The 144,179-nt window shown below is 39.1% G+C and overlaps 5 protein-coding genes, 2 long non-coding RNA genes and 1 pseudogene across 7 annotated transcripts; 3 read left to right on the top strand and 5 right to left on the bottom strand.

The window, feature by feature from the left end:
• Positions 1–8,995: 8,995 nt before the first annotated feature.
• LOC113323386 lies at positions 8,996–10,036 on the bottom strand. The gene is made up of 2 exons (XR_003347563.1): positions 9,961–10,036; positions 8,996–9,853 (listed from the first exon to the last, which is right to left on the bottom strand). It is a non-coding gene; the product is annotated as an uncharacterized LOC113323386 (long non-coding RNA).
• Positions 10,037–28,162: 18,126 nt separating this feature from the next.
• On the top strand, positions 28,163–28,262 carry LOC113325525 (annotated as a pseudogene).
• An 11,187-nt stretch (positions 28,263–39,449) lies between these two features.
• On the bottom strand, positions 39,450–43,838 carry LOC113324488. Its single transcript, XM_026572809.1, has 3 exons — positions 43,684–43,838; positions 39,907–40,919; positions 39,450–39,853 (listed from the first exon to the last, which is right to left on the bottom strand). Exons 1-3 carry the CDS (start codon positions 43,836–43,838, stop codon positions 39,450–39,452), a joined length of 1,572 nt encoding a protein of 523 aa, XP_026428594.1.
• Positions 43,839–48,254: 4,416 nt separating this feature from the next.
• LOC113324489 (uncharacterized mitochondrial protein AtMg00860-like) lies at positions 48,255–48,725 on the bottom strand. Its single transcript, XM_026572810.1, has one exon. The coding sequence runs from the start codon at positions 48,723–48,725 to the stop codon at positions 48,255–48,257; it is 471 nt and encodes a 156-aa protein (XP_026428595.1).
• Positions 48,726–54,009: 5,284 nt separating this feature from the next.
• LOC113323124 (ABC transporter A family member 1) lies at positions 54,010–72,289 on the top strand. The gene is made up of 40 exons (XM_026571392.1): positions 54,010–54,281; positions 54,431–54,510; positions 54,612–54,783; positions 54,903–54,985; positions 55,682–55,898; positions 56,672–56,859; positions 56,972–57,032; positions 57,339–57,425; positions 57,638–57,870; positions 57,974–58,088; positions 58,182–58,271; positions 59,137–59,360; positions 59,435–59,547; positions 61,777–61,883; positions 62,518–62,580; positions 62,796–62,882; positions 62,999–63,097; positions 63,181–63,365; positions 63,556–63,610; positions 63,728–63,799; positions 64,205–64,906; positions 65,060–65,238; positions 65,460–65,670; positions 65,889–65,972; positions 66,892–66,933; positions 67,019–67,115; positions 67,342–67,469; positions 67,546–67,650; positions 67,733–67,879; positions 68,533–68,796; positions 68,899–69,034; positions 69,137–69,216; positions 69,311–69,418; positions 69,538–69,688; positions 70,040–70,176; positions 70,260–70,334; positions 70,449–70,752; positions 71,113–71,246; positions 71,699–71,757; positions 71,852–72,289. The coding sequence occupies exons 1-40, from the start codon at positions 54,192–54,194 to the stop codon at positions 71,931–71,933; spliced, it is 5,646 nt and encodes a 1,881-aa protein (XP_026427177.1). The 5' UTR covers positions 54,010–54,191; the 3' UTR covers positions 71,934–72,289.
• A 3,318-nt stretch (positions 72,290–75,607) lies between these two features.
• On the top strand, positions 75,608–77,836 carry LOC113323375. The gene is made up of 2 exons (XR_003347554.1): positions 75,608–76,949; positions 77,538–77,836. It is a non-coding gene; the product is annotated as an uncharacterized LOC113323375 (long non-coding RNA).
• Positions 77,837–123,468: 45,632 nt separating this feature from the next.
• Positions 123,469–126,833, bottom strand: LOC113321100 (AP2-like ethylene-responsive transcription factor At2g41710). Its single transcript, XM_026568978.1, has 10 exons — positions 126,704–126,833; positions 126,283–126,569; positions 125,799–125,881; positions 125,639–125,647; positions 125,407–125,495; positions 125,085–125,158; positions 124,960–125,010; positions 124,617–124,696; positions 123,869–124,506; positions 123,469–123,763 (listed from the first exon to the last, which is right to left on the bottom strand). The coding sequence occupies exons 2-10, from the start codon at positions 126,522–126,524 to the stop codon at positions 123,707–123,709; spliced, it is 1,323 nt and encodes a 440-aa protein (XP_026424763.1). The 5' UTR covers positions 126,525–126,569; positions 126,704–126,833; the 3' UTR covers positions 123,469–123,706.
• Positions 126,834–126,993: 160 nt separating this feature from the next.
• LOC113321098 (pentatricopeptide repeat-containing protein At2g41720-like) lies at positions 126,994–132,934 on the bottom strand. The gene is made up of 11 exons (XM_026568977.1): positions 132,390–132,934; positions 131,496–131,668; positions 131,264–131,369; positions 129,920–131,029; positions 129,726–129,831; positions 129,427–129,631; positions 128,706–128,838; positions 128,349–128,453; positions 127,989–128,106; positions 127,586–127,895; positions 126,994–127,449 (listed from the first exon to the last, which is right to left on the bottom strand). The coding sequence occupies exons 1-10, from the start codon at positions 132,846–132,848 to the stop codon at positions 127,816–127,818; spliced, it is 2,595 nt and encodes an 864-aa protein (XP_026424762.1). The 5' UTR covers positions 132,849–132,934; the 3' UTR covers positions 126,994–127,449; positions 127,586–127,815.
• Positions 132,935–144,179: the final 11,245 nt, after the last annotated feature.

Consider the following 144,179-nt stretch of genomic DNA (forward strand, 5'->3'; position numbering starts at 1 on the left):
GGAGTCCTCTCAACTGAGTTACTGAATGCTTTCTTCCAAAGACAGTTTACAACAGTTACTTGCATCCCCTATCAATGTCGGCTTGCCTTTTCGAGGACACTGAAGGCATGTCTCGATAGAGTGTTAATGAAACCATCTAATCTGACAGGTTGGTTGCGGCTTATACTCCTTCCAATCTGCACTTTGACATTGTTCAAACCAAGGAACTCAGCTGAAGCGAAATCATACAATATACGACGTCTACAGGCAGCAGCAATCAATCAGGCTATCTCAGTTTGGAGAGAGCCAAATGGCTGTTTCGTCTTGGCTAATAAATTTCTACAACATCCGGTTCACTTGTGGTATACGAATGCGGATTTGAAGAAACAGGGAACGACCAATATGGTAGACTGTCGGATGAAGATGAGCTTAGGACATTTTGCAGCTGCAATTCGCGTTCTATCTTCATCTTGGGTTGCCCCACATAATGAGAAAACATACTCAAAACTGCTCGATAAACATCCACATGCATCTCTGCCATAGATTCCCGTGGAGGAGGTTTTAGTTGAGCCAATTACTGTGGACTCCAGGGCTTTTTTGGGAGCTATTAAAAGCTTCCAAAATGGACTTCTTGTGGTCGTGACGGCTTAAGGGCGCAGTATTTAGTGGACGTGTTGAGTGGAGCAGCGGCTTCCGTGGCAGGCGATTTACTTTTTTCGATTTCAGGGGTTGTCAACCTTTGGTTGGCTAGAAATTGCCCTGTGTATTTAGGCGAGTTCATTGCTAGTGCACCTTTGACACCGTTTCTTAAACCCGGGGTGGTCTTAGGCCCATTGCAGTTGGCACGGTTTAGCGTCGATTGGTTTCTAAAGTGGCGGATTTCTCTATTGGGAAGGACATGACTTCTTATTTAGGTGATTTCCAATTCGGTATTGGTATGCCTACTGGTGAAGAAAGCATTTTACATGTTGTAAATCGCTTATTGGAGATGAAAGATCACTCGGAAAAAATGCCAATGCTGCTCATTGACTTTTCTAATGCGTTCAACATGGTGAGCAGATCTTAGCTCATCAAAGAAGTTCTTCTTCATTGTCCAGGTATTTCTCGATGGGTAGAATTTTATTGCTCACGTCTGGCTAAACTTTATTATGACCAATATATTTTATCTTCTGCACTCGGTGTCCAACAAGGTAACCCTCTCGGTCCATTGCTGTTTGCGCCGACACTTCATCCCTTGGTGAAGTCTATTGCTTCTCGCTAAGGCTGCACAAGGTCCGGTACGGTCCGGTTCTCCTATAGAATTGGTCCATGTACTTGGTGTTGACCGGTACCTCATTTTTAGGACCGGTACCTGTTGTTGTACCTGTACTTCCGGTACCGGGTTTTTACCCTAAGTCAACATAAATCAAATCAGAACTAGGAATCCATTAACAGAAAACCAAAGAAACAATTTTTCAGCTTGAATCCCTGTTAACTCACGGGTTTGAGCAAAACTTAATATACTACTAACATAGTGAATAATAATTTCAATTTAGTATAACAATCTTGATCATTCAAGATGCTCTTTAAATCCAACAACAAATACACTTTACTAATCAAGTACTAAATATCAACAATTTCCCATATTTATGTTCTTCTCGACCTAATTGAACACCACCAGCAGAAACCCAGGCTTGATTTCCTTCTCAATTTACCAAATCTCATCAAGAACAGCAGATCCAATCTCCTCTAATCCCTAGTTTCTCCACCATTTCTTCCATTTGATGCGATTCATCATTAACCCATCATTGAAGATCTACTGTTGGACCGATCCTAACCTATGTTGGGAATCAAGGTAGAACCGATCCTAACTTATGCTGGGAGTCCAGGTAGAACCGATCATAACCTATATAAGGAATCAAGGTAGAACTGATCCTAACTTATGTTGGGAGTCACGGTGGAACCGGTTTCAATATGCAAAACCGATTTCTTTAGTCAAGTACACTTTAAGGTTTGTGTGATTTTGGAAATTGAGTTTACTTAATAGGAAAGTTCAAGATGTCGACATAATGAGTAATTTGAACATAAGCACAAATCTTATATTTATTCAAAGATATTCCTTGTTACTCAAGGTGAGATCCCAAACCAAAATGTTTGAGAATCTTTTTGAGGTTCTCGAATATATACGTTTTGTTTTACAAGCAAACAAAACATATCTCTAGAAATATATATTAGTTAAGTGCTAGATAATATTGAGTTTTCCAAGAGTGGTTTTGGTTGTACGGTTGGATATTTATTGGAATTAGACAAAACCGATTCTAGATGCTTATTGTATATCTTGAGAATATTTTCGGTTATGGAAATTCCTTGGTGTCCAAACTACCTTAGTCTATAAATATTGAAAGTTTTTCTTCTTACAAACTTATCCTGGACAGACACTTCATTTTGTAGTCATTGTTTTAGCAAACTAATAGTATTATTTGTAATACTATTTCGGAGTGGAGAGTAATCTAATTAGGCGAAATCTCTTACGTACGCTAGTGTAAAGACTTCTTTGGGATCAAGAAGCGTCTATTAGTACCGTTGGTGGGAAACTATAATTGCATTGTTATAATAGTTTTCGATTATTGATTTGATTGACTAACGGTTGTTAAATCTTTATTGCACCTATTTTGATTATTCTTGAGAGCCTTCTCTCCTGACATAAGGTCACACTTAAAGTAGATCCAAAGATTAGTGGTAGTTCAGATATGATTTTAGATCTGACATTGACCAGTGATCATCCATTGTTAACAGACTTTCTTCTGTGTGTGATCGATCATATATTGAAGACTATCGAAGATTAAAAGACAAGAAGATTTTCTTATTGATTCTGTATCTTTTTGATTTGCTTCGTGCACAAACTTGATCGGCTGGGATCCGACTAGATACGATTTATCTTTTCATGGACTTGTTATTGCTAGTCGTATTTAGATCGACAAGCTACCATTCGGTGGTACTCTTCAGTATCCAAATCTGGTAGTTCTGTTTGACTTGATCTGGTTAACTTGTTAATACAGATCTTGGAAGATCTAACCCGACAAAGGACTTTATTGATTTAAACAAAAAATCCTTTATCAAAGCTCAACTATTATATCTCTGATTAACTTCTTGAGATAAGAAGAGTGGTTACCAAACAAATTAGTTTTACTATTTGGAAAACGATCGAAAGGGTTGCGTGCTTAAAGTCTTCATAGAAGCTGAAGCAACTTCAGATAGTAGACTCTATCTTGGGATTCACGTGTCTTGGTCATATTGGTTGTAGGCGCATGAATACTGCGAAAACTAGGTAACTAGGAGTAGTTTACTTGGTCTCAACTACACGAAGTTGGTAGTGGTATTTTTATATCGGCTTAATTATGAGAGTATTCAAGACTGGACTAGGTCCGAGGATTTTTCTGCATTTGTGGTTTCCTCGTTGACAAAATCTCGTTGTGTGCTTTTACTTTAATTTACGCATTATAATTTGTTTAAGTTATAATTAAAGTAATTGCACTTGTACGTTAATCCCAAACACTTGGGTTAGTTTAAGGTTCGGTTTCAGACTTATACTACATACCAAGTGTATACCTTGTGGTTTGCTATCTTCTTGACAGTCTTTGTTTATATTAAATCACGCAAGATATCAGATTTATAGGTTGATATCGAAAAGATTTTGGTGTACTTGGTACCCTCGCCATTTCAGTTACTTGCATATTCATTCTCAATGTTATCCATACTGTGTACTTCACTTATCTAATTGAAATTATCCACACGCATGATCCCTTACATAATACCCAGTAATTAGGTACATGACTCGAGACTCTCAACTTTATCTTTGCATTTAAGTGTTATTATATATAAAAAAATGTTATTCAATAGAGGTTCTATCATGTAATGTTTGGTATCTCCAGGGGAATAGCATCCATATAAGTGTACAAAATGTTCGCTGAACAAAAATTTAGATTTAACATCTTTAAACTACTAAAAACCTTTGCACTTGTTGTGTTTGCATGTGAGAAATTTCTTACCATATGAATCGTAATTATTAAAAAGGAAAAATCCATAAATTACATTCAAAGGAGGTCCTGAAAATTTTTCTTCAAGGTTGTTCTTCAAAGATCTTCAACTCAAATAAAATAATAAATGGGCTATTTAATGTTTGGTACCCAGCAATTGTCCTACACCTAGCTTTGATACCCAACATTTAAAATATCAATGGTTGATACCTAGACCTGTGAGAGACTGTCAAGTCAAACCATTGGCTTAATCTTTTGTTACTCAAATATATAAAAGAAAAGAAGAAATTTTTTATCTCTTTCCTCATGCCTCTCCGGCGATTGAAAACAATTTTCAATCACAGATTCAGCATGTTTTCTACCCATTTCTGTTTTGATTTTGTCCTCAATCGTTTTTTACTACCTCAGTCATTTTGTTTTGATTTCATTTTCATATTTTTTGTTTGTTGCGTTTTGCTTTTTAGGGTTCAGTTTTTCTTTCTTTCCACGGATTTTTTTTCTTCCTTTGGGGTTCTTCCACTGTCTTCATGCCTAGGTCTACCAGGGCTTCTTCCCGCACCCTTTCTCAAGCACCGTCGATCTCTTCTCCACCTACATCCTATACAGATGATATGGCTTTAAAGGATGGATTTTGCCATTGTCCTTTCAAGAATATTAATGGCTGCCAGGATGGAGTTCACGGTAGAGGGTATGCAAAGGGTTCATTTCTGAAACACCTTCATGACAGGCACCTGTTTTCGGAAGTTAGCAAAACCACTTGCAGGGATTTGATTGATAAGGACTTAAATGTGTACCTTGCTTGGGAGAAGGTACTCTGCAGTTTATGGATATGACTTTGTTGCAGGTGCATGCATTTGCATGCCTGGAAGAATCCATGTAAATGTCGCGATGGTGTGGTGCATGGAGATGTCATTGCAGGGCCTGGTATGGGGGCAGATTTTCTCATTCATGGTGTAGAGAATCCAGACGTGGTTAATGATGTTTGTTTGGGTACAAATGAGGTATGCGCTACTCATGTGGATGAATGTGTTGATGTTGTTGGAGTCCTCTCAACTGAGTTACTGAATGTTGTCTTCCAAAGACAGTTTACAACAGTTACTTGCACCCCCCCATCAATGCCGGCTTGCCTTTTCGAGGACACTGAAGGCATGTCTCAATAGAGTGTTAATGAACCCATCTAATCTGACAGGTTGGTTGCAGCTTATACTCCTCCCAATCTGCACTTTGACATTGTTCAAACCAAGGAACTCAGCTGAAGCGAAATCATGCAATATACGACGTCTACATGCAGCAACAATCAATCAGGCTATCTCAGTTTGGATAAAGCCAAATGGATGTTTCTTCGTGGCTAATAAATTGTTACAACAGCCGGTTCACTTGAGGCTTACGTAGGCGGATTTGAAGAAACAGGGAACGACCAATATGGTAGACTGTCGGAGGAAGATGAGCTCAGGACATTTTGCAGCTGCAATTCGCGTTCTATCTTCATCTTGGGTTGCCCCACATAATGAGAAAACATACTCGGAACTGCTCGATAAACATCCACGTGCATCTCTCCCAGAGATTCCCGTGGAGGAGGTTTTAGTTGAGCCCATTACTGTGGACTCCAAGGCTGTTTTGGGAGCTATTAAAAGCTTCCAAAAGGGACTTCTTGTGGTCGTGACGGCTTAAGAGCACAACATTTAGTGGACGTGTTGAGTGGAGCAGCGGCTACTGTGGCAGACGATTTACTTTTTTCGATTTCAGGGATTGTCAACCTTTGGTTGGATGGAAAATGCCCTGTGTATTTAGGCAAGTTCATTGCTAGTGCACCTTTGACACCGTTTCTTAAACCCGGGGGTGGTCTTAGGCCCATTGCAGCTGGCACGGTTTGGCGTCGATTGGTTTCTAAAGTGGCGGGTTTCTCTGTTGGGAAGGACATGACTTCTTATTTAGGTGATTTCCAATTCGGTATTGTTATGCCTGCTGGTGAAGAAAGCATTTTACATGCTGTAAATCTCTAATTGGAGATGAAAGATCACTCGGACAAAATGTCAATGTTGCTCATTGACTTTTCTAATGCGTTCAACATGGTGATCAGATCTCAGCCTATCAAAGAAGTTCTTCTTCATTGTCAAGGTATTTCTCGATGGGTAGAATTTTGCTGCTCACGTCTGGCTAAACTTTATTATGGCCAATATATTTTATCTTCTGCACTCGGTGTCCAACAAGATGACCCTCTCGGTCCTTTGCTGTTTCCGATGACACTTCATCCCTTGGTGAGGTCTATTGCTTCTCGCTAAGGCTGCACAAGGTTCGGTACGGTCCGGTTCTCCTATAGAATCGATCCCTGTACTTGGTGTTGACCGGTACCTCATTTTAAGGACCGGTACCTGGTGTTGTACCTGTATTTCCGGTACCGTGTTTTTACCCTAAGTCAAGATAAATCAAATCAGAACTAGGAAGCCATTAACAGGAAACCAAAGAAACAATTTTTCAGCTTGAATCCTTGTTAACTCACGGGTTTGAGCAAAACTTAATATACCACTAACATAGTGAATAATAATTTCAATTTAGTATTACAATCTTGATCATTCAAGATGCTCTTTAAATCCAACAACAAATACACTTTACTAATCAAGTACTAAATATCAACAGTTTCCCATATTTATGTTCTTCTCGACCTAATTGAACACCACCAGCAGAAAACCCAGGCTTGATTTCCTTCTCAATTTATCAAATTTCATCAAGAACAGCATATCCAATCTCCTCTAATCCCTAATTTCTCCACCATTTCTTCCATTTGATGCGATTCATCATTAACCCATCTTCTCTGTGTTGTTCAATTTAACACTAGCAACATCATCGGTACACTTCAACATCATTAACCCCTTAATTAATTGGCGAATCTGAAAACCCCTCTTATGAATTTCACTAAAAAAACACCAGATCTACTTCCTTGAATGTATCTTCAGTAAAACCATCTTTACTTCTTTTGATTTGCAGCTTCAGAACTTACAACTCGTGACCAGTAACCGCCATGGATACCAAGAAGATCAGTTCATGGGCCATCAAAACTTGGCATTACAACCTTGCCTTCGAAAATCTCTCTTTAACAAATCTCAATTTATGAAATCCCATCGAGAACAACAGCGGCCATGGATAAGAAGAAGAAGAATGATGAGTGATATCAGTTCCTCATAGATAATACGAGTCTTAATACCTAAGGTGGACGGCTTAGATTAAAAATAGCTCATGATCTGAACGATTAGTGTTAACCGGTACTTATAGTCCGGTACAAGCCGGTCCCAAGCCAAGAACCGCTCCCTGTACCAGGTTCTATCCCGGTCTCTGTACCGGCTACACCGGTACCGGTACGGTTCCGGTCCGGTACAGGTCTTCTTGACCGGTTCTTGTGCAACTTTACTTCTCGCTGTAAGATCGATTTGCATGCCTGGTACCTTGATGATGGTATAATTATTGGTGATACACTAGAGGTAGCTAAATCCTTGAGCATAATAGAAACCGAAGGACCAAGCAGGGGTTTACATATTAATATAAAGAAAATGGAAGTCTTTTGGCCTTCTTTTGATCCCAGAAGTACAATAGATGGTGTTTTCCCCCCCGACATTAGTAGACCTTCTAATGGTGTTAAACTTTTGGGTGGACCTGTGAGTTTGGATTTGGACTTTATTAGTAATATGGTGGTGAGCAGGGTGCACAATACTGTTCACCTAACGAATGCAATCAAAAAACTCAAGGATCCCCAAAGTGAGATGTTGTTACTTTGCAATTGCACTGATGTGTCTAGATTATATTTTGCAATGTGTACTACCAATCCTGCGGCCCTGCAGGCAGCCACTGATCTTTTTGATGACTAATTGCTTCAGTATCTGAGATTCCTCATTGCCGGTGATAGTGCGGGCTTTGGTCCTTTACAGTAGAGATTAGCTTCCTTGACTATCAAGGATTGTGGACTTGGTATTTATACCATGACGGATACCCGTAACTACTGTTATCTCGTCTCTCAGACCCAGACTGCTTCGACCCAAAAGGTTATCCTTGGTGATCTATTCTCAACGGACAAAGGCTCTGCTTATTAGTTGGCTCTTCAGACTTATATATTCAGGTATGTGGATTACCTTCTACTTACCGTGTCGATGATACTTCCCCCCCTTCCATGCACTCCCTGGCAGTCATTTATTTCGATGCAATTAAGAGACAAATCCCAGACCAATTTCCTATGTCTGCAAGATTCCATCTTATGGCAGTGCAACCGGGTCAAGCATGCGCAAGATTATTTATTAGCAGTACCTATTAGTGGGCTTAATCAGCGCCTCGGGCCAAGATAATTCAGAGTTGTTCTTTGTTATCGTTTTGGAATTCCTCTGTTTGTTGAGAATAGTCTATGCCTAAGTTGTAGCAAATCTATGGATATCTTTGGTGATCATGCGCTTCACTGTGCTAAAAATATTGGCTATAAGTTTCGACATGATCTTGTTCGAGATGTTATTGCTGACATTTGTTACAAAGCTAGTGTGCCTGCGCGCGCAAGGAAGTTTCTCTTGATTTTCTGACTGATGATGACAGGGATATAAAACCTGCCAATATCCTTGTTCTCAACTGGGATAATGGACAGGATGTCTTTATGGATGTTACAGGTGTCTCGCCATTCACTGGTGAAGGTGTTCGCTCATTTGTCCCTGGTAAAGCTATTGCTAATGCGGTTTCACGAAAACGCACTAAATATTTGGACAAATGTGTTTCGAATGATTATAATCTGGGTGTCCTAGCTTTCTCCACTTTAGGGGAACTCGGCGATGACACTTTGAGTTTCTTCAAGCATCCGAAGAATTGTCTTGTCAGCAATGACGCTAGTAGCGGTTTGGGTAGTTTTATTGTTTATAGATTAGGCATTGCTATTCAGAGGGGAGTTGGAGCCCAGCTTGTTGCTAGGTTACCAACCAAAAGCTTTGTACGATCTATTTGAAGAAGAAATATTTTTAATTTTATGATTAAAGAAGAAAAAAAAATTTAATAAATATTATTTTTTCAACAACTTTAACTCTCCGTTACATAAAAAGAAAATCAAATATATGAATTCATTACACCTCTGTTACACCTTTCCTACCACGATTTTCTTCTCATCTCTCCAGCTAAAGAAAGGAATTCATCAACAAAGAAAATTTTGGACCCATCGTTGACCTGCAAATCTTCTCCAGCTCGTACCTAAAGCACCAGTATAAGCACCACCAACACCATGTTTGTGTATTTATAGCGTCAAAACTGAAGTTCCGGAAAGCATTACACATTAACAAAGTTGACTTTCAATCAAATTGAATCATCAAAAAACCCATAAAGACCAAAACTTGATTGAGCATAACAACACCAACAAGAAATCTTCAATCTTCACGAAAAAAACTTCCACTCATCTCCACCACCACCACAACCGGAAACAATCACCACCACCACCATCACCATAATCAAACAAAAAAAGTCCAGTTAAAATCCATCCCCAATTTCACAAAATCATACTTAATTTCAATCCCTAATTAACGAATTGACAGTAAAGTCATCAAAAAGCTACAACCTTTTAGCAATATCTACACTCAAACAATCAAACAAAAATCAAAATAAAAAATAAAAAATTCAAACTCCTCAAAACCTAATTTCCTCCTTGATTAAACCTTAAGAAGATTCACCAGTTCTCAAAAAATATAATCAAACCCCTACAAAAATCACTACCAGGAATTAATAAAAATCAATATACATTGAGATTCGAACAAAAGTAATTTATTTGTTTTGAAGTAATAATTTCGAAACTAACCCCTTTTTATTCCTTTAGTTCTTCTTCATGTATGAAATTAGAGATCTAAGTTCTATATGCGAAAATGAAAGGTTAGAGTTACAAGGGAAATAGGAACATTAAAATAACGTCAGAACTTTAAGGAGCATAGAAAAAAGAAGATGATAAATGAAGTCGAACCTTTGATTTTCCTCGAAGTGATTAGAAAATTTTCTGTATCTGGAGTAGCAAAGAGAGACAAAGAAGATAATTGAAAATGTAAAATTGGTTTTGGTGTTAGAGACGATTTAATCGTGTCCATTTATTCAGGTGCCACGTTCAGATTCGGACAGCTGTAACCGCTATAACCGGACGTTACGTATTATTATAATTCCTAACGCTAATATGGTAATAAAGAACATTCTGTTATTGAAATATAAAGTCAACGCGTTGCCTTGACAGTCAATGACGGTTCCGATTACCAACCCTTAATATTTCGAATGTTGGGTACCAAAGCTAGGTACTGGACATTTGCTGGGTACCAAACATTAAATAGCCCATAAGATATAGCAGTACAAATCATAATTCAATTCAAGTAAAATCCTAATCTTTGCAAACGAAAGAAAACTCTAATTTCATGATGGGATGAAAGAAGTAATTACACTGGAATAAATCTCTAATTTTCTATGGATTTTGATAGAAGAAGATGAAGAAGTGGTGGTGATTGTCATCCGTAGTTGTGGTGTTGTTGTGATGATGGAAGAGAAGAATAGCAAGCGAACCGTCGAACCCTAAAACTTATCTCTCTTTGACCGATAATCTACTTTTTCGGAAATCTTAAAAGACATGGGCTCTCCTTATCTATGGGTTTTTAATGAAATATAAGAAGAGGTGGTGAATGGTGATTACCATCCATGACTGCGGTGCTACCCTTGTGATAGAAGATAAGAAGAGGAAAAAACTAGAGGAGAAAATAAATAGGTTGAATGAGATTAAGGTATAAAACAATGGGATTTCAACGCTCTAGATTAAATTTAAGGAAATATCAACGATCAAGATAATCGGTTTATCCATTAATTATCGGTTCGGTTTTAGATTAAACAAAAACCGAAACCACTCCCTTCGATTTTTTGCACATTTTTAAAGGAAATTTTTTTTGGTGAGGTTGCACTTGGATGCATAATCCATATTTTCATAGGAAACACATTTTGGCCATGTTGCATCTGGGTGCATAATGTACCTTGGTCTGGTTCCAAATTTTTTCTTCCGAATTTCATATTAACAACAGATCTTGTTTGGTAGATGTTCTAGAGCCCTTTTCAAAAATATAAATTATTAAAATCCGACTTATATTTGGAAAGTTAAGACCTATTTCATGATTAATTTTAATGGGAAAGTGAAAATAAATAGGAGAGAGAAAATGATAAGATAAAAAATAACGTTTGAAAGTAAAGGCGTATTTGATTAATTTTTCCTGGCGTCATTAAGGGCGACCCTGAATGAATTAGGGGCGATACAAAAAGACAAAAAAGGTCACCCAGCATATATTTAAGCCATCCCTTATCGGTGATTTTCCGAAATGGCAGTTATACCCTCCATAATCGGTAGATAAAACTAAAATCGGTAGTATACCTCCATAATCGGTAGATGTTAGGATAATCGGAGGTTATTGTGCACATCTGTAGTGCGAAAGTTTTGTTATTTTGAAAAACCTACAATCAGAAGGTATGAAGTTCACCTAATCAACCGATTATGGAGTTTCCCCAAAATTGAAATTTGAAAAAATCTCAAGTTTTTCGAATTTCGGAACTACCCTACAATCAGACGGTATTTAGTTACCATGTCTCCCGATTATGGAGTTGCCCCAAAATAGAAATTTGAAAAAATCTCAAATTTTTCGAATTTTGAAACTACCATAATCGGTAGCTTATGAAGTTCACCTAAACTACCGATTTGGGAACTACCATAATCGGTAGCAAAGGATAAAATATTGTGCCCGATTATAAGGGTTTTTTGGTTTAGATGATTAGTAAAAATGAAACCATGACAATCAGTAAAAATGGTTAATTTTTGTATTTCCGATTGTGGACCTGTTTGACAATTTTTATTAAAAGTCACCAGAATCGGTAGCTAATGTTGATAACATTACTACCGATTCTAAACATATCTGTCAAATTTTTGAAAATTTGCCAGAATCGGTAGGTAAGGTTTATAACTATCCTCCGATTATGGTGAAAAAAATTAGCAGTTTCAGAAAATCAAGTAATAAACATTCATAACCCATAACCTTAAGAACATATAATCCAAAACAAGTATTTAAAACACTATAATCCGAAAGAAACTGTTAAAACAATATAACCATAGCATCGAACAACACATTATCACCTATTCCTTGTTTTCTTCTTAGTATTGTCATTTAAAGTTTTAGAACGCTTAGGACGACCTGGACGACCCGCATTATCACCAGCATCACCTTCATCTCCCTCAATATTTCCTTCAGCACGAGAGCTTGAAGAAGCCTGAGATTTTTTGTTCGCCTTTGATGCTTTTTTTGTTGGACGGGTTCTTCGTTACTTTATTTTCCCCAAACTCAGCTGCATACTTTGATGCTTTTTTATCTTCTCAATTGGCACAGGTTGTCCAGCCGTTATGCAATCAACGCACCATTTGGAAAAAACCTTGAACCTATTCAGCTTTTTTTTTAATTGACAAATCATCAAATGGAGTTTACCTAAGAAATTGAATCGTATTATTATAGGTAAAAGTCATAACCATACGCACCAGTTTATCATAACCTGGGGTTTTTTCTTTGATGATACATCTGTAAATTGAAGCCACCGAGGTCGTTTTTGCTTTAAGCTCACGGATTACACGGAGATGTGAATTCTCCCGGTACCACTGATGTGATTTGTAGATAGTGGTAAAAGTGGTTCGATTCTCAGACTTGTGATGGATATTAATTAGACTTAAATTCTAATATTAAAGTAGAAAATTCACTAAAAATTATAGCAAACTCAATCAAAGATGATATCAATACTAAAAGAAACACTGAGGCTAAGATTCCACTATTTTCTAAGTTCAAAGTGATTAAACCAATACTTATATTTATGCAATTTTCTTGTTTAATTTGATTCTAAAATATTGCAACAAGTAGATTTTCAAAAGTAATAATTGTAAATACCAAGTATGAAGCATCAAAAGTCTTAAACTAAGCATACTCCATCAAAATAGATCACAATCACTCAAATAAAAATCATATTCATAATAGTTCAAGGCAAATAATCATATAATTATTGTAAATAAAAAGATAAAATAGAATATACCACTTTTTGTTGGAAAAATAGTTTCCTCTATCGCCTCAGCAATGGGGTTTAGCTCCTCATATTAATCATGATCTCAAAATATATGTTTGTTGCTCAAAAGATGATTAAAAGAGTGAAAAGTAATAACACAGACTGTTTGCAACAGTGTATTGGTGTTGCAAAACAGTTGTTACAATGGAACTATTACAGAAAAACTGTTGCTTTGTAAATGATTTTAAGACCCTAAAATACGACTGCCCTGCACGGCTTAATGTTCTTCAGCTGTTAAACAACGACACTGTTCTGCGACTGTTTACCGTGCGTCAATGTTCTCCGCGTTCATCTTCTTCAGCAGCAGCAGCAGAAGAAACAGAGTTTGGTAAAGCTCTGATTTCTTCTTCTCTGGCTCTCCTTAGGTTCCCAAACTCTCTACACATCTTCTATATGACCCAAGACATCTATTTATATCAAATATACCGATTAAATCTCTCCCAAATCTTCCAAAATCTCTTTCCTTCTCTTCACGGCCAAGTTGCGGCAATTTCTTGTTTTAGGATTTCTACGCGTTTCTGAGCTTTCCTTTTTATTCTAAACTCTTCCTTAGATAGATACAAATCTTTGGGAAGGTTTACAACGCTTTAATCTCTCTAAAATTCCCTAAAACAGGTCACACACGTGACTTTCCATATTTTCTGTTGTGAGAAAAATCCGTCGATTGAGCCCAGTCTAATCGATTTAAACACCCATATCAGATTCCTAGACCCATAAGGAATCTATCCTATGAAAATCAGAGGTTTAATCGACCTCAAACTCCTCCGAATCACGATTTCCAAAACTGTTTTTCACTGCACTATTTTCCCGCCAAAATCCTGGTTTTTGAAATGTTGAAGATGGTTGCCCCTTATCCAGAGTAGGGGTGCGATTAGGAACTGCCTGGAAATGGGATGCCCCTTAGTAATTAGGTTACCCCTTATCCAAAGTGAGAGTCTGAATAACAAATGTCCTCCGGGTGCTTTCCGACAACTTTTCGAGCCAATTTTTTCCAAAAATGTTTATTAGCCAAAAATACCTACAAATAAATAAAACACCATAATAAGTACAAAAATGAGCCCTAACAATATATAGAATCGAGACAAATCGGACACAAAAATGTGTCTATCAAATACCCCCAAACCTATTATTTGCTAGTCCTCGAGCAAAAATAAAATAGAAATAAAATACTAACTCACTGTCGAAGGCATCGTCGATTGCATTTAGCGTATGCAATAAGCCTTTAAACCCCTAGGTGTCCCTAGTGGCGAGTGTTGTCTCCGGAGGGCTTACCAGAGGTATACCCACAAAACCTTTATACTCCAGACCCTAGCTATCTACACAGAACCTTGGAAGGTACTAAAGAATCTCCTTGGTTGGCATACTTATTGACCACAAGAGGAAGTACCCTGATGCGAAATTCCAATTGTTGTACACGAGTTTTCACTCAAGCATACTAAAATTCATATGAAGTGACAGAGCTCTACTCAGATAGTCGCACTATGAACATCAATATCCGGAGTCAAAACTAATCACATGGATAGATCAAGAAGATGGATATAGTAAAACATAAATGGTTTTGATGTTTACTAGGTGAACGGTGTTTCTCATATCTGTCTGAAGGCCTCCGCCAAAATGAACCTATCCTAATGGACTGAGATACTAGTCTGACTAATATCAACACTTTTTTTTACTCGGTCAACAAAAATAGAATAAAAAAGCGAAACTGTACAGGGACTAGGCTATATTGGCGCTAAGACAAAAGGCTGCACGCCAATAAAACCTATTTAAAACGAAAATAAACCTCTCCAGGCCATTCAACAGAATGAATAAAACCTGGCCTACCCTCATAAAACTCATAATTTTCCTCAGCCAACAAACAAGCTTGTTTGGCTGAGGCATCAGCTGAAAAATTAGCCTCTCTTTAGCTATGAACATAACTAATATTGTTGTAAAAACTCTTCGCCATTATCCACTTCTGCATTAGCTGCCACGACAACTCTCCTTTTTGGAGAGCAAAAATGCAACTCATCGAATCCGATCTGACGCATAGATTTTTGACATTCCATCTTTGAGCAACAACTGCACCATAGATAACCGCACAAACTTCAGCATAGAAGTTGGTCTTCTAGCCCACTGGCATATACAAGGGTACCAGTGGTCGATAATCCTAACTCTAGGTCAACACAACTGGCATATACAAGGGTTCCAGTGGTCGACTTTATTGAATTTATTCCAGTTGGTCTGATGGTCTGGTCTTTTTTTTTGTTGTATCTCAATCACTCTAATTCACCCTAGCATTGGTAACAACTTGAATCGTGAGCCCCACCTAATCACTTAGAGAAGCATAGTTTAAAAACAAAACAAAATAAAAACAGAAGTGAAAAGGACTCAACGAGATATGGTGAAACTACCATGTTATTTCTAACACCTGAGCTCTGTGCTTGTATGAATAGACTCTTTAGATGTTGCCATCTAGTCAGATTGGTTCCTCAACTCCTACAACCAAAATGCTTCCATCCACTTAGATTGGTTAGTGCCATCCTTAATAGGGATAAATTTCTAGGCTCTGGAGTTTATTTATTGCAAAGAAAAGGTAACAAAAAGTCCTACCCCACCCCCAAACTTAAATCTAACATTGTCCTCAATGTTTCTAATCAAAGAACAGTACCAAAAATATAAGTAACATGAGGAAATAGTAAAGAGAGGAGTCGGAAAGATAGTACCTGGGTGAAGTGTAACCAAAAACCTACAAAAATATTATACAACATACAAAATCGCCTCGATGGTCAATCAAGGTAAACAGGGTCCTCCAGAGGGATCTCCTCAACATCACCTGTAGGAAAAGGCTCTAAAAAAGTCTTCAATCTTTGACCGTTAACCTTAGAATAACTACTACCATCTGGTGTCTCAATCTCAATAGCGCCATGAGGAAAAACAGTACGGACCACAAAAGGACCGGTCCACCAAGAGCGCAACTTCCCGGGGAATAGATGCAAACGAGTGTCATACAGAAGAACTTTTTGACCTGGATAAAATGACTTTCGTAAAATATTACTATCATGCACAAGTTTCATTTTGTTCTTATACTCCTTAGCACTATCGTATGCATCTCTACGAATCTCGTCCAACTCATTGAGCTAGAGCTTTCTTTGAGCTCCTGCCTTGTCAAGTGAAAAGTTTAAGTTCTTAATAGCCCAGTAGGCTCGATGCTCTAACTCAACAGGAAGGTGACATGCCTTGCCAAACACTAAACGATAAGGTGACGTTCCAATGGGTGTCTTAAACGCAGTACGGTAAGCCCATAAGGCATCAGTAAGCCTCGACGACCAGTCTTTCCTATTTGGATTAACTGTTTTCTCTATAATACGTTTAATTTCCCTATTGGAAACCTCTACCTGACCACTAGTCTGAGGGTGATATGGGGTTGCTACTTTACAGGTAATACCGTATTGTTTCATAAAAAGAGAAAACGGTCAATTACAAAAGTGTGAACCTCCATCACTAATTATAGCTCGCAGCGTACCAAAACGTGTAAGTATATTCTCTTTCAAAAACTGGACTACGACCCTGTGGTCATTCGTTCTACACGGAACCGCCTCAACCCACTTAGACACATAGTCTACAGCGACAAGTATGTAAAGATAACCAAACAAAATAGGAAATGGACCCATAAAATCAATGCCCCACACATCAAAGACCTCAATCACTAAAATAGGGTTCAAAGGCATCATATTTCTACGGGAAATGGTTCCTAACTTCTGGCAACGCTCACAAGAAACACAATGACTATGGGAATCTTTAAACAACGAAGGCCAGTAAAATCCACACTGCAAAATCTTAGCAGCAGTCTTCTTAGCACTAAAATGACCCCCACATGCATGTTCATGACAAAAGGAGATAATACTAGACTGGTCACTCTCAGATACACATCTCCTAATAATATGGTCCGGACAATATTTAAACAGATAAGGATCGTCCCAAAAGAAATGCTTAACCTCGGCTAAAAACCTAGAACGATCTTGCTTACCCCAATGTTGAGGGGTTCGACCACTAACAAGATAATTCACTATATTTGCATACCAAGGTGATTGGGAAACAGAGAACAATTGTTCATCAGGAAAGTTATCCCTTATAGGAAGGGAATCACTAGGGGAACTAACAACTAGCCTAGACAAGTGATTTGCTACTACATTTTCTGCACCCTTTTTGTCTCTAATGTCTGGGGAAAATTCCTGTAACAATAGGATCCATCTAATCAATCTAGGTTTAGTATCCTTCTTCGATAAAAGGTATTTCAAAGCAGCATGATTGATAGGAACATTTTTGTGTCTTATATAATCTCAATTGTATATATTATTAATGCTCGATTTTATATTTATTATGGCTTTTTATATCCCTGTAGGTATTCTTGGAGAAATAAGCTTTTGCGGCTAAATTGGCTAAAAAAATGGTTTTTGCGTCCGTGGGAGAAAACTACTATACGGACTCTCACTTTGGATAAGGGGTAACCTAATTACTAAGGGGTGACCCATTTCCAGGCATCTGCTTAAGGGAGACCGGAACTGGATAAGGGGAGGTCATCTTCATAATTCAAATACAAGTTTTGGCGGGAAAATGCATGCAGCGAGGAGCAGATTTGGAGATCGAATTTCTACGTGATTTTAGGAGATTCAATGGCTGTATTTGGTACGTATGGAATCTACAAGACTCAACAGGTCTGTTACAATCGATTGGACCCAACCAATTGGGCTGGAATGGCTGGGAGAAGTGATCAAAGTCCAAACAGGACACGTACTCTTCTGTTGAGTTTGAAGATTTTGTGAGGAATATTTGGGAGAGTTTCACACTAGTGATTGTTGTACTTGGTCCTGTTCAAGTCTTGATAAGAGTTTGGTGGCAATTTTATAGCTAACAAACGCGTACAGGGAGATCACAAGAGAGATATTCTCTCAATAAGGCATAAAAGAAGAAAAAAAAAGAAAATTCGCGGATTCAGTAGAGATTTTTCGGGATTAGAGGACTATATAAGAGTTTTCAAGTCATAAAGAGGGTCAGAAAGTTTTAGAAACCCTTAGGAGAGAGTTGGGAGTTCACGAGAGGCGAGAAGAAGAAGTTACATGAGGTATTGTTACTGCTGCTGCTCGAGGAGGAAGAAGAAGACGAAGAACAGACTCGCAGAGTCCGTCGTTCTTCGACAGTCTTAAAAGCAGAACAAGTATCGTTCTTATACAGCAGTAAAGGCTTATCGTTGACAGCAGTCTCAAAAACACTTACCCCTTTGTAACAGTGACGCTGTAAAACTTCTACAGCGTTGCTAATTCCTGTTTCATCTTATATACATCAATAAAAACACCTATTTTAGCCATGAATACATCTTGTGAGTGTGTTTTTGGGATGAGGAGCTAAACCCAATCCCAGGGGTGATGGAGGAAGCCATTCTTCCAAAAGTTATGTGGTAAAATTCATTTAAATTTATTTATGCAATCCTTTTATGATTAATTGCACCAAATGAAAATTGAATAAATGATTTTTATTAATTAATTGTGTTTTCTCTTGATGAAATATGCTTGGTTTATTGCTTTTGATATTTCATGCTTGCGATTAACAATGGATGTTTTGAAAATCTGATTTAGGCAATGATTAGAATCACAATTGTTTTTGATTTGAATTATAACGTCTAAAATTGCATGATAATAATTATTATTGAATCACATGAATTTTGGTGAATGGTGAAATCCTAACCCCTGGTCTTTCCATAATATTTACATCACCTTTGAATTTAATTTGTTTTATCTTTAATTTTTTATTAAGTCTAAAAATTATTTCCTTCACAAGTCTGAAAAGAACCCAGTTTTTACCAAACTACAACATCATTTGAAAAATCATCAAATTTTTGGCGCCGCCGACGCGGATTTGTGTTTAGGTAGCATTTTTTTTCAGATTTTTTTTTTATTATTTTTATTTGTTCCTCTTTACGTTTCTTTGGGTGTGTCTTTGATTTGCAGGTTTGAAGTTGGATACTAAGGACTTGGAACAAAGCTTAAAGCTAAAAGAGAAGAAAAAGAAGACGATTTTTGTTTTAGGATTTAGTTTTATTATTTATTTATTTTTATTTTTTTTAGAATTGTATTAGGAAATATTTTGTAATTTACTTTTTCTTTTGCACTTTATTTTTGTGGACTGTGGTCTTTAAACTTTGGACATTTTTATTTTTATTTTTATACCCTATGGAAGGGATCCTTAAATACAAACTGTTTGCAGGGAAGGACGACGATTACAATATCGTCTCGGCCCCTCGGGTTCGTACATGACATAGGAGTCGTGGCCCGTGTCGACTACAACGGTTCATCCCCCGTCTGGTACGGGAGGTAAGTCCAATCGAAACACTCGTGAATCTCCTGTAAGCGAGTTACTGTATTCCTTAAGGTGATAATTGTTTGAGGACGAACCAGACTGTTTTTAAATTCCTAGTAAAGGGAAAGGCCTGGCCAATACAAGATAAGGGTTCGGATTTCATCACAGCTCCCTTCTTGCCCGCCTTAGGAAAACGAAACCTAACGCGAACCCAAGTTTTAAAATCTGATTAGAAAGAGACCTATAGGGAATCGAGCTTGTTAGGAAAAAATTTCGAAGGATATTGGTTACCTTTTAAGAAATCTCGAAGTTCATAATGGTTTATGTGAGTTGAATGCGTGACTGCGCCGCCTTGTGATAGCGGTGAGGCCTTGGGTATCAAAGCTCCACTGAGCTTCCCTCGCCTCAATTCAACTTACTTTGATTCGGATTGATTCCAGAGGGGTTTGCTTAAACTGTAACGAATTCCCCTTCGAGAGATAGAAGCTAGTCTAGAAACAATCTAAGTGGAGCCATCATGCTTTTTGTTTGCTAGATTCTATAGGTTTGATTTGGTCGAGTCAGCCTTGTTTGTGATTGTGTAGAATTCCCTTGCAATTAAGAATGTCGAACTGGTATGATAGAATCCAATACAATGAATATCGACCTGAATTTGAATATGGACATCATCAGTATTATGACCATAGTGAGAATAGTGGCTGGGGACGCCAACCTTTTCAAGGTTATGGTTCATACCATGGTGACCCCAATTACTATCCACACGTGCATCAGTCATACGAGCAAGAAGATTATAGTACTAGTTCTTCGTCTCTAGAGGATACAATCAAACTATTGAAAAGTAGTCCTTATTATGATCCTTCAGTTCCTATTCCTTCTCTAGAAGAGACTCTCAGGAATTTAGCTGAGTCATCACGTCAGTTAGCTGAATCGACGTATAAATTAGATGAGGTGAATAATGTAGTTATGGACGAAAGAACTGCAACAACAACTGAATCTGTAGAAGATATCCTCAATAGATTAACTCAAAACTTAGATCCTACACTAAGGGAACTTTTTTTGGAAGAGACCCTTGAGAGGATAGCTGAGTCGACACGTAGACTTGAGTTAGAGACGAACGAAAGTATTGCTCGAAATAACTTGAATTGCCAATATAGTGTATCCAATAATACCCTTGAGAATGAAGATAGTTTTTCACATAATCAAGATAACGAGGTTATAATTGGTAAAACTACTTATTTAGATAAGGTTCATTCATCTTCGTACTATTATGATGATGAGGATAGTAGTGATGAAGAATCTGAAATATGTAGGCATAGTGATCAGGAATCTAGTAATCCAATTGAGCTTTATAGTGATTATATTATTTCTAATTCAAATCCAAATAATTTTTATGATTATTCACATACTCAAGAGGACGAGGATTTGATTAGGAATACCACCGTTTTAGACGATGTAGTATTTCCTTTTGATTACGAAGCCGATAGTGGTTTAGAGGAACGGGTTTATTCTGAAAATGTTTTTTTAGAGTCTAGCGACTTATAAACAATAGTCTTGGAAGAAGAAGATAGACCCGTAGAGATGAGTAAAGATGCACTACCTGATAATAACTTAGAAGAATCTCTTGAATATTTTAAGGACTCTGAAGATACGGAAATTCAAGAAATAATTAGAGGTCTATCTAGAGACACTGAAAACTCTAAGTTTGGGGGTGATTATCACTTTCCTTGTGCTTTACCTTTAACTCTCAGAAAGTCCCCTCACATAGGACTTCATATCCATGCCTCAACCATCTTACAAGATTATCTTCATACTAGGTTTCCCGAACCTAATGATGTCCTGAAAAAAGTTCAGTCGTTAGAAACCCATCCTCTGGTTGATGTGGTTTTCCCAGGATATGATACCTAGACTGACTTTGTTTTCCCACCAAATAGTTTTCTTCCAATTGTGGGAACGTATAGATTTCCAATGTGTCACTTATTACGTTCTAAGACTAAGCCTAAGTACTTTAGGAAATTAGAATCGACACATTTGCTTCAGAATGACCACTATCTGACTGTGGTCAACTATGTAAGTCATACCTAATTGACTTAGAGGATCCTAAATTATTTAGGTTATTTTGTGATTCCATTCTTATCTGAGTTTTTCCAGACTCTAGGACCTAATAATTTGGATCATACCTATGAGGAAATGCATCCGAGGAAAATAGTCTATTTAGACCCCTTCATAGAACCTGAACCTGAACCGCAATTAGCGATAGTTATACAGAAACTAGGTAAGGGCATGCTAGTCTTGTACATTTACTTGGTTCACTGCAGTTTCCTTTTGTCAGCTCTTTTTGGTTTTAAAGACCCACAGTTATTCCAGCTACCGTTATACGGTTCGAGTTGACTAATCCTTGTTTAGTCTGGCTGAAGACTTTAAACTTAGCACTTCTTGGGAGGTAACCCAATATTCATGCGACACGGTAATATCTTTCCTTATCTCTTTCGCTTCAAATGGTAACAGTTTCTCCTTGTTCATGCTTTTTTTCATCTTTAGAACATTGAGGACAATGTTAGATTTAAGTTTGGGGGTATGGGAGAAACTTTTTAGTTGCACTTTTGAAACTTCTAGCGTCACATGGTATCCGGTTAGCTAAGTTTACATATTTTTTCTCACCGAAAAGATAGAAATTGGAATGCTACAGATAACAACTTATTGAGACATTAGAGAAAAAGACATTGAGATCCTTGAAATTCAGGAGAGAACTTGTTCTTTTTAGAGGGTAACCGTGATGGACCTAACCATACATGATGGAAAGGCAAGTAGGTCAGGAAATGCCAGAAAGACAAAGCAACCTCACAATGTAGTCTTTACTGGATTGCGACTCTCTCTCAGTAGAAACTTATCATCATCAACAAGCGGAGCGACATCAAAATCTATGAAGAAAGTGAAGACGTTTTAGGTTTAGAAGCAACAATAGAAGAGAATAATTCAAAAATCAAAGTTGAAGTTATAAGAGCAAATGATATAAGTTGTTAGAATCCATGATACCAAGACATCACAAGTTGCGAAGATCCAAGTTTTGAAAGTCCTTCTCTCATGGCCATGTAAATTTTTGTCTTGTAATATTTTAGCCATGAAAAAAAAGAAAGATGAAATGAAAAAAAAAAATAATAAAAAAAAAAAAAATGAAACATCATTACGTTCTTTTTGTTCAATAAGGCCATAGGGAAGAAATTTATAAGTCAAGCAAGAAATCGGAGAGAAGAGTTAATTGTCAAGGTTCTATGAGGTTCGAGAGTTTATCATCAACAGTTGAATACCGAAGAAGGCGTTGTTTCTACTGGGCACTGTGAGAGAGTCGAAGAAAGATGCATTTTGGTTGCTTTGTTAGTCTGCTTTCAATCTGACACAAGATCTTTCTAGCATTGGTTTAACTCATCACACGTAATTAGTCCAGCTGTATAGCAGATGTCCCTCTCATTTTTATCTCTCTCCTAATCTTATCCAGCTGTAAAGCAGCGGACGCATCTTACAATGTTTATCTAGCTGTATAGCGGATATCTCTTTATCTAGCAGTCGTGTGGATGTGTCTCCCCTTTTCTTCAGTTAGCTTTAGAGCTGACACCTTTAATTTCTCTGGCATTCTAGTTACTTGGAGATAGGTTGAGAATATGTATGTCCTCATAGCTCTTTGGATACTTGTGACCAATTAGGAGTAAAGGTTTTGTGGGTATATCTCTGGTAAGCCCTCCCGAGACTTTAACTCGGCCACTAGGGCCACCTAGGGGTTTAAAGGCTTATTGCATAGCTAAGAGCTAGGATTTTATTTTCTATTTGGTTTGCTCGAGGACTAGCAAATAATAAGTTTGGGGGTATTTGATAGGCACATTTTTGTGTCTTATATAATCTCAATTGTATATATTATTAGTGCTCGATTTTATATTTATTATGGCTTTTTATGTCCCTGTAGGTATTCTTGGAGAAATAAGCTTTTGCGGCGAAATTGGCTAAAAAAATGGTTTTTGCGTCCGTGGGAGAAAACTACTATACGGACTCTCACTTTGGATAAGGGGTAACCTAATTACTAAGGGGTGACCCATTTCCAGGCATTTGCTAAAGGGAGACCGGAACTGGATAAGGGGAGGTCATCTTCATAATTCAAATACAAGTTTTGGCGGGAAAATGCATGCAGCGAGGAGCAGATTTGGAGATCGAATTTCTACGTGATTTTAGGAGATTCAATGGCTGTATTTGGTATGTATGGACTCTACAAGACTCAACAGGTCTGTTACAATCGATTGGACCCAACCAATTGGGCTGGAATGGCTGGGAGAAGTGATCAAAGTCCAAACAGGACACATACGCTTCTGTTGAGTTTGAATATTTTGTGAGGAATATTTGGGAGAGTTTCACGCTAGTGATTGTTGTACTTGGTCCCGTTCAAGTCTTGATAAGAGTTTGGTGGCAATTTTATAGCTAACAAACGCGTACAGGGAGATCACAAGAGAGATATTCTCTCAACAACGTAGAGAAGAAAAAGAAAAAGAAAAGTCGCGGATTCAGTAGAGATTTTTCGGGATTAGAGGACTATATAAGAGTTGGTTCAAGTCATAAAGAGGGTCAGAAAGTTTTAGAAACCCTTAGGAGAGAGTTGGGAGTTCACGAGAGACGAGAAGAAGAAGTTACAGGAGGTATTGTTGTTGCTGCTGCTGCTCGAAGAGGAAGAAGAAGACGAAGAACAGGCTCGCAGAGTCCGTCGTTCTTCGACAGTCTTAAAGCAGAACAAGTATCGTTCTTATACAGCAGTAAAGGCTTATCATTTACAGCAGTCTCAAAAACACTTACCCCTTTGTAACAGTGACGCTGTAACACTTCTACAGCGTTGCTAATTCCTGTTTCATCTTATATACATCAATAAAAACACCTATTTTAGCCATGAATACATCTTGTGAGTGTGTTTTTGGGATGAGGAGCTAAACCCAATCCCAGGGGTGATGGAGGAAGCCATTCTTCCAAAAGTTATGTGGTAAAATTCATTTAAATTTATTTATGCAATCCTTTTATGATTAATTGCACCGAATGAAAATTGAATAAATGATTTTTATTAATTAATTGTGTTTTCTCTTGATTAAATATGCTTGGTTTATTGCTTTTGATATTTCATGCTTGCGATTAACAATGGATGTTTTGAAAATCTGATTTAGGCAATGATTAGAATCACAATTGTTTTTGATTTGAATTATAACGTCTAGAATTGCATGATAATAATTATTATTGAATCACATGAATTTTGGTGAACGGTGAAATCCTAACCCCTGGTCTTTCCATAATATTTACATCACCTTTGAATTTAATTTGTTTTATCTTTAATTTTTTTATTAAGTCTAAAAATTATTTCCTTCACAAGTCTGAAAAGAACCCAGTTTTTACCACAACTACAACATCATTTGAAAAATCATCAATGATCTGTATAGATTATGATCTTAGAACCTAATAGGTAGGACCTAAACTTATCCAAGGCAAACACGATGGCTAAAAGTTCCTTCTCGGTAGTTGTGTAGTTCATTTGGGCATCATTCAGAGTTTTGCTAGCATAATAAATCAAATGAAGTAATTTGTTTTCTCGTTGTCCTAAAACGACGCCTATAGCATAATCTGAAGAATCACACATAATCTCAAAGGGTAGGTTCCAGTTAGGTGCCTGGACTATCGGGGCAGTAGTGAGTAAAGATTTAAGCTTCTCAAAATCCTCTAAACAAGCATCATCAAAGACAAACTTAACATCTTTTGCAAGCAAATTGCAAAGAGGTCTAGAAATCAAGCTAAAATCCTTAATGAATCGACGGTAAAAACCTGCATGCCAATAGGAATGACCTAATATCTTTTACGGTTTTTGGGACCTGTAAAGTCTTAATAAGGTCAACTTTGGCTTTGTCTACCTCTATACCCTTTGAAGAGACGATGTGCCCTAATACAATTCCTGATTTAACCATGAAATGGCATTTTTCCCAATTAAGCACTAAATTTTTTTCCTTGCACCTAGTCAACACTAATGTCAAATGATGCAAGCACTCATCGAAAGATGAACCAAACACTGAAAAATCATCCATAAAGACCTCTAAGAACCGTTCTACCATATCAGAAAATATGCTCATCATACAACGCTGAAAAGTTGCAGGACATTACATAGCCCAAAAAGCATGCGTCTATATGCAAAGGTACCAAAGGGACATGTAAAAGTGGTTTTCTCTTGGTCTTCTGGGGCAATAACGATCTGATTATAACCGGAGTAGCCATCTAAGAAGCAATAGTGACTATGTCCAGCTAATCGCTCTAGCATTTGGTCGATAAAAGGAAGGGGAAAGTGATCCTTCCTTGTGACTTTGTTCAATTCCTATAGTCAATACATACACGCATCCCGTGGTCACTCGGGTTGGGATTAATTCATTATTATCATTCTGGACTACAGTGATACCTGATTTCTTGGGGACAACCTGAACAGGGCTGACCCACTTACTGTCTGAAATTGGGTAAATAATACCTGCATCTAACAACTTAAGCACCTCTTTTCGAACTACCTCTTTCATGTTAGGGTTCAGTCGATATTGCATCTCCCTAGAAGGTTTGGAGTCTGCATACACACAGTAGGACTTATACCCTTAATGTCTGCTATAGTCCACCCTAAAGCTTCCTTATTGTCTTGAAATACATTTACTAGCCTACTTTCCTGATCACTATCCAAATTGGAAGCTACAATCACAGGTAAATTCTCAGATGGGCCTAAAAACACATACTTTAGAGTATCGGGTAGTGGTTTAAGGTCCAACTTTGGGGGCTCTTCTAAAGAAGGAATTAGGGTAGTCTCAGAAACTGGTAACGGTTCGAACCTAGCTTTCCATATATCAGTGTCTAACACAGGGGTAAAATCTAATAGAGCATTCACCTGTTCAATAGTGTTATCGTCGTCAAAATCTAAACCAAAATGGGATAGACAACTTTCTAATGGGTCTTCAGACAAGATGTTTGGTAATGACTCCTGAACTAAGGCTTCTATCATGTTCACCTCCTCAACACATGTGTCATCTAGCTCATGAGGTTGCTTACTGACATTAAAAATGTTCATCTCCATAGTCATATTACCAAAAGATAAACTCATCACACCATTTCGACAGTTAATGATCGCATTATACGTAGCTAAAAATGGGCGACCTAAAATCACAGGTATCTGGTTCTCTGGGTCAGGGACAGGTTGGGTATCTAGGACCACGAAATCCACTGGATAAATAAACTTGTCGACCTCAATAAGAACATCCTCGATAACACCTCGAGGGATTTTAACAGACCTATCAGCTAACTGCAGTGTCATCTGAGTAGGTTTCATTTCACCAAGTCCTAGTTGTAAGTATACATGGAATGGCAGTAAGTTCACACTGGCTCCTAAGTCAAGTAAAGCTTTTTCTACCCGGAAGTTACCTATTGTGCAAGCAATGGTAGGAGAACCTGGGTCTTTGTACTTTGGAGTTGTGGTGTTCTGAATGATTGAACTTACGTGACTAGCTAAAAAGGCTTTCTTATGGACGCTAAGTTTTCGCTTTCGCGTACACATATCCTTAAGGAACTTGGCATAAGCAGGGATTTGCCTAATTGCATCTAATAAGGGAAGGTTTATGGTAACTTGCTTAAAAACCTCCACTGTGTCATTAAAGTTCGATTCCTTCTTTGTTGGTACTAATAGCTGAGGAAATGGGGCTCTAGGCCTAAAATCAGACCTTTTAGGAACCGAATTCACATCATCAGGAACTTTATCAGTCTCTTCAGCTACTGGTCCTGAGAGGTGAGATCCTGAGGGGTGAACTACAGTATGTTCACTATCGGGCATGGTTACCTTATTGTCTACAACTCTACCACTTCTAAGGGTTCTAAAAACATTCAATTGATTCGATGGTTTTGCACCTAATTCATAAACTCCTCTAGGTTTGGGTTGTGTTTGAATAGGAAACTTACCTTTTTCTCTCAAAGAATCACTTATCAGACCAACCTGGGTTTTTAACTCGGAAATAGCCTGACTATTTTCTTGTCCTATCCTGTTACTAGCTTGTAGACTCTGTTCTAAGGATAACTGGAATTTTGCAGTTTGCTGAGTTAACAAGGCGAGAGATTCCTCTAAACTTAGGATTTTCTTATCTGACTGATTCTGAAACTGAGCTAGTCCTGAAGGATTCTTAGTATAGCCAAAACCTGGGGGAGCATTAGAATTACTAAACTGACCTTGACTTTGGCCCTTAGACCATGAAAGGTTCGGATGGTTTCTCCAACCAGGATTATAGGTTTCTGAATATGGGTCAATCTTTTGACGGTTATCAAATCTAGTGTTATTATAAAGAGCATTGGCCTGCCCTTCAATATTCAGGCCTTCCCAAAAAGGCTCCACTCTACCACTAGTCTGGCCCACTTCTAAGGCTTCTAACCTTTTTGCTATAGCAGCAATTTTGGCATCTGATTCATAGCCTCCTTCTATCCTATTAACGTTTCCTCTACTTAAAAGAATTGTTTTCTGGGGTGCCCTACTATTTTCCCATTGCTGGGTTTTCTCGGCGATTTCATTAAAAAATTCCATCGCCGCATCAACAATTTGGTTTTCAAATCCACCAGTGCATAGAGACTCAACCATGGTCGTTGTGGAATAATCTAAACCCTCATAAAGGATCTGAACTAGCTTAACCTTTTTTAAACCATGATGAGGACACTGGGATAATAAATCATTGAACCTTTCCAAATACCTATATAAAGATTCTCCCTCTTGTTGTGAAAATGTGCATATTTGCGTCCTAATAGACGATGTTTTGTGCCTAGGAAAAAACTTATTGAAAAAGGCAGATGTAAGTTGTTCATATGTCTCAATTGACTCGGAGTCCAAACTATACAGCCACGACTTGGCCTTATCTTTCAGGGAAAATGGGAATAACCTAAGTTTCAAAGCATTATCATTTAAGCCTCTAATTCTTAGAGTACTACAAATTTCCTCAAAATCCCTAACATGGTAATAAGGGTTTTCATTTTCTTTCCCTAAAAAGATTGGGAGCATCTGTAAGGTCCCAGGTTTCAGTTCATAGGGTGTCTCCGTTTCAGCTAACTTAATACACGAAGGACGGGTAGTCCTAGTTGGATTCAACAAAGCTTTCAAAGTTGCCATTTCTTGCGCTATCGGTGCAATAGGGATTCTCTCCTCAGTCAAAGAACGTTCAAAAACAGACTCTTCAAAAGCCGGACTTTCTAGATTAAGGTAATCGAGACGCTTCGAACTACTAGGTTTCTCTTTAACAAATCTACCTAGTGCGTCTCTTTTACGTTCAGGCATACAATAGAATTTTCTAAATTGGAAGGGTAAGCAAACACAGATCAAGGCCGACTCAACCAAATCAAACCTATTGATTTCTAGCAAACAAAAAGCATGATGGATCCACTTAGATTGTTTCTAGACCAGCTTCTAATCCTTCGAACGGGAATTCGTTACAATTTAAGCAAACCCCTCTGGAATCAATCCGAGTTAACGTAAGTTGAATAGAGGCGAGGGAAGCTCGGTGGAGCATTGATACCCAAGGCCTCACCGGTATTACAAGGAGGCGCAGTCACGCAATCAACTTACAGAAACCTTCAAGAACTTCGAAGTATGCTTAAAAGAGTAACCAATATTTTTCGAATGACTTTCCTGTTAAGCTCGTTACCCTATCGGTCTCGTTCTAGTCAAAATTTTAGGCTTAGGTTCGCGTAGGTTACGTGTTCCTAAAGCGGGCAAGAAGAGAACGGTGATGAATTCCGAACCCTTATCTTGTATGGCCAGGCCTTGCCCTTTACTAGAAAAATAAATGTCTGTATTCAATCCTCAACATATATGCATACTAAGGAGTCCAGTAACTCACTGACAGGGGATTCGCGAGTGTTTAGAATCTTACCTCCCGTTCCAGACGGGGGATGAATCGGTTGTAGTCGATTCGGGCCACTGACTCCGATGTCTAATGTACGAACCCAAGGTGCAGAGACAATATCGTAATTGTCCTCCTTCTCTGCAAACAGTTTATATTTAAAGTACCCTTCCGTAGGGTAATAAAAAAATAATGTCCCAAAGTCCAAAAGTCCAAAAAAATAAAGAAAAATTACAAAAATAATAAACCCTAATACAGTTTTATTTTTTTAAAATAAAATAAACAAACCCTAAACTAAAATTGTCTAAAATAAAATTGTCTTCTTTTTTGTTCTTTTTGCTTTAATCTTTAGCTCCAAGTCTTTATGAAATCACCAAACTCCTTGGCTCAATTTTCTTTATGATCCAGAACCTGTAGACACAAGATAAATACCCCAAAAACATAAAAAAGGACAAAAATAAAAAAATAAAAAAAATAAAAATAAAAAATAAAATAAATCTAAAACCCTAAAAACAAGTCCGCGTCGGCGGCGCCAAAAACTGATGTGATTTGTAGATAGTGGTAAAAGTGGTTCGATTCTCATACTTGTGAAGGATATTAATTAGACTTAAATTCTAATATTAAAATAGAAAATTCACTAAAAATTATAGCAAACTCAATCAAAGATGATATCAATACTAAAAGAAATATTGAGCCTAAGATTCCACTATTTTCCAAGTTCAAAGTGATTAAAGCAATACTTATATTTATGCAATTTTCTTGTTTAATTTGATTCTAAAATATTGCAACGAGTAGATTTTCAAAAGTAATAATTGTAAATACCAAGTATGAAGCATCAAAAGTCTTAAAACTAAGCATACTCCATCAAAATAGGTCACAATCACTCAAATAAAAATCATATTCAGTAATAGTTAAAGGCAAATAATCATATAATTATTACAAATAAAAAGATAAAATAGAATATACCGCTTTTTGTTGGAAAAATAGATCCTCTATCGCCTCAGCAATGGGGTTTAGCTCCTCATATTAATCATGATCTCAAAATATGTGTTTTTTGCTCAAAAGATGATTAAAAGAGTGAAAACTAATAACACAGACTGTTTGCAACAGTGTATTGGTGTTGCAAAACAGCTGTTACAATGGAACTATTACAGAAAAACTGTTGCTTTGTAAATGATTTTAAGACCCTAAAATACGACTGCCCTGCACAGCTTAATGTTCTTCAGCTGTTAAACAACGACATTGTTCTGCGACTGTTTACCGTGCGTCAATGTTCTTCGCGTTCTTCTTCTTCTTCAGCAGCAGCAGCAGAAACAGAGTTTGGTAAAGCTCTGATTTCTTCTTCTCTGGCTCTCCTTAGGTTCCCAAACTCTCGACACCTCTTCTATATGACCCAAGACATCTATTTATATCAAAAATACCGATTAAATCTCTCCCAAATCTTCCAAAATCTCTTTCCTTCTCTTCACGGCCAAGTTGCGGAAATTTCTTGTTTTAGGATTTCTACGCGTTTCTGAGCTTTCCTTTTTATTCTAAACTCTTCCTTAGATAGATACAAATCTTTGGGAAGGTTTACATCGCTTTAATCTCTCTAAAATTCCCTAAAACAGGTCACACACGTGACTTTCCATATTTTCTGTTGTGAGAAAAATCCGTCGATTGAGCCCAGTCTAATCGATTTAAACACCCATATCAGATTCCTAGACCCATAAGGAATCTATCCTATGAAAATCAGAGGTTTAATCGACCTCAAACTCCTCCAAATCACGATTTCCAAAACTGTTTTTCACTGCACTATTTTCCCGCCAAAATCCTGGTTTTTGAAATGTTGAAGATGGTTGCCCCTTATCCAGAGTAGGTGTGCGATTAGCAACTGCCTGGAAATGGGATGCCCCTTAGTAATTAGGTTACCCCTTATCCAAAGTGAGAGTCTGAATAGAAATTGTCCTCCGGGTGCTTTCCGACAACTTTTCGAGCCAATTTTTTCCAAAAATGTTTATTAGCCAAAAATACCTACAAATAAATAAAACACCATAATAAGTACAAAAATGAGCCCTAACAATATATAGAATCGAGATAAATCGGACACAAAAATGTGTCTATCTACCAATCCATATAGCCTGGAGCATTTTCATCACCTCGATTGACAACTCTGCCAGTGTTCACCAAGTGGTACATCCTCTTATCCCAGTGATCAACAACAGATGGTGTACTAGAGTAAACTACCTTGATGTTGTCCTGGTTAGACTCTCTATGATCCACGTCCAACTTGAACTTGCCATCAATGTGATGCCATAGTACTGTTTGTCAAGCACCATGTTGTCGCATTACCATGGAGCCATTGTACATCACATAACCTGTGGGGTGCCACAACGGTCTAAAATAATGGGACAACTCGGAACGACCCGCTATATGTCCACTAGCTCGGTCTTCCTTGTATGGATCAAAGCATACCTCTGAGGCCTTAAGTGAGTCTAATTTCTCCCTCAATCTAACTAATTGTTGCTCCTTTATCCTTGAACGGTTGTCATGGAACTTGTACTTTGTTCCTCTCGGTGTACCTCTCTCCCACGCTGGGTGCACATTTGCCAGTTTCAGACTGGGGTAGTGGTCATAGAACCATGTCTACATAGATATCAAACCAAGTATTAGAAATTGATTCTTAAATTAGAAAATGAAAAAACATAACGATCAATGGATTAATAGAGTTGAGAAAAATACCTGGAATAGTTTGACGTTCCCGACAATTTGGCTAGTTCTAACCCTCGACGCTTTTCTCAACTCTGCCATCAAGAATGCAATAATTGTCGTGCCCTAGGAGTAGTCTGCGACCTTATTGAGAGGATGCAATAGTTGTAGAAGGTTGGCATCTACTCGGTTGCCACTGGTATTGGGGAATATGATACATCCCAATACAACCAAGAGATAGGTTGTCGCCACGAACTCCACTTCGACATCACTTAACGGTCCTTGTTGTTCTTTCTTGGCAATGCCTTTGAACATCTTGATCAACTGACTCGTGTTAAACTTTCTAGTTTTGTAAGAGAATCACCTGTTGAACTCAATGTCTGCTGTCTCTTTATCCCAACCAAGACACTTGTTACACAAATCATAAAGTTGTTCCCAACTTAACTGCTTTGTGTACTCATACTTGACAACTACACCATGGTCATTGAGATTAAGAATCTGCCTTGCATCATCTGGAGTAATGTTCATCTCCCCAAACGGCATATGAAAGGTGTCAGTCTAGGGATACATTCTCTCCACAAAATCCGATATCGCGACCCGATCATGTTCCAACATTGAGTTCTCGGCAGCAGTAGATAATCTCGAGTTGGCTATAATTGTCTCGAACCTTTCACATTCACCGTCTAAAGGCCAATCTTTCAATACTTTTGATGGTGAGGCAGTGGGTTTGAGCAGACAAATCGCATCGGAATGATACTATTAAACACACAACACATTACAAAATTAATAGAGTATTATTACGACTAAAACGACAATACGTTGGTAAAAAAGAATACGATTATTACCTCGGTTTCGTAGATTTCTCTGGCCCAGGCGTCTTTGTAGACAAATAACAATGCTCCTCCATCTCTAGGCAGCCACGGGATTTCTTCTTTAAAATCCGTCTTCTTCAACTCAATGGGGACAAGATGTGATGCTTTCTTCGTGATTGCCTTCCTTGTAACTCCTCCTTCTCCTTGAGTACCACTTCGTTGTCCTTCATCTTGAGTGATTTGTGGAGCGCTTGCTTATACTTATTCTTAAGTTCCTTGTTGAGCGCTTGGTTCCACTCTTTTTTGGATCCTTTTCATTTCTCTATGCGCACTAGCGCTTAGTTTCTTACCCCCTTTTTGACGAGGCCTTGCAACGATTGTATCTTGGACTTTCTTACCTCGCCTGTCCCTAAGCGATAAAATTGGTTCGTAAGAATGACATTACAAACTTCACAATCAGAAGTTACTGTTTAGATGGTAAAAATATTTCTACCTCAACACGAATCTGATGTGATTAATTAATGATCGAATCACTGCTTTTTTCTCCAATTGAACAGTGTATGGGGGGTACCTGCAAAAAACCCTTCGATGCTTAAGTTAGATAGAGTTTTTCACAAGAGTATTAATGGGAAGATTTCTTACCTTCTTGGGTTGCGAACCCATCTATTTATATGTTGTAAATCAGGATCTTACCCTCATTTTGAGTTAGGCATGAATTGCATTAACTGGCCCCTGCATGCCTCCTGGCATAAATTGCATTGACTGGCGCTTGCATGCCTCCTGACATAAATTGCAGTGACTGGCCCTTGCATGCCTCCTAGAATGTCCCAGAATATTCCCTGTCTAAATATTTCCATATGGTTCCTCTAGGGTTATGGAATTGGGTAGCCAAAACTGAGTGAATGGTCAAGCCCAAGAAAATAGGTGTAATTGGCTTAGCCCACGCAGTGGGGGGGAAATATCCACATGCCAAAATTATTGGGGTTGTAACATCAGTGATCCACGACTCAACTCGGCCAGAGTCAGCGAACCGACTCAATCCAACCCGGAGGGTGTAAATATCCACCAGTTCACACGAGTAGGGTGCAAACATCCAGGGCTATCTAGCTAAGTTACACCTGCCAGACGGAATTTAGTCCAGCCGTAGGACACCGCCGCCGGACACCACCGCCAGTCGCCGCCACCGCCGGGAATGGCCGCCGGAAACCTGCTACTGCACCGGTGTCCGAGAAGTAGACGCTGCCTGAGAAGATAAACTGACGTCATCGTGATGTCATCTGCTGACATTATTGACGGCAGACCTAACGGCGTTTCAATGAACAATTAGGATTCACTCCCTACTGACGGCGTCACTAACATTAACGGAGTATTCTTTCAGTCCACGAAATATGCTGCCGACGTCACCCCTGCTGACGTCATTATGATGTCACTGATTACTAAGTTGTTGACTGTGTTACTGCTGCTGACGTGTCTGCTTCCGATTGGCTCGTACTACTGACTGTGTCAATATCAATGTGGCACCCCCTTGCCTTGACTTGGATATTTGTATATGGGCTTCTTAGATATTTTCACATGGACTTCTATGTATAATGCTTGTGAAGCCTAGTTAGACATGTTTGGCTAGTAAGAGGAGCATATTTAAGCCCATGTAAGTCCATTTTTGGTGTAGAATACATAAGGGTACAAACATCGCCCCCTCTTAATCCATAACTCGTTATGGGTTAAAAAGTTCGGGTTCCCATATTCTATTAGCAACATAATTTGCATCATTCTGGAGTGTTGCATAACTCGATATCTCACTCCAAATGGCTGAGGTGATATACAACTCGCTCCCAGTATGTAGTGATGTCATGCTGCTCAATGCTCGTGCAAGGGTGCACTTCCCTGCTGCATTTTGCTCGCGCATGGAATGAGAAGTTTGAGTTTCTTTGCTACCTTGAATTCGCACAGGGGGACATCCTACTATTCAAGATGCGTGCAGAGTTGAGATGTGTACATTTTCAAATGCCTGGACAGACGAAAATGTTCGCCACATTTGCTGATGTCCCATATGATGGGGGTATACTTGGAACAGGGTGAAAATGCTCGAACTGTGCATTCACCCTATCTGCGAAGTGTCAGAGATGCTGCTGGCAGTAGACTTGAGCTGTATTATTTTTCTATTCAGGATTGACCGCGGATTCGAACATCCGCAGTAGCTTATAATTAAACACGAACAATTTGATAAAGTGTGGAATATCAAAATAATGTTGAATTAAATTTATGAATAGAAATAACAAGATAAGTACCTACTGCTCGACAACATCCACCTCGTTAAAACCTTTGTGTGGAAAACCCAATGTGATAAAACCATCATAAAGGAAAAAGAGCGCAGCGCAACAGGATTTGAAACTACTTTTATGCGAATTTAGCTAATGATAAAACTTCTTCAAGTTAAACGAATTCCATGGATTCCACGGTTTTGAATCTTGAGTACCATCGAGGTTCCTCAGGTAGTAGGATCCACGAGACGCTGGCATGTCCACTATGTATGGACCTTCCCAGTTTGCTCTGAGCTTTCCACAGTTTGGTTCCATTGTGGCTGCTCGGGTTTTCTTCAAGATATGTTCCCCTGGTTTGAATGATCGTTCTCGGACCTTACGATCATAGCTCAGCTTGATTTCCTGCTAGTATCGGACCAACTGCTGTAAGTATGTTTCTCTTTGTTCTTCCAGCAACTCTTTATCCAAAGCCAATATGTTGTCGTTTTTCCCAGATTTGACAGCACGAGTTTTGGTAGTCTTGAGATGTACCTCGGTGGGTGTGATTGCCTCTGTCCCATAAGCCCTTGTGAATGGGGAGAATACAGTGGATCTTTTTGGGGTTGTCCGGTAAGACCATAAGACTCCAGGGAACTCCTCTGTCCACTTTTCCTTCGCCTTTTCTAGCCTTTCCTTGAGATTGTCCATAATAACACGATTTGTTGCTTCCGCCTGCCCATTGCTTTGAGCATAATATGGAGCAGAAAAGTTATGGCGAATGTGCAGGTTCTCGCAGAATTCTTTGATCACTCCGGAATCGAACTGCTTTCCATTGTCTGATACCAGTTCGTGTGGGATTCCAAATCTGCAGACGATGTTCTCCTATATGAACCTTTTTACGTCGTATCTGGTAACATGTACCAATGGTACTTCCTCAACCCATTTTGTAAAATAATCAACTGCGGTCAGTACATATTTCACTCATCCCGGAGATCTGGGGAGTGGTCCGACGATGTCTAGTCCCCACTTATCGAACGGCCAGGGACTAAAAACTGGATGTAATTCGTTGGTGGGCCTTTTAGGAATTGGAGCGTGCTCTTGGCATGGTACACATTTCTGCGCGTATTCTTTAGCATCTTTCTGCATGTATGGCCAGAAGTACCCCTGGGTAAGTATCCCGTGGGCGAGACTACGCCCTTCAGAATGGTTGCCACATATTCCTTCATGAGCCTCCGCCAATATCCGTTGTCCTTCTTCGGCTGGTACGCATCGCAAAAATGGAACCAAAGCTAGAGGTTTGCGGTATAAATGTCCCTCGATCATTGAATATCTCCATGCATTCTTTTTCACCTTTGAAGCGAGTTTCTCATCTTTTGGGAGTTCACTGGTTGTCAAATACCAGATATAAGGTTGACGCCAGTCTGGAACGCTTTCAGCAGGATTGCCTGAATCGTCTATCGCTGGACTGTCAACATCCATATTGCTGTCAGTGTTTCCGATATTTTCCTGTGCTGATGTAGTTACCCTCTCGCCCCCACTAGCGTGTTCGAGAGCCAAAACAAAGTGGTTGTCGTAGATGCTAGGTAACTCTTGGAAATCCACTACAACAAAACAGGTGGTATCAGTATCGACTGCGGAAGACATATATGCTAAAGAGTCTGCGTGCCTGTTTTCCAACTGTGGTCACTGCCCGATAAAGAACTGGTCGAATTTATTTACCATCTCTCTCATATGATCCAAGTATAAGACATCCTCTCTTCCTTTGCTCTGTAGGTGCCCAAAAACTGATTAACTACTAGCATGGAATCTGTGATCAGCTTCACGTTCTTTGCCTCCAACATTTTGACAGCCTTTAACCCGATAATCGCTGCTTCATACTCAGCTTCATTGTTGGATGCACGAAAACCAAATCTGGTCGCTTTCTCGATCCTCGAACCTTCGGGAGTAAAGATGACACATCCAACTCCAGCTTCACCAACATTTGATGACCCATCAGTAAACACGGTCCATAATGGCTCAGGTGTATCAACCTCCATTGCGGACTCGCCCCAGTCTGATTAGTGGTTGACTTACACCATGTTTGTTTACTCCTGACTCATCTGAGTCGTCTGGATCTGAATCATCTGGATCTGAGTGAAATCACCTGACTCATCTGAATCTGAGTCGATATGTTTGTTTTGAGTCAGATCTGACTCATCTGACTCGGAAATAAGTGAGTCAGTGGTTTGGTCCCATGAGTCAGGGGTATTTTGTTACCTGATTCAAATGAGTCCGAGTCAGGGGTTATGTCTGAGTCAGAGGTCGAGTCAGATCTGACTCAAAATGAAAAACAAACGGTCTGACTGCTGACTCGGTCCGAGTCAGGGGTTGACTCAGATTCAGACACCGAGTCAGCTGCAAACAAACAAGTTCTTAGTGGGTTTTTTCAGCAAATCTTCTTCTTCGGTAACAGTTTCTATGTCTTCCACGGCGAAATCTGCTAACAGTGCAGCCAAGGCGTGTCCCTTCTATGCAGTTCTGGTTTTGTACTTGATTTCATACGCCTCCAGAAAATTTGACCATATGGCTAGTCGGCTGGAATCATCAACACGTTCCAGGATTCTCTTCAGCGGATATTCAAAGTAGACTACGATCTGTCTCCCTTGGAAATATGGTTTGAGGCAACGAGACGCGTGTAACAGTGCAAGTGCTATCTTTTCAATTTTTTGTACCGTGTTTCCGACCCTCCCAAAGATTTACTGTCGAAGTAAACAGGCTTTTCATATGGATTAGTAACAAACAACACTGCGGTTATAGCGTTCTCCGTTGCAACCATATAAACTCCGACAGGTTGCCCAGTTTTCGGACTCACCAGTACTGGGGGAGTTGACAAATATTGTTTGAATTCATCGAGGGATTTTTCGCACTCATCCGTCCAACCAAAATGCATTGCTTTCTTCAAAACGTCAAAGAATAGTTTGAATCGATCCGACGAGCGTGAAATAAAACGATTTAAAGATGCTAATCTCCCCGCTAGCTTCTGGACCTCCTTCTTCGTTCTAGGGGACGGCATCTCTCTGATGGCTCTGATTTGTTCCGGATTCGCCTCGATTCCTCTGTGCATCATCAAGTATCCAAGGAAATTTCTCGAGGATAGCCCGAATGAACATTTTGCTGGATTGAGCTTCATACGATATCGCCTCAAGATACCGAATGTCTTCTTAATATCGATAAAATGCGACTCCTTTTGCTCACATTTTACCACCATATCGTCGATATATACTTCCATCGTCTAACCAATCAAATCCTTGAACATATGGTCTACCAAATGCTGGTAGGTCGCCCTTGCATTCTTTAGCCCGAATGTCATTACAGTATAGCAGTAAACTCCTCTGTCAGTCACAAAGGCAGTATACTCTTGATCTTCCTCGAACAAAGGTATTTGGTTGTACCCCGAAAACCGTCCATGGATGACAGTCTCCCGTACCCTGAGGTTGCATCCACCAAATATCTGATCTGCGACAGTGGGTACGGGTCACTCGGACACGCTTTATTTAAATCAGTAAAATCGATACAGACACGTCACACGAATTTTACCATTCTTCTTTGGAATGGGAACGACATTGGACAACCAGCGAGGATACTGTACCGGTCGAATAAAGCCTGCTTCCAACATCTTTTCAATTTCTGCAACAACTCCATCTTTTTCTCTTTGTGCCATATTCCTAATTTTCTGACGAACTGGATGGAATTTCTCATCGATATTTAGCATATGGAAGGCTATATTCGGATCTATCCCAGGCATCTCAGCAAAACTCCATGCGAAAACATCAACGTTTACCCTTAACAATGTAATCAAACCATCGCATTCGTGTGCAGGAAGATATGCCCCTACGAACGTGATTTTGTGCTTCTCATCTCCAATCTGGACCCCGATCAGTTTCTCGACTGTTGGGGGTTTAGCCGCATCCTCTCTCACATATGATTCTAGAGGGAGAGGATTTTGTAATTGCTATTTATGTTCGACTCGCGGGATCTGGTTCCCGCTAACTTCTGATTTCCTGTATTCATCCATAGCATTCTCGTGACACTTGTGGGCGGCCATCTGGTCGCTTCTAACCTTCACGACCCCTTCAGGGGTAATAAACTTCAGGCATTGATGGTACGAGGATGTGACTGCTCCGATCTCATGCAGCCAGTCTCGTCCTACGATCGCATTATAGGGATCTCGACAATCCAGCAACAGGAAACTGCCTAGAATGGACTTGTCAGCCACTGCTATATGCATATTTATTTTCCAAATCGCCTTTGTAACTTCTCCACTGAATACGATAATTGGATTTTCGTCCTCCTCGATCAAGTCGTGCGAGAGATTCATACTGGAATAGACTTCTGAAAACTCACTGAGCTTCCTGTATCCACTAGAATACGGTGTACACGGAACATGCCAATCCAAGCTGTTATAAAAATATCATCATTGTGGGGAGCATATACGCCTATCATGTCTTCTTCAGAAAACTCGATCTTTTTGCATTCAAGCTCCAGAATTTCTGCTTCATTTCCACTGACAAAATCAATGTGATTTGTCACGTACCATTCCTTTAACTGCCTGAGTTTCATCCTAGTCTCATCTTCCGATGCCCGTCTGGTCATTGAATGGATCATGGAATGACTGACATTAATCACATGTGTTGCGCCAAATTGTCCCGAACCTTTCCCAAAATTCTTTTTCACGTACTCTTGTAGCTTTCCAGCTCTATCATTCGCTGGACTTCGATCTGTAAGGAGCGACAATTCTCAGTCTTGTGACCATGATCTTTATGATAATTACAGTATTTGCTCTTATCACGTTTATCACGTGTCTCCGCTGGCAAAGGCCGAGGGGGTCTCAAATCCTTGCTTATTTCCTCATACAACTCTGTAATCCGTATGTTCAACGGTATCAGCTTCATATCATGATATTTCTGATATCCGGTTTCCATTCGTTCCCCTTGGTTTTTCTCTCGAACTCCACCTTGATCGTTATGCTGTCCACTCGAACGGTTCTTTGACTTGTCTTTCTTCCCATCATTTGGATGATTGGATGACTTGTTAACTTCTCTTGTCTCTCGAGCTTTGGAATCATCCTCTACTCGAGCGTATTCTTCTGCTTGATCATACAGTTCTTCCAGAGTCTTTGGTGGTCTCTTGACCAAGGAACCGTATACACCTCTCTGATCATACTGGTATGCCTGTTTGTAAGATACGATGACGACTTGATCGTTGGCACCAACCACATCGGCCAACTCTTGCTTGAAGCGTCGAGTAAACTGTCTGATACTTTTCTCCTTCCGAATTCCTAGAAGGAACAATGCGTGGCATCCCTTCCGATCACGTCTGTTGTATTTGTAGTGAGAGCAGAACTTGTCAACCAGCTTATGGTAAGTCCCGATCGACTGTGACGGGAGCTGATTGAACCACGTTATTGCTCCACCAGTCAGTGACTGTGGAAACATCTTGCACATCAACTCATCGTTGTACTGCCACGGAGTCATGGCAGTTTCATAGTGTAAAACATGCTTATTTGGATCATCTGTTTTCTCATCAAATTCTGGCAGCTTGGGAACTTGAAAATTCATTGGCGGCCGGAATTCTCTGATATTCAGTTTGAAAGGAGCTCTTGCGCCTCGATGCAACCTGTCTATCTTTTCCTCTATGGAGCGCTTTTTCGAAATTACTTTCTCGATCATCTTTGAGAGGAGAGCATCCGTTATTGCGCTTATGTCGCCATCAAAGGAACTGTCTTCCTGCTCATAGTACCGATCCTCTGGAATATCAACTTTGGATCTTATTCTTTTTCTAGCTCTGCCTTGCTCCGAACGAGCATAGTAATCTGTGAAAATTCTCTCTCATCGTGCCGATCTCGAACTTCATCTTCTTCATTCCTGAGACACTTTAAACGGGTGGTAGTTCTAGCCGTACTCTGCTGAGTTGTAGTTGTCCGTGCTCGGGTTCCTGCTCGCCAGTTTCGTACACGCCTTCGTCTAGGTAGATCTCCAGTGACCAACATATTTTTTCCTGGTCTATCAAGATCGATCACTTCTCTGTTTTGGTCTGCATCTTGCGGGGTAACTCGACTTCCAAGGCGCTCATATACAGATCGACCCTTCTGGTTGTTTAGATTACCAGTCATCGGTCGAGGCTGGTTCTCACGTTCTAATCTCAAAAGAGCGTTCTCTTTCTCCACCTCGTCCAGCTGACGGCGCAACAGTTCTTCCTTTGTACTCGGTGTTGCAGTTCGTCCATCTCACAGGTCATGTCGATCGTCATTCCTCCTTGATGGATGTCGAATACACGACCTCCATCTGCTCGAATTCGTGTGTTTAATCCATCAGATATGAAGTCCACATCCATTCTCTCGTCTTCGAACACCGGTTGTTTCTCGCTTCTTCGATTATTCAGATCTTGGGTTCTATCATGAACACGATCTCGATCTCAACCACGATCTGGGGTTCTGTCACGAATACGATCTCGACCTTGTCTGTTTCCAATGGGTACTGTTGGAGCTGTCTAAACCTCAATCTCGTGCCTTTCAGCTTCGCGTCTCCTGCGCTGCTGGGAATTGCTAACAGAATCAACCCTTCGCGCAGTTTGTTTGATTACTGCCATAGCTTGATTTGGGAAAACACGATTATCTTTTCTCGATTCCCCTTGGTCGGCGCCAATGTTTGGATGGTAAAAATATTTCTACCTCAAACACGAATCTGATGTGATTAATTGATGATCGAACCGCTGCTTTTTTCTCCAATTGAACAGTGTAGGGGGGTACCTGCAAAAAACCCTCCGATGCTTAAGTTAGCTAGAGTTTTTCACATGAGTATTAGTGGGGAAGATTGCTTACCTTCTTGGGTTGCAAACCCATCTATTTATTTGTTGAAAATCAGGATCTTACCCTCATTTCGAGTTAGGCATGAATTCCATTAACTGGCCCCTGCATGCCTCCTGGCATAAATTGCATTAACTGGCCTTGCATGCCTCCTGACATAAATTGCATTGACTGGCCCTTGCATGCCTCCTAGAATGTCCCAGAATATTCCCTGTCTAAATATTTCCAGATGGTTCCTCTAGGGTTATGCAATTGGGTAGCCAAAACTGAGTAAATGGTCAAGCCCAAGAAAATAGGTGTAATTGACTTAGCCCACACACTGGGGCGGAAATATCCACATGCCAAAATTATTGGGGTTGTAACATAAATGAGCCACGGCTCAACTCGGCTAGAGTCAGCGAACCGATTCAGTTCAACCCGGAGGGTGTAAATATCCTCCAGTTCACACGAGCTAAGTTACACTGAGATACACAAAAAATAAATGTTGTTGCTGCCGGACGGACGTAATTTAGTCCAGCCGCATGACACCGCCGCCAAACACCGTCGCCGGAAGTCGCTACCGGACACCACCGCCATCGGGAAGGCCGTCGACAACCTTCTACTGCACTGACGCCGGAGAAGTAGACTCTGCCTGAGAAGATGAACTGACGTCATCGCGATATCATCTGCTGACGTCATTGACGGCAGACCTAACGACGTTTCAATGAACGACTGGGATTCGCTCCCTGCTGACGGCATTACCAACGTTAACGGAATATTCTGCCGACGTCACCCTGCTGACGTCATGATGACGTCACTGATTACTAAGTTGCTGACTGTGTTACTGCTGCTGACGTGTCTGCTTCTGACTAACTCGTACGGCTGACTGTGTCAATGTCAATGTGCCACCCCCTTGCCTTGACTTGGATATTTATATATGGGCTTCTTGGATATTTGCATATGGGCTTGTATGTATAATGCTTGTGAAGCCTAGTTAGACATGTTTGGCTAGTAAGAGGAGCATATTTAAGCCCATGTAAGTCCATTTTTGGTGTAGAATACATAAAGGTACATACAATTACAATTAAAATATGACTTTTGATTATTCACAATCGGAAGCACGGGTAAAATATTTTGTTCCGATTACACACAATCCGAAGTACTATTCTAGTTCTATCTCCCGATTATGCATCAATTTGGGTTCAGAAACTGAGAAAGTCATGAGGCATATATAATCGGAACAAAACAATATAACATATCAACCGATTGCATATACCCGGAAGTAAAGAAATAACCTTTGTATTCCGATTAAAACGTAGCCCCGAAATTGGATTTTGCTAAAATCACAAAATTTTCAAATTTTACAACTTACATAATCGTAAGTGTGTTGAATTAGTGTAACCTACGATTATGAATAATCGAAAGACAAATACTATATAATATCTCCGATTCTAGGTATGAATTGTGTGTCCCTACATGTTCTAATTCTCTGCTAAAATCGTAAGGCAACATATAACTTAGCTACCGATTATGTCAATTTTATGGTTCAGTGGCAAATAGCTTTGTATAATCGAGAGTAATCATTTTTCACCTAACTCTCGATTCTGGGTGATGTAACCGAAAACCCTAGAAAATGGACGTAATCGGGAGATAAAATTTAGATCTAACTAACGATTATGGGAAATAACTGAAAACCCTTGAACTTATTTTCATAGATTCAACAAATTGAAGCAACATAAACGAAGTAAAAAGATAGAAACTTACCTAATTGGGTCCATTTGCTCGAGAGTTTGATTATCAGAATCACCACCACCACCTACATCAGCGGTGTCATACTCTTCATGTTCTTCGTGTTCGTGTTCTTCGTTGTTTGCAATAGATTTTTCTCGATCTTTCGTGGGTTCATTAGGATCAGTCATCGCTTTATAGAAGAATCGACGATGTTTTTGATTCGGTGATGAACGACGACGATGAATTGAAGTTTGAATAGGTGGAATAGTTTTTTTTACTCTCCACAATCGGAAGGGAAGAATAAGATGAGAACACGAGCTGAAAAGAAAAGAAAGAAAATGAAATGAAATTCCTAGGTTTTGGGCGGTCTTAATCGCCTAAAGGTTGTGTCGGCAACTGGTAGGTCTTAAACAGTATCTACAATTATACTAACTGCAAGTATACATCGTCGAGTCTGTAAACAGGGTAAGTACGAGTCGATCCTCAAGGACAAGGTGGGTGTAAAGTTGATCCTAAAGTCTTACTACAACTGATTCAAGTAACAATAACGCAAAGGGGGTGTTTGTTGTGTGTCGATACGACAAGATTTGGGTGGTGAACAAGTAGTAAACAGATTATAAAGTAAAGATGCAGTGGAAAGATTGTAAACAATTGACTGAGGAGTACTAGGGTGATTGAATCCACTTCCTCATCCTAAGGTAATACAAACTCAAGTTATGTTCATGTCTCTTCCTTGAATGTCTCAAATGGATAATTTATCAACTAATTTCACTAACTCACCCCTAGTATTAGTTGTCTTCTTACAGTACAACTAATCACAAGCTAACTATCATTCCTAAAGCAATGAAGCACAACAAGAACAAAAACAGGAAATTGACTAACCTAGCATACAATTAAGGGTTTCAACTAAACCCTAGCAAATAGAATTAAAACATGATGAAGATGATTAAAACACAATGATATTAACAAAAGAGTTGATTCAGCTAAAACTGGTTGTTCAATTACAAAGCATTAACCCCTATTTATACACAAAATTCTCCATATTCTTCTTCAATTCGACAATTAAGAGGGACCCAACTCACCAAAATGCGTTTTCTGACAGTTTTTATCTTCAATTCAACTCCGCAGGACTGATTTTTCCAGTTGTTGAACAAAACCCTAGTCTTATGTCTCTCAATCCTAGCTCCTAGGGTTACTGTTCTTGATAAAGAAAAAGATAAGACTGAGAGAGATAGAGATTAAGAGTTTAACTGTGTTGGTGGTTGTGAGCAGAGATTGTCGGGGAGATGAATTTGATGGAGGAGGGGTCGGTGGTGCTGGTTCTGTGAAATTGAAGAGGAAATGGAGATAGGTTTGGTTCTGTTCGAGTAGGGGAGGAAATAGAGGGCGCTAGAATGTGATGCATCGGCATCAAACTTTGATGCAACAAGTGGAGATGCTATTGGATATTGAATAGCTGTTGGGTGTTAAACGGGCGTATCAGATTTGATGATCCGGGTTTGAAAACGGGTCAGGCTTTGGGTTAGGGTTCTTTCACTTCTTCCAGGCCCAATGCTAGTGTGGTTCTTGCGAACGGTTTTCCGAATGAGTGCAAACATATTTTTGCACGATATTTCTTTTACACTCCTCATAACCTTTACGCCTTTGGCCACCAATTTCCTGCTCTTTTGGCTTCTCAATTCATCCAGGCTTTATTTATACCTAAAAACACAAAATTAATTAGTAAAAATAATTATTCTTGAAAACAATGAAAATACGGAATCTGGGATAATATATGATTTTAAAGCACAAAAGATGAGTTAATTGCCAATAAAAAGGTGTAGAAATATGCAATATTTGGCACTCATCAGCAACTATAATCGGTAGTCGTAGGATGTTTATTTGCTACGATTATAGACGGTTGCCCTAAATTCGTTTATCCCTGTAAAGCAGATAAAATTGAGTTTACTTTAACAATCAGTGGATATAATATGTTATTTGTCTACCGATTATGTAAATATCCCATTCTTACATAAACTAGTAATCGGTAGACAAAAACTCTATATTTAACTACCGATTATGAAGGGACATAAATGTATATTCAACCTATTTTTTCTTATTAGTCGCCCCTAATTCATTTAGGGTAGCCCCTAATGACGCTAGGTAATTTTTTCGTGTGTCCTTTTCAACCAGACCTATATTTTAGAAGTCCATCATTTCTGTATTTTATGATTTTGGGCAAATGACCAATTTTACATAAGTAAGCCGTTGTAGACAGAAAATCTCTACCACCAACGTCAAAGACTGCTCTGAATCCTGTATCTAGATCTTTTCTCATTATGGTGCGACGAGTTTGTAATACCACCTAACCCGTCAAATAAAAAAAATGGTGATGTGCACAAGGAGATTTGACAGTAGTCCCTTTTAGGGTTCTTGACCAAACACTAGATATACCTTAAAGAAAGCTTAAGAACCCAGAGAAACCTTTTGAATTGGAGGTTAACCACCTTAAGAGAATAAGAGTTTGAGATAGAGAATAAAAAGAAGAGTTTAAGAAAAACTGAGTTCTATTCAATTGTGCGTCTTAAAACAATCATGAAGCAAGTATTTATAGTTCACTTACTTGGTAAACACGGAAACAAACTGCATTAAAAGAAGCTAACTCAAACTAGAAAACAACTAACTAAATATAGTAAATCTAAATAAGGAAAACAAGTGTATCGTGTTGGTGTCGCAACATCCCACCCCACTTGAAAAATTGTGCTTGTCCTCAAGCATTAATCTCTGGAAATCGTAAAATAAACTCATCTGCATATTCCCATGTTGCTTCCTCTGATGAGTGGTCTTTCCATTTAATCAACCATTTGGTGCCTGCTTTACCGCCCTTGTTGAACATTCTTCGCTCCAAAATACTCTCTGGTTCCCGTTTATCATAATCAACAATATTGGGTAAAACTGTCTCAGCAACAACATTAGAACCAAATTTAAGTTTCAGTTGAGAAACATGAAAAACTGGGTGAATACGACTTGAAGCAGGTAATTGCAGCTTATATGCAACTTCTCCTATCTTTCCAATGATACGAAAAGGCCCATAAAACTTAGGAGAGAGTTTGGAGAAAGATTGATTCGACACAGTAGATTGTCTATAAGGTTGTAGACGTAAGAATACCAAATCATTCCAAAAAATTGTCTTTCAGTCCTGTGCTTATCAGTGTAATTCTTCATTATAGTTTGTGTTGCTTCAAGATGATATTTCAAGAGCTTTAAAGTACGGTCTCTAGCTCGTAAATTGATATCAACGTCATGAACAACAGTAGAACCAGGTAGATAACTTAAGATCGTTGGTGGTGTTCTCTTATACAATGCTTCATATGGTGTCATATTGATGGATGAGTGATGACTGATGTTAACCACTATTCAGCCCAGGGTAACCATTTAGACCATTCAGTTGGTTTAACACTAGCAAAGCAACGTAAATAACATTCAAGAGTCTTATTTGTTACCTCCGCTTGTCCATCAGATTGAGGATGATAAGCCGAGCTTCTGCACAATTGATTATCTTGAAGAGCAAAATACGCCTCCCAAAAATTGCTCATAAATATGGGATCTCTATCAGTGACAATACTTTTAGGCATTCCATGTAGATGCACCACCTCCCGTACAAACACATCAACTATGTGAGTAGCAGAATAAGGATATACAAGAGCTATAAAGTGTGCATATTTAGACAATCGATCCACAACCACTAGAATTGAGTTTTTTCGATTAGATGGTGGAAAACCATCTATAAAATCCATCGAAATATCTAGCCAAACATCAGCAGGAATGGAAAGTGGTTGTAACAATCCTAGAGGAGCTATGGATTCAGACTTACTCCTCTGAAAAACATTACAGTGTGCTATGAAGTTCTTAATCGAATGTTTCATCCCTTTCCAGTAAAATTTTTGTTGGAGACGTTTGTAAGTACGTAGAAAACCTGAGTGACCTCCTAAGGGTGTTGAATGAAATTCTTGAAGAAGTTTAAAGCACCAAGTTGAAGTAGATATTACCACAATACGATTCTTGTATCGTAATATACTATCAAGAAATGTATAATGAGGTTTACTGGTAGGCTGTTCTTGAATCTTATTAATAATAATTTGCATTTCAGCGTCATTGTTTGTCTCTTCAATAATGGAAGTAGCACCTGAAAAAATTGGTGCAGTAATTGCAGCAAAAGTTGGCCCTGTAGTACGGGATAAAGCATATGCTGCAACATTTTCTTTTCCCTGTCGAAAAATGATCTCATAATCATATCCAAGCAGCTTACTTAACCATTTCTGCTGCTCCATAGACGAAATTTTTTGCTCTAAAAAATATTTCAGACTATAGTGATCAGTGTATATCTTGAAATGTCTTCCAAGTAAATACGGTCTTCATTTTTGAACCGCAGAAACGATGGCAAGCATTTCTTTATCATATATTGATAAATTAAGGTTTTTACCAGACAATCCTTTGCTGTAGTAAGTAATTGTCCTGCCACATTGCATTAAATCATATCCCAAATCATTCCCAGAAGCATCACATTCCAAATAAAATTCTTTTGAGAAATCAGGAAGAATCAAAACTGTAGTGGTAGTTAATGCTTATTGGAGCAGGCGAAAAGCTTTAGTTGCATCTTCAGTCCAAGTGAATGCATCCTTTTTTAATAATTGAGTTAAAGGTGCACAAATTTTGCCAAAATCTTTGACAAATTTCCTATAATATCCAGCTAAGCCTAAGAATCCTCTTAATGCTTTAATTGTAGTTGGGATAGGCCAAGATAAAATGCTTTGTATCTTCTCATTTTCGACTGCTACTCCTTGAGATGAAATCACATGGCCAAGATATCCAATTGACTGTTGAGCAAATGTACATTTCGATTGCTTAACAAACAATTGATGTTGTCGTAAAACTTCAAAAACTGCAGATAAGTGCTCCAAATGTTCCGACATGTTCTTACTATAGATTAGTATATCATCGAAAAACACCAGAACAAACTTTCTTAAGTAAGGCCTGAAAATATGATTCAGCAAACTCTGAAATGTGGCTAGTGCATTTGAAAGTCCAAACGGCATAACCAGAAATTCATAATGACCATCATGAGTTCGAAAAGCAGTTTTAGGAATGTTTCCTTTGTATAATCTTATCTGATAATATCCAGAGCGTAAATCCAATTTTGTAAAAATGCATGCTTGATAAGCACGAAAGTGCGACGCATTTTCACCCATAAATATATTAGCTGGGACTCATTTTATCACTAATAAACTTGTTCGTATGTAGTTTTAAGAAATAAATGTTTTTGGAAGAATCAGCTCGAAAAACTGCTAAAGGCACCCCCCGGAGGACACTTGCTAAGCGGACCCCAGATTTCGCTAAGGGGAACCTACGCTTATGTGAAACCCAAATTTGTTCTCAGCACCCAAATTACTATTGGCAACTGAGCTGTAGTTAAGGGGCATCCATCTTCAACATTTTAAATCTGAATTTTGGCGGGAAGAATTTGCAGCGATGGATGAATTTTAGGGTTTGAATTCTGGACGTGATTTCTTGAGATTCAATCACCAAATTAGATTGGGCTGGACATGAATCTACTTAACAGGTATTGAATGGGTAATTTATTCGACTGAATTTGGCTAGATAATCGAAGAGATCAAAACATGGCAGCTTCGTGCATGGGAGAAATATGTTGTCACCTGCGTAATTGCTGAATCGAGTTTGGGAAGATTTTGTGGGGATTCTTTGAGGGTTTTGGACTTGTATGGGCCTGTTAAGGCTAAACAGAGAGGATGTGGGTGATTTATTCAATCTATTCGGACTGGATTGGTTATTTGAAGCAAATCAGGGAGTTTGAAGACCCGAGAGGTGCTGTTTTGGATTTGGAGATTTTCGAAGGAGATTAAATCGATGAAATCAGTTTAGAATATCCTGTTTGACTAAAACACGGCTGGTATATGAGTTGGAATCAAGAAAAGTGGGATGGTTACGTGGATTGGATAAAACAGAGCATGAGAGTTTCATGGGGTTCTGTTAAGAAGATTACGTGAATATTCCATGCTTGCACGAGTTTTACTCTGTCTTGGAGTTGTATTCAGTATGTAAGGAGTGTGTTGAAATAAAACAGATGCGTGGAGGAAAGAAACAAGGGAAGAATCACGTAAATATGGAAGAATATCATCCCCGAGTAAAAGAAAATATTCTTGATTTATGACAGAGATTTGATGATCCAGTGGAGTATAAATAAGGTGCTCGGACCACATAGAATGGCATCGAGAGTTTGGAGAGGCTACAGAGAAGAATAAGAAGCTGCATAGCAGATTTCTCTGCTGCTGCAGAGAAGGATAAGCTGAAGAACAAATAACCAATCAGAACCGTCGTTCTTGACCGTCACATATTCATACCATAAACGACAGTTCTTCTGCGACACCATATAATTATGGTTCTTCGCAACAGTTGTAACCGTGAGTTGTAACGACCATTAAGCGTTGCAAACTTCTGGTTTGTATTATTTTCCTCCCTTTTCTTCTTTGTAAACACCATTTGAGCTATAAAAATATATTTTGAGCTTGTTTTTCACTATGTGGAGCTAAACCTTGCTCTGGGACGACGGAGGAAACCAAAATTCATCATGTGGTAAATTCATTTAATTCTTTATACGACTATTTGCATTGAATTAAAATTAAAAAAAAAAGATTTTTCTTAATTAATTGTCATTTCGTTTGATGGTTTATGCTTAAGATTAATTCTTTTGATATGCCATGCTTAATATTTAGAATTAATATTTTAAGAATCTACCTTAGGCAAAGAAATAAAGTCAAAATTATTATTGAATGAGCTATAATGGTTTAGAATAAATAGGTAAATCGCATGAATTTGAATATTTGGTGGAATCCTAGTCCCAGTAACTCTCGCCTTTGTTTATTATTTTATTTAAACCTTTAAGTTTAATCTTCACAAGTCTCAGAGTTCAAATCTTTATTTACAACAACAATAATTAAAAATCACATCAATGCTCCATGAAGTTCATCCAGTAATTCATCGACCATTAGGATAGGAAATCGATCTTTGATTGTTAACTTATTTAAAGCTCTATAATCAACACATATGCGCCATGAACCATATTTCTTTCTAACCATTAATATAGGTGAAGAAAAAGGACTGGAAGAAGGACGTATCAAACCTGATTGTTGCAGCTCATAAATTATTTTCTCAATTTCATCCTTCTGAAAATGTGGGTATTGATAAGGCCATACATTGACTGGAGAAGAACAAGGTACTAAAGGAATATGATGATCATGAACTCTTGCAAGAGGAAGTTATTCTGGAGTCTTGAAAATATCAGCAAAATCTGAAATTAGTTGTTGAATCTCAGGTGGTATTGTTGGAGGAGTAATGATTGAAGTATTAATTTCAGATAAATGTAAGAAGACACCATAAGTTTCTTTTTGAAGTAATCGCTGCATTGAAGTAGTATCCAACATCATTAATGCAGAAGAATTATTACCAAGTAATTGGATATCTGCGCCGCCAAGTCTGAACTTCATTAAAAGCTTCTCAAAATCCCAAGCTATTGGTCCTAAGGTACGTAACCATTGTACTCCTAAAACAGCATCACAACCACTAATATTCAATATGTGAAAATCAGCCTGGAATTGATGATCTTGTAATTGAAATGGCACGTTCAAACACAGACCATGGGTGCTCATTATACCCCCATCACCAACTGTAACACTCAAGGGTTTAGTTGGAGAAGTAATACGAAAACCACAATGCTTTACCATAGATGGACTCACAAAATTATGAGTTGCACCAGAATCTATTAAGAAGGTAAGCGGTTGCGCTTTGGAAAAACCATTGATTCTCGTTGTTGAAGGATTAGTAGTACCCATTAGTGAATGAAAAGATATTGAAGGATCATCCATCTCCGGAGTAGAATTTTCATCAGTAAGTGTAACAACAAGTTTTTCATCATCGATTGAGAATTTTGAGGACCATCTAATAACAGTAAGCTAGGCTTCTCACACACATGACCAGGTTGGAAAAGTTTGTCACAATTAAAACAAAGCCTTTTTTTCTCGTTTCTCCTTCATTGCTTCCCATGAAAGCTCTTTATAACCTGGAGGTAAAGGGGTTTATTTATTTGAGAATTGGAAAGGTTATATTGTTTAAACTGGTTAGAACATGGGTGTTGTTTTGAAGCTTGTAACAATACCTCCTCTTGGTTTAGTGCTTTCTTGAAGGCTGAGGCCAAAGTAGGTGGTTCAAGTGGTTTAACCATAGAACCAATCTCAGGTTTCAAAGAATAGATAAACAGATTTATCAAGTGTGATTCAGGAAAATCTACGAAATTCAAAAGACGTTCAAATTCAGGGATGTGATCTTTAATCGTACCTTTCTGTTTAATGGTGCTAGTTGCCATTTTAGCATCAACAAATTTGTCAGAAGAAAATCGTTCACGAACTAGAGAACAAAATTGTGGCCAAGTTGGATTTACAATCGTGGTGTGGTTCCAACGAAACCATGCATTAGCATCTCCTTTAAGGTGAGCAGCAGCAAGTTGAACCTTCATATTATTAGCAATGGTGTGCCAAGAGAAATACTGTTCAGCTTGAAATAACCATCCATCAGGATCATCCCCATCAAAAGAAGGAAACTTCAGATTAATAGTTGGTGCACGACTTGGTGTTTCAAGAATTCTAGCACCATTAGTATGGGTTGTACGATGAGTATGCTCTTGAGTTATACCATCATTGGTTTTAAGCTGAGGAAGAAATTCCTGAAATATATCACGCAGCAAAGTTTTGAGTTCTTAGCTGATGGCTTGAGTCAAACTTGTTGTAAGAGACTTTTCGTATGCATCAAGATCAAGTTTTCGATTAGCTCTATCATCTTCACGAGCTAATTTTCCTCTGTACGAAGTTGCTTAACTGCAGCTTCATCCAACTCGCGATCTTTGGTGATAGTGTCTACCAATTTATCAAGCTTCCCAGTAATGCCTTTAATACCAGTGTTGACAAGCTGTATTTCTTCGGTGTATGTCATTGTAGAAAAGAAAAAAAAAATTGGTTAAGAATTGGGCTAAGATCTAAACCTGCTCTGAACCAAGTGTTAGGGTTCTTGATCAAACATTAGGTATACCTTAAAGAAAGCTTAAGAACCCTAGAGAAACCTTTTGAATTGGAGGTTAACCACCTTAAGAAAATAAGCGTTTGAGACAGAGAATAAGAAGAAGAGTTTAAGAAAAACTGAGTTCTATTCGATTGTGCGTCTTAAAACAATCATGAAGCAAGTATTCATAGTTTCACTTACTTGGTAAACACGGAAAAAAAATGCATTAAAAGCTAACTCAAACTAGAAAACAACAAACTAAATATAGTAAGGTTTTGCCATGCACAAGATAAGAGCCAATCATTGGCATGAGAAAATGTAAAATACAATAAAATATATGAGAGAGAATGATTCTTTGCATTGGAGAATGCATTTGTGGAGAGAGAAGTTCAAAAATCCATGAATCTTTACCTTCTCCAATGCAAAGAATCATTCTCTCTCATATATTTTATTGTATTTTACACTTTCCCATACCAATTATTGACTCTTAGAGCAAGTCTTATGGTGGAATGTCAAGTCTAGTGGCTTCCAAGTTGGAGTCTTCCACAGAAAATCCAAGCAAGGTTCCACGGTTTCGTGGAAGGGTTCGTGGAATCCATCTGAACGCCAATAAGAATAGCGTTAAACGCAATTAAGAATGGAGCTAAAAAAACGCAATTAAGAATTGCGTTTTTTTTTTTAATCCGTAGATTTAAAATGAGTTGTTGAAATCTAATGGTTGAAAAAAAAGCTCCATTCTTAATTGCGTTTTTTTTATCCGCAGATTTAAAATGAGTTGTTGAAATCTAATGGCTGAAGAGCTTCATTCTTAATTGCGTTTTTTTAGCTTCATTCTTAATTGCGTTATTTTAGCTCCATTAAGAATAACATTTTTACTATTCCATCATTACGCTTGCGCTTCCATCCACAGTTCCAAATGCTGAGATGGCTTGGAAGATGGAAGACGAATGAATTTCACCATAAGACTTGCTCTTATCTTGTGCATGGATGCACAAAATAACAAAACCCATATAATAAATCTAAACAAGAAAAACAGGTGTACAGTGTTGGTGTGGCAACAGTCCCATTCTCATGTGGCGCCATCAATTTTTAGACGGCGAGCCGACTGAGAATTTAGAAAACAAAAGTGGACCAGCAAAGCAACCAGATATTATTAACAAACCCCCAGACTTCTTAAAGATATCTCGAGGACGGACGATGTCATCCCCAAGGACAACACTTGGAAAAACAAAACTTCTTTTTCTCGTCTTGCTCGTCATTTTGTGTATTACTTTTAATTTTCAAAGTTAACCATCTTCGCTTGAGAAAAGAGATTCCTCCATTGATACCCACTTTATTCCACTTCCTCTTCTTCTCTTCCATGATCTCTCACTCTTTTAAAACTTCTTTTTAGGGTTTTCAGAAGAGTGGGAGTAGTTAACAGAGAAGAAGCAAAAATGGCTACTACTTTTAGAAGACAACTTAAGGCCATGCTTTGGAAGAATTGGCTATTGAAAACTCGTCATCCTTTCGTTACTGCTGCTGAGGTGTTGCTGAATTCCTTTCTTTTTTATTTTGGTGTGATTGAATGCTAAAATTAGGTCAATTTTGATTTGGAGTAGTGTGTATCTTCAGTTCATGAAACAATTGGATGAATTTTGATCTGACTTTTTTGTTGTTGTTGGTGTTGTTGCAGATTTTGCTTCCAACTATGGTTATGTTGATGTTAATAGGCGTTAGAACTAGAGTGGATACAACTCTTCATCCAGCACAGCCGTATGTTCATCCCAACTTGATTAGTTTGTGCATAGTGATTGACTAATTTTATTTAGTAAATGATTAATTCTGTTTTTTTTTATTCATGTGGTGTGATTCAGGTATATACGGCAAGGAATGTTTGTGGACGTAGGTAAAAGTGATATTTCACCCAGTTTTGAAATCATACTTAGGACGTTGTTTGCCAAGGGAGAGTATTTGGCTTTTGCACCGGATACAAAAGAGACAAGTTTGATGATCAACTTAATATCTATTAGATTTCCTATGCTCAGGGTAAAACTTCATTATCATTTTTTCATTTTTTGGGTATTGCCTTTCGGCTGCGTAAGTTATATAGTAATTTCATTGCCGTGATTTAACATGCTGATTTTCCTTGTTGTTCTTGGTCGCAGTTTGTTTCTAGAATTTACAAAGATGAGTTGGAGTTTGAAACTTATATAAGGTCAGATACTTATGGGGACTGTAATCAAGTCAGGTAAGTTGTACATCTATCTAGTCTTGATATGGTATCTTGTGTACTTTGCAAATACAGTATCTTGTGTACTTTGCTGATATAGAAAATCTGACTAAAGAAAAACAACTAAACTAATTTAGATCGATCTAAATCTGGTTTTGTTTTGAGATCTGACAACACAGTACTTCAAATAAATTCTACTTTGAAATATTTAGAAAAAAAAAAGACAATACAAATAACAAGCGAGTTAATGTAATTTTTCAATGGGAGACTATAATTTCGGTTTAATGTAATTTTTCTCGTGGCTTAGCTTCTGTTACACATGAACGCCTGCATTTTAGTGATTAAGATTAAAAACAATGCATGTGAAGCAGCTACAGAAGGAACAAATAAATTTTTAGTGACGTAGTGTGATGTATTCACGACTAATGGGCAGTACTACAAACCCAATCATGGCTACTAATAAAATCAGACTAAGAACCAAAAACCAGACGAAATAGTAGGTATGAAGTAAATTGCCCCATGTTTCCAAATTAGTCCAACACAATATATTTTTCTTCATGAAGCGATGCCATTAAAATGTCCAGTGGAGCTGGACTTTTTCTGTCCATTTGAAATTTGAGTATTTGTTTTGGGGTATTGAGAGGTAATGAGTCGTTTCAATTTTGCAATAGGGTGAGGATCTAGTTGAGTAATATACCTGTTACACTTTTGCAGGAACTGTCCGGATCCCAAAATCAGAGGAGCAATTATTTTTCACGAACAAGGTCCTCAGCTATATGATTACAGTATACGTCTGAACCATACATGGGCATTCTCAGGATTTCCAGATATCAAAACCATCATGGATGTGAATGGCCCTTACACCAATGATTTGGAATTGGGTGTTAATATTGTTCCAACACTGCAATATGGTTTCAGTGGATTTCTGACTGTACGGAATCTCCCCTCTCTCTTTTTTAACTTCTCCCTGACCATTGCATATTGTTCTCCTTTTGTCATGTTCACTGCCAGTCTGCCACAATATTTTGTCACCACGTATCATTATTTTATTTCAAATAGTTCTTTAAATACCTTGGGGGGTAAACCCTCTCTTATGTCAAAGGTTACTGTTTCCATACCGTGTGTTATATAACTCACTGGGGTTATGTCATTCCTTACGTTAGAATGGAAGTGTTATTTTCTCCTGGAAGTGTCGACCCTAGTCAGATAAAGTCGAGGAACACACTGCACTTGCATCTCTTTTAGCCAACAGGGTCACTTTGCGTTTTCAAGCGCTGAGGTAGCTGATTTGTACTTATTTAATAAATGAACAAAAGATTTTGTAATGTAAAACATTTGGACCCGTCTCTAGTATTAGTGAGTGGTCTTAACTACCATCAAAACAGATTAGGCAGGACTACATGATATGTCTTCCAGAGATTTATCTTTTTATCTTTTTGTATGCTTAGTAATTTACTTTAAGCACTTTCAAACAGCACACCTGTTAAACCTTAAGAAGCTGAGGGATAAATAATTTTATCACACAAGCCGTGATATTCTCTTTGATTGCATTGGGTGAGTTGTTCTGAACTACCAGGTGGTATATGTCTGAAATTGTTAGAATATGCTACTGCTAAGTAACCGCTGTTATAATTTGATCCTTGGTAAGAATAGTCATGTGGGGTCAACAGTATTTCATCTTGTTATTTCTTTTTTATGTTGCAGTTGCAGCAAGTTGTGGATTCATTCATAATATTTGCTGCTCAACAAAATGAAACTGACATTGACGATGGAAATAGTAATTTAACTCGGATGCATTTTAGTCCTTCAAACATCAGGATTGCTCCATTTCCAACTCGTGCATACACTGATGATGAGTTCCAGTTAATCATCAAAAAAGTTATGGGAGTACTGTATGTATCATTTAATTTTGCTAGCCACGATATAAAATTCTTCCTTGAGTTTGCTATGAAGTTTCGCTAGAACTGATTTTACTCTTTCTGATATCGAATTTTGGCGGAGCAGGTACATATTAGGATTTCTCTACCCAATATCTCGTCTAATCAGCTATTCTGTTTTTGAGAAGGTTTGAAACTTTGATATTGTGCAAAGAGCTTATCGTTCATATTTACTTCTATATTTAATTATTATCCCTATACATGTACGGTATGTAGCCGTACATGTATATTGCATTATGCATTTGCTACACGTGATACCTCAGAATTCATATATCTTATAATGTAAACCCCCAAGAATTGGTTCATCCAGATTCAAGATACAAGATCTTAAACAGCGGCTATTTAAAGTTTAGAAAGTTGAAGAAACGGATTACTGTTCTACTTGGTTCATATTATTTTCAGCTGACGATTACTCGGGCTTCTCTCCATTTCAGGAGCAGAAGATTAAAGAAGGCCTTTACATGATGGGTTTGAAAGATGAGATATTCTATCTTTCTTGGTTCATTACGTACTCGATACAGGTAGCTCTTGCAGTTTTATCTTCTGAAGTTGCACCGTAGTCTTGTTGTCTCTTATCATTTTTCGTTTTCTTAAAAAAAATATGAAAAAAAAGTATGCTGTTTTACTTATTACATGATATCATTGTTACTCCTATTATCATTTTACCACATATTTTCTGTTGATTTTTTTTTTATGGATTCTCATATTCCATAGCGTTGCTATCTCTCTGCAGTTCGCATTGTCTTCTGGAATCATTACAGCCGTCACAATGGGGAATCTTTTCAGTTATAGCGATAAATCGCTGGTGTTCGTGTACTTCTTTTTGTTTGGCCTCAGTGCAATCATGCTCTCCTTTATAATCACTACTTTCTTTTCAAGAGCGAAAACAGCCGTGGCAGTTGGCACCCTTTCTTTTCTTGCAGGCTTTCTCCCTTATTACACAGTCAATGATCCGGCAGTCCCTATGTAATTATCTACTTCGTTCCTATTATCAAATGGATGTTTCTCATGAGGCATTCTGTTCTGAGCATGGGTTAAGAAACTTATTTGATGTTTTCAATCTGTCTAGGATGTTAAAAGTCATTGCCTCTTTGCTTTCACCTACGGCTTTTGCGCTTGGGACAGTCAACTTCGCTGATTATGAACGCGCCCATGTTGGAGTTCGTTGGAGCAATATGTGGCGGGTATTATTAAGTTTTTATTTTTATTTTTTTAGTTATCAGTTTCGTATACATCCTTCATCCCCAGATATCAACTTTTCAGACTGATCATTGCAGGCATCATCTGGAGTGAACTTTTTGGTGTGTCTCATGATGATGTTGGTTGATACACTATTATATTGTGGGATTGGTCTGTACCTGGATAAGGTATTTCTTCCAAACACTTGTCTAATGGATCTTCATTAGTCTCTTGCATCAATCGGAAATATCAGTATTTAAGAGAACACATTCGAAGAGTTGGAGTGGGGGAGTCTGACGTAGACACTCATTGTCTCTTCCTTTGTTAGAGAATCAGCAAAGTCCTCTTTCTGAGTGCTATGTTGGAATTAAATCTATAACTATCTTGGTCTACTATTTACCTATCCTAAGAAGTTAGCCAAGAAACTTACTGAACTTCATTTGAATTGCCAACATGGCAAGGAATTGAGACTACTACTACAAGCTTCTGGACTCGACCAGGTCTTGCTTAGGGTTCTAAGCTCTTCCATAGCTATTTCTTTGATCAGACCATCTCAAATGATAATGGAATAAGATGTCTTTTCCTTCGCTTATTTTGATGCATGGAATTTTTTCACACCATGTGAAACTTTTAGGCTAACTATTGTGACAATGGTGTTCCACTAATACCTTCAGTCAATGACATTGGTTCCTCAAAGTTGTCAAAAGGGTGGTTTCGGTTATGACCTATTATTCTTTCCTTTTATCTGCAATGCGGGAAAAGCCTTCAGAGTGGCAGTTCTCTTAATGCTTGTGGCTAGCAGTTAGGTTAGGACTTTGGTTTCACATATGTTAGCAGAACAATGCTGTTTGCTGAAAAAAACAAAATACAGGCAGCCAAACTATTTTTTAGCCCCACCAAAGTCAACAATTACATTTTTAGTTATAGATGATCGCAGCAGTGAACTTCTTGCTATTCTTGTTATTTATGTTGCACCAGGTTTTTTGCTTTCTGCTGACTTTTATGTGGCATATTGACGTGATTGTATGCTTTGTCATTCGAATGCTTTTACAGGTCCTTCCTAGAGAGAATGGAGTTAGTTATCCGTGGAACTTTGTATTTAAATTCTGCTTCTGGGAAAAGAAAAGCACATCCGAACATGATTCTGGCAACTTAGAAGTTAAACACAGTGATGTGTTTTCCGCAAATGAGTTCATGTACAATGTCAATGGTAGTTTGTCTGAGCCTGCAGTTGAAGCAATAAGCTTGGATATGAAGCAACAGGAGCTTGATGGCAGGTAAAATATGCTTAAGCTTTTGCCCACGTTTAGCTTCATGTTTAGTGTTTTTGACACGTATCGTCATGTTATAGATGCATTCAGATAAGGAATCTGAGTAAGGTTTACATAAACAAGAAGCAGAAGTGCTGTGCTGTTAACTCATTATGGCTCACTTTATATGAAAATCAGATTCTGGCTCTTCTAGGTAAGAGGATTTTTTTTATTGCAGTTTCTCTTTTATTTTTCTATTTTTGTTGTTTTTCTTTCTAGCATGATTTTATCTTCTGTTAATTCTGAAACTGTGAAGTTCTTATGTGTTTCCAGTTTGCAACATCTTTATGTAAACTCCACCACTTCAGTCAATTTTGTTGCTTGTTTTTATATCTTAATGCAACACCAGGAGTATCTTGGCCTGAATCCTGTCACTTATCTTACTTACATAATCTTGAAAAATGGGCAAAATTGCCCCTTGTCATTCTCTTACTGGTAGTGGTATTTCTAACAGCTGTGACTTGGCTTCGTCTAAAGTTAATATTTCACCAGACTTAGCTGCAGATTTTTCTTGAAATCATGATTATCGTGTTCCTTGACAAAAATCTGCCTCAGCTTCACAAAAGGTTAATTGACATTCTCAGTTTTAAGGGTTTTATTCATATCACAAATCATTCCATGCTTCATAGAGGAAAACCAGGCTGATCTTGGACTATTAGGATCCCAGAAATCCAGAATTAATAGGATATTTTGTGTATATTGTTAGATTTTCAGCTCCTGAATCATCATAATCGAACCTTAACAACAATTATAAACTATACTTTATGCTGCAAACAACAATACTCTTAGCATTATCATACTCTACAACTGAACTGAACAACATCAGAACAGCATGATTCACAACATCATACATAGTATAAATAGTTATTAACAATACTCTACTGATAGACTTAGCAAGAAGAAATTGAGACAACATTTAAGTAGAACTAGGTTTTTGACTACTTTTTCCTATGCTTGAATGAAGATCATTTTTTCTTTTCTTTTCTTTTGTGCAAAAGGCTAGACGAGAGTCCTTGTCATGCTTGCCGTGTCTCTCTCTAGCATTTCCATTGTGAGATAAGAGACACCTGAATAGCTACATAGGACACCTCATTACTAGTTAATCTTTGTGTAGTATATCAACCTTAAGTAAAGCTGAAGTACATAATTAAACCTGAAACCAGACCTTGCTTAACTTAAGCTAATCAAGGATCAACCTAAACAAATCTTGTTTGGTTGCTAAGTCTTTAAAAGCTAACATTCTCCCACTTGGTTAAGTAATTGTTCACTAATAACTGCATACCTAAGTCAAGCAGTACGCTAGGATCCGACAGTTAAGATCCACACACCGTTTTTTGGCAGGTAGGCCATTTCCACTATCAAAATACTGGATGGTCCAGTATCCTCAAGTAACACCTTATTGGCTTATACGGCTATACCTAATACCACAATTTTAAAAAACAACTTTTTTTTTTTGACAAAGGGTAATATTTTAAACATTAGAGAAAGGATACATCAGTAGCTGGTTTTACATGTAGAGAAGCTGATGGAACTTGCCACCAATCTCCTGGATTACATGATCTACGGACAGATTTGGCTAAGCAATCTGCCACCTTATTACAAACTCTAGGAACATAAGCACAAGACCAGTTACTATGATGATTACAAAGTTGTACAAACTTATATAACGAAGGAGAAAATTGCCAAGAAGGAAGTAAACCTTCATTGACAGATAACATCACATTTTTACAATCTGACTCAAAGCATAGCTTCTAGCAAAGCCCAACTTTCTGCTTGATGAACATGAGCTACCCTTCGAAGAACTCCCTTTCCTGCGACATATGACCCTGTAGAATTTCTTGTTAGCATAACAATACCTGCCAAATGGAAAGGTTTGTGAAAAGAAGCATCACATTGATTTTTAAAGTGTCTGGTGGCGGGTAAGTCCAATGATGTTCATGCCCTACATAATGACTATTATGAGATGTATGAGATTTTTAGTCACCGAGCACTCAATACTTGAATGCTCTAAATACACGAAGGCGAACTTTATCATTTCAAACAGAAACCCTTTATCCCAAGTTACGTCTCTCATTGAGATTTTGCACAATATCCAAATGAATTTGTGAGATTTTTTCAAGTACCTTAAGGTGTCTCCTATCATAAAAGAAAAAGGCAACACATACTTTTCCCCCCCTTAAATAGTTGTGAGCTTGTAACATAGCTTGTAGCAAGTGATTATGTGCAAGTGAGTTTGATTGTTTTAAGCAGAGTTGCTAGTACCTTAGTCTTTCTCTATAAAGTTGGCAATGACCTATCTGTGTTTCTTCTATTGATGCGAAGACCAGATAAACTGTGTTTGTTCACTTATGAAGTGTACTAGTTTGATTCTGTTACTTTCCAGGGCACAATGGAGCTGGTAAAAGCACAACAATTTCTATGCTAGTTGGCCTTCTTCCTCCTTCTTCCGGGGATGCTCTTGTGTTTGGGAAAAATATCAGAAGTGACATGGTGAGATTTTTGTGTTGCTCTTAAAACATTTTTATCATATATTTTATTGCTTCAGGTGTTCTAAATCAGTAGCCACTTGCCTTTTGAAGAAACCGATGCAAAGTTATTTTCTGCTGTATTACTTTCTAAACAAGGACGTCTTTCATTCGACTAATGTTCAATACCATGGTAAATAGCTAATATGATTACTTGTGACAGAGTCATCAACATCGCCTTTACATTAATACTACCGTATCCTTCAATGTGCAAGCTAGAGGAACATTTCTGATGTCCCAATTTGAGTGTTATAACTTGCTACTATATCACTTACAAAGTTGTAACATGCTGCCAACACATGTCTTTATGAAGCTATGTCTTGTTGAATTACTTATAAGATGTCACCTCAATATTCTACTCCTTTGTTAGCCAGGACCTGTATTCAAATTCATAAGTCCTCCATGTCTGTCTATGTTCTATACAAAGTCTTTTATCTGGATACCAACTTTGAGCACTTGCTCTTGATTTCCTACTGTTTGTAAGCACTTCTCATGGAGTACGTTTCTTTTATGTTAGTTTTACGGTCTATGCTTAATTTCCTCGTGGTGTTTTTGTCATCCCATTTTGATGTCTAAACTGCGGCAATTCCTTATTGTAGGATGAGATAAGGAAGGGGTTGGGCGTGTGCCCACAACATGATATTCTCTTTCCCGAATTAACTGTAAGTAGCAAATGTTTTAGGAACTATTTTTTTTTTTTTTGTTATGGTAGACTTATCACTTTCAGTTACGGATGCTACCTTTTGAACAAATTATGTGAAAGATACATGCACATTCTGACACTGGCACACCCTGTTTGGTTGGGCCGACAGCTTTTTTACCTTATTCTTGTTAGTGCCTTTTCTGCCTCTTGATCAAGTTTGCGTCCTGATTTCAGGTCAAGGAGCATTTGGAATTATTTGCCATTTTGAAGGGTGTTGAAGAAGACTGTGTAGAGAAATCTGTCAGTGAAATGCTTGATGAAGTGAGTTCTCGAGTTAGCCGCAGGCTATACCAAGATCTTGCATGACTCTCTATACAGCTGTTACTTGTTTCACGATGATCTTAGTTGGACGTCTGAACTGATGATATATGTGTCAGGTTGGTTTGACAGATAAGGTTAACACTGTTGTGAGGGCTTTATCTGGTGGCATGAAGAGGAAGCTATCCCTTGGAATTGCTCTTATTGGAAATAGTAAGGTGCATTAAAAATTTAATAAAGACACTGTCAACTCTGATTTTGCTGAAGTTTTAAACAAGATTTTCTCATTCTTCTTTTACAGGTTATCATTCTCGATGAGCCTACCAGTGGAATGGATCCATACTCGATGCGTTCAACGTGGCAATTAATTAAAAAGATCAAGAAGGGTAGGATAGTATTATTGACAACACACTCTATGGATGAGGCAGACGTGCTAGGGGATCGGATTGCTATCATGGGAAATGGTTCTTTGAGGTGCTGTGGGAGGTATGTTTTAGCAAAAGTTTTTGTTTGCCAGAAGTCGATTACAAAATCCTGGTAGTAATGTTTAGAATAATAGCATGGTGGATTTTCTCGTTTATATTTTATCAAAAAATAACATGTTCCTTAGAAATATAATATAAAATGTTTGTTTTGTTTGTTCCATCTCATTAGATTCTTTCGTTAACTGTAACAGTTCTCTTTTCCTGAAACACCAGTACGGGGTTGGCTATACTCTTACTTTAGTAAAGGTTTGTTCCAGTCAGTATCCTTCTTCAGATTGATTTTATTCTCTCATCAGAAAATATGTTTTCCCTGTATTGCTCTTAAGTCTTAACTCCCTAACAGCATTGTTTTATTTTATGCAGAGTGCACCTGGTGCTTCTGTTGCAACAGACATTGTTTACCGCCATGTTCCGCTTGCAACTCGCTTGACTGATGTAATAATTCGCCCTTACTTTCCACTTTTTTGTATCTCTCTCAAGTAAAATTTGTTAAGCTTATACGCCCTCATAACACCGAGTTTTATTACATTTTCTTCTCTGAAAGTTCTTTTAGTAGAAACTTGTGGTTTGCTTTTTTAGGTAGTGTTTTTCCATCTTCCTCCTGGTTGAGATGCAGTAAAAAAGCATATAGGACCTTTTTTAATTCTCTTACACGACTTACCTCCTTTGGTTTCTCTACCTATGTAGCAACGCGGAGTATAGATTATCAGCTTGACTCAAATGCTCAAATTGTCAACACATATTGAATAAAGTTTACTGTTTCCTTTGTATTTCTCTGAAGTTTACGTGCTAATAGTTGCTTTGACAGTTCATTTGTGATTCTTTTTTTCCTTCATCCAGGTTGGTACAGAAATTTCATTCAGACTTCCTCTTGCATCATCATCTTCGTTCGAAAGTATGTTCTGTGAAATAGAAAGCTGCACCAGAAGAACTATCACTGACACAGAAACAGGTGGTAGCCATGGAGAGAGTGGTGTTGGCATTCAGAGTTATGGAATCTCTGTTACAACACTAGAGGAGGTCTTCCTTAGAGTTGCAGGATGTGAATTTGATGAGACTGAATATGTTTCACATAATAAAGCTCTTGTTTTAGCCGAATCTATGGTTTCTGAAGCGTCACATCATACTCAGAATAAAGCTTCATCTCCAAAGTTACTTTGGTGGCACTATAAGAATGTTCTAGCTATGATATTTACCATAATGGGAAGAGCTTGCAGTTTGATTTTCAATACAGTTTTTAGTTTCTTAAGTTTCTTAGGCAGCTATAGCTTTTGTATTACCCCAAGGTCTACATTTTGGGTACATTTTAGAGCTCTTCTTATCAAGAGGGCAGTATCTGCCCGGCGAGATCGAAGGACAATCGTCTTTCAGCTTTTTGTTCCTGCCGTCTTCTTGTTTCTCGGCCTTCTTCTAGTTAGGCTTAAGCCACATCCTGACCAGCAGTCTGTGACGTTTACAACTTCGGAGTTTAATCCTCTGTTACAAGGTGATGGTGGTGGTGGACCAATCACTTTCAATCTATCTAGGCCTGTCGCGGAACTGGTAGGTTATTTCTTGTGGTTAATTTTCATATGTAAGCTCTATGTTACCTTGACCAATTTATATGCATCAGAATGAGCGTAGAATGCTCCAACCATCCTACTCCTTTAACTTTCATATGCAATTTTTTTCTCAAGCGATGTCATTGCACTTCAGGTTGCACAACATGTACAAGGGGGTTGGATTCAGAAAGTTGAACCAAGATCTTACAGGTTCCCTCATCCAAGAAGGGCACTAGCTGATGCTATTGAAGTTGCAGGTCCAGAATTGGGCCCATCACTTATTTCAATGAGCGAATATCTAATGACTAGCTTTAATGAGTCATATGAGTCGAGGTATCTTTTTTTTTGTAGGTTCTGACTTACCGTGTTTGAAGTAATTCTTTCTATCACTTGATTATTCGGTGGCAATTGGAACATGAGAAGGGGTGTTAAATCAAGTCATCCACTCGCACATTTAACATATAAGAGTTAACTTCTGCATTTGGTGTGTTTACATTATAAGTCAAATTTATATTTTAGTTCTGTAGGTGATGCATAATCTTCTGCATTTTCAGGTATGGAGCAATCATAATGGATGATCAAAATGATGATGGAAGTTTAGGATATACTGTACTTCACAACTGTTCTTGCCAACATGCAGCTCCAACATATATCAATCTGATGAACAGTGCAATTCTGAGGCTTGCAACTCGTAACGAGAACATGACAATCCAAACACGTAATCACCCACTGCCTATGACATCAAGTCAGCATTCACAGCGTCGTGTAAGTTATTTTATCTTCATCAATATGAGTTCTTCTGCCTGATTATCTCATATGCATCTTTCTAGATATTTCGTTATTGCATCAACTTGGTAATGAGTGAACCAAAATTTCGTATCTTTTTTCTTTTCTTGTATCAATCTACAGGTGAGTTGTTTCTAATCATTGCAGTCATTTTCAGGGGATTATTTTAATAGCTGCAACTCTGTCATATTTTGTAGGATCTGGATGCATTCTCCGCGGCAATTATTGTTACAATTGCCTTCTCCTTCATTCCTGCCTCATTTGCAGTTTCTATTGTTAAGGTATTACCTTCTCTATTTCCTTCCCTGTTTTAATCTGAATCTTGAAAGTTATACATAATACTGTATATGTTACTGTTCAACCCACCAGAAAGTCATTCTGTTAGCCGTTTCTTGCATTCTTCTCTGTTTAGCTAAATCAATTTGGCTGGACAAAATCCTCTCTGTATTGCATATACTAGATGCCCGGGTTAATAGATCTTGATGTCGTTATGTATTGAATTAACTGCAGAACATTCTGAGTTTCCAGCATAGATGAAATCGGGTATCTCAAAGTGTGATGCGTGTGTATTCCACAAGATGTTCTTGAAACATGTTTTACTAAAACATTTCCCAAATAAGTTGCTAGCTTATATAGCACAACAAACTAAAATACAAAACATAATGTAAAAGAGCACCACAATATTATTATTACGGTAATTTGGTCCTTAAATGCCCTTACTGAGTTCTGATATCTTTATCTCTGGTTGAGCGAAAGTCCAAAGCACCACATTAGGGGTTCATATACATCCTCGTTTTGTACTGGTTGTTCCATATCTCTGCATGGTGAATATGAAATGGGTGTAACGAACTCTAGTCTTGTATATTTAGTCTGAGATTTATTGTCGAATTTTTTATTTTACTTCAATCCCATTCCTTAAATTGAAATATCTAGAACTATTTCTTGGCGAAACTTCTATCACATGTTTATGCGCATCATCCAATTTGCGTCAAGATTTATAAGCCAAGGAATACCTTTATATATTATTTGCTGCCGTCAAGTATATCATATTTCCTAACTCACAAAATGATACAACGCTGTAAAAGTGCAGAAGATGGGTTGACAGACCAAGTAAAGGTGTAAAATTGTAAAAATATTTCTGTCGGGGATCAGATTTATGTAGAAAGAACAATTAATAGTTTCAAATTTTAATCAATGCAGGAGCGTGAGGTAAAAGCGAAACACCAGCAACTACTTAGTGGGGTATGTGTTTTAGTTCGTTTTAAGTTCTTATTTCTTTATGTTTTATATTGTTCTTATTTCTTTATGTATTTTGACCTTAATTCAGGTTTCTGTACTGTCCTACTGGACTTCAACTTATACATGGGATCTTGCGAGCTTCTTATGTCCTTCATTTTTCGCAATAATTCTCTTTTACATATTCGGTATATGTCAGAACCATCTCCTTTTTTTCTTCTTATTAGCTGTGTATTGTTTTTATTAATCATGTACAGCATTTGATGCCTTCAGCAGTGGCGTGACTGATTCTATATTTCTTTTCAAAATTCATAATTTGTTTGTTTGTTTCCTCATTGATGCATGATGTTGGAACTGGTTCTTTTCAACCAGATTATGGTCAGAGAATTATATAGTACATTCCTGCTTTTGCAGGTCTGGAGCAGTTTGTAGGAAGTGGTTGTCTATTGCCAACACTTCTCATATTTTTAGAGTTCGGGTTAGCTATTGCATCATCAACATATTGCCTCACTTTCTTTTTCAGCGAACACTCCTCAGCACAGGTTCTCCCTCTGTCTCTGCACACACACACTCACACACATTTATAAGGACACTCTAACATAGCTCCTGTTATTGCAGAACGTGGTTCTCTTGGTGCATTTTTTCACTGGACTCATTCTTATGATGGTCTCATTTGTTATGGGGATTATAGAATCTACTAAAACCGCAAATTCCATCCTCAAGGTTTGTTATAGCTGTTCAGATGTTTATTCATATAAATTTTAATTAGTGTTTATACACCTAATATCATCTTGTTACCATCCAGAATTTCTTTAGATTATCACCCGGGTTTTGCTTTGCGGATGGACTGGCTTCATTGGCTCTTCGACGGCAGGGAATGAAACTTGGATCTGGTGATGGAATCCTTGATTGGAATGTAACCGGTGCTTCAATTTGTTATTTGGGTGTTGAGGTGCAGTGTTCTTCTCCATAGATAAATATGCACCATAGGTAACATTTGATTAATAGACAGCTAGTAATGCAGTAGAGAGAAATGAAACATGAAACAATAGAATAACCATAATACGGAGTTAGTTATAAATTAGAAATATCAATACATAGATTTATCAAATTCTATTGTAAAACTCAGCATGAGAGTCAGATTTGGTCTTTTGTCTCCCTACCTATAACTCATGTTTTTGTGGATTGGAAGTTGCGTCTTTACATTACATGTGAACCACGCAATGCAAAACACAAAAGCTAGTCAAGGAACTGGTATCATAGTGCTCAAGTCGCTGCCGTTAACCACTCCATACATGAACAGTATGGAGGAGCAAAAACATTATTCTGTGTTTCGGTGTTGGGTAAGAGCCAACATGCTTCGATTATATGTGAAAAAGAAAATACTTTGGTGACACTACGGCTGCAAAAGCTTCCTTCCCACTCCCTCAGTTGATTTAAAATGTGGATCACATTTTTGTAGCTCCTGCACTTTCAGCTACAGAAATTTGTTTGTCCAATCTCAACAATTAGTAAGATTGTGCAGTTAATTTCTATCAGTCATGATGATCTTTCACATGAAGGATGATTAACCCTTTTATTCTTGCATTTTCTTATCTATAACAGAGTATCGTTTTCTTCCTGCTCACAATTGGGCTCGAAGTCATACCTTCACAAAAGTTGGCATCAATCACAATGAGGGACTGGTGGAGAAGGTTTAGGCAATTCCGGTTTAATCCTTCAAACAGTTCTTATGAACCTCTATTGAATTCATCCTCTGATACTCCTGCACATGATAATGAGAGAGATATAGATGTACAGGCAGAACGAGATAGGGTACTTTCAGGTTCTGTTGACAAAGCCATAATTTACTTGCGCAATCTTCGGAAGGTACTTACCTTTGTTGTTTTTGCCACAATATCTTTAGCATCTCATTGCTCTTTACAGTTTCATTTCTATTTATGCTGCCCTACAAATTTTCACCTAATTCAGGTGTACCCTGGTGGAAGAAATGTTGGCCCAAAAGTTGCAGTTCATTCATTAACTTTCTCTGTGCAAGAAGGAGAATGTTTCGGGTTTTTGGGAACAAATGGGGCAGGGAAGACTACGACTTTGTCAATGCTTTCTGGTATACCAATGTTTTACAATAACTTATGATTCCTCATTCCTGTATATAGTTTTGGTTTTATGCTTTTGCTGTTGGATTAGATGTTTTTACTTTACTTTGCAGGGGAAGAATGCCCAACTGGTGGAACAGCATACATCTTTGGCAGTGATATAAGCTTACATCCACAAGCTGCTCGTCGGCATGTAAAGTTTGAACCATGGGTTTTCTTCTTCTGTAGTTATCTTGGTTCCTTGTTGAATATTATGTTGATGACATCTTGATCTTTTACATGTCTAGATTGGTTACTGCCCACAGTTTGATGCACTGTTAGAGTTTCTAACTGTCAAAGAGCATCTTGAGCTTTATGCGAGGATAAAGGGGGTCGCTGAATGCAGGATAAAAGATGTATGCTAGACATTCAAATTACTAAGTCTGCATTTGATGTTTAAGTTTTTATTGCAGTTAAGAATTTTTTGTTTTCTCACCTGACATTGTAATTTCTAACTTAAGTATCCTCAATTTAGGTTGTGGAGGAAAAAATGGAGGAGTTCGATTTGTGGAAGCATGGGAATAAACCATCATGCTCACTTAGTGGAGGAAACAAGCGCAAATTATCTGTTGCAATTGCAATGATTGGAGATCCTCCTATTGTTATTCTTGATGAACCATCTACAGGTCTTCTCTCCTACCAGTTGATCATTTCTAATGATAGGATAAATATCCTTTAGAGAATTTTGACAGTAACACTGCATATTTTGAACTACACCATCTGTACTTCTTGAGAACTTACTCGTAGTTCTATTGGGTCTGCATTTATTAAGTACAAGCTGTCTCTTGCCATATTCTAGTATCATATTTGATTTGATAACATTCTCATAGATGTCATATTGATGCCATTGCATATGGCCCTTTGATGAACAATTAAGTTAAAGATTAAGAATAACCACTAAAACACACCATATCATCGCTGTGTAACAGAGTTCGCTTTTCGTTTGATTCCATCTAATATCTGTGTTGGTTGCTTAGGTATGGATCCCCTTGCCAAAAGATTCATGTGGGAAGTTATATCTCGTCTATCAACCAGACTGGGGAAGACGGCAGTTATCCTAACCACCCATAGTATGAATGAGGCTCAAGCACTATGCACAAGGATTGGAATAATGGTACCTTGTAGTAGCATCGTCTTTTATATCTACATGCGTGCATCAACTTAATGATTAACAACAGCGTGGTCTCTTTTTCCTAGGTTGGTGGCAAGCTAAGATGTATTGGAAGCCCTCAGCATCTTAAAAGCCGTTTTGGAAATCACCTTGAGTTGGAGGTATTTCAAGTTTTTTATCGAGTTCTGGGTGTATCTTGTTTTATGTGTGAAATGTGGTAATATGTGTAGAAATTATGTTCTTCCAGATACCATGACCTGTTTATGTGTTCTCAGGTAAAACCTACCGAAGTTAGCTCTGAGGAGATGGATAAACTTTGTAGAAGAATCCAAGGGAGGCTTTTTGACTTGCCATTGCATCCACGGGGAATATTTAGTGACCTTGAAGTTTGTATAGGAGGAAGTGACTCCATAACATCGGAGAATGTATCACTGGCAGAGATTAGTTTGACCGAGGAAATGATGATTATAGTTGGACACTGGCTTGGCAATGCAGAAAGAATAAGGACTCTCGTATACGCTGCACTCGTTACTGATGGTGTGTTTGGTGAGCAGCTAGCAGAGCAGCTAATGCGTGATGGTAAGTCCAGCGCTTGCCTGCTTTTGCTTTTGATCTCTACCTAAGTATCTCTATATCATCACCATTTTTAGCTTGTTGCCAAAGTGCCTGAAACTATCATTTCGGTTTCTTTGGGTATATGCATTTTATCTTTTTCACTTTACACCCCTCTTCACTCAGTTTCAATGGCTACATGCTTTGGTAAGTGAATTTTGCTGGAGGAACCACATCCATTTCTGACGTAGTGGAATTCTTTAGGCCACATCTGTTTCTGCAGTCTTTAACGCATGACTTGTCGTTGGACGTTGAATAGAACGAAAACGTCTTTCACGATGATGGATCTCTATTCAAATATTGACCCTGCTCCATGTTGATATGTAGGTGGTATCCCACTACCCATATTCTCTGAATGGTGGTTACTTAAAGAAAAGTTCTCAGTGATTGATTCATTTATCCAATGCTCATTTCCTGGAGCGACATTTCATGGATGCAATGGATTAAGTGTCAAATATCAGGTGACCTCCTTTTGGCACTTCCCTTGGTGATACGTGCACCATATTATAATTGACAAAAACAAGCGGACTGTAATGTAGTAGGAAATGAACAGCCTTGCTACACTTACCGAGGGCTGGGTCCCATGGTTTGTTCCACGTGGCACAGCCCCTGAGACCCTCCAACCATGGACTAGCAGGGGGGTGGTTTTTTGTGTTGGTTGGGACCCAGGGCCGTGTCATGCGAGAATCAACCCATGGTAAGGTTAGCATTTCTGGGAAAGGAATTGCACCACAGGCATGAAAAGCTGCCCCTTATAATATATATATACACAGTATATAGATAGATAGCACGGAATCCTTTTAGTTCCATGCTACTAATACTGTCAAAGATGTGGAATTGTCTGCCATCTGCATGTGTTCAGTAACTTGGTTTATTCAACCATTGTGATCTTGACCTACAATTCCAATTGCAGCTGCCATATGGAGAGGAATCTTCACTAGCGGATATTTTTGGACACCTGGAAAGAAATAGGTAAGTCTAGTATCTATAAGAAATGAGTAACTTGTTGAAAATTCTTCATGTAGACGTGTTCTTCTTTCTCATTTTTTTCATTCAAATTGTTCAGAAATCAACTAGGAGTCGCTGAGTACAGTATCAGCCAATCCACACTGGAGACCATTTTTAATCATTTTGCTGCTATACCTTAGCTCTGGGGAAGAGCCGGTATTAAATACAAGCCAGCCATCCAAAGCATCATATAGAGCTCCGTCTTTTATGTTTCTTTTTTTTCTTGGTTGTTATCTGATGTATATGATGTAGTTTTTCTTTTCGGGCCAATTACACAATGGTCATACTTTTTGTAATTCGTTCACAAAATGGTCACACTTCCATCCTATTTAACACTTTTGAGTAATATGTTAGATGTTGCCTGTTGTGTTGAAGGATGAGAACTATGTTCAAATTGTTTGTGATTAGGTGTTAGTAGTGGATCCAAAAAGAAAAGTGTAGTTGGTTTTGTGATGATTTTTAAAAAAACAACAACAATAGGCATGGTTTTTTGTTTTGTTTTGTTTGGTTCGCGTTTAAGCTAGAGTAAGAGATTATTTTTTGCTGCTTTTTGGGTTTATTTGTCTTGTTGATGAAGTTTTTAAAAAGATAATTGTTTTTTATACACAATTCTTTAATTTCTTGGAGTTTAATATTATTTAAACAAGTAGTGTTACCAATTCTAACCTCATCATCTTGATTATGTGAATGAGTATCCTCATTTTAAAGGGTAATATTGGATACACTATATTGACAATTAAGATCATTTTGAGTAATGCTCATCATTGCAGTTGTTTCCTTCATAATTAATCCAAACTATATGTCAACTCAGTTAACTGCTTGAGGGACTTTTCTAGAGAAATAAAAGGATCGAAGAAAGTACTAGGTTGGAAATGTCTGATTGAATCCTCCAAAGACGGCGTACTAGTATTATAATATTCCTTATTTTCTTGTTCGTATGACCATTACACGTGCAAATAGTAACTAGGATCACCATGGTATGAGCCATGACCTTCGAAAGGTTGGTGGTACCAAACACTATCCACACTAAGGTCATAGTATGAATAATGTCCATTTTGAAACTTAGGATGATATTCATTGTATTGGTTATCGTAATACCAGTTCGACATCCTAATTGTAAAGGAATTCTAAACAAGCACAAGCAAGGCTGACTCGACCAAGCAAACCTACTGATTCTAGTAAACAAAAGTCAGGATGGCTCCATTTGGATTATTTCTTCATCTAATTCACCCTACTGATTCTAACCGAACTTCCTACTGTACGTAATGTCCATTTCCATCATATTTTGACGATTACTACTCAATTTCTTCAATCAAAAACGAATTAAAATTAATGGGAATATGGGAAAATACCTGCGAATTTTCATATTGCTGAATCAAGATTCGTGTTTCGTCTTAGATGCTCGATGTGGACTTCATCTTGAGGTTCCACTTGTTTATCAATTTTAAATTGATCTGGGAGATATGCTAGATGTGCAAATCCCGGATTCACTATCGTATGCCTTTTGGTTTTTTTACTACGCATTTTTATAACTGGTTGATTAATCAATGATGAAAATTTTATGAATCACCGATTAATCAACGACGACGAGAAACTGTTAAAAGAGAGAGGAAGAGAAGAAGATGAGGGGAAAAAAGTCACACTCAAATTTTCGGTAGGAATAATGGACATGTTTGGTTTTGATTTTTTTTTTTATTAAGTTGGATTAGGTTAGATATATGTTTAGGTGGTTATTAGGTTAGTTATAATTTTAATTAGGTTAAAAGGTAAGTTAGTCATTTCCACATTTTAGGACACTCCTTATAAGGCCTATTCCTATGCACATGCCAAGTAGCTGATTTTGCCACTTTAGCACCACTATGAGTATGCCAAAGTGCCAAACATATATTCATATGTATCAGGAATAGCAGTTAGGTATACACGACGGAGTCTCTAACGAACGATAGAGTGTACATCACTAGATGGTCACAATATCGCTCGTTGGTCATTCCAGCGTCAGCGATGGTGTTGATAATGTGTTTTGGTTCAGGGTTAAATTTGTAAAACCTTGCATTTAATGTGCCGTCACTTTGTAAAGAAACGTAGCCATGTAAAAGTGATGAGTGTTCAACCTCGCCACTGACACATTTATTGAGCAACTCAATATTTTCTTATGAAATTTATCCAGAACGGTGCATGTAGCAACAATCCCAGATATTCTGTAAATTTCGGCACCTTGCTTTGCATGTATTATAAGTTTCTTTGAATACTTTCTGTGCTATTTTCCCCAGCCGAACCCTTAATATTGATATGGCATGGCAATTTGTGTTCACTCGTAGCAGAGTAGTGCGGATTTCCAAGTATCGAAGTTAAGGTCCTTGCATAAAAGTACTCAATCAGAAAGCATACGGATCTCTGGATATAAACTTAAAGAACTCTGTGTCAACACATATAATTCAATCAATTTTGTGATAATTAACAAGATTCAAATATTACCCTGATTAATTTTCAGAAATTAGGGTTTTGCGCCTTGTGTAATATATTAGACCACGTTGGTCAAAATTAAGCTTAGGTGAACTAAGCAATTAATCCGCCATGGATTAGTAGATGCAAAATCCTACATGAAATCAGAAAACAAGAAATAAAAAGGAGTCGCAGAATAGGAGAAACACCAAAGGAAGGTGTGGCCATGCCTTAGGCCAGCCGGCGCCATTTGTAATTGGCCACGCCCCATGTTGCCCGACCGGCCTTATTTCCCCTTAGACCAATCAGGTCGCCTTAGACTCGCCACACATTGGCTGGGCCCATACTTTCCGGCCCTATTTCCCATCGACCAATTAGGTTGCTTTAAATCTGCCACACGCACACTAGAAGTGTGGCCACGCCCATGCTTGGCCGACCCCTCTTATATTAACCAATCAGGTCGCTCTAAACTTGCCACAATGTTTAAAAAAGGGGAAACAACGCCAGATGGTCACAAAGCCAATTGGCTTTCCAAAACCGCGCTAACATGCCAAACGTGCCATGTTGCGCCAATAAGTTGAGCGGCATGCCAACATGCCACTCCGCCACGCCAAACATGCCACTTTGTAGCAGCATGCCAAAACATGTCAACGTTCCATAAATAGCGGGCCTACGTGTTAACCTACCTCATGTTCGTGGCCAATGCCATGAGGTGCTTAAATTAGGGTTTTCTAGTCAGAAGCATGATTTTGCTTTAGGCGCATTAACCAAAACCCTAATTTCCAATTGTGGCTCAAATCACGCCACTTTGGGCCCCACAACATTCCACGAGCCATGCGGGACCCAGGAAACCCTAGGAATGGAGCCATATCATAGCCACTCATAACAACTTTTGCTCTTGTGGCCGTTTCCACATAATGGCCTTACTATAGTTCCTTTGGCATGACTATGGCGTGTTTGCACAAAAAAGTGTCACCATGCCGCGGCCACATGCCACACGCACTAATTAGGGTTTCGGCATGCTAAAACGTAATTTAGGCGAGGTTGCTAATGTAAAGACCCTCAAGCTCGTCAACGCTATTAGACTAGTCAAGAAACGATTTAGTCGATAATAACTCGATTAGTTTAATTTATATCTAGCAACGATCTAGATACGAAACTAGTACCACTGAATAGGTCTCGAAAAGTTATGCAGAATGGACTACTTGAGCTATTTATTCGGATATCAGACGAAGAAGATATTATCGGAGTGGTGAGAAGGGCAAATTGGTTATTTTGCAGTCTAGCCGACCTGGCTTCCCTTATCATTTTGGTCGGAGTGTATTTAGCAACTTTGGCCTTATCAACTCAATCGAGAGGATAAACTCTCATTTCTTCTTCTTCTTCTTCTTCTTTCTCTTTCATTCTTCTTCTTCTTCATCTTCTCTGTTTGTTTTTCCTCTTCTTCTTTGTTCGATCTATGCAGTCTCCGTGAGTTGTGTGTTTTAATCATCGAAATAAATTATAAGTCGAAGCTATATAAACGATGATGAAGACATCGTGGTTTTGATTTATGAAGAAGAATAATCAGAGATTGTTATAGTTTCATGTTAAATATGTGAAGATCAAAATTAGGGTTTGGCATGAAATTAAGAGTCAAACTAAGGTTGTGATGGATGAAGAATCGATAGGTTTTTGTTGAATTGATGAGGTGAAGATGATTCAATGGCGAATCATTGAAAAACTTGAATTAGGGTTTCTGCAGTTGGTTCGAGTCGTGTAAAATTGAAGTTGGGATTGAGACAAGAGAAGGATTAACAAGTATGGGTTGTTGATAGTGAAGATTATGGAGTTTAATTTTGATTCAAAGGAAGTCAGAGTTTCTGTAGATTGATTGGAATTTGATTCGATAAGGATTAAGAAGAGTTAGATGGATTTACAGGATGGGTTTGTTTAATTGAAGGTTTTGGTTGTTGTTTTGGGTTCGAATTAGAGAAGTGTTGATTTGATGGTTACTTTAGGATTTTGTTGATAACCAGTGATGCAGTTGAATTAGGGATTAAATTGAGATGGTGATGAGGATGTTGTTGTTGAGAGATGGAGTCTACAGAACAGTTGGAGATTCATGGATCAGTTACTGAGGGTTAGCTCAATGACTTGGAGATGATGATGCTATATGTCATATGTGTGTTTGTGCTGAATTGAGTCAAGTAAGGAGGAATGCAATTTCATTAACTTATTTGAATCCATTCAGAGGTAATTGCTTTTCTCAACTTAACTTATAGAGTTATTGGTTTCTGTTTGTTAAGTTTTATATGATTGTTGATGAAGCTAAAACTTGACATGAATTTGAAATTGAGATGTGGTTGTTGTATTGAGAGGCAGTTGAACTTAATTTAGTTGGTGGTGTTGAACTGGTGGTGCAAAATGGTTAAGATGAGTGTGATGTTGGATTTGTTCAGCTAAATTGTGATGATGATTATGAATGTAAGAACTGTTACAGGTATGGATGAATCTTCAGTAAGAACTATTGTGTGTGTATTGGGAAGAATCAGAGGAGCAAGGATACCATAAATGTTGGTGGAGATGGATATGAGGTGTATGAGTTGTATAGGTTAGTTCTGGCAGTGATGTTTGATAGAAGTGATAGAGTTGAACTGAGTTCAGTTGAAGTAGGCATGGCTGCAACTTATGGATTGTATGTAGTTTGACTGTTGCTTGTACTACAATTGCAGGTAAGCTTGAATTACAGTTGTATTCAAATTATATAATTGTTGATCAAATGAATAGAGTCAGGTTGTTAGTGAAATTGTAGTTACACTAGAATGTTTGCCTGTTATCCTAGTCAGTCTAACTGACTCTCCTAAATCGGTCTTAGTGATTGAGTTAACCCAGTATTGACTCGTTTGACTACAATAGTTAGACCTTGGACTTTGACTGGTTTTTGACTTTGACCATAGTTTGACCCCGTTAGTGACTGTTAGTTGACCCTAGTGGACCAGACTGTGTGTTAATGGGTCGGACTAGATCAGGCCCGCGGTTGTTGGACTTGAACTTAGGGTTAGTTATCCTACTTATATGTTTTGGACCTTATATTCTGATTTAGCCTTTGATTCCTTCTACAAAGTCGTAGATATTCATAAGAATTAGCCAACGGACTATAGAATCAACCTAATTGGATTAGTAAACTTTAAATATACCAAAGATAGATAATAAAAGGTGTAGAATTATAAATGGGCTTAGAACCATTAAATAGACTTGTATGATTCTTGTGTGAGCCATTTTGGCTAGATTCTTATAGTTCCTGTGTGATTAACAATTAGTTATTAATAACGATCGCTTCAAAGGATGAACCAGTGGATCGTGGATCTCGGGGTAGGTGTGGCTTGTCATCAAAAGAGGTGGGAATACTTTTAACTCTTTTGAAACCATTGTTGTTTCTTTTACAAAAGCTTATGTTTAACAAACTCATGCATTGTCTATTTGTGCATTTCATACGTCGTTCAGTTTGTATTATGATTGTTCTGTTGATTCTTTGAATATTTCCATGAATTGGAAATGACTTGTAATGTTTGTTGTCATTATGAATTGTTATGGGAAATGAGAATTTCCACGTGTGGTATATATGATACGCTCCTTCATTTATATCTACATTAATTCAGCTTTTATGCTTATTAGGTGTGGAACAACCCGGCATCAATATAGCTATGTAGGTGTGGAAAAACCCGACATCACTAATATATATTGTTTGAAGAAGGAGTTTGTCCATATACATGTTTGTGCATTTCCAGTGACGTAGTCACTTTGATGTTTGGGAAAACATGTATTGTTTTCCAAATCTTGCTCGTGATCTTTTTAAAGTTAAATGTTATTCCTGCTGGGCACCCCTTCCAAGGATGATGTGCTCACCCATTCCCACTTTCAGTTTCAGAGACAGATCAGAGTTGCGCAGCGAAAGCTTCGAGGAGTTGACTCCGTTAATTAATTAACTTCTGCTATGTTTATTATGTTGTATATTCTATTTACAAACAAAATGACTATTGTATATGTACTATTTGAGAGAAGTTCTTGTATATATATTTCTGAGCGGGGTTAGTTTTGGTTAAGTTTTGAGCGGGGTTAGTTTTGGTTAAGTTTTATAGAAGATTTCTTAATTGATTGTTTAAGTAAATGATTAAGATTCTTAGTGCCTCTTTGTTAGCTAATCTCTTGGATTGGTCAGCTGCTAGCTTTGGGGGCGCTACAGCTACGCCAACCAAGCCAAATCATGCTACCCAGAGCATTGGGATGGATGTGGCAACTAGAACTAATGTTTCCAAGCCATATTTGGGGCTAACACCAATATGCCAAAATCTAGCGTCCATGGCTACGCCAGGCGCTACTTGCACCACCGTGCCACTGGCATGCGCAAACTATCCCAACCACGCCATTGTGTCATTATCAGGTGCCAACAAAATGTGGCCATAATCAATGGCCACCCTTTCTCATGGGTCACAATCTTATCCGTCCAAATTCGCCACAGAATTGACAGGCCTGTGGCAAGTCTTAGGCGACCAGCCAAGACAAGCCTAATAGCATCACATGCTATTCTCCCGCGGCAAGTCTCCTGACTTTGACTTGCCACACATAGCAATCTGCTACACGTTTTCCACGAAAACACTCGAGACATCAAACATGTCACAAACTGGGGGATACTCATCAAGGTAATGGTCTGGCGGTTTACAGCGTGTGGCGTGCAACACGTCCATTATAAGAAAGTGTCAGAAAGCAGGGCAGTTAATGGCGGCAAGAAGTAGTGGGTGTAAACTAACCCGTCTCCTTCATAGTGGAACGTGGTTTTCAGGCATTTACACACGACCCCACTTCTCCATCACTCAATCACTCCCACTTTCTGCGAGGTCAGGGTGCGTTCAATATGACTTGTATAAATAGGTTCTACCTATTTCAAGCAAACGACAACAGTTTGGTTAACAACAACACAGTATCCAGAAAACACCAGAGAACTGATAGCTTACATCCCGCAAGCCAGTTCCAAATTCTGATACAAGTCATAAAAAATCCATACCTTCAGAATAAAACATTCTGATCTCAACACCTTCTTTGCTTCCCTCCCTAAGACCAACCTTTCTCCTTCACTTTGTGATCGAAGCAAGACTGGAACGACCATTTGTTGGTTTAGGCCAGGATTGTACAGATTGATCTCTCAAATCTAAAGTACTCCCGTGCAGTGCATTTGTTTAAGGTTTAAATTTGTTTCTCATCCATACACCCACATTTACCAAAACCAGCAGAAACAATTTTAACCCATAAACAACTAGCGACCACAGTGGGAGATTAATCTCTCGGTTGCAACTCCAACTTCCAAGAGAATGGTCGGTCTTAGAACTGATTCCACAAATCCGAATTTCGCTCATAATATGGCGAATGGCGATACTCTCTTTCCAACGCTATACCCAATGGTGCAGCCAATGAAGAAATCCCAAGACTGATCGAGTTGGCACGAGTTCAGGAGATTCACACAAGAAACATGGACCTGATAAAGGAGGCGATAAATAACATATTCGATTTTCTTGTCAAATTGACGTCAGATTGGAGCAGTTCACTTGTCTCAGAAATTCCAACGATGGGGACTGACGCCCCAGATGATAGCCCTCAGATCAATAGTTTCACCACCAACCAGAGGCCAGTGGACCAGGAAGCAACCTCTTTGGTAGAGAGTTTATGTGAGCTCTTACACCTTTCAAGGGATCAGCGAGCGGAGACATTTGCTGCAATCAATCAAATAGCCTTGGATGCGCGTTTGGCTCCTTCACGTCCAGAGACCTGAAGAATGTCAGAGATATCCGTCAACAATGTTACACTTACCGAAGATGACATGATGGCAGAAGAAGGTCATAATAGAGCCCTACATGTCACTGCACACATTAAGGATTCAGAAATCAAAAGAGCTCTCATCAACACAAGAGCATCCTCTAATTTTATTACTATTAGAACACTCAGTACAACCAAGGTGCGACCAAATGAAATCGTACGATAACCTACCACAAAGAAAGATTTCGAAGGAAACCAAACCAGCACGTATGGACATATCAGTCTGAATCTTTCAGTAGGACCAGTCCAGTCGAAGGTAAAATTCTAAGTAATAGAGAAAGATCTGGACTACCACATGATACTGGGAAGACCATGGCTTCATGACAACAGGATCATCCCTTCAACGTATCACCAATGCCTGAAAACCATGCTGAACGAAGAAGTTGTCCGCATTCTTGCGTCATTGTCTCCTTATGCACCAATTTGTGGCGTGGAGCTGTTCGAGCCAAAGGAAAATTCACGAAACTCGTCAGGAAAAGTTTACTGCACTCCACTCCCTACATGGTCGTCAATTGAGGAAGAGGAAAGACTCGCATCCCTAAACAAAAGGACCCAGTCTCACCGCACACCTCTACCGACAAGACACGCCAATTTCCCCTCATCAAACGGAAGTTTGGCTCATCCTCATACAAAAAGGGAGCGGGATTTTGTTGCAAGTCATGATGAAAAAGGGAAAACCGTTTATCGGCGCCGCTGTTAGCAATTAGCAGGGGAGATTACCATCCAGTCTCTCTGCCCAATAAAATGCAATCATAACGACAAGCCACAAGAAGAAGTAACAGACGCTCCGCGACAGTTACAAGATGACACGAATTCCACTACGGATGAACTCGAGATTGTCAACATCGGAAGTGCAGAATCCCCGCGGCCCGTCTCCATCAGCTCGGCTCTATGTACATATGAACGCACAAAACTTGTGAACCTTCTTAAGGAATATCAGGATGTATTCGCGTGGACGTACGAGTAAATGCCTGGCTTGGATGAAAAACTGGTCACTCATCATCTAAGTATAATACCTGGATCCAAACCAGTCAAGCAATCTCCAAGGAAGTTCAGACACGATGTGGAGGAACAAATCAAGACTGAGATTCAGAAGTTGCTAGCCGCCGGTTTCATCAAACCCATTCACCATCCTACCTGGTTGGCCAATGTGGTTCATGTAAAGAAGGAGAGCGGTCAAATCAGGTACTGTGTCGATTTTAGGGATCTGAACAAATGATTCCCCAAGGATGATTTTCCACTTCCCAACATTGATATGCTGGTAGACGCCACTAGTGGACATGGCATGTTCTTCTTCATGGACGGATACTGCGGCTAGAATCAGATAAAAATGTATGAGCATGAAGCGAGTAAGACAGCTTTTCGAACCCCTCTCGGAAATTTTTACTATACCGTGATGCCTTTTGGTTTGAAAAATGCCGGCGCTACTTACCAGCGCGCTATGACTGCAATTTTCCACGACATGATGCATAAGCCAGTTGAGGATTACGTGGATGACATAGTGGTCAAATCAAAAACTCGAGCGCCACACATAGAGGTTCTGCGGCAAGTGTTTGAAAGATGTCGCGAGTACAAACTGAAAATAAACCCTTTGAAGTGTGCTTTTGGCGTCTCTTCAGGTAAATTTCTGGGATTCCAAGTGACTGCTGAGGGAATCAAGGTTGACCCAACCAAGACCCAAGCCATCCTCACGATGTCGCCTCCTCGAACGGTAAAAGAACTCCAGAGCTTCATGGGCAAGGTAAATCACATTCGGCGTTTTATACCTGGTTTAGCCCAGCTTATCGCTTCGTTCACCCCCTTACTGAAGAAACGAGCAAGTTTTGTCTGGACCGTACTATATCAAGAGGCGTTTCGGAAGATCCAACAAATATTGTCACCCCCAGCCGTCATGAAGTTTTCTGTACAAGGAAGACCATTGTGTCTCTACACTGGTTTCGGTGATACTGCCGTTGGAGCTCTCCTCGCTCAAGAAGATGATGAAGGGATTGAGCATCCTATATACTATTTCATCCGAACTTTGAGGGATGCTGAACTCAAATATCCTAAGGCAGAAAAAGTGTGCTTAGCTCTAATTCACTCCATTCATAAGTTTAGACATTATATGCTGTCAAACAAAGTGATGCTGATATCTAAGGCTGACCCCGTCAAATTTTTGCTTTCAAAACCAGCCTTGATGAGAAGGCTGGCCATATGGCTCCTCCAAATGTCAGAGCTGGATATAACATGCGCTTCCTCAAGGGCCATCAAAGGACAAGCAGTCGCAGATTTACTAGCAGTTTTCCCGGGAGAAGGAACCACCGCACTGCATGAAGACCTTCCTGGAGAATTTCCGAAAATCTCTTTTGTTAAAGAAGAAGCGTGTCTATTGTATTTCGATGGCTCTGCCACCCCTAGCAATAATACTGGAGGAGCGGGTATAGTCCTGGTGTCTCCCACTGATGAAGTCTTTTCGCATTCCTTCAAGCTGGACTTTCAGTGCACCAATAATTCAGCGGAATATGAAGCTTTTCTCATAGGGCTGTCGCTGGCCAAACAAGCAGGCGCCACACACCTGGAAGTAAGAGGCGACTCTAAGTTATTGATTAACCAGATGGATGGAGTATACGTACTAAAAGAGATAACACTGGCTCCGTATAGATTTGAGGCGCAAAAGTTATTGAATTACTTCGCTGATGCAACTATAACTCATGTCGGTTGAAGCAAAAACAAACACGCTGATTGTCTATCCACATTGGCCTCGAAGCTGCAATTCGAATGTTTAGAGGAAACCTTGACATTGAGGATATGTACTGTAACATCGACATGGCTCTTACAATCCAGGAATGCTGAAACAAACGATTGGAGGACACCGATTATCCAAGAGCTCAACAGTTCACTTTCCCAAGGAAAGTTTAGTCTCAAAACACTACAAAATTTCTTCATGCTTCACGGAGTGTTATATCATCGAAACCCAGATGGCTCCCTGTCGAGATGTCTCGGTGATGAAGAAGCACAACTACAACTTAACCGCGTTCATGACGAAATTTTTGGACAAACGTTGGTGGTAACTCTTTACCGTCGTATTCAACGCCTTGGCTACTACTGGTCGGATATGGAGGCTCAATCTCGATTGATCCAAGGGTCTTGCTTCAAATGTCAAGCACCGCCACATTAATTGGAGATCTTTAACATTGACCATGCTGGGGACTGGAGAGAGCCATATGTCAATTACCTCCGCGACGGTATGCTATATGTCAATAAGTAGGATGCAGCCAAGATGAAGCAACGAGCCAAAATATTCGTATTTCATGAAGGAACCCTGTACCGTAAGAGCTTTGGAGGGGATCTGCTATGATGCCTGGTAAAGGCGGAAATCCCAATTATGCTAAAAGAGACGCATGAAGGTGAACATTAAGGGAAGAAGAAACTATTTCTCCAGATACATGAGAAATACTACTGGCCAACTATGGAAGATGATGCAGCAGCGTTTGTTCAAAGGTGCCACGAATGCCAAATTCACGGGAGCCTCATCCACGCACCTTCCACTCCTCTGCACTCGGTGAGTAGTCCATGGCCATTTTACAGCTGGGGACTTGACATTACTGGGAAGATTAACCCACCATCGTCAAAGCAGCATGAGTATATCATAACCACAACGGAGTACTTTACTAAATGGTTTGAAGCCATTCCTCCATGAGGGATTACTGGAGCGACAATTGTAGCCTTTATTAAGGAGTACATCGTTTGTCGGTTTGGCGTGCCTAAGTACATCATTACTGATAACGGCACTCCCTTCGCCAACAAGCAAGTACAAGAGTTACTCGAGGAATACGGAATTAAACAAGTCTTCTCTACTCCTTAATATCCTCAAGGGAATGGGCGAGCCGAGAGCACCAACAAGACTTTAATTCGGGTTCACATTCGAGCAGTACACGATAACCCTAGAACATGGCACGAGCAACTTCCCATGGAACTATGGGCATATCGGGCGGCACCTAGAAGCTCTACTGGCGTTTCTCCCTATTCGCTCGTCTATGGTGCAGATGCAATCCTCGCAGCAGAGATCAAAATTCCGTCGGCTAGGATTGCGGCAGCAAGTGGAGTACAATGGAATGAAGCCGAGGCATCGAATTCTAGAATAGCGGAGCTAGACACTCTAGAATCCAAGAGAACTAAGGCGGAAGAACATTCTCAGACGTACATGAATAGGGTCTCCAGAGCATATGAAAAAGCCGTAAAACCTCGAATCTTTCAAGCAGGAGATCTGGTGTTGAAGACTACCAAGCACATTCAGCAAGACATGTCCACACCAAAATTCTCTTCAAAATGGGAGGGAGCTTATGTGGTCACCAAAGCCTACAATAGTGGGTACTACAAGATTGTAAAATAAGATGGAGGCAAGTTGGAAGCGGTCATCAATGGAAAATGACTCAAGGAATACTATGCTTAACCATTGCCCCACCTCTAGTCGTTTCACAACACGTCCGGCCAGGCATTTCTTTTCCTTCCTCCCTCATGTCTGAGTTATCAAAATTTCATTTAGTCAAGACGTATTAATGAAAATTCCATTTATTCCCAAACACCAGTACAATTTTTTTTTTCCAGAACCCAAAAGAAAAATCAGACGTTCTCAGGGATACATATTCAAAATAACAACTCAAAAAAGGCCATCCAACAAGTTGTAGTTTATTGAAAGCATCTCTTCAGCCTGTTTTGGTACCTTTTAGTCCTGCTCTTCAAATCCCGGATTGCCTGTTCCACCTTTTGAGATTCAGCAGTCAGAGCCTTCTCCTTTTAAAAATGGCCTTTGTAGCGGGAACAACGTTGGCAAGAAGGCCGGCTCGATCACCTTTGACAATGCCAAGATGGTGCCACAACCAGCTTATGTTAAATTCCAAGGATTCACAGGTAGATACCATATTATCCCACTTTTCAACGGTTGATTCAGTGACGTCTCCAATGGATGTGTCTTCCATTTCGACAATCATGGGCAGAAGGAAGTTCACTGTGGTGACTAACGCAGACGAGCAATGCTGCACCACGTTCCTGGTTGCAATGTGGCCGTATCTTCTCCATATCTTCGTGTACAAAGCCAAAAACTCCTTCCGCACTAAGAACCTACCTACACTTCGGTAGCTAAAAGATAAACACTTCATGTGGATATCGAACGACAAACCCGCATTGGGATATTCGTAGCAGAAAATACCCAAATCAGCATTTTCCAGGTCTGCAGCAGTTGGCGTACGCGAGTTTGAAAGAAGAGGTGTGGCCAGATCGTCGTCATCAACCACAGTTACGCATGTTCCAACTGGGTACCTCTGCACAAAAGAAAATCTCTCTTTGTTACCTATTGATGGTAGCAAGCAAATATCCACTCGTCAGAAAAAAGGCATACCGGTATGATCTTCTTGACTCGGATGATCCGGACGGGGGAGTCGTCACAAGACTCGGGAGTTTGCCCACTCTAAAAGGAAAAAAAAAGGGCAGCATCGTTATGATAAAAGAATAATTATCTCTTCAAAATCAGGAGGTAATTAGATTCGTACTCTGTGAACAAGCCGTCTGCGTTTGGCCGAGGAATTTGGCTGGCTCGAGGATGATTCACTTCTGTTCGACATGATGAAGAGATATGAATTCAACAAGAAGGGTCTTTATTCTAAACTGAGAGGGACAATCTAGTTTCACCTGCATATATATTGTGTCAACTCTAAGAAGAAACGGATACTGAGAAATCGCAATAGGCTTATCCGATAGCCAAGGATTCAACTTCGACCGAGCAATGTTTCTTCGAAACCCTAATAAAGACCGGGAGAAAACGACTAGATAGTCAAAGGAAGGATGCGTTTTCTAGCTTGGAGCTCTGACGTCAACACATCCTAAATATATGAAGCAGCCACTTTCCTGGTAATGTTTGCTTACTCTGGCTCGACCATTTTTCCGCTTGACTGTCACCATCTAATGCTTACCCCGCAACAATGCCACTGTTACGTGCTAAGCAGGGGACTTAATGTTGATGGTGGGTTTTGGTTCAGGGTTAAATTTGTAAAACCTTGCATTTAATGTGTTGTCACTCTGTAAAGAAACGTAGCCATGTAAAAGTGATGAGTGTTCAACCTTGCTACTGGCGCATTTATTGAGCAACTCAATATTTTCTTATGAAATTTACCCAGAATGGTGCATGTAGCAACTGTTGATACATGAAAAATAATTTCCCTTAACTAGGCTGGGGTGCTCCAAAGAGGGGAAAGGCCATACACAAAGCATGGGGACTAAGGCGCAAGTCCACCAAAGAAGTATCCATAATAAGATAAAAGGGACAATGAAGGAATTAACAAGAAAGAAGAAGGTTATATTAGAAAAAAGATGGCATTAATATTAATTAAGGAGGTTTAGGACACATGGCAAGATGTCATAACAAGAAGGGGCTTTTGGAAAGTATATATAAGAAAGGACAAGGTACAATGGAAAGGGGGCTCTCTCTCATACTATTCTAAGAAAAGGTGAGGTCATCTTGGTACACTAGGACGGGTAGAACCTAACGAGAATTCCGGTATTAACATTTGGAGACCACACCCGGAGGCTCGTGCCTAGTCCACCATGATGCAACCAAATAGCAGTAACCATGGCACGGCAGGAAATCAACCATCCAACCGCCCTGTCGACCTCGACGAGGTCATCGTAGAAGAATGGGATAGTGAGGAGGAAACACCACATCAAAGCGCAGACAAACAATTTGAAGACGCTCAACAAAATACCACGCGCAAAGAAGACGTACAAATAGTTCGACAATCAAAACCTGCAACCCTGGGCATGCAAAGTATTCAGAAAGAATTAGAAGAGAGATTGCAAAAGAGGCAAGCATTGGAAGAATGGATATCACAGGCTGTGATTGCAGGCCAAAGTGCCCCTGGGGAAGCAACGTAAGTGGAAAAACATCAGAATACCAAGGTCGTAGTAATCACACAAAAGGAAATGGCGGAGTACCTGGAGCATATGTATCATATCACGAAGCAAGATAACCACCATCAAACAAACAACCCATATCCTTTAAGTGTCCGGAATATCAGTACCCCGAGGAGTTTGTTTCTCCCAAGTGTAAGACTTACGATGGACAGGGAAATGCGCGGGAACATGTCAGCCATTTTCTCTCAGCCATGAACGATAAAATCTTCGACGAGAAACTGTGTTTGAGAGAATTCCCCAAATCATTGACAGGAACATCCTTTACTTGGTACGATAACCTAAAGGCAGAGAGCATAGACTCTTGGCCCATTATGTACTCGATGTTTATGGGCAAATTCTATTAAGCCCAGCGGAAAGTTACGTCCATAGACCTGAGCAGAAGCGGATAGAGGACAGGTGAAGAAATAGGGACATATATAGAAAGGTTCCGACGGACGACATTGGATTATCATGAAGACATTAGTGAAGAAGCACTCGTGGAAATATGCGTACGGGGAATGATTCAGTCCTTAAAAGGGAGTTTGATCAATTTCAGATTCCAAACCTTCGTCGAACTAGAGGAAACTGTTGAAAGAAAAGTTGTTTGCATGGAAGAGTTACCCGCAGATGTTAACTGGCGTCATATTGTAAGTACCACATCCGTAGTCCCCTACAAGCCTAATAATAAATAGGGAAACGGAAGCCGACAACAAGGGGGATAGCTCATCCAAAGGAAAAACAAATGGATTAGAAAGGATTCAAGACCATCTTCTCCTCTACTACCGTATGGAAGAGAACAGACTGTTCGGCTCCTCAACCGATGGGTAGCCGAGGGTGAGGTTCAATTGCCGCCGACGGTGGTGGATGTCAACAAAATGAATAAGGACGCTGAAAGGTATTTCCATTATCATAGGAGAATGAGACATCCGACAGTAGAATGTCTCGCGATAAGAAGCATATTTGAAAGAAAACGCGAGTCTGGAAGGCTTGAGGCAGCAAGACAAATGATCGAGCAAGACCCTTTCCTGCGTCACTAAGAATGAAGGAAATCGATGAGCTAAATGTAAGAGCGCGATAGCGAACAACGGGTAAAGAAAATATAATTTGTAATATCTTTCCCTTATAAACAATTTCAAAAAAAAAAAAAACTCTCTAGAGTTGATTACAAAAAAAAAGGTTGCGGGAAAGCCAATGGCGCCCGATCGACTGACAAAAGGTTTTGGAACGTTAATGACGTCCGATCGACTGACAAAAGGTTGCGGGAAAGCCAATGGCGCCCGATCGACTGACAAAGGGTTGCAGAATGTTAATGACGTCCGATCGACTGACAAAAGGTTGCGGAACATTAATGACGTCCGATCGACTGACAAAAAGTTGTGGGAAAGCCAATGGCGCCCGATCGACTGATAAAAGGTCGCGGAACGTTAATGACGTCTGATCGACTGACAAAAGGTTGCGGGAAAGCCAATGACGCCCGATCGACTGACAAAAGGTTGCGGAATGTTAATGACGTCCGATCGACTGACAAAAGATGGCGGAATGTTAATGACGTCCGATCGACTTACTAAAGTTGCGGGAACGCCAATGACACCCGATTGACTGACTGAAAGCCGCGGGAATGCCGAAGGCACCCAATCGGCTGACAAACTTACTAAAATACGGGAATGCCAATGGCGCTCGAGTGGTTAAAAATTTTCAAGAACGCCAATGGCGTCCGATCGACTGATGAAAGGTAGTAAGAATGCCAACGACGCCTGCTCAACTGACAAATAACGGAAAGGTCAAGACCGACCAATGGACGGGAAAAAACGCGTTCATCTTATGCCCCGCATATCTGCACCTCAAGGTGTTAAATAAATTCAAGGGGGAATAGGCGCGTTCATCTTCTGCCCCGCCCACCTGCACCTCAAGGTGTTAAATAACTTCAAGGGGGGAATAGACGCGTTCATCTTATGCCCCGTCCAAGCAGGCGTGTTCCCCCTAACCCCACCTCCTAATAGAAATAAAGGGGGGAGTGGGCATGTCCACCCGCACCTCAAGGTGTTAAATAAATTCAAGGGGAGTAGGCGCATTCATCTTATGCCCTGCCCAAGCGGGCGTGTTCCCACTAACCCCACCACCTAATAGAAATAAAGGGGGAGTGCGGATGTCCACCCGTACCCCAAGGTATTAAATAATTTCAAGGCGGGAGTAGGCGCGTTCATCTTATGCCCCGCCCAACTTCACCTCAAGGTGTTTAATAAATTCAAGGGGGAATAGGCGCATTCATCTTATGCCCCGTCCAAGAAGGCGCGTTCCCCCTAACCCCACCTCCTAATAGAAATAAAGGGGGAGTGGGCATGTCCACCCGCACCTCGAGGTGTTAAATAAATTCAAGGGGGAGTAGGCGCGTTCATCTTATGCCCCGTCCAAGCGTGCGCGTTCCCCCTAACCCCACCTCCTAATAGAAATAAATGGGGGAGTGGGCATGTCCGCACGCACCCCAAGGTATTAAATAAATTCAATAGGGGAGTAGACGCGTTCATCTTATGCCCCACCTCCTAATAGAAATAAAGGGGGGGAGTGGGCATGTCCACCTCGTACCTTATGTAATCCTCAGTGATGACGCGCAAGCACGAAGTTTTCAAAACAATAAACAACAAATCATGAATGGAAGCACACACAATTAAAAGATTCAAATACCATGTCAAAAACCTAAGAAAAAAAAAACCCGGCTTAAGACTAGATAGCGGGGAAAATGAAGATCAAATTGTTCATGAAAAAGAAGGTAAAGAAAGTGCATCATATTGATTGAAGGGAGGACATCTCCTGCTGTGCTTACTCAAGAGCATCTCGGGAACCTTTCTCTGCAGCTTCTGCATGAAGTAGCTCGTCGCTCTCCACTCCCACCTGGGCAAGAAGCTGGTCCAGCACCTCTTTCCTCTGCTTGGTTACCCCATAACACTTCTCCAATTCTTCCTCGAGCTTGGTTACCCGAGTGGTAAGTTGAACACGGGGGTATTTATGATTCTTCACCTGCACTAGCAATGCCTCCATCCAACCTATTGGGAACTTCAAGTTGGTGGATGTCCGCACAGACGCTTTCCAGCCACTAATCTTAGCTGCAGAGATGGGACCACTTCCCACTTTAGTAAACTCGTCGGCGACCTCCAACAGATTCCTGGTCATGTAGCACAACATCCTCATATTCAATAGTCCAACACTAACCATATGGTCACCAGTGCGCTCAACAATATCTTTGTATGTGGCAACGAAAGTGGATGGAACCCAAAACCCATAAACCAGAGTATGAGTGGAAGGGTCGACCCAGCTGAAGCGGCCTCCACCACCATGGGGAATTGGAGCTGTGCACCTGCATCGGCGTGAGGGACTTCTACTTGGACATCGGGTAGCTGCACGTCCGCTTGAGATCCGCCGTCATCTTTACGAGGGCGTTTGGGCCGCTATCACCGCTGGCGATCACGCGCCGACCTCATCAATTCCAGGGATTTCGGGTTTGCCTCCTCCCTTGCGATTACTACCCATAGTCTAATAATAAAATCAGTTATTAATATAAATGTGGGTCCATGGAAAATAAAGCAAAAATACTAGCCCTATCTTCTAACTTTGACGCGGCTTGATGTTGTGATGTATTGATATCTTTGTTGCAGGATACCGAAGAACTAGATGACGAGCTTGGACCACTAGATGCGCCTGAGAATCCAAAAGTGAGTAACATGATAAATAAAGCCTGATAATTTATAACAAAAATAAGAGGAAGAGAGAGAGGGGGAAACATTCATAAACGCAAGACAGAGTAATTGGTTACCTTGAAAACCCCCAGTAGGAAACACCACGTGGGTTGAGGACCCACCAAACACTGATTGGTTAGACCCATATGGGCTCATTGATTCCAGAACAACATTAGGAGATATAGGCACTTCACCTCGACCACGAACAGTCTGTTCTCGAGGAGAGTTGACTGACAACACCTTCAGGCGCGGAGAAACCCATCCGCCACCCTCGGACAAGCTTACTCCGAGATTGTGTAATTGATCGGCAAAGGAAGGAGACAAATTTTTTACAACACCATGAAGAGACTGCGATGCGCCTCTTTGATGAGACTGCCCAAATTGTAAAGGGGAAACGTTAGCAGAGGAATAAGGGTGCATATGAAGATCCGAGAACTTGGCCACTTCGCGTTTAGCCTTTTTAGCAAGACTCTTCTCGGTCCAGTCGCGCTCAGGCATGTTTAAATACTCTTCCATTACATAAGAAGGGGCCTTACACCCCACAAAAGTGGAAGACGGAGCACCCTGGGAAAGTCGAGCCAATGGCCCATCAGCAACCGGGTTAGTTTCAAAAAAAAAAAGAGAGAGGAGGGGGGAGGGGCGCAGGAACCAAACATTAAAAAAATAAAAATAAAAATATCATATATCTATGTAATATAAATGACTAAAATTAATACCTGAATCTCTAAAGGGCTTGAAGATGATCGGGGTACGTTCAAACGAGGGGGCTTGCGACTAGAAAATTATGTCTCCCTTTTCAGATGGATGAGATCATAACCCTCGGGAGGATCCCAGGAAGTCACGATAATCTCTAAAGAACGACCTTTAGTACCTGAGGAGAGATGATTTTCCATGGTTATGGCGTCGTCAAGTTTGATCCTCCCTAAGGCATGAAGTGCCTTAAGATCCGCGTGTGATAAATCTCGAGCAGGGGCCGGGTCCCGTAGGAAGATCAAGGCGTGACTTCGTGTCAGGAGTTGATAGTCATGAGCACCTTCGGTAACCGCCGAAGGCCGACCCGCAAGAGGATGCTTAAACGAAAAATTAACCCCTTGATCAGCCAAGCGCACCGGACCTTTAAAAATGTAACGATTAAAACTTTCAATGATGTCTAAAGTATCTGTACTCTCCGGGGGAGGGAATATAAGGGGGACTCCTTGGTCATACCCGATTTGGCGAGCCGCACGATCAGGTTTGTAAGACATGGATATAAATTTACCGGCATGATAGCCAGGAAGATAGCCAGGTAATACCGCCATCACCGCGTCAAAATATGATTCGTAAAGAAACTGCGTCAAGTCTAAATCCGCGTCAAAAGGCGCTGCGAAATCATAGTGGGACAGACCATATCGGCCATCGTTATAGGGGCATGGCTCGAAATCCTTGGCCACATCTAAAAAATTTGCTATATTACCCTTCGGTACCTTCCCTTTCTTGCGCCAGAGGGCCATGCGAGGATAACTATACTCGACGGGAACCTTCCTCACCGAAACATCGGCCTGGTTAACATCCTCTTCGCGGTGAACCTCCAAGACATGGGGATCAAGGACGTACGGAAGAATGTGTTCCCAAGACCACGCAAGCATGAAAGAGGTGGGGATATAGGTCTCGATTTTATGCATCGACCCCACCATCTGAAGATCTTGGCATAACAAATCCAAATGACGGTATAAGACACCTAGGAACATAGGAGCAAGAGGAAAGGAGAACCCGCAGGACAATAACACCGCCATGAGAATCATATCGTTCTTTATTGTATCCTGGGGACTGTACTCAAACGCGTCACGAAAGAGCCAAAGAAGAATGAAGGCAGCTAACTCTGCCCGAGGGTTCGGCTCCTGGCGCTCCGAAGGAAGAACCTTTCCTTCTACAAGCTGCGGAGCCCAAAACCGAAGCCAAAGAGAAAACGACGCGCGCTTATGATCCTTGGGGAACCATTCAGAGTCAGTTGCAACACCCGAGAACTTTGTTTTGCAGGTGCTGACAGTCTTTCCCCCCTGCAGTGACGACTTTCCGCATTTGATCTTTTGCGGCCGATGTCTTGTCCTTCCGCACTAATTCAACACAAGAAGCATCCTTGCAGTCTAACATGTAAGCCCACAACTTCCAAGCGTCAGGGGTCAACACTTCATAAACGGCCGCCTCGTCGTAGGAATGGGTCCCATGGAGAGGCAGACCGGTAAGTACGACGACATCTTCCAAAACTACGGTGGCCTCACCCTAGGCTGTAAGGAGAGTATGGACAGGAGGGATCCAACGACAGAATAGTCGCGTCGTGTCGCGCCTGCATCTCTCTATTCCCTGATGGAGAGAAGAATTTATAGCCTCATTAATTCTGGATTTACAAAGCATGGCCGCGTGGTCGGGATTATCACGGATATAAGTCACCCAGTGCGGCCATATCGCGGGAGTTTTTGATACAGAACGGGTGTCGATATCAGGAAGCTCATAATCACCACGATGGATAGCCATACGGGGAACCCGTTTGAATGGATAAGTAGCTGTGTCAGCCATCTCAGGATACATAAGCCACCCGGGGGCGTTTGGGGTAAGGCAATACTGGAGGGTTCAGGAGACGGGAGAAAAGATTATCATCCAGGGGCATCACGCGACTTCCCCCTCGGAACTCCTTTAATTTTAATCTGCGCTTTAACACGGTAGTCCCGGTGAACTCTGCAAGTGTATAAGACTCATCGTCGGCAGGGGGAGGAAAGTGGAGCTCAGGCTCCCCCGAGTACTCGCTCTCCTCCGAGCCATTTCTCATTATTTCCTCCGACTCGTCGGAATCACTAGAGAATTATCATCAGAAGAACTACTAGACATGGCGCGTGTGTGGGCGCAGTGTGTAAGAAAAGAGGTAAACGGTGAAAGAGTGAAAGAAATGAGTAAATTGGAGGGCTCATATATATAGGGAATCTGAATGCATAAAGGCGACAGTTGCACAAAATGACACGATAATTGATAAGGAACTGGAGAGGTCGTTCTAGGAGGAGTTCAAACGTCGCCTACGAACGCCAAGAGGGAAGATGTCCAGATAATAACTATAAGGTTATCTTACGATTGACCTCATAGTCAGGGGACTAATGTTGATACATGAAAAATAATTTCCCTTAACTAGGTTGGGGTGCTCCACAGAGGGGAAAGGCCATACACAAAGCATGGGGACTAAGTCCCAAGTCCACCAAAGAAGTATCCATAAGATGGAAGGGACAATGAAGGAATTAACAAGAAAGAAGAAGGTTACATTAGAAAAATGATGGCATTAATAGTAATTAAGGAGGTTTAGGACACACGGAAAGATGTCATAAAAAAGGGGCTTTTGTAAAGTCTATATAAGAAAGGACAAGGTACAATGGAACGGGGGCTCTTTCTCATATAATTCTAAGAAAAGGTGAGGTCATCTTGGTACACTAGGACGGGTAGAACCTAACGAGAATTCTGGTATTAATAGCAACAATCCCAGATATTCTGTAAATTTCGGCACCTTGCTTTGCCTGTATTATAAGTTTCTTTGAATACTTTCTGTGCTATGTTTTCCGGCCGAACCCTTAATATTGATTAGCATAACAATTTTATGTTCACTCGCAGCAGAGTAGCGCGGATTTCCAAGTATCGAAGTTAAGGTCCTTGCATAAAAGCACTCAATCAGAAAGCATACGGCTCTCTGGAAATAAACTTAAAGAACTCTGTGTCAACACATAAAATTCAATCAATTTTATGATAATTCACAAGATTCAAATATTACCCTGATTAATTTGCAGAAATTAGAGTTTTGCGCCCTGCGCAATATATTAGACCCCGTTGGTCAAAATTAAGCTTAGGCGAACTAAGCAATTAATCCGCCATGGATTAGTAGATGCAAAATCCTACCTGAAATCACAAAACAAGAAATAAAAAGGATCCGCGGAATAGGAGAAACACCAAAGGAAGGTGTGGCCATGCCTTAGGCCAGTCGGCGCCATTTGCAATTGGCCACGCCCCATGTTGGCCGGCCGGCCTTATTTCCCCTTCGACCAATCAGGTCACCTTAAACTCGCCACACGGTGGCTGGGCTCATACTCGCCGGCCCTATTTCCCATCGACCAATTAGGTCACTTTAAATCTGCCACACGCACACTAGAAGTGTGGCCACGCCCGTGCTTGGTCGGCCCCTCTTATATTAACCAATCAGGTTGCTCTAAACTTGCCACAGTGTTTAAAAAAGGGGAAACAACGCCAGATGGTCACAAAGCCAATTGTCTCTCCAAAACCGCACCCAACATGCCAAACGTGCCATGTTGCGCCAATAAGTTGAGCGGCATGCCAACATGCCACTCCGCCACGCCAAACATTCCACTTTGTAGCAACATGCCAAAACATGCCAACGTGCTGTAAATAACGCGCCTACGTGCTAACCTATCTCATGTTCGTGGCCAATGCCATGAGGTGCTTAAATTAGGGTTTTCTAGTCAGAATCACGATTTTACTTTAGGCGCATTAACCAAAACCCTAATTTCCAGTTGTGGCTCAAATCACGCCACTTTAGGCCCCACAACATGCCACGAGCCATGCGGGACCCAGGAAACCCTAGGAATGCGCCATATCATAGCCACTCATAGCAACTCTTGCTCATGTGGCCATTTCTACATAATGGCCTTACTATAGTTCCTTTGGCATGACTATGGCGCCGTTTGCACAAAAAAGCGTCACCATGCCGCGGCCACATGTTACACGCACTAATTAGTGTTTCGGCATGCCAAACCCTAATTTAGGCGAGGTTGCTACGCCAACCAATCCAAATCATGCTACCCAGAGCATTGGGATTGATGTGGCAACTAGAACTAATGTTGCCAAGCCATATTTGGGGTTGTAGATGGGGAAAAACGATTTGCTGTTTTTTACAGAATTGAGGAGATGACCGTGCGGAGACTCCTTGAACCGAGAAAATGCTTAACCTCACACAGATGCACTGCAAAAAGGGAGTGCTTTAAGTTCGAGAGATCAATCTGTAGGACTCCGGCTTAAACCTAGACAATGGCCGTTCTAGAGTCAATTCGGTCACAAGAGAGGATGGGTTGTTCTGTAGGAGGGAAGCTGAGAAATGTGTGAGATCAATGGTGATCGAGATTGTAGATGTGTTGTGTATTCTGCGTAAGAAAGTTCTGAATGATTGAATTTTACATAGTTGAGAGTGATTGCTCAGACGATGAGTTCGGGTAGACGAAAGATTGTCTGTGTGAACTTGTCGAGAAATTCTTGTATGTTTCAATCAGGATTCAAAGACTTTTTATATTGCTTAATTTAAAACACCATGATCCCGTTAAGTGTGACATTTGCGGGAGTCAAAGAGTGGGGAAGTGGAAAATCGTGTTGAAACCAGTTACTCATCGTGCGGAGACTTGGTTAACTTTCCACCCACTACTTTGCTAACTCCTCCAACTGATTGCACGACTTGCTCACATTCTCATCGTATGTATGAACACACGTGTCGTAGACCGCCAGACCAAAACCCTAGTTAATATCCCCCCATGTGACATGATTGGCATCTCGTGAATGTGGAGTCTGCAAGACAGACGTGTATTTAGTTATTCAATTACTGACTTTATGGGATGATGAGTCCTTGTATTGCTGAGTTGAACATAATTTGAAAATGTTCTGAGACTCATGAATTGAACATGTCTGCTGAGACAAAAAATATCATTGTCGAGTAAATGTTGATAACCTGAGCAAACTGTGCTGCTGAATCGTTGAATATTGATAGTTAAACAAATATTGCTCATCTGAGCAAATGTTGATTGTATGAGAAAATGCTGCTTGCATGAGCAAATGTTGCTCATTTAATGAATTATTGAATATTGACAGTTGAACCAATATTCTTAATATGAAAAAATATTGTTCATTTGAGCGAATGTTTCTCGTATGAGAAAATGGTGCTTGCATGAGCAAATGTTGCTCATTTAATGAATTATTAAATATTGACAGTTGAACCAATATTCTTAATATGAACAAATATTGTTCATTTGAGCGAATGTTGCTCGTTTGAAGAATCATTGGTAACAGGACCAAGATAAACATTAATCTAGAATACTGGCAGCTGAACCGAGTGTAATTAATTAGGATGTTGACCATGGGATCAACGTAAAATTATTAGCGTTTGAATTTGGAATTATGAACCTTAGATTCAAAACCCTAATTATGATCAACTGCTGAATTAATGATTTATTGAAAATCATTCATGAAATGAAGAAGGGACCGACTACATGGGATGATGAACCGACCATGTAGAGCCCAGATGCTCAAGTGAGCAAAATACCCAAGTCTCTGAAAGACCAGTTGGTAAAAGGATGATTAAATGCTGGTTTAATCATTTATTAAAATAGTGCTCGTGTGAGCGTCAGGTAGTAGAACCTGATTATGGAGAGATGAGGGACCGCCCAAGGGTCATGAGACCGTCCCTTGGTGGTCGTGGGACCAACTGATGTTTGTGTGAGAAAACTCCAAGTTTTTTGAGAAGAGTTTGGACCCAGTATGAGCAATTGAGCAAATTGGGTCAAAATTGTTAAAACACGTGGGACCGGCTCTTTGCAAGCCTCAGGGCCAACCTTGATCAGTCAAGGAGACATGCCCATGTCACCATAATGTCCGTGTCTCACTCCTGAGAGTTTTGACATTTTCTGGTGTGTATTTGAGCAACATTTTGAAAAAATATGAAGAAATCAGGGATTTTTGCTGAAACTAGGAAAACTTCATGAGATTAAGGAGAAAATAATAAAATAATGAAGGAATCATGAAGTGTGGGATCGGGTATGGCCAAGGCATGGCCGGCCGGCCAAAGAGCCCGGTCCTAAGGCACTTTTCCTAATTTATAATATTTTCATGATTTTAGAGAAATATCATAAAATCCAAGAGTTTGTTGAAACCAAGGAATTTGTTGAGATCAAGGAGTTTCTATGAGATGAGGGAACATAAAAAATAATAATAATAAATAAGGGGCGTGTGGGACCGGCTAGGGCATGACCGGCCGGTTAGGGCCCAGTCTCACGGATTTCCCTAGTTTTATATTATTTTTATGATTTGAGGGAGATTTCATGAATTCAAGGAGTTTGCTGAAACTAGGGAGTTTCCTTGAAGTGAAGGAGTTTCCATGAGATGAGGGAAACTAATAATATTAAAATAATGAGACAAGGGTGTGTGGGACCGCCCACGGCTAGGGCATGGCCGGACGGCCAATGAGCCGGGGTCCCGTGCGTTTTCTCCCTAATTTTACATAATTTTCATGAATTTAGGGAAATATCATGAAATCAGGGAATTTTCATGGGATGAGGGAAATAATAAAATAATAAGGAGTCATGAGGTCTGGGACCGGCCACGGCTAAGGCATGGCCGGCAGGCTAGTGGGTTTGGTCCCGCAACACCTTTCCTAAATTTTATTATTTCTTTGATACGAGGAAACACCATGAGACTGGGGAGCTTCCTTGAGAAGAATGAGATTTGCTCAAATGAAGGGATTTTCATGAGATCAGGGAAAATTATAAAATATGATAAAATATAAAATTGGGCGTGGGACTGGCCACGACATGACCTACAGGCCGGTGGGCCCAGTCCCCCAGCGCCTCGATTAATATTTTGTTATTTATTATTTTCTTCCTATTTTGCATAGTTTCATCATTCCTTCGTGTTTTGAAATGCTCGTTTGTGCATTCAGGTGCTCGTTTGTGCATTATTGCTGAGTACACTTGCACCATTTTGGTCGGGGCTTACTCGAGAGCTGCTCAGATGACCGTACGTTGAATATTTATCACTAACCCGTGGGATTCTGCTGGTAAAACCACAAATTTAAGGGACGAAATATTACGAAGAATCGTAGAATATTGCTGAATATTCAGTTAACGATTAGAGATAATTAATTGATGGCTATATACTAGCAGGCATGCTGTCTAAGAGCATTAATCATCTTAGAATTGAGAGATATAAGCTTCTTGAAACGTCATATCTCCTTTATATAGCCAGGGAAAACATTGTTGCATCCTGAAGACGTTGTCGCTCTATACTAGCAGGCAAGCTGTCTAGGAGCCGTATAATCGTTCGATTCTATATAGAATTAATTACTGAAATTGCTCAGTATTTATGAGATATGTCGTTGCCTCAGCTGAGAGACTGCATATCCACATATACTCTGAGAGATAAAATTCTCAGTCAGAGATTCTTGTGGCACGAGCTTTCATGCTTTCGACGAGAGACATGAGTCTCAATACTCATCTGATTGCTGGATCAGGAGTACTACAATTATGGTTTTACGATTTTAGCCTTTGTCGAAAATATACCATCTACATTAAGTCCCCTTCTTAGTGAGGGACATTCATGTTTCTCATTCAGCACTGAATGGTGATTTTCCAGTTACAGATAGAATAAGTAATTGAACTTAGTCATAGATAAGACGTTATCGGATTTTGACTGAATGGGCAAACCATGGTTTGAATGAAGATCCAAGTGGCACGATGGAGCATCGTCTAATGAGCATAAATTGGTGTTGAACCGCTGGTTTGGTGATGGGACCTTGATCGGATTAGGACTCACGGGCCCGACCCAAAAGGAAATCCTTGTGAAATTAGGTTTTGGAAATAAAAATTGATATAAAAGGGATTAATCCGTTTTTTTTAATTTCTCTCCTCACGACCGACCACCACCCTCCTCTTTTCATCACCCTCACGTCTGATCTTAGAAGGAAGCAGGAGAGAGATCGCCGGAATTTTGTTGATCGTCGGCGCCGTCCGGCCATACTCTGGCCGGCACCGACCAGGTATTTTTTTTTTTTTTTGCTTGCTGATTTCATGAGTTGTTCATGCTTTGATCATGTTAAAATTATATACATGTGTATATATGAGCGTGAGTTTTGTAGAAAAACCCTTGTTTTATTAAACGTATGTTCGTTCATCATTAATTCAAGAGACTAGCAATAATCTCTAGCTTGAGAGAGATTTCTCTTTTGAAATAGACCTGTGTCCAGTGATAAAATTTTGTTTACGATCTTTCATGGAAACCAAAACTTTATCTTAAAAGGTGTGAACTTTTCACAAAATCGAAAGAAACCTTCGTTTCAAAGAAAAACGATCATGCGAAGGAAAAGATTTTTTTTATTATGAAACCGTGACGTATTATATAAAATACAATGCCATATATTTAGTTAAATGAGTTTTCCCACGTTAGATAATTTTTTTTAAAATTTACGTGAGTTATTCACGTGAATTATTATTTCGCAAAATCAAAACATGGGTTTTGAGTAACCCTCGAAATTAGACAATTTATTTATGATGAAACATTGTCTTGGTGTAAATTTCATAATCCAGTTGTGGATGTTTATACTATGAAAATTATGTTCATGATTTTATGAAAAATTAGATCCTATTTTCAAATGATAATGTTTTGTTCGTTATTGCAGGTTTCAAAGAACGAACTAATTTGGAGTGTTAACTCTTATATCACAATTACGGTGTTAGTGAAATTGTAAAGAGGTAAGAGTTAAGAATTACCGTTTTTGTAGATGTCTGCATAAGTATTCTGTTTTCGGATTACATAACTCCATCATATTGTCAAAGTTTGCACCTTGTATGATGATACAATGAAGTATAATTCTTTGTGTACATTACAGCTACTTCGCAAGGATGTCTGACTCCCAAGAAAATGATGCCTCCAGATACGATACATGCATGGATGAGACTTCTGCTGGTGAAGAAGAAGAAGAAACTCATGGGCTCAAAAACGTTCCAAGTATAGATGATGCATTTTTCGAGGTTCAGCAGGGAACTGAAAAACGTCTTCAATCTCCAACATTTCGTCTTCTAATAAATCCCAGAGAGGTTGTTCAGAAGAAACTAGTGACTCCTCGAGCAGCTATTCGATTTTGTCTTGAACGAGGACTTTTTCTTGCATCAATTATAGAATTCAAGCTTTCTCGACGACCTTTAGAAAAATTCTCTGGATGAGCGAGACATATGCTGGGTTTTCCTTGTGTTAGATCCATGTTGGATAGAGCACAGGTGACCAGGGCTATCCAAGCATCTGGAGACTTGTTCATTTTCCATGATGCGCGAGGTATTGTAGCTCTTCTTGCTCGCTGGTGCATTCCAATCCATACCTTCATATGTAGATGGGGAGAGTTTACCATCACTTTGGAGAATGTAGTTTCTTTGTTGCATCTCCCAATCACAGGTAACTTTTATGGAAAGCTTTCGACAGAGGAGGCGGCAATTTCCAACATCTTAACAGCCGAAATGGAGAGAATTAATAAAGTGTCTGGCAAAGGTTGTTATGCCCACTGGTTAACACACTGGTGGACGAGAGATACTCCTCTTGATAGACCCGTCGATGGTATGTTATCCATTGCTGCGCTCTTGTGTTTATGGTTGTCCAGGGACATATTTGAGGATGTTGGGACTTTGCTAAAGCCATTTGTAGTCCCTCTTGTTGTTAAGATGGCTCAAGGTGAACAACTTCCCATAGGTAGTCTGTTCCTGGGTTTTTTGTATTCTAACCTTGAATCCTTGGTTATAAACTCCAGCATTTCGAATGGTTTCATGAAGATTGAATGCTACGCCAACACGATGTTTCTTCAAGCCTTGATGTGGGAGCGTTTCAAGAACTATGCACCTATTCCTCGTAGTATCTTACAAGGGCTGAACGCTGCTGATTCTCGTCGCATTCTCCCTGAGAATGACAATGCCAGGATTATGCACTGGTCTACAAAGCAACCCCAATCCAAGACACGTTTCATTGATGTGTTAGACAATGAATCTGAGTTTAATTTTCTCCCCTGGGTGTTAGTTCCTTCTTATGTTTCTCAGTTGTCAACCTTCAATACTGAAGAGAGTATGACTTTGAAATCCGGTGCTGACTTGAGCGACGGCAAGAGGTCATTTATGTTGAGTTATATTCCAGGTCATTTGATATCAGCAATGTACGGAGGCTTTTTAGTAGAAGAATACAACATCGATAGAGCAGCTCGTCAAATGGGTATGGATCAATGTGTTCCAACTTTTCGAAGGAGGAAACCATCAGTGGAGCAGCTTATGACTTGTTTAGATCGCACACATGTGGAAGGAAGCTCTTATTGGTTCCCTTGTTCTGAACGAATCACATATGTGACTCCGGGTTACATAGATTTCTGGGATCAACAGCTTGAGCGTTTGCGCGACTTTGTAAAGATCAACCAACCTTTAATGAAAGAGCCTCCTTCAGCTGAGATGATTGCCTCTCGACCAATATTGAAACATATCTCCGGCGGCAGCGATAAGCGAAAAGTATCTCCAGGATGTTCACCAGTATGTATCTTTTGCATAGTGGGATTAAAATAATTGCCTTTACGATTGTTGTACTAATTTCTCTTTTGCAGGAGGGTCGCGTTGTGAGACCTCGAATAGAAGTAAACTTCTTGGAAGCAGAAACAATCATTCACGGTGGAGAAGGCAGGAACAAGAATTGTAAGCTGATTCCTAACACCATAAAGTCCCCAGTTGTTTCCTTGGTGAGTTGTCAACACTTTTCAGCTGTGACTTTTTCTTATCCGTATTATTAGGATCGTAAACCAACATTCGTTATTTGGTTACAGAACTTTGCTCCATCAAATATTGATGGTCTTCAATTCTCTGCTGTTGGGCAGACGGTTTCTGACTTGAGTGTTGAAGAAGAGAATGACGTGAGTACTCTTCCACATAACCAGATATGATGCTTTGTAGATAAAATACTAATTGTTTGAGGATATGTTCAGGAGGATGTCGCCGTGGAAGTGGAGAGTGCTGATGCCCGTTCACCTTTGTAGGGTGGAGATAAAGAAAACTCTCAGGGTTCAAAACCGAATGGAAGTAATGAGACTCTTGATGTTGATACGGGCAATTCTGATTCTTTGAACGTTTCAGAAACCATTCAAGTAAGTATCTCCTTTGCATTTTATCTATGGAAGCATAAAATTGTTGACTTATGGATGAATGAACGAGAACCCATGTGCGTATATGAAAAACTTTGCCGAAATACGTCACCAGAAAATTCAGAACTCAGTCCTTTAGCAAAAACGCCATAAAATCTTCGTCTGAAGTCGTATTTTCAAGGTCTGCATATGTATCTTCAAGCCCGGAAAATTTCCAAGCTTTTGCAAAGAAGAATTTTAAGTTTTTAGCATGTGTAGGACCTGAAAAATGCGAATCAGTAAACTTCCGGAAGACTTTCAGAACTTTTTCAGACTGCATGTTGTCCAATGTTTTGGCCACACCTCTTTGCCCGTTGATCGGATGATTATGAAATTTTGATATATTGTAGAGAACATCAATACGAAGAGAATGGTATATAACTAATCCTCAGATTCCTTGTAGATTGCTCCCAGTTGGTCGTCTTGTACAGGGAAGAGTAAAATCTCTTCAGACGAGCTTGTTGTAAAACGTGTTTCATGACTTTTATGCTATTCGTTCGTGTCTCGAATGCATAATGATGAATTTTGATGATGTTGTGAAGCTTGTATGCTGTAGTTTATGATACCATTTGGTTTCCATGTTTAGATTGCTCTAACCTCATGTAATCTTCGTATTAGGTGCCAAATACCGAAGTTGAGGATACTGAAACTAATAAGGATAATTCAAACAGCCCTGGAGTTATTGATGATGAGACAACCATCCCTGCACTTCAAGGCCATGAGAGAGTTTTCACTGAATTTATGGAAACTTCAATTGTTGCCACTCCAGTAATAGAAGAAACTGAACCACAAGCAGAGGAGAATGAAGAAACTGTTGCCATGACCGTAGAAGTTGCTCCAGTAATTGAGAATCGCATAGTGGTGCATGAATATCCAAGTGCAGGAGTTTCTTTTGATCCTCCATTTGATGCATCACTCCCATATCATGAACTAGTTGGTGGATTCAGCGTTCTTATTGGATATGCAGGCTTGTACGAGAAGATATGGAGGAAGTTTGGTCACATCATCGTTACTAGAGATCCTGGACGTGCTTATGCTTTAACAATGCAAGTAAGTGTCATCTTACGTGTTGTAAGTGATGTATGCGCCAGGGATAGAAATACTGTGACTCCAGATGTACTCTTTGATTGGGAGTTCAACTTGGAGAATTCTGAAAGACTTGGCTTCAACGTGAAGTGGCTTCGTAAGAAAATAAATGCTATTAAGGACTCATGTGAGAATAACATACCCTTTCCCAATAATGTTGTGATGGAGAAGGAGGAAAAGATTGCTAAGCTGACCGAGGCGCTGAACCTGGAGAAGGCGGCTTTGCAAATCTTGAAGGATGCAGAGGAGCAAAAGTCTTTCTTTGCTGACTTCCTTTGATTTCTTTTCATAATATCTTGAACTTATGAACTCCTGAACTTTTGAGAGATGTGAGGTTTTATTTTGGTTTTGATATTGATTGGTTTAGGATTGGTAGATGATTAAGGATTTTCTTTTAGATTTGATAGAGATTTTCTTTAAGTAAAATGAACTGAATTTTGATAAATTGTTGAATTCAAATACTGAATACAAGTATTGCAAACTTTTTGGAGAAATGGAAATACAATGAAAGAAAATCCTAAATACCAAATCCCAGGCGTCATGAATGCTCAAACGCCTAGTACTTCAGACGTCCAATAATTGCAGGCGTCAAATGCCTTAAGCCAATTTTCGTGGATTACTGGTAGGGTCCTACCATCTGTGTTGATCAACCTGTAGTACCCCCGATCATGGACTTAGCAACCACAAATGGCCATTCCCAATTGGAATTTCTTGCAGAGTGGAGGTTGTGCTGAGTTGCTTTGAGAACTAGGTCTCCTTCACAATATTTGTTAGGATTAGTTGTCCGTGCCTTGAATATCTTATGATGATTCATAACTCCTCGTGTTGAGGGATTCCAAGGATGTGGCACATATGGACACTCATGCAAAGGGGAGTATCCAGAGTACTGTCTGTCATGCTTAGCCATATCTTCAGCAATGAACCTCTTGATAGAATGATGGATTTGACGGGGCTCTGTGCTCAACCATTTGGTGTAATATTGTTTGAGGTGAAGATATCCACTCGTAGCTTTTTTTGATTGCTAAGTTGTTAGTGGGAAGAAGTCCTCGGACCATAGCAACATAATTAAACACTGGTAGTATAGGTGCATGAAGGGGAATTAGACTTGCCCGAGTACGGAACCTTTCGATGAAAGAGTGTGCACTTTCTCCAGGTTTCTGTGTTAATTCTACCAAAGCTTTAACTTCCTCCAGGTGTTCGAATGATGGAATATCTTTTATTTCTTCTGAGTCAGAGCTTTCTTCAATTGAAGGCATTAGAGTCACTTTTGCAGCATGAACCCAATGTCGTCCAAGAATCATGTCATATACCGGATCTTCCCGGATTATATAAAACTTGGCTTCAGTACAAACCGAGTTTTCTCCGACCTTAAGGGTGATGTAGCCGTACGCATCTCTGAGTGTCCTTTCGTGATCCCTGATTGACATGGGAGCATGAGTAGATTCTTGTCGAGTGATGCCAGCAGCTCTGAGAGTTTTCAAAGGAATAATGTTGATGGAAGTACCAACATCAATGAATGCTCTTTTGAATTCATTTCCCTTGATATACACTGTGGTGAGCAGTCCCCAGTTTTACATTTCTTTGTCGGTTGCTGGAGGCTCAGGAGATACTTCTGGAATCAGTAAACGTTTCCAGGATACTATATGGTTCAAATCCATGAACATGTCTCCCCTTTTCGCTTTCGACTGATAAAGCAATTTACAGACATGCTCGATCAATGACTGGACTGCTTCTTTAACTGGTTGTTCAGAGATGGAGAAAGTCCTGACTGGGAGAGGGTCTATGTGCACTCCTTCAGTCCCCAAGTTTAGCTCTTCTGATTCAACCTTTTCCCTGAATATGCGTTTCAAAACTCTGCAGTCACTGGTGGGATGATTGACGAACCTGTGGAAGCGACAATAACGAGGACTTTCCATGTCTTTTTTAGTTGGTTCCTTCTTGACATATGGCAACTTGATTGCACCATCTTGGATCCAAGCATCCAGGAGCTCGATCACTTCTTCAATCGTAATGGGAAAGTCAGGTGTGTCTTGATCAGGAGTCCCTGTGCGCTGGTCAGGGGCTTGTGCATCTTGCTTATCCTTCCTTTGTGCTTTTGAAGGAGTGGAGGTATGCTCGCGCGGTGGTTCGGCTTTCCGTTTTCTCCCTTCTGCGACAGCGTTTGTGGAAGGTTGGATATTGTATTGTTTGTTGATCATACGTCTGCTACCTCGAGCGTCTCATGGTTCCTCAACCTTTGTAACTTTTGTTCTTTCCAGTAAAGCAGGTGCAGTAGTTGCCGATCTCTTCGCGGCTTCATGGAGCTCTGAGAAAGTGTGGAAACGAAGATTTTCCAATAAAGATCTATAGACCGGGATCATGCCGTTGATACACAAGTCTACCAGTTATTGCTCTATGACGTTTGGATCATGACAGTCCAGGGCCTGAACTCTGAATCTCTTCACGTAGTCATTGGGATGTTTATTGTTCTTCTGAAACATTCTTCCAAGATCAGAGAGAGTAACTTGCTCTGACACAAAGAAGTACTTTCTGTAGAAGGCGTTAATCATTTCTCCCCAATTGTTGATAGTTCCTGGTGCGATGTTATTGTACCAGATGTATGCCATGCCTTTCAAGGACTTTGAAAATTCTTTGAGACGAACAACATGGTTATGATCATGTTCACCCAATGCTTCCAGGAACCGAGAAACATGCTCCCGAGCATTTCCTGTTCCGTCATACAAAGTAAAGGTTGGAGAGATATAACCTTTCGAAAGAGGAATCCTTTGTGTAGCAGTAGGGTATGGAGGATGGTGACGATGGACATGTGATGTCTTGTATTTTCCATGGTTCTCCAAGAGGCGTTCCAAATCTTCCCGAGTAATGAAATTTTATGATTCCTTCGTTGATGGATCGTCTGCAGCTTTGCGGACTTCGCTGTCATCCACCGTATGAATTGGAACTACTTCCGGATCAGCATCTGAGGATGTTTCCTTTTCTTTTCCTTTTCCTTGAGTCTTCTATGACATCTTGTCAGTGAGAGTCTTGAGATAATTAAATAGCTCCTTCCGTGTTGCAGCCATGTCAGTTTGATTCTTTGCAAGAGTTTTTTGCACCTTGATAAGATCATCCATGGTAGGTGGTGGATTCCCCCTGACTTCCTCAGGGTGTCGGCCGAACAGGGGATGACCTTCCATGTTAGCGTGAGGAGGAATAACATCACCACCGTCAATGTTAGAGGCCGGAATGGTTTCCGTGATATCCTCATTGTTATTGTTGCTAGTGCCAGCATCGTTTGTGTTGGAACCTGTAACTAACCCAGACCTAAGACCAGCCATCTTTGTGAATTATGAGATTGCAACCGAGAGAATGATCTCCCACTGTGGTCACCAATATGTAGATGGGGAAAAACGATTTGATGTTTTTACGGAATTGAGGAAATGACCGTGTGGAGACTATTTGAACCGAGCAAATGCTTAACCTCACACAGATGCACTGCAAGAAGGGAGTGCTTTAAGTTCGAGAGATCAATCTGTAGGAATCCGGCCTAAACCAAGAAATGGCCGTTCCAGAGTCAATTCGGTCACAAGAGAGGATGGTTTGATCTGTAGGAGGGAAGCTGAGAAATGTGTGAAATCAATGGTGATCGAGATTGTAGGTGTGTTGTGTATTCTGCGTAAGAAAGTTCTGAATGATTGAATTTTACTTAGTTGAGAGTGATTGCTCAGACGATGAGTTCGGGTAGACGAAAGATTGTCTGTGTGAACTTGTCGAGAAATTTTTGTCTGTTTCAATCAGGATTCAGAGACTTTTTATATTGCTTAATTGAAAACACCATGATCCCATGAAGTGTGACAGTTGCGGGATTCAAAGAGTGGGGAAGTGGTAAATCGTGTTGAAACCAGTTGCTCATCGTGCGAAGACTTGGTTAACTTTCCACCCACTACTTTGCTAACTCCTCCAACTGATTGCACGACTTGCTCACATTCTCATCGTGTGTATGAACACACGTGACGTAGACTGCCAGACCAAAACCCTAGTTAATATCCCCCCATGTGACATGATTGACATCTCGTGAATGTGAAGTCTGCTAGACAGACGTGTATTTAGTTAGTCAGTTACTGACTTTATGGGACGATGAGTCCTTGTATTGCTGAGTTGCACATAATTTGCAAATGTTCTGAGACTCATGAATTGAACATGTCTGCTGAGACAAAAACATATCATTGTCGAATAAATGTTGATAACCTGAGCAAACTGTGCTGCTGAATCGTTGAATATTGATAGTTGAACAAATATTCCTTAGTCTGAGCAAATATTGCTAGTCTGAGCAAATATTGCTCATCTGAGCAAATGTTGATTGTATGAGCAAATGCTGCTTGCATGAGCAAATGTTGCTCATTTAATGAATTACTGAATATTGACAGTTGAACCAATATTCTTAATATGAACAAATATTGTTCATTTGAGCGAATGTTGCTCGTATGAGCAAATGCTGCTCGCATGAGCAAACGTTGCTCATCTAATGAATTATTAATTATTGATAGTTGAACCAATATTCTTAATATGAAAAAATATTGTTCATTTGAGTGAATGTTGCTCGTTTGAGAGAAGGTTTGTTGGAAATTCAGAAGGCCCTGGTTCGGCATCAGTCTAGAAGGTTTGTTGGAATTGACTCCTTTCTTCATGAACCATATGTTCCTATGGATGTTGAAGAGAAGGAGTTCAGGGACGATAAAGAATTTTTTAGAGGCCTTAATGTCTAGGAAACTTCTTATGAGAAATTATTCTTGTGTTAAGAAGGATACTAGGGTTTGGAATAACAATTATTGTGAGTACACATAGTTATTGCCAACGATTTTCATCTTGCAATGTTTTTAGATTTATTTATTTAAATTCTAAATTATTTGGAAGATTATTTTGCAGTATTAATATTTATGGTTTCATGTATTGCAACTTGTTATGGGATATGTGTGTTTGCGTCCGTGAACTATGATTGTCCCATATATGTCAAAAGTTAAGCTATTCTGTCATTATGCAAATATTGATGAAGATAGGATGAACTTTTGATTGCAAAGATTAAGTCTATTATATGTGTTTATACAAATATTGATGAAAAATAGAATGAATCTTTGATTGTTCCGCAGTATTGGTCTTTCCCTGATCCACTTCTATGTGAAAGTACTGTGTGGCTCCGTAAGTTCTCTTATGTTGAGAATTTCGATTAAGTTAATCATGGGTTCTCTTGTGGTTAATTTAATTGAGTATTTTGGATACAAATTCATGTTTCATGTGATTTTTTAATGTCCAAAGAAATCCTTGTTTTCTTTTAAAAGTAAGGTCACTCTTGTTGTAATTTCGGGAATGACATTTTATGGGGGAGATTCTTAATTTAACTTGTGCTTAATTGCCAAATCTTTGTGGGGAGTGCGGCTGTGGAATATTGTAGGAGTTTTCTTGTATCTTTATAAACTCCTTGATGAATACACTAATTTCGACTATGTGAAATCATCGAAACAAAGTTGATATGGGTTCTCTTTTAGCCATGAAGTATCTCTATAAGAATTTCATTATGATCCCACTAATTTTCGTACCTTTGCCAATTTATATTAACAAAAAAGGGGAAAATTAATGTGTAGTTCACACTACAAATACATATGGTTTACGGATCATTATGTAAGGGGGAGTGGTTTTCATGTGAGATGAAGTATTGACTAAAGGGGAGTGATACATATCACCATAGTATTGTTGTCAAAGTTGTGATACAATTGGACTTTGGTTTTGTGTAATAATACTAAGACAGGTATAACAATGATTGAGAGCTACTGTTTTCTCATTGTTATAGTCACAGATCTTCAACAACTATGATGCTGAGTTGAACACATTCAGAATCACTAGAGTACTTGGAAGTGACGAAGATTTCGAGTAATGTTGAAGAACCAAGGAGATCAAGCATTTGGATGAGAAGCTACAAAGTTTATTTATTTTGTAATCCATATGTATTGATAGTTTTGTCATTAAAATTGACAAAGGGGGGATTGTTAGAGCACTGCTCAGTCGAACTCGCAAGCGCTGCTATCTCAAGCTTGTTGTCAAGTTTAGTTGCCAAAACTATAAGTCTTGATTTCTAGTCTACTTATAGCTAAGCATCGGATTAGGATATAAAGTATAGTTGAGCATTAGACTTCACGGCATTCACCGATTAAAGACGAATAACTACTAAGGGGAGCTTGTGGAACTTCATCAGCAAAAATTATGTGGAGACTTGAACTCATCTATCACTCAAAAGTCTATCTACTCTATCTCCTATTTGAGACAAAAGTATAGATATATAGACTTCGATTATACACATTTGATATTTCGAGCTGAGTTTAACTCTCTTACATATTTCTCGAAATATGTGTTGGTAAGCTTTCGCTTTAACCAAGTTCATCTTATATTCTTGACGAAAGTCAAAAGATGATCATGTGAAAGTCGCCTTGTAATATCTTACATGATTTGTGTGAGACGGTCATTTGATGTAGACTCGGAATGTTTCGTATTGATCATTCGATCACTTGAAAATTGCTTCAAAGCTAATAGTTTGTGTGAGACAGTTATTGTCATCTTCTAAGAATGTTTTGATGATTTAAATGTGAGTTTAAAACACTTAACCATAATTGGATTTAAGCACAGTATGCGTACTTTCAAATGTGTTGATCCAAGACCGGAATACAGTATACATACCCGTATGCGTACTGGCGAGGTCAGGTAAAGTCCGGAAGCTAGAGTATGCGTACCTGTACGCGTACTGGAGAAGTCAGTTGAAGTCCGGGTACTATAGTATGCGTACCTGTACACGTACTGGATTCAACTGAAGTTTGGAAGTGTACGCAAGTAAGCGTACCCGTTTGCATACTGGCGAACACAGTCCAAGTCCGGCTACTTAAGTTTGCTACCCGTTTGCATACTTGAGTGGGTTATGTTCTAAAATTGGTTTATTCATGAACTAATACATTTATATAATAAAGAATGCAATCTTTTACAAACCGTGGTATAATGTTCATGAATTGATTCGAGTGAATCAAAATCGATTTTGCTTCAATTGTGTCTTGTATACTTCTATGAGAATATAAACAATTGAACAACTCTAGAACTAGTTTCATTTGAGTCATTTGAACTAGTTATGGTTAAGATGAATAAGGTTTATATGAAAATGTTCATATGGCTAACTTCGGTTAACTATTGTTGATCCAACAAAGGTGTACACGTTTAGGTACGGTTACTCATATCTAAATGAAGTCACTTTTAATTTTTGTGGAACAAGCTAAGTTTGATCTAACGGTTGAAAGATATTAGCTTGAGTCTAATCAGGTTTTCATCTAACGGTGAATATTGAATACTTTGTTACCAAGGTAACATTGATTGCAAACCCTGATTTGAAGACTATATAAGGGAGAACTCTAGCAACTGGGAAACCTAGTCCCCACACCTCCTATGTGATACTAGTTGTTACTAGATTCGATTCTCCTTTAACCTTAGGTTTTTCAAAAACCCTGTAGGTTAACGACTTGAAGACTTCATTGGGATTATGAAGCCATACCCAACTATTTTCTCTGTAGTTGCGTATTCTGATCTTGCTGTTTTTTATCGTGATTGAGTATTATCTTGTCAAGATTTTCTCGAAATTTAATCTCCGATAGGCAAGATAAAAAGTAATCACAAACATATTCGTCTCATCGTTTGTGATTCCATGATATCTTGTTTCACTACCATATGATTAAGATTATTGTGAGTTGATTGATATTTCCAGGATGTTCTTCGGGAATATAAGGCTGGTATATCAATTGGTTCCTGTTCACCTTGATTTATCAAAAGACAGAACAAAACTCATAAGTATATCTGTGGGAGACAGATTTATCTATTCAATAGACTTTTATGTGTGAGACAAATTGATTTATCAAATCTTCGACTTTGGGTCGTAGCAACTCTTAGTTGTGGGTGAGATCATCTAAGGGAATCAAGTGCGCAGAATCTGGCGTGGTTCTAGAGGCGTAAGGACGCGACTGTACCTTGCTCAGTGTGAGATTGGTTAGGGCTCAACTACATTCCAGCCTGAAGTTAACTTGGAGTAGGATAGTGTCTGTAGCGGCTTAATACAGTGTGGTTTTCAAATCTGGACTAGGTCCCGGAGTTTTTCCGCATTTGGGGTTTCCTCGTTGACAAAACTGGTGGTGTCTGTGTTATTTCTTTTCTGCATTATATTTTCTATATAATTAAAATATCACAGGTTGTGCGTAAGTTCAATCAATGGTGAATCCAACCTTTGGTTGTTGATTAAATTGATTGACACTTGGATATTGGTTTTCGATACCGTACAAGTTATTTCTTATATTCAATCAGGCTCGCAAATTCCTATTTGTTTGATTGTAGATTGAATTGATAAATAGAGATATAACTATTTGATATACTTTTCTTAAGATTGAGTCTGACTGTCTAGTTGATTCTCTTGAAAGTATATTCTAGTTAGTCCGTAGAGATTGCCAAGAGAAATATTGGTTGTGGTTGTTAGACCCCCGCTTTTTCACAAAATACAACATCACAGAAGATGAATGCATTTGTCGTAATTATTTTTGTTACCCAAGATTGTATCGATGGTGCACAACAACATGGTAACACCATGTGGGAAAACATATTTCGTAAATATGAAGAACAAACCATGAACATCAATTATCGTGATGCAAAAGCATTGGCCGAACGCTTCATTGTAATCAATAGGGCAGTCGCCTCTTCTGTTGGATCGATAATGCAATCCAAGAGAGGACGGGAGAGTGGTCTTGTGGATTGTGATGTTGAAAGACAGGTTTGTACAAAATGGCAGCGAAAACATGGCAAACAGTTCGCTTTCGAAAGTTGTTACCATATTTTGAAGGTGTTGAACAAATACAATCCAGAATTGTTAGCATCTAATCAACAAGTACCTGAAAGGTCACCATACAATTCTTCTCCCTCAACACCAAATTCTTCACCATTTTCAACCGGCCCATCAAATTCTTCACCAGATACTCCAAAAAACTCAAATGTCAACTTAGTTCTCAATAATGATGATGCTAATAAAAAACTTTTAGGAAGAGAGCAAGACTTCCTAGAAAAACAGCTCAAGAAGGTGGAAGCTCTGATGGATTTAACATGGCGGAGTTTATGGAGCATCAGAAGACCGTCGAGAAGCAAAGAGTAATTGATAGGAAATTTCAAAACAGGGAGAATAAGAAAAGTCGTATTTCTCAAGAAAAAATTGCGAATGACTATGACAAGCATAACATTCTTCAGGATGACACTTTAATTATGAACCCCCATCAAAAACATATGTGGCAATTCGAATTTGACAGGATTCAAGCACAGATTGAACAACAAGCTGAATTTAATAACAACCAACCTGGTGGTGATGATGATGAGGATGAGTTCAATGTAGTAGAACCTCTAGATAATTTATGTATTAATTTAAGTTTTAATTTGAAGTGTTGCATTTTAATTTGATACGTTGTTATTGCATTCTATTTAATATTAGTTTGAAACGAAAAGTTGATTAATTTGAAATGTTGTTGTAGTCTCTTTAAATAATTTCACTCACGAACTTAATATTGAATAAAAAAATTAACAGAGAAAACTAAAATACATAACTTAATAATTACGCCCACCTGCTCTTCCATACTCTGCCCAAATATTCATTCTCAGATCTTCTCTTAAACCGTCATATAGATTCTGGTTCGGAATGTAACTAGTCAGTTGCGCATAATTTCTTGCAGGGACGCCTCTTTGTGGTTGAATCTCAGGCCTCAGATCTTCATCTTCATAGTTAGTCCACTTCTTGTCGCGACTGGTTTCCTGAGTCACCATGTTATGAAGAATTATGCAAGTGAGCATAGTCTTGTGCATTTCACGAGGACTAAACCCACGATATGGCCCACAAATTATAGCGAACTTCCTCTTAAAAATTCCAAAAGCGCTTTCCACATCCTTCTCACTGCCATTTGGCGATTGTTAATATGCCGGTATGAATGGCCCAATGCACCGGCAGGGGTTGACGGTAACATTGAACCAAGGTTGACCATTTTGGGTAGATACCATCCGCAAGATGATACCCATGAGTGTACTAGTGGCCGTTGATCATGAAACGTACTTGGGGAAAAATTCTATACTTCATATCTTCAAACATAGTCGACTTGTGCAAAACATTAATATCATCGTGTGAACCCGGAATACCAAAAAAAATGTGCCATATCCAACAATCATAAAAAGCAGCAGCTTCAAGGACAACGGTCGGTTTCAGATAATGACCCTTATATTGACCGACCCAATAAACAGGGCATCCTTGCCATACCCAATGCATACAATCAAGACTACCTAACATTCCTGGGAATCCATTTTCCTCATTCTCCGTCAACATTTGTCTAACATCTTCCCCGGTTGGTTTTCATAAATATGTTGGACCAAAATGATTAACCATTAATTCACAAAAAAAATGAAACGTAACTTAATGAAGTCGTTTACCCATAAGAATGTACTCATCGTTCGCATCCGCTGGTTTGCCATAACCTAGAATCCTTAAAGCCGAAGTAACCTTTTGTACAATATTATGACCTCTAATATTCAGTGCATCAAACTGATAATTAAATTGAGGTTCTACTCGACAAAGCTCTTCAATAATCTTTTTCACCAGATGCCGAGGCATGCAGAATCGACCTTAAAAATTTTAATCAGAGTGCACACAATTGGGGTGAAAATAATCGTGCATTAGCTTCTGGTGGTAAAATTACCTCCCTCGATACTACATCTTCCTGAGAATACTTCTTTTGGCTCTGAAACTCTAGGTATTTGTCCTAATGTACGAGCATCAGAGTGTCAATTAGTTTATTATCTTCAGCTTCCTCATCGCCAAGTTCTTGCAATTTCCTCCAATTCATAATAACATTCCTCTCTTCATTGGATCTAGCCATTGATGATTATGGAATTTAAAATCGCGGATACAAATATAGAAATTGGTAAAATATATGTGTAAGTAGGTGTGAGTGATTTGAAGAAGTATATGGGCGTATATATAAGAAAAAATAGGAGAAATATCCGTTGAGCGGTATAGTGTCAAAAGAGCGATGAAATTTATGACGCCAACGATATTCACATTTTTTTATATAGATAAAGGCCTTCAAAAAGGCTAATGATCCCCCTCAACTGTTGGAATAAGCCAAACAGGAGGAATAAACCAGTACATAGAGTCATTGTTTGTTTTTGCCCATTGAACTAACTCATGAGAAACAGAATTACATAAACGAGGTTGGAAACTGAAAATACAAACTACTAGTTTTGAAGAAAACAATTGAATGTCTTTGAAAATAGCATCCGTACGCGAATTTCCATCAAACAGGTTAGTAGAAAATTGAACAATGAGAGCCTTCGCATCACTTTCAACAATGACATGAGTTAGCTGCTGCTCAACAACTTTCTTCAAAACTGCTCATATGGCCCTGGCTTCAGCTTCTTCGGCAGACAATACTTCAAAGGTCAAGGCAGCACAAAAGGAGGCTTTGCAGGTGAAATCCCTCATCACATATCCTGCACCATTTGCTCTAGAAATGATATCAAAAGCGCCATCAGTATTAAATTTAATCCATCCTACAGAGGGAGTATCCATCTATCACAAATTCTGACAGGACATGTAGAAGAGGGAACATGACAGGACTTCCTAGTGAGAAGCATGGATTTAGCTCTAGATAGAACTTCTAAATGAGACTCTTTAAGATTTTGAAAAATGAAATTATTCCTACTAGTCTAGAGGGGCCATAGGATGGTAATAAAAAGACATTGAGCTTCATCAGAGAGCTTAGTTAAAGGATCAATTAACCAGAAAGAGAGCCAATCAAGAAAAGATTTGTTTAAAAAGAAATGAGAATTTATACTAAACTCAGACAGGAACCACACTCTGCTAGCAAAGGGGCAAAGGACCAGAGCATGCATAATAGTTTCTTGAGGATCTTGACATCTAGCACGGTCAACAGAGTGCATAGGCATTCTAGTGTGCAAAACAGTCCTTGAAGGCGAAGCATTTCTAGATTCTCTCCAAACAAAGACCTGAATTATGTAGGGTAATCTAACTTTCCAAATACGCTTCCAAAGATTTTTACAAAGGGAAGGCCTAAGCCCTCTCAGTCCCATGTAGGCAGATTTAGAGGAAAATTTTCCATTCTTTGAAAGATCCCAATCCCTCCTATCAGGAGTGCAAAGATGGCTTAAGGGAATAGTGACAATATTCTGAACAGAAGCATTATCAAAATGGGTGTTAAGTCTAGATAAATTCCAACTCCTAGTGTGAGTATCAATAAAATAAGAGACTTTAATACTAGGATCGAGGGGACTAAAGGGTTGGGTGTGGCAGAACCCAAAGTGGGTATCCATTTATCACACCAGGGGTCAATAAATTTACCATCCCTCACAATCCAAGAAATAAAAGGTTTGATAAGTTCTTTAATAGCATGTAAACACTTCCAAGTTCAAGAACTCTTGGCAGAACACTTAGCATTCAGAAAATCAGTAGTTGGAGAATACTTAGCTTTAAGAACAATAGCTAGAATGCAATCAAGATGTTCTAGAATCCTCCAGGCATTCGTAGACAGCATATCCAGGTTGTTTAGCTCAGCCTTTCTAAAGCATAAACCACCTTCAGCCTTAGGGGAGCATATGATGTCCCAACCCAAAAGATGTAACTTTCTATCCTTGGGATCTAAAGTTTCCCCCCACTAAAACTTTCATAGGTGGGAATCCATGAGCTTACAAAGGTGTTTAGGTATAAGAAAGACCCCCTTTGAACTAGGGGAATGGCTTGGCCAATGTGTTTAATCTAAGTAGTTCTGGTATCTTGAGATAGAAGCTTATGCAACCAGATGGAAATTCTGGCATCAACAGCTTGGAGAATACCCATATGGCTTTGTATTTTAGAAGCTTGAAACACAGTAGGAGTTCCAAGATATTTTTCTCCTAAATCTCTGCTCTGAATGTCAAGAATATTAGCCAAAATGGCCTTCCTATGCTCAGGTATCTTTCTACTGAATAAAATTCCTGATTTTTCAAAATTTATTTCTTGGCCAGAGGCCAGACAGTATTTTTGAAGATAGCTTTTTATAACTTGAAAATTTTGAGTAGTAGCTTTGGAAAATAAAAGAGAATCATCAGCAAAAAGCAGATGTGTCATAACTGGAGCATCTTTACACACTTTGATGCCTTCCAGGATACCCTTATTCTGAAGCCTGTCAATGTAGGAAGAAAGAGCTTCAGAGCAAATGATATAAAGATAGGGGGATAGTGGATCCCCCTGTCTCAGTCCTCTTTCAGGTTGGAAGAAACCAGTGGGACTACCATTTAGGAGAACATAATAAGAAACAGTAGACACACACTAATTGATTAGTTTAATCCATTGGGTGGAGATGCCCATTTTTTTTCAAAACACTCTCAAGAAAAGACCATTATAATTTATCATAAGCCTTAGACATATCTAGTTTTATGGAAGCAATACCCTCAACTTTGTCATTATGGTTGACAACATATATAGTTTCATTTGCCAGGAGAATATTATCAGAAATAATCCTCTTAGGAATGAAAGCACTTTGATCTTGGGATATAATTTTGTTCATAAAAGGTTTTAGTCTATTGGACAAAGTTTTAGAGAGAATTTTATAGATAAAATTACAAAGATCTATTGGTCTATATTGGGAAACATGTTCAGCTAGAGGAACTTTAGGAATCAGAGCAATATTAGTATGGTTAAAAACCTTAACAATATTCCATGTTCTAAAGCAGGTTTGAGTCATATCAATGACATCTTCACCTACAATGTCCCAGTTTTTTTTTGATAAAATAGGCATGTAAAACCATCAGGACCTAGAGCCTTCTTTCCCTCCATTTGGAAAACATCATTTTTAATCTCTTCAGCAGTAAGAGGAAGACTTAAAAGAGCATTATCTTCAGCAGTAAACTTTATGGGGAGGTCAACCAGAATTTCATCTTGAAATTGTTGGGGGTGAGATGAATATAGATTTTTGAAGTAATTTATAAAGGAATTTATAATACTATCTCTATCAGTTAGAATAGTATTAGAGGCATCCTTAATCCAACTTATGGCATTTCTTTTTCTCCTAAAGAGGGTGACCCTATGGAAATAAGGTGAATTTCTATCACCTTCCAAGAGCCAAACCTCTCTGGATTCGTCCTTCCAGTATAGTTCTTCTAGATTGTAAAGATATTCCAATCTAGCTTTCAGTCTGGAAGTGGAATTAGTGTCAGTTGGATTATTGCGTTGGAGGTCAGCCAAATCCTTCCTGATGGTAGATATATTAGTTTGGATATTACCAAAGGAAGTTTTGTTCCAATCTCTAAGGCCTTTTTTTGTACTTAAAAGCTTAGATTTTAGTTTATAGGCAGGAGAGCCTACCACATTAACAGACCAAGAATTAGCAATGATATCTTTACAAGTAGGATCTTCCATCCACATGTCCATAAAATGAATGGGTCTAGGCATACAAACATCCTCATAATTGAAACCAATATGCATAGGATGGTCAGAAGAATCTCTAGGAAAATTATTGACACAGAATTTGGGGCAGAGGTCTTCAGCAATTTGATTGATAAAACATCTACCTAATCTCTCAAGAATCGAATCAGAACCTTGTTGCATGTTGGACCAAGTGAATCTAGGGCCTAAGAAACCAGGATCATGCAAATGAAACACAGAACAGAAATTTCTAAGATTTAAAAAACCAGAATCATCAACCTTTAGACCTCCATTTTTATCTTCAGTACCTAAGAGAGCATTAAAATCTCATATAAAGAAAACAAGTTCATCTAAAGGAACAGTAGACTGTTGACATTGTTGATCCCAAAAGGCATGTATTAAGCTACTATTTGGTTCACCATACATGAAATGAATGTGACAAGCTTTAGTGTGAATAATGTCTGTTGATGTGACATGGATACCCCTCAAGCTAGATGAAATAATGTTAAGATTAATTTCTTTTTTCCAAGCCACCACTCCTACCAATACTAGACACACTAAACGTGCAGGGGAAACCCATATTTTTTAACTTCCTAGCAGCCAGATCTTTGTTCATTTTTGTTTCAGATAGAAAAATAATGTCAGGGTTGACATTTTTGCATAACAAACTAAGTTCCTTGTTGGCAGATTTTTTCCCTAAACCTCTTATGTTCCAAGCTATGAGATTGACATTCTTAACAGGGGATTGGTTTATTGGGCTAACAGAAATAGGATCAATTAAAGGGGGGGAGGGGGTAGAATTTACCTGAGTGGTTGAGTTAGACCCACCACCAATAGAAGTACTGGAAGCGTCACCACTTTGAGATAACTCTTGGGAGGAATCCAGATTAGGAGTGGCAGCATTGAGATGAGAATTATTACAGACACCATTGTTGTTTGGGGAGGAATCAGCAGGTACGGTGTATCTTCCATAAGAATCAATGACAGGATGGGTGTTGAATAAACAGTTTGTCAAATTGATAGCAGGTAATTCCCCCAAATTTGTAATAAGGGTACACAGATGAGCATAATCAGGTTCTGAAGTATCATGTTCTTCTGGTATGACCACTAGACTAGCTAGGCTAGAGCTAGCTGTAGTTCTTTTCCTCAAATCAGCTCTAGGATTGTTTTTTATTTTGAGGTTTGAAAGGGCATCATGTTCAGCAGAAACAATGGTTCCTCTAGTGATAACGGGACTTGGACTTTGAACAGTAGCTGTTTTGAATCTTCTTGAAGAATTTGTTGTTCGAATCGGTCACTAGTGGTTGGCTCAGTACTAATAATCGAAGTTTCAACAACAACGTTTTGTGTGGTTACCTACTTGAGGATGATTGGTAACCCACCGTTTTAATGAGTCAAGTTTTGTTGGATAAGGCCTACATCAAAATTCTTCAGAGCAGTAGATCTATTCACAAATGGCCCCATTTGGAAAGAGTTGGATAGACCTTTTTGAGTAATAGTTCCCATATTTTTATCAGGCATCTTTGCTTTCCATTGTTGCAGATTAGAGGGGCAGATGGCTCAATCTGAGAATATGGTACAATCTCTGACTGTTGCATGATGGTATCTGTAGTTGGAGTGGTGGTAGAAGCATTTTGAATATTAGCTTGAGATGGTGGCATCATGAGTTTTGAAACTGCAGGAAGAACATAGTTATTGCATGAAGCAGGCATATCCTTAATCGCTTTCCGTTTTAACTTCCAGGCTGGGAAATTGATATCCTTATAATCCAGAACACGGTAAAAAGTGCAGAAATACCTTGGAACCTTAACATATCTTCATTCAATGAGAAAGGGCTGGGTTCTTCCAGTAGTGAACAAGGGGATACCAACTGGTAGGGATTTATGAACTGGAATCTTAATGCACACCTTCATATTTTTCTTGAGAGGGTGTTTACCAAAAGGATCTTGAGCTTCAATAAGTTCTCCAAATTTGAGTGTGAGTTTCTTAAGATCTTCAAATTCTGTGCACTCTTTTGGAATGTTGCATAAGATGAACCACATTAGTTCTTCAGTGAAAGACAGTTGGTAATTTGGGGGCCAACCCTCTATTGGAACCACTTTCAATACCATAAGATAACCACATACAAACCAAGGTCTCTGAGAATTGATTCTTTCAAAATCATCTTCATCTAAGAAACGAATAAGAACTTTGTTGCGCATTCCATTAAAGGTTGAAACAGTAGGAGTTTGGGATAAAGGCCATTGATTGCAAATATAGTAGCGTATTGAGGAAGTTGGAACTAAGGTTTCACAACAGATATACCCAACCATACACCATTTCCAATTGCTATCAGATTCATCTAAGATAACTGTCTTATCAATGAAGACTGGTTCTGAGAGAGTTGATGGTAAAGTTAGTTTTTCAGCCATTTGGATGGATAGATTTTGGATGTCTTGGGAACTATCAATAGAGTTATGAAGTTTCATTTGGTAAGAGACCTGGATATATATGAATATAGGATTAAGAGGATGATGGATGTAGAGAAAACATATAATATGGTAATGTATAGAGAGGAATCTCTTACTGGTTTTACTATGATAGAGATCACAGACAATGAGAGTATGACATAAGTTTTGTATTTTTTTAAACTTTTGAACCTTAAAAAGGAATGAGGAAGATAATATTTTTGGTATGACAGAATATCAGGGGAGAAATGATGTAATGTTGTTGTTGTTTTGCTGCTACCCCCTCCTTGGAGACATGATTTATCATATGAAGTGTATTTGTCTTTACCCTTTTCTATATTTAAGGACAGAGAAAGGGTGTCGATCTTCACGTGATGTAAGTGCCGGATGATGCTAGTATAGACAAACCCAAATATCTGTTGAGACTTTTGTTGGGATATCTGAGTTTGGTACAACAACATGATGTTATCAGATATTGGTAAACCATAAATGTGTTTGTCTGCTTTGGAAAGGGCCATAGTACAGTGGAGAAAACTGCCAAGAGCCATAATGGTAGTGGCATAATGGATTGTGTGGTGTAGGTTAAATTTAGAGAAAGGGTGGGAAATTTTTTCTGGTGAGTTAACGCCTTGATTGGTAGAAGGCGTTGTGGTATTGAGAGTGGGGTTGATTGCTAGGCTTGAGTTGGGGACAACCCATCTGGAAAATATGCCCCAAACTTCAATGGTGCCTCCCAACTGGTGTTTCCTATTCCCAATATGCATAAAACATAAAATTTTAATTAGACCCCAAAATATTACCACAAGATTGGGTGACCTACCAATACCTCCCTTAATGACAGTTCTAATGAGGGTAAAAGTAATAATAAGTTTTAGGTGTTGAAAATAGGTGTGCATGGGGCAATTATGATCAGAAGGTTGAAGGTAATACGCATGGTTTTGAATAGGCGTGGTAAACAAAGCGACTTGACGGTTAACCAAGCTCCATAAATGGAATTGAATAGGCAAAAATGGGTTTTTAAAGCGGTGATTAGCCGAGAGATTATCATATTCAAAGAAGTTTTTTCCTAACTGGTTTACAGAAGAGGAAAGGTTTAGTTTAGAGAGATTTATTTGAGATAATGGCTGATCCATCTAGTCAAAATCCACCAAACTCCGATGAAGAGCTTCTCATTGCACAACCATAATCACCTGAATATGCACAAGCCAAATCACTTCTTTCTTCTTTGAGTTTAGAGGAGTTGCAGAGTTTAAGAATTGATGTTCAGGCTGAGATCGATCATCGTATTCGTGAACGGATTCTTCAGAGGGAGGAAGAAGAGGTTACTCGTCAGAGGGAAGAAATGAGGATTGAGGCTCCTTATGCCGCGTGGCTACCCAAATACTTTGCAAGACGTGATAGAAAAGATGAAGAGTGCGCGGAGAAACATGCCAAAGCACCAAAATATGGAAGTGCGGCGGAGAGTGATTCTGAGGCCTCTGAAGGGTTTGAGTATGATGTAGAGGAGGTAAATACCAGTGACCTTGATTCTGATGCTGCAGAAGACAAGCGCAAGATGGAGGCTTATCATGAGGGAAAGTTGAGAAGAAGGTTTGAGTATGAGCTTGTCAATCCCAAAATCTTTGCACGCACCATGAATGAAGGTGAGCCAAGAAGAGAGGATGTAAGGATGATATGTGCCAAGTCCGATAACGAGGATACTGAGGAAGAGGAAGGAGATGGTGAAGATAGCATTGAGGATTCTTCGACTTCCAGTGGGACTTCTCCGGCTCCATCAGATAGCGATGACAGTGAGCGATATGAGGAGGAAAGCTGGGATACTGATGAGGAAGATTTGTGGTAATCTCTTCAGAGTTATCTGAAAAGGTTAGTTTTTTAGGCTTTGCATCGAGCTTAAAGACGAACAACAAGTTTTTAATCAAACAACCTTTCTGGTAATTTTCCTTCCTTCTACTCTTCTTTGTGCTGGTGCATATGATGGCAAGCTTCTTTTTTTTTGTGAATGTTGTTTCGGACGGTGTTGTTTTTGTTTTTGTGGTGAATCTGTGAACGGGTAATATGTTTCAGGAGAATTTTTTGGTTATGATGTATAAAGTTTATGGGGGTTGTAGGAGTTTCAAGTTTGTGATAGTGTTTTAAAGTAACTGAAATTTGGGTTATGGTACGCTGGTGAACTTATTTAGTGAAGAAATGTTGGTAATTTATGGTTTTTTCTTTCTGTAAGATTGAGAAATGGGTGGGTTTGTGGTACTGAAAATGAAATTCGGAACTCTTTATGTAATGCTCGATGAGTTGTTTTCTGTTTAATTCAAAGATGTTTAAGTAATGCTTGAAACCAATGTTGTTGAATCCCGATTCTGTTTGAACTGTTTTTGAAATTCTAGTGAGAAAGAACAAAGATCTGTAGATGATATAACTGCTACGAATAATCACAATGAAAGAAAGGAATTGTTGAGGATTAGTAAGATTGAAACTAAGGTACATATTTTCAGTGAACATGAACATGAACAAGGGTCTAGTTGAAAACGGAGCCGCTCTGCAACGTCACTAAGCAACCGGCTTCCGTATTATCGCCAGCGCTTGGTATGTCAAACATGTTTTTTTAGCCATGTACATAGGAATAGGCCTAAGCAGGGCAGGCTGCCTAATCAAAATGGAGTGGTGCCCAAAAATCGTTCATAATAGTGGTCAGTTGAATGCTTTCAGTTTACAAAAGACATGTTGAACGTAATAGAGCTTAATAATATAAAGGACTCCCCAGTTTGTAAGCCCAACAGCATATATAAAGTACTTTGGATATATGAATATTTACAGGATGCTCAACAACATCACATGGAGAGTAATAGATCTTCTTTTTCTTTGTTTTGAGATAATTCACTCTAAATCCAAGCTGGATCGTTTTTCTTATACATCTTTCAGAAAGGAGAGTATTGACTTTTTGTTCTGCAACTTGAGAAGACTAATGTTCTTCCTGGTTAAAACAGTTGTAACTTGAGCTGGTCTCGGTTTTGGTAACCTGCACAGAAAGATTTGTTGTATATTGGGCTTGAGATCAATATGAGAACAAACATAAGTGGAATACGTAGTTAAGAACTCGTTTCAAAAAGAATGCAGAACCAACCTCTTCTGCTGAGGTATGAGAAAGTCCAGGTGTCGGATGAGAAACAAGTGATGACCAAAGAATAGGATCCGCCAAGGGATCAATCGTGCTGTAGTTAGTCATGAGTGGTGCTGATAGGAAAGGAGTTCTCAACGGAGACAGAGTAGTCCTTTGGAATGGCAACCAGCTCATGCCTAGTGTTGTTGCTCCTCTCATCAGGTGTCTCTCATTCCCACCACCACTAACACCATCTCCACTAGTTGATTCCAAAGGGACAGGATCACGAAATGGCATCTCTGTATTTGTGTTCTCGTTGTTCGTATTTTCATCATTATCTTGTTTTGAGGCTTTCTCTTGCAAACTCTTGTAGGCAGCAGACTGCGATAAAATATTCAAAGCTGAAGAAACTTCTTGATGCTTCTTCTTTCCTGCAGGGCCATGAGAAAGCCCTAAACGAGGCATCTGGTATGGCTCTGTAGGCTGGAGACCCCACTCACCACCACCAATATCTTCCAAACTGCCATGCTTTGTTTCATCGAAAGATTTACTTAGACGGCAGGTTTTGTTCGGCCCCCACCACTTGATGTAACCCGTCAGGTCAACTTTTCTTTCTATGCAAAACCTCCCTGGATATTCACTTTCTGCATTCTCACCCTCACCTGTTATATATATTAGAGAGATAACAGACATTTATAAGTCATAGTAATTGGAGACAGCAGCTATTAAAATTATGAAGTTGTTCATCTAGGTTAGCATGGATAGAATTTACCATAGTGTAAGCTTCCACTAAATTGCTCCAGACCTCCTATTTGACTAAGGGAAGATTCCCACCGACTACTTTGACATGGTCTGACACAAATGATAAGAGGGTAAGATTCCATTAGATGAAACATGAGGGGGTAGTCTACCAATGAGCGGTATTTCAATAATGCTCTCATTCATAAAATGATTTGTAGTAATTAGAAACATGAGGATGAACTTGATGCCAAAACTAATAACCCTGTTCCAATGTAGTACTTAATTACGATGTATCATAATGCACTGGCATGTGAAAGTAAGAGTGGCATGCAGAGCATAATGAAGGATCAAACCATAATATATTTAAACTATACCTAGAAAGCCCACGGTATTTAGCCATCCCTCTTGAGAAACCACTGCTCTTTCTGCAATTTGTAGGAGTATCACGTAAGCAATGACAATGGTCTGATAGAGCAGGAATAATAAAGTTTAAAATTACCTTCTTAGAGATGCAAGATATTCCTCTCTTGAAATGTTTTGCATCTCATCCAGATCTCTTGAATAATCACTAACCTGCTCATTTAGATGAGTCAAGGCCAATCAGAAGGAATATGCATAGAAAGAAATTGGACATTTAATCCAGAAAGCGTATGCATGTGAGGTTTGGACAGAAACCACCACAGCACAGGGCTAAAGTGGAGATGATTCTACGACATTAACTCCCTGTGTGAAACGCTGAAATGAATGTTCTCAACCAACGAGATTGAAACAACACAAAAAAGTTCTTTTTGTAGAGTTAAGGACACAAAATTAAATCTCACTGGAAAATTAATGAGTGTGCCAGGACCCCAGTATTTTAGAGCAGCAAGATCATACGCTCTAGCTGCAGCCTCCTCATCATCATATGCACCTGAAACAAGGTCCACCGTCAAATAAAAAATGCTAAAGGAGTATCGAATTGCTATTCGACAATCCGAACTAGGTAATATTAGATCAGACCAGCAATAACTGAATAGATCAGGGACAGCGAGTATCACAGTTTATGGAACTTACCCAAGTAAACTGAAGAATCAGCCCAAGCCAGCCATTTTCATGCAAACCACATAAATAACCTCAGTTATCTCAAAGTAAAAAAACAAACAGCAAACAAACAAACAAAAATGATAAAGGAAAGTATTGATAGAAATGGAAAACACCCAAAGTTTTGTTGTACCTTGCTTTCCCTTCTTATTTTGATTTTGATTCCATGTACTTTTATCCCAAAGGTGAGCTTCATAACGCCCAGTCCATCTATGCCTGAACCAAAGCATGACTCTACTAGTGAGCAAACTTGTGAGACGCAAAAAATTCCCCCAAAATCATGTCTAAAAAATGAAACAGCTTCGGTACCCACAAATTGAAAATCACCGAAGTTATGTCAAATACTACAAGCAGAACATCCTTCCGAAAAACATAACAAAATTAATTTCTTTGAAATCCAATCCTAACAAGTATTCAAACAATCATCGATACACTGAATGAAATTACTAAAAAATAGTACTAATCTTCATCATTCAACATTGATTAAATCTCAATTAGAACTTAGAAAATATTAAACCAGAAAAAAATAAATGAGCAAGACAAGATGAAAATGGAGTTCCTTTTTCTCAATTAGAATCTTTTATAACATTTATAGGGTTTGGGGGTTATTAAATTACCTAGTAACACCTCTATAAATGGAGCTCCTTTTTCCAGCTGCACAAGGTGGCATTTTACTAATTCTTTCTTTAGCTGTACACCCTCTATCTTTTCTTGATCTCTTTAATCCTCTGTAAAGAAGAAGTTTCTGATAATTATTATTTGCCATCGCTATAGTTGCTGTTGTTGGAACTGTTTCTGTAGCTTCTCCTCCTTCAGCTTTCAATCCTGATCCAAGATCTGAAGATGAAGTAGTAGCCATGCTGATTATACTCAACAATAAACCCTTCCCCTAAATGAATCCTATCTGAAAGAGAGAAAGTGAGAGATTGAGCTTTTAGAGATATGTACAGAGAATCTATTTTAGCTTTAAACAGTTCCAGAATCCAGAGAACTACTCGAGTAGTAGAAGAAGAAGTCGCGGAATATTACGATAATAACCTTCGTTAATTTCGCGTTCAGTGAAGTGGCAGATTTGTCCCTACTGGTTTCGGTACACAAGACTCGTGGTTTCGTCAGTATTTGGTCTGTGGGGTCCGTGAAACTGAGAGTTTAAAGTACCAAAGATCGTACACGTGGCTACTGAACACTACGTTTAAAGTCATAAAAAACGTCGAATTTCAAAATATATAGGCTAAATTACGAGAGTATCCCTAAAGATAGCATAACCGTTGGAAGAAGTTGTGAGAATATTACCCTGTGGTTACGAGAATGATAATTACACCGACAGATAAAAGTAAAACAGTAAATGTACAAATTTTGGACAACTAATAAAGTGAAGAAAAATGCCTGTTTTCTACCTTAACAACATCAAACCAGCACTCAGAAATACCCAGTTACTAAGTTACAGAGTTGTAATTACTTGCAGGAAAGTGTTGCTAGTGTAAATTTTGGGAGAGTCTTCGATTTAATCAAGTTCTGGGCAAAATCTTCCATAAAATAGCCCAACCCTAACGTGGTTTTATCCTTTCATGACGTTCCGAGATTGGGTTCCCAACCTTACGAACAGGATGCGTCAGGAAAAATCTCCAAGAGGTTAAGAGGACTTGGGTTCGAGACCTAAACAGTGTTAAGCTTTCATTTGCCAGTCCCTCTTTCAACTCTGACTATCATCAGTAGTATTTTTTTCGGCATTGTTTATGGTGGTTATTACATGCCACCATTAACTCAACATTTTATCAGCAGACCTGTAAGAGTGTCAATATAGGTTGAAACATGGGTTAGTGATGTTTCAAGAAATTGTGAAACTGATGCAAGCATGTTTTTAATCAGACCAACAATGGAACAGTTGAAAAAAGTAAAAAGACTAGAGGAGTATCTCACCAACTTCGACAGAAAACGTATTGCCAACTTGAATAGTTTTTTATTAGAAGAGATAAACTCATGTTGGAGTTACTCCGGCCACTTGTATAGAACAAGTACCATTTCATAGTGGAGTCATCTCGTCGGTAGAACTAAGACTTAGAGGCTTGAATTCTTCTATCCCAAGGCGTTACATGTAACATTGAGTTCTTCCCAAAATCTTGAACCAATTGATTCCTGATTTTGTTCCATCACTCATCGAAGGAGGCAGCTTGGTGAATATGTGTGTCATAGTTGGAATCACCTTGATTAGCTTTCCTTTTCAAGGATCCTGTAAATTCCAAAAACCAAATTACAGCTCTTGAACTAACTAATGGAAGTTTGTAGCATCAAAAACATGGAGACCTCCAGTTAAGCAACAAACCTATTCTTTCCTGGATGAGTGCAGAGTAATCTTCACTCTCTTTCAATGCACAAGGATAAATACTGCGGTACATTCCAAGTGAGGGTTGTATTCCTGCATCCTCAATCCACTGCAATACCTGCAATATAAGTTGCTGTTTTGCATGACTCTTCCAAAAAGGATTATACAAATTGCAGAGGAAAGCAGGCAACATTTGGAAGACGTGTTTGACAATATGAGTCTGGAAGATAGAAAGCAAGAAAGAAAAAAACTCAAGTGGTGGGTATGAACACCCGATGATTTTACAACATTAGAGAGACATCTGCTGTGAGTAAAACAATTTCCTACGACGAACTAAATAAAGAAAGAAGAAGAAGGTACCTCGATATATTTCCTCCATTTTCCGACAGCCAAAAGATTTTTCAGCAAAATTGAGTAAGTGCCAAAGTTGATCTCAGCACCCGATGCCACTATCTTGTGGAACAGCTGCGCATTGAGGGAAAATCAACACTTAAATCGGAATCCAGAAGAGTGTGGTGTGAAGGATAGAAGATCTAAAGATGCCATTATTTACTTCCTCTCAAATTTTATCTTTCCAGAGTACACAGGCTCAGTTCTACAGATTGTGTAACGCAAATTTGTTCTAAAACAAACTCAGGAAATTTTTGGAAGCGGGAGGGTAAGACAATCTTTTCAAGCACTAAACAAAAGAAATGAGCCGCCAAAATCCAAGAATACCTTCATCATCGTCTCAACCTTTCCACTTTTCCCTATAAAATAGAGAAGTTGATTTAGAAGTCCAATTGAAACTCGAGAAAATGAAGGCTCCATCATCTCAATCAAGCTCATTGTTGATCTCCAATCTCGTAGCCTGCAACCATTTGTTTCACGATAACTCATATGTAAGATTGACAAATTTAAGAGAAAACTAGGAATGATATAAAAACAATGATGGGTATATGTTAAATTTTTATGGTTTGCACAACAAATCATATTTAGCTTAAGCTCATCTCTATGTATAATAAAGCTGTAGAACATGCTGGTTATACTGTTTAAGATGTTTATAAAATTATAATGCTGAAGAACTGATATGATATATATGTTTATAAGGTGATCATAGACAAGGATAAGGTAATCTAGTTTAAGCTATAAAGATATCATGTTCAGGTGCTGAATTCTATGTGCAACTATTGTTATGTGATACATATGTTGTAGTGCATGTTAATACCAGTACTATAATTTCAACATGAGGTTTCGTGCATAATCATATCCATGCCTGAAGTATGATAGTTAGGTAAATTTTCAACATGTTCCACAATCACAAACATGAAAGCTATTTCGAGACAATTAACTCTACAAAACATAGTTTCACACAATAAATTCAATGGAAAGAAATGGAATGAGTCAAGCTTGAGTGCAGAATGGTAATTTTGACATGTAATGCAGAGCTTAAACTTACATGCTGCATGCTGATATAATTTCAAAGAAGGTAGCTTCACTAAAAGGAATTGCTTTCTCCCTCATCAACTGTGCTAGACGGACAACCTGAGTCGGTTGGCATCCTTTATTGAAAGCTTTCATAAGAGACGAGCAGGCAATAGAATCTGGTTCAATTTCATTTATTTCCATGTCTGCGAATAAGTCACAAGCCTTCTCCCAGTTCCCTAGAAGACAAAAGAAGTTACAGAGTCACAACTTTTATTCAGTCACTCAGCTTATTCTTACCTAATTTATCTGAAAAAATATAAACAAGATAACCTGCTGAATCATATGCATGTATCATGGTAGTATATGCTATAGCATCAGGACAACAATCATTCATCTTCATCTCAGAAAACATATATTCTGCTTCACTTAGCTGGCCCTGAAAGATTATTGAAATGATCATCATTCTCATTAGATGCTAGAGCAAGATAACAACAGTAAAAGAGGTCTACAGAATAACCACTAGCCTGTTTACTGTAAGCACAGATTGCAGATGAGTAAACCTCCTTAGAAAAAGGAATTTTCAAATCCTTCATCTCTTGAAGAAACTCAAGTGATTCACTATACTTTCCAATTTTACAGAAACCACTCATTAGTATATTGTAAGTAATAGAATCAGGTTTGACTTTCTTTATTCTCATAGCCTTGTATAAGGTTAAAGCTTTCTCATGCTCCCCCATGCTCAAGTAGCTCCCAATAGCAGAATTATACGCAGTTGTGTTCAATTCGATTCCACGAGATTTGGCTGCTGAAAGCACAGTATCAACTCTCACCATTTGACCACAACGGCCACATGCAGCCAAGAGGGTGCATATTGTAACGACATTTGGCTGGATTCCATCTCCTTCCATTTCACGCAAGACTTCCACAGCTTCAGTTAACAATCCTTCAGATCCATAAGCATCGATCAGCGCATTGTAGCTAACTAAATTTGGTTTCAGCGAGTTTCTTTTCATCATCTCCAATATTTCTCTTGCCTTTTCAGGCTGACCTGATCTACCATACGCATTTAGTAAAGATGTATATGATACAACATCAGGTTTAACTCCAATCCGTTTAAGACCATTAAAAACTGATAAAGCCTCTTTATCCATTCCTAATGAAGCATATGAACCAATAAGCGCATTATACGATACAATACTGGGATTAAAGCCTTCAGCAAGCATCATAGCAAAAACGGCCTTGCAGTTTTCAATCTGTCCACAAGCAGAATAAGCACAGAGTATAGTAGTGTATGTCACAGTGTCAGGGTGACATTCTGCTCTTTTTTCCCTCATTCCATTAAATATATCCACAGCTCGCTCATATTCCTCAAGTTTTACCAAGCAATGAATGACTATGTTAAAAGTAGTCGTGTCAGGACGGATGTTTGTTCCTTCCATTAGGTCAAAATAGGACAAAGCTTTCGAGTACTGACCCCCACTTTTGTAAGCAGTTAACACAATGTTATGAGTAACTAAATCAGGCCCAACTCCATTGTCTGTCATTTTCTTGCAAACTTTTAGCGCCTCTTGCCATTGTCCACTGGATCCACAAGCATTAATTAGATTGTTGTACGTCGACCGGCTAGGAGCAATCTGCACCCATGACATTGGGTCAATAAAATTTCTACAAGTAAAGTACAAATTAACATGTTCCTCAAGCAGTGAGAGGCACTGATTAAGACGTAACATTTTTCTCGTTCCCATTTTACCCGTGATTATAATCAAGATATCATGAGAGCATTACAAAATCTAAAGAAAAGAATGACAAATGTTGATACCATATGACATCCTCTACCGCCAATTAAAAAAGGGAGTAAAGATACATACAGATGAACGAAGCATGTCATCCATGATGTTCATAGCCCACCTCCACTGACCAGCTCGACCATGTGCATTAATGAGCGCGTTGTAGGTTTCAACATCAGGCTTGCACCTAACAGCAAAGTATGCACTCTGTCACTATATAATGCAGAGACGATCAAATGGAGAACCCATTGTTCTAACCCTCCACTATGTTTTAGTTGCAACAAAAACTTGAGAGAACGCACAATAACCTTACCTCCACTCTTGCATTTCAAAAAACAAGCCGCGAGCTTGATCTATGCGATTATGTCTTCCGTATAACCTAATCATCATATTGTAGATATCATTTCGAGCACAATAAGTTTTTTGATTTTTCATCCACCGGAAAACTTCAACACTGTGTTCAATGGCACCAAGTTTTGTTATCTCCTATTATCAACAAGAATAAGCAAATGTGAGGTTTTTCCTAGTACCAACTGTTGGCATTTCAGCTTCATAATCAATATACTTAATCCATAAACATGATTATATAGAACTCATAGGCTGAAATCATGATACACCCTAGTATTACATGCTCTACAACATCTGAAATAGGTATGAAAACAATCATTACTTCCTGTCAATAGCTGCACATAATTTCTAATAGTTGCACAATCAACACATAGTAATTTCTGAATTGATTAACATCAGTAAGAGAAGAATAGAAGCATGATACATAATTCTATAAGTATAAGAAAAATAAGACATAAATCATCAAGTAATTAAGGGTTCAATGACTTAGCTTCTACTTCTATTTCCTCTTGCTTGATCAATGGAAAATCACAAAATTCTGGATATATACAAGAGGTTAGAAGAGGGCGTATCATCACTTAAGTAGATATGTGTCATCCAACCTGTCCATCATTAGTTGGATGACAGCTCAGCAGGTGAATTATGCTTAGGCAACATGACACCTAAGATGTCCTTAAGCTAATCTTAATTCCTTGATTTAACTCTAATCTTTCCTTAATCTGGCAAATACTTAATCCAGCTTAGATTAGAACTAAACATAGATTAGCTTAACCTAAGCCTAATTTGTTGCTAAATAAACCAACATAAAGTCTAACACCAACTACTTCAAATTCTACAAAACCTAGAAAAATTCAATTACCTGAATGAGTAGAGGGTAATTTTTCCTAGCAAATCGACCAGCCCAGCGATTAAGAACTTTTCCATCAATATCATCCCAATGTTTGAGCTTAAGAATTTTTTCCACCACTTCAGAAATAGTCCAATCCTTCTGTGATGGGTCACCATCGACTCGTAACCTGTAACGTTTCTGAATATCATCTTTTCTGAGACCAGTAACTTGAATTGAAATTTTTTGATGCTTCCCTTTGTCATAATCTACAAACCCTAGTTTTTTCTCCTCTTCGGAATCTTTTTTGTTTTCTTTGCTTAATTTACTGTTATGGATAGCATAAATTGTTGTTATGTTATTGCTTATCTTATAGTTGATTCTCTTCTGTTTCTTGTTTGTTTGAAATTGAAATTTAGGGTTCGACAGAGATGAAAATGAAATGGGATTTAGGCCATTTGGAGATGGTTTGTAGATTCCTATCGTCGCCATGGGATGAACAAGTTGAAAAGCGGGAAGAAAATGTTGAGGATAGAGTACTGAGAGTCGGCGGAATTTCTTTTGTTGGGTGTAGTCGTGTAGAGGTTTCAGGAGAACGAATTTTACTATTTCCACCCTATATTTCATTTCTTTTTCGACCATGATATTGCGGATTCCTGTAACCGACAACACAACTTTTAACTTTTTAAGTACATGTACATCACATGCTGTAAAATAAAAAGATTTTCTTCAACATAGGTGTCAGGGTCTCAAAACCGACTGGTGAAAACTAAGCCTTTTCTTTCATCTCGGCGGCCCTGACCTTGTTGTTCGTGGTCTCAGGCTTAGCTTCTTATCAACCTCCTTGCCTTTCAATGGTAAAGGTTTGTGCCCTGGTCTCGATTCCCCTTGACTAAGTATTTTCTTATCAGTAAAGGATTTGGTGCCGATGAATTTCGAATTCAGACTACCGGTATCAGCACCCAATGACTTTATCACTGTACTAAATTGACATCGATACATGTTGAGATATTGATCTGATTTATTTCTCGAAATGGATCAAGATGAGTTTTTTTCCTCTTTTGAAGAGATTCATTTCTCGACTATGTATGGCTAATCATATTCATGTATATATCATACGAAAATGGTGAAAAAGAAAGTTCGATTTTTATTAACATCTAAGGAAAATATTATAAGACTTAAATACTAGCCATTAACATATTAGTATTACCGACTTAACTAACCGAAAAAGAAATATATAGACCACACATTTACATCAATACAAAAACATAAATATTGACTTCTTAAATACACCTCAACATACACTATCGAAATTGTTGCTTGACCTCAGCAACACCATTTTGTCAGGTGTATGAGGACAAGAAAACTCATGAATAACATTATTTATAGAACAAAAAGAACAAACTCACAACCAATTCACAACCTACATCTGTTTATATGGTTTTAACAGAATGCACCAGGAAAATAAGAAACCTGACAAGGACCCCGGAAATCCATATGCAACAACTTTATAGATTGTGCAACAACTGTACAAGACAATTGAAAAGGTAATTTTGACTTTACAGATTTTGTAATCACTATAAAAGAAATATTTATTTGAAACATTTGAAATCCTAAGTTTAAGACACAATTTTTGTAAAGTCTGGAATGAACCCAAATCTTCTGTGAAGAAGATCTTTGTCAGTTATTGTTGATGTGAAGGCTTGAGGCTGGGAGCTGAAATGAATATGATAGAAACCATTCCTATGAGGACCTTGGAAAGAATCTTCCCGGACTTCTGGTCCTTGAAAAACCAGTTGGAGAAAAAGTTAACTAGCTCACAATAATTGTCAGTGGTGAATTTATGGACACCAAAAAGATTATGTGAAGATTTTGGAATAAGTAGAATATCATCTAAAAGAAAGGAATGATTATTAGTATACCTACAAGAGCTTCCCAAATGAGTAATGTGCATACTTTGGCCACTAGCAATAGATATCTCTTTCGAACCTTCATAAGGAGTAGTCGAAGTAGTAGAATCAGAAGTAACATAATTGTTTGGACCACTATCAGCATACCGGGTTTCTTGATCATCAAGAATATATGTTGCAACAAGCATATCGCTGAGATTTGGTGGTAGAGTTCTTCCCCAATATGGAAAGTTCAACCTATGGTGCAAGTAATAGTTGCATGGCATGGAATATTATTGATTTAATAAACTTGTTTGTACACAACTGGGTAACCTCTACCAAAAGTGTTTATTTGAAACACAAATGGGTTGAAAATTTGATTAAGAAAGAAGAGACAATAAATCGGGCGACTGACTCGGGTGTAACTCAGTTTGATTTTTTTCTCGATCTTTTCGTTTTCGTTTCATTTTCCTCTTGAATTCAGGTGGTTTTTTTGTTTTAATCGATGATTGATGGTAAAGGTGTTGTGAGATCTGACAATTAATATGTCGGAAAATAGTAAAAATCAGGCAGATTGTGAAGTAGAGTTTAGGGTTTTTTCAGCTGATTCAAACATGGAGGATGCGATTTCGCCTTCTTTGTTTATTCTTGATGAAATTATTGATGAATGTTTAGATGAATGAAAATTCAGTCTTATTAGTAGGTTAAATTTAGTAAAATTGAAAATGAATGTGGTGGTTAATTCGTTGAAGAATAAATGGAAGGTTAAAGGTAACATTCAGTTTATTCCTCTTGGAAAAGGTTTCTTTATCATTAAAATCGATAATAAAGAGGATAGAAATTTAATTTGGAAAGGCAATTGGATAGTAGAAGATCAATCTTTGAGTTTAAGAGCTTGGAAGCCTGATTTTAATCTTGAAGAACATAAAACTTCATTAGCCGTTGTATGGGTTATGTTTCCAGGTCTTAGCATTGAGTATTGGAAAGAAAATGTTATTATGGAAATGGGAAGAACTCTGGGTAAACTATAAGAGTAGATGAAACAACTCTTATTAGAGCAGCTGGTTTTTATGCTTGTGTGTTAGTGGAAATTGATTTAAGTAAATTTATTCCTAGTAAAATTTGTGTTAGTACTAAATACAAGAAATTTGAGCAAGCTGTTCAGATACCTCACTTACCAAAATACTGCTGTCATTGTAATGCAATGGGTCACTTTGGATCAGAGCGTAGAAAACAAAGGGGTGAATTCATCCAAAGACCAGGGAAAGCTAAAAAGGTTAAGAAACAGTGGAGGCCTAAGATTAAACAAGGTATTGGATTTGATATTTGCTCCCATGATGCTGAGAATGATTCTTTTAATACTTCTGAACATATTATTGATTCTATTAATATTGCAAAAGAGAAGTATGATAGAATGACGGACCCACAAGAAATTTTGCTTACTGGACGATTTCAGGCTTTAGAAACAATTGAAGAGGGTTTTAAGGAAGACTTAAATTCACATGAAGCTTTTCCTAATATTTCTTCTAAAATCTTTGATGTGCATTATACTTTTGAAAAAGGTGAATCAAGTGGAGTAATTAAAGAAATTCAGCATATTGGTGTATCTTCACAACCTTCTTTGGCTTTAATACTATATCTAATATGGATGATTCGGATACTATTGAAGATGCAACTGAATCCAGTTCAGAAGATGGAGAAATTAAGGAGGTAAGCACTTCGTATCTACTTCATAATAGTTCAATTTCTCAACCAATTAATATTTAAGGAAGGAGAATAATAATTCTAATTCCCCTGTCCAAATTAAGAAGGTGGTAACTGAAAAGAAAATTTTTCCTAGTAAACCTTTAAAAGTTGCACCAGTAACTAGGAAAGCTAGTTGTTCGAGGGTGAAAACTGATTCTGCCGGTTTTGGTAATTTTGTGTGTGTGGATGAGAAACGAGTCTAGACCCTAAACAATGCACTGCACGGGAGTACTTTTGATTCGAGAGATCAATCTGTACAATCCTGGCCTAAACCAAGAAATGGCCGTTCCAAGGTTGCTTCGGTCTCAAAGTGAAGGAGAAGGGTTGGTCTTGGGGAGGGAAGCGAAGAAAGTGTTGAGACCAGAATAGTTGATTCTGAAGGAGTGGTTGTTTATGACTTATATCAGAAAGTAGAACTGGCTAGCAGAATGGAAAGCTACCAGGTGATTTCTGGATACTGTGTTGTTCTCCGACCAAAACTTGTTGTTTGGTGGAAATAGGTGAAACATATTTATACAAGTCATAATAAAACGTACCTTGATCTCGTAGGAAGTGGAAACGATTGAGTGGTGGAAGAGTGGAGTAACGTGTAACGTTATAATTTATGCTTCCATGATGAAGGAAACGTTTACACTATTACTTTTTGCCATTACTAATCGCCCTTCTCCATGACACTTTCTTGTAACGGGAGTATTGCACGCCGCACGCTGTAAACCGCCAGACTAATACCCTGATGAGTATCCTCCAGTTTGTGACATGTTTGATGTCTCGAGTGTTCTTTGTGAAAAACATGTAGTACTTTGGCAAGTAAAAATCACGAGACTTGCCGCAAGAAAATATCATGTGATGCTATTAGACTCGTCTTGGATGGCCGCCTGAAACTTGACACAAGTCTACCAGTTCGGTGGCGAACTTGGATGACTGAGATTGCATCTCATGAGGAAGGGTAACCATTGATTATGGCTACCTTCTGTTGGCGCCTGATAATGGCATAGTGGTGCCTTTAGTGCATGTCAGTGGCATTGCGGCATGGCTGGCATATTTTTTGCATGCCAGCGGCATGATGGTGTAAGTGGCGCCTGGCGTAGACATGGCCACGGGATTTAGGTGGCTGGTCGCCTAAAAGTTGCCACAAGTCTGTTAGTTTGGTGGCAAACTTGGATGGCTGAGATTGCATCTCATGGGGAAGGGTAGCCGTTGATTGTGGCTACATTCCGTTGGCGCCTGACAATGGCACAATGGCGCCTTTAGTGCATGCTAGTGGCGTTGAGGCATGGCTGACATAGTTTGTGCACGCCAGCGGCACGATGGTGCAAGTGCCGCCTGCCGCTGGATTTTTGGCACGTTGGTGTTAGATTCAAACGTGGTGTGGAAACATCAATTTTAATGGCCACATTGATCCCCATATTCTGTGGAACGTTGTTTGGCTCGGTTGGCGCAAGAACTTTGCCTAAACTAGGGTTTTCCATGTCGAAACCCTAATTAGCGTATATGGCATGTAGTATGCGGTAGGTGGCACGTTTGGCATGTCCACTTGGCATGCCTGTTTGGCGTGTGCGATTGGCATGCTTTTGGTATGTTTGGCATGCCATTTGGCATGTGCACCTGACATGTTTGTTTTTGGCATGTTGGCATGCTTTTGGGAAGCCAACTTGGTAGGGTAACCTTTTGACACAATTTCCACCTTTTTTAAAGTTGTGGTAGGTTTAGAGCAACCTGATTGGTCAATGAAAGCAGGGAGCCGGCTAAGCATGGGCGTGGCCACCCTTTTGGTGCGCGTGGCAGGTTTAGTGCGACCTGATTGGTCGATGAGAAATAGAGCCGGCAAGTATGGATCCAGCCACAACTTATGTGCGTGTGGCGAGTTTAAGGCGACCTTATTGGTCGAGGGAAATAGGTCCGGTTTAGGATGGGGCGTGGCCAATGAAAAATGGCGGAGGTTGGCCTAAGGCATGGCCGCACCTCTCTTTGTTGTTGTTTCTATCATGCGGCTCCTTGTTTTCTGATTCTGGGCAAGATTGTGCATCTGCTAATCCATGGCGGATTAATTACCTAGTTTTCCTAGGATTAATTTCGACAAGCAAGGTCTGATATAATGCGTAAGGCGCAAAACCCTAACTTTTGCAAATTAGTCAGGATAATTGATTGAATCTATGTGTTGACACAGAGTTCTTTTAAGTTCGTTGCCAGAGAGCAGCATGCTTTCTGATTGAATACCTTATGCAAAGACCTTATCCTTGATATTTGGATATTCGTGCTACTCTGTTGCGAGTGAACAAAAATTGTCATGCCATATCAACATTAAGGGTTCAGCCGGGGAACATAGCACAGAAAGCATTCAAAGAAACTTATATTAATTGAGTGTAGGCAAGGTGCCAAAATTTACAGAATGCCTGGGATTGTTGCTACATGCGCCAGTCTGGATAAATTTCATGTAAGTATATTGAACGGCTCAATAAATGTGTCATAGGAGAGGTTGACACTCATGGCTCTGTTTCCTCGCAGAGTGACGGCACATCAGATGCAAGGTTTTACAAATTTAGCCCTGAGCTAAAAACCACCATCAACATTAAGTACCCTGCTTAGCCCGTAACAGTGGCATTGTTACAGGGTAAGCATGAGATGGTGACAAACAAGGATAAAATAAAAACGACAAGTCATGAAGAGATTTCCAGGAAAAATTGGCTAACCTTTGGAAGGAGGCATGAGGAATATGTGATCCTTGTTTCGGCGGCTCTGAGTAATTCAGGCTTGGCCATAGAGTGTTGGCGTCAGTTCTGCAACTCTGGATACTGATCGGCAGAGATGGCATTGCAACTTGGTCCGCAGAACGGGCGCTGGCTGGCTAGGTCACAGAACGTGCAGAGATGGTGCTTAACTTGGAACGGTGGAAACTGGCTTCAGTCCGAGGAATGGTGGAAACTGGCTTCAGTCCGCGGAATGGTAGAAGCGGCTTCAATCCATGGAATGAAGGAAACGGTTTCAGTCCATGGGATGGTGGAAACGGCGCTGTTTTCTTGACCACGAGACGGGTAGAGATGGCGTTGAAACTTTGGCTCGACCGTGGAGCTGGAGGATGTAGATGGTGTTGATGGCTCCTGGTTCGTGGAACGGTGGAAATGGCACTTGGATTCAGTCCGTGGAATGGTGAAAACGACACTTGGCTTCAGTCCGTGGAACGGTGGATGACGCTGCTATTTCGGCCACGGATCGGTGATGATGGTGTTGCAACTTCGACCACGGAGCGCTGATGGTGCTGCAACTTTGACCACGAACTGTTGATGTTGGCACTCACACGTTGGCGCTGGCTTGACCACGGGGTGACGGTGGCATGGAGCGTTGGCGCTGGCCTGACCACGGAGCGTTGCAGGTTGAGCGGTTGGTGTTCCTCGTGTTGGCGCGCTGCTGGTTTGGTCATGGAGCAGAGATATTGACACACAGCTTGTTTGGATATGGAGCATGAGTGTGATGCGCCCAGTCGTCTATTCCCGTTCATGGAGCAAGGAGGAATCCTTCTGTAGATGGTGGATTTTCGATAAAGGTTAAAATCTTAAAACCATAATTATACATGCTCCTGATCCGGCGATCAGATGAGTATTGAGGCACATGTCTCTCATTGAAGCATGAAAGCTTATGCCATAAAATCTTTGACTGAGAATGCTTTCTCTCAGAGTATATGAAGATGTGTAGTCTCTCAGCTGAGGCGACGACACATCTCATGAATACTAAGAAATTTCAGTAACTGTTTTTATATAGAATCGAAAGATTGGACGGCTCCTAGACAACATGCCTGCTAGTATAGAGCAATAACGTCTTCATGATGCAACAAGGTTTTCCCTGACTATATAAGAGAAATATGACGTTTCAACAAGCTCATATCTCTCAATTCTCAGATAATTAATGCTCCTAGACAGCATGCCTGCTAGTATAGAGCCGCCATTTAATTATCTCTAATCGTTAACTGAATATTCAACAATATTCTAGGATTTTTCGTTATATTTCGTCACTTCAATTTGTGGTTCTTCCTAGCAGAATTCCACAGGTTAGTAATAAATATTCAACGTACGGGCATCTGAGCAACTATCGAGTAAGCCCCGACTAAAATGATGCAAGTGTATTCAGCAATGATGCACAAATGAGCACCTGAATGCACGAACGAGCATTCCAAAACACGAAGGAACGATGAACCTATGCAAAATAGGAAGAAAATAATAAAATATTAATCAAGGCGCTAGAGGAATGGGCCCACCGGCCGGTCGGTCGTGCTGTGGCCAGTCCCACGCCCAATTTTATATTTTATCATATTTTATTATTTTCCTTGATCTCATGAAAATCTCTTCATTTGAGCAAATATCCTTCGTTTCATGAAAAGACTCCTTGAATTCATGAAATTTCCCTCAAGTCAAAGAAATAATAAAAATTAGGAAAGGTATTGTGGGACCAAGCTCACTAGTCGTCCGGCCATGCCCTAGCCGTGTCCGGTCCCACACTTCATGGTTCCTTATTATTTTTATTATTTCCCTCATCCCATGAAAATTTCCTGATTTCATGATATTTCCCTAAACCCATGAAAAATAATATAAAATTAGGGAAACTCGTGGGACCGGGCCCTAGCCGGCCGGTCCCACACGCCCCTTATTTTGTTATTATTATTTTTTATGTTTCCCTCATCTCATAAAAACTCCTTGATTTCAACAAATTCCTCGGTTTCAACAAACTCCTTGATTTTATGATATTTCTCTAAAATCATGAAAAATGTTGTAAAATTAGGAAAAATACCCTGGTACCAGGCTCTTTGGCCGGCCAGCCATGCCTTGGCTATAGCCGGTCCCACACTTCATGATTCCTTCATTTTTTATTATTATTTTCCTTTATCTCATGAAGTTTTCACGGTTTCAGCAAAATCTCTGATTTCTTCATATTTTCTCAAAATGTTGCTCAAACGCACACCAGAAAATATCAAAATTCTCAGGACTGAAACGCGGACACTTTGATGACGTAAGCATGTTACCTTGACCGACCAAGGTTGGCTCTCTGGCTTGCAAGGAGCCGGTCCCATGTACTTTTCATGATTTGACCTAATTTGCACAATTGCACGTATTAGGTCCAAAACTCTTCCAAACAACTTCGAACTTCATAAAAATGATCAACAGATGATCACAGAACCAACCAGGGCCGGTTTTCATGATTCCTTGGCCGGTCTCTCATCTCTTCATAGTTACGTTTTAACACCTAATGCTGAAATAAGCATTATTTTTCAGCAACAAATGATTAAACCAGAATTTAATCATCCTTTCACCAACTTGTCTTCAAGAGACTTTAATATTTTTCTCACCTCAGCATCTGGGCGCTACATAGTCGATTCATCATCCCATGTAGCCGGTCCCTCCTTCATTTCATAAATGATTTTCAATAAATCATCAATTCAGCAATTGATCAAAATTAGGGTTTTGAGTTCGAGGTTCATAATTCCAGATTCAACACTAAATTTTATGTTGATCCCATGATCAACACTCTAATTAATTATACTTGGTTTGGTCGCCAATATTTTAATTTAATATTTATTTGGTCATGCTACCAATACTTCATCAAATGAGCAACATTTGCTCAGACGAGCAATATTTGCTCAGACTAAGGAATATCGGTTCAACTATCAATATTTAACAATTCATCAAATGAGCAACATTTGCTCAGATGAACAATATTTGTTTGCACTGAAGAATATTGGTTCAACTATCAATGTTCAATAATTTGAGCAACATTTGCTCAGACGAGCGATATTTGCTCAGTCCATGAATATTGGTTCAACTATCAATATTCAATAATTCATCAAATGAGCAACATTTGCTCAGACGATAAATATTTGCTCAGTCCATGAATATTGGTTCAACTATCAATATTCAATATTTGCTCAGTCCATGAATATTGGTTCAACTATCAATATTCAATATTTGTTCAGTCCATGAATATTGATTATCAACATTCAACAATTTATCAAACGAGCAACATTTGCTCATACGAGCAATATTTGCTCACTTTAGCAACCAACATAATTTCTCTCTCAACAAACATGTTCAATTCATGAGTCTCAGAACATTTACAAAGTCACGTTCAACTTAGAAACACAAGGACTCATCGTCCCATAAAGTCAGCAACTGAATCCACAATCACGAGATGTCAATCGTGTCATATGGGGGGATATTAACTAGGGTTTTGGTCTGGCGGTCTACGGCACGTGTGTTTATACATACGATGAGAATGTGGGAAAGTCGTGCAATCAGTTGGAGGAGTTAGCAAAGTAGTGCAGATGTTGCTCATTGAAATCGGAAAAAGACTGAGTTGGAGCTCTGAAAATCAGCGAGCAACTCGGCGAAAATTTCTTCGTCTCAGATCTTGTTTTCTGTGCAGTTTCAGGTGATTAATCTTTAAGTTGTTCTTGGTTGTTGTTCTATGATGATTGCTTGTATTAATTGAAGTTTTGGTGTCCTAGAAACACTTCGATTAATCAAAATAAACCTGAAATGGAAAATTTAATAAATGAAAACAATTTTCAGAAAATTCCTTCGATTGAATTACCAGATGATTTGTTTGAAAAAATTTTAGATCCATGGAAGTTCTCTCTTATAGGAAGGCTTGATTTACAGAAGATTAAGTTTGTAGATGTTGCTGTTATTCTAAGAAGTCAATGGAAGTTACAGGGTGATTGTCGTTTAATTCCTTTAAGCAGGGGCTTTTCACTATTAAGCTTGATAATGAACAGGATAAACAGCTGATTAAATCACAGAGGTGGGAAGTTTTGAATCAAATATTACAAGTTAGAAATTGGATTTACAATTTTCGTCCAGCAAGTCAAAGGACATCCAAAGCAATGGTGTGGGTTCGTTTTCCTGGATTGGGTTTGAAATTTTGGAATGAAAGCATTTTGTTTAAAATTTGCAGAGAATTTGGCACACCAATTAATATTGATAATGCTACATCAAGGTGTGAAGTAGGTTATTATGCTAATGTTTTGGTATAAGTTGATTTTGCACAGCATATTCCTAATAAGGTGTGGATTGGAACTAAATATGGTTTTTTTTTCAAGATGTTCTTATTCCTGATTGTCCTAAATACTGCTCCCACTGTAAAATTGTTGGTCATCTAAATGCTGAATGTAGAAGGGAGAAGTATAACAAGGTAACTGACCAGCAAGAACATTCAATGACTCAAACAAAATCTTTGGGAGAGAAGAGAATTACAAAGGAATATAATGTTCCTTTTGATATTTGTGATTGTTCTTCTAAAGAAGATTCTATAGTAGATACTATTCAGCACAATGTTTTACCAAGTACTTCAAGTGCAGAAGTTATATTACAACAAAGCAAATTCAGTCCTATGGAGAATGTTGACGGTGCAAAAGTTCATGCTGAAATAATAAAAGAAGTTGCAGCTCCTAATGTTGTGTCAACACAGAATGTAGTGTCAACTCCAAAAGCAGCATCATCACCAAATGTAATTTCATCACCAAAAACAGTTAATGAAGTGGAAGTAAGTAATAACATGATTCCATTTGTTGATGGCATAAATGGTACAATAGTGAATACTCCAGTGCAAGTAACTTCTTGGGCCAAAATAGTGGAGAAGGAAATGGTTATCTCAACAGCTAGTACATCTAATACTAAAAGTCCATCTGAACAAGCAAAGGTACCTAAACAAGCTGCATTAAATAATAAATACAATTTTAGAAAGAATCAGGTAAGGGGGTACCAAAAACCCTCAAAATAAACAATGAAGTTTTGGAATGTCAGAGGCCTGAGAAGATTAAGGACTCAAGACAAACTGTGGTCTTTAGTGAATCAATTTAGTCCTTATTTAGTTTGGGTTGCAGAACCAAAAGTTAGTTGTAGTGCTTCTTTTTGTCAGAAGTTGAATCTTCCTGGTATGGAAAAAATGGTAATTCATAATTCATGTCAAGGTAGAAAATGGAATATCTGGTTATTCCGGAATAAATGCATTGCTCAACCTCAAGTAATATCAGTTTCTAGTCAAATGATAACAGTTAGTGTTGGAGATGTTTTAGTTTCTGGAGTACATGCTCATGTTAAGGTGGTTCAAAGAAGGTTTATATGGTCTGAAATGCAGTTAATAAGTGATCTTAATAATCCATGGATTATACTTGGTGATTTTAATGCAGTAATTTCACATGATG

This window comes from Papaver somniferum, chromosome 11 (assembly GCF_003573695.1).
Source record: "Papaver somniferum cultivar HN1 chromosome 11, ASM357369v1, whole genome shotgun sequence".
NCBI classification, from domain to species: Eukaryota; Viridiplantae; Streptophyta; class Magnoliopsida; order Ranunculales; family Papaveraceae; genus Papaver; species Papaver somniferum.

Bases quoted from the DNA above. Each gene is read 5' to 3' on its own strand.
- LOC113324488 (XM_026572809.1), bottom strand. From the start codon at position 43,838: ATGACTGATCCTAATGAACCCACGAAAGATCGAGAAAAATCTATTGCA. The intron at 40,920-43,683 runs GTAAGTTTCTAT...GGAGCAAGGCAG, and splicing joins GAGCAAATGGACCCAATTAG to AGCTAGAAAAAGAATAAGAT. The intron at 39,854-39,906 runs GTAATTATCATA...CGCTCCTTACAG, and splicing joins ACGTGATAAGAGCAAATACT to ATCGAAGTCCAGCGAATGAT.
- LOC113324489 (XM_026572810.1), bottom strand. From the start codon at position 48,725: ATGCCGTTTGGACTTTCAAATGCACTAGCCACATTTCAGAGTTTGCTG.
- LOC113323124 (XM_026571392.1), top strand. From the start codon at position 54,192: ATGGCTACTACTTTTAGAAGACAACTTAAGGCCATGCTTTGGAAGAAT. The intron at 63,611-63,727 runs GTTTGTTCCAGT...TATTTTATGCAG, and splicing joins ATACTCTTACTTTAGTAAAG to AGTGCACCTGGTGCTTCTGT. The intron at 64,907-65,059 runs GTAGGTTATTTC...ATTGCACTTCAG, and splicing joins CTAGGCCTGTCGCGGAACTG to GTTGCACAACATGTACAAGG.
- LOC113321100 (XM_026568978.1), bottom strand. From the start codon at position 126,524: ATGGCTACTACTTCATCTTCAGATCTTGGATCAGGATTGAAAGCTGAA. The intron at 125,882-126,282 runs GTAATTTAATAA...GCTTTGGTTCAG, and splicing joins ATTTATAGAGGTGTTACTAG to GCATAGATGGACTGGGCGTT. The intron at 125,159-125,406 runs GTGAGATTTAAT...CTAAATGAGCAG, and splicing joins GCACACTCATTAATTTTCCA to GTTAGTGATTATTCAAGAGA.
- LOC113321098 (XM_026568977.1), bottom strand. From the start codon at position 132,848: ATGGCGACGATAGGAATCTACAAACCATCTCCAAATGGCCTAAATCCC. The intron at 128,839-129,426 runs GTAAGTTTAAGC...AAATGGTTGCAG, and splicing joins ATTATATCAGCATGCAGCAT to GCTACGAGATTGGAGATCAA. The intron at 128,107-128,348 runs GTACCTTCTTCT...CTTATATTGCAG, and splicing joins AATGGAGGAAATATATCGAG to GTATTGCAGTGGATTGAGGA.